The sequence below is a fragment of the Anabas testudineus genome, chromosome 3 (assembly GCF_900324465.2).
Source record: "Anabas testudineus chromosome 3, fAnaTes1.2, whole genome shotgun sequence".
In the NCBI taxonomy this organism is placed as follows: domain Eukaryota; kingdom Metazoa; phylum Chordata; class Actinopteri; order Anabantiformes; family Anabantidae; genus Anabas; species Anabas testudineus.
The window spans coordinates 18,024,813-18,158,903 of NC_046612.1; the positions used below are offsets into that span (position 1 = coordinate 18,024,813).

The 134,091-nt window shown below is 39.7% G+C and overlaps 10 protein-coding genes across 13 annotated transcripts in view; 3 read left to right on the forward strand and 7 right to left on the reverse strand.

Moving 5' to 3' along the window:
- Positions 1–3,626: 3,626 nt before the first annotated feature.
- Positions 3,627–11,940, forward strand: LOC113174891 (uncharacterized protein KIAA0895-like). Of its 3 annotated transcripts, XM_026379081.1 has the most exons (8): positions 3,627–3,800; positions 4,391–4,450; positions 5,554–6,341; positions 6,424–6,567; positions 7,455–7,587; positions 7,665–7,970; positions 8,286–8,383; positions 9,818–11,940. In XM_026379081.1, the coding sequence occupies exons 3-8, from the start codon at positions 5,601–5,603 to the stop codon at positions 9,977–9,979; spliced, it is 1,584 nt and encodes a 527-aa protein (XP_026234866.1). In that variant the 5' UTR covers positions 3,627–3,800; positions 4,391–4,450; positions 5,554–5,600; the 3' UTR covers positions 9,980–11,940. The 3 variants fall into 3 exon arrangements, with proteins under 3 accessions (XP_026234866.1, XP_026234864.1, XP_026234865.1); XM_026379079.1 differs by lacking the exon at positions 4,391–4,450 and having other exon boundaries at positions 5,551–6,341; XM_026379080.1 differs by lacking the exon at positions 4,391–4,450.
- csnk2a2a (casein kinase 2, alpha prime polypeptide a) lies at positions 10,973–20,402 on the reverse strand. Its single transcript, XM_026379083.1, has 12 exons — positions 20,029–20,402; positions 19,268–19,379; positions 18,065–18,166; positions 17,856–17,906; positions 17,583–17,642; positions 16,950–17,033; positions 15,625–15,735; positions 15,403–15,504; positions 15,191–15,291; positions 14,743–14,891; positions 13,983–14,070; positions 10,973–12,671 (listed from the first exon to the last, which is right to left on the reverse strand). The coding sequence occupies exons 1-11, from the start codon at positions 20,133–20,135 to the stop codon at positions 13,997–13,999; spliced, it is 1,053 nt and encodes a 350-aa protein (XP_026234868.1). The 5' UTR covers positions 20,136–20,402; the 3' UTR covers positions 10,973–12,671; positions 13,983–13,996.
- A 3,147-nt stretch (positions 20,403–23,549) lies between these two features.
- Positions 23,550–29,837, reverse strand: LOC113174890 (zinc finger protein 319). The gene is made up of 2 exons (XM_026379078.1): positions 28,493–29,837; positions 23,550–26,996 (listed from the first exon to the last, which is right to left on the reverse strand). The coding sequence occupies exon 2, from the start codon at positions 26,836–26,838 to the stop codon at positions 25,078–25,080; it is 1,761 nt and encodes a 586-aa protein (XP_026234863.1). The 5' UTR covers positions 26,839–26,996; positions 28,493–29,837; the 3' UTR covers positions 23,550–25,077.
- Positions 29,838–32,685: 2,848 nt separating this feature from the next.
- Positions 32,686–44,893, reverse strand: si:ch211-146m13.3 (junctophilin-3). The gene is made up of 5 exons (XM_026377502.1): positions 44,481–44,893; positions 37,101–37,881; positions 36,741–36,865; positions 35,081–36,324; positions 32,686–34,484 (listed from the first exon to the last, which is right to left on the reverse strand). The coding sequence occupies exons 1-5, from the start codon at positions 44,860–44,862 to the stop codon at positions 34,404–34,406; spliced, it is 2,613 nt and encodes an 870-aa protein (XP_026233287.1). The 5' UTR covers positions 44,863–44,893; the 3' UTR covers positions 32,686–34,403.
- Positions 44,894–51,080: 6,187 nt separating this feature from the next.
- On the reverse strand, positions 51,081–56,617 carry psmd13 (proteasome 26S subunit, non-ATPase 13). The gene is made up of 13 exons (XM_026377483.1): positions 56,410–56,617; positions 55,124–55,202; positions 54,980–55,014; positions 54,821–54,876; positions 54,590–54,633; positions 54,423–54,509; positions 53,894–54,065; positions 53,729–53,808; positions 53,508–53,633; positions 52,885–52,947; positions 51,823–51,903; positions 51,557–51,673; positions 51,081–51,414 (listed from the first exon to the last, which is right to left on the reverse strand). Exons 1-13 carry the CDS (start codon positions 56,508–56,510, stop codon positions 51,319–51,321), a joined length of 1,137 nt encoding a protein of 378 aa, XP_026233268.1. The 5' UTR covers positions 56,511–56,617; the 3' UTR covers positions 51,081–51,318.
- A 299-nt stretch (positions 56,618–56,916) lies between these two features.
- Positions 56,917–61,557, forward strand: sirt3 (sirtuin 3). 2 transcript variants are annotated; one of them, XM_026377482.1, is made up of 8 exons: positions 56,917–57,130; positions 57,218–57,287; positions 58,009–58,188; positions 58,576–58,808; positions 58,893–58,993; positions 59,102–59,263; positions 59,686–59,895; positions 60,198–61,553. In XM_026377482.1, exons 1-8 carry the CDS (start codon positions 57,031–57,033, stop codon positions 60,219–60,221), a joined length of 1,080 nt encoding a protein of 359 aa, XP_026233267.1. In that variant the 5' UTR covers positions 56,917–57,030; the 3' UTR covers positions 60,222–61,553. The 2 variants fall into 2 exon arrangements, with proteins under 2 accessions (XP_026233267.1, XP_033181798.1); XM_033325907.1 differs by lacking the exons at positions 56,917–57,130; positions 57,218–57,287 and having other exon boundaries at positions 58,118–58,196; positions 60,198–61,557.
- Positions 61,558–63,390: 1,833 nt separating this feature from the next.
- drd4b (dopamine receptor D4b) lies at positions 63,391–72,412 on the reverse strand. The gene is made up of 4 exons (XM_026378612.1): positions 72,149–72,412; positions 70,966–71,078; positions 69,241–69,833; positions 63,391–63,980 (listed from the first exon to the last, which is right to left on the reverse strand). Exons 1-4 carry the CDS (start codon positions 72,395–72,397, stop codon positions 63,778–63,780), a joined length of 1,158 nt encoding a protein of 385 aa, XP_026234397.1. The 5' UTR covers positions 72,398–72,412; the 3' UTR covers positions 63,391–63,777.
- Positions 72,413–82,445: 10,033 nt separating this feature from the next.
- On the forward strand, positions 82,446–92,246 carry cdhr5a (cadherin-related family member 5a). The gene is made up of 14 exons (XM_026378284.1): positions 82,446–82,822; positions 84,146–84,318; positions 84,914–84,973; positions 85,107–85,196; positions 85,283–85,369; positions 85,461–85,565; positions 85,652–85,837; positions 87,141–87,231; positions 87,511–87,608; positions 87,705–87,911; positions 88,358–88,471; positions 88,572–88,638; positions 88,745–88,905; positions 89,489–92,246. Exons 1-14 carry the CDS (start codon positions 82,732–82,734, stop codon positions 90,086–90,088), a joined length of 2,130 nt encoding a protein of 709 aa, XP_026234069.1. The 5' UTR covers positions 82,446–82,731; the 3' UTR covers positions 90,089–92,246.
- Positions 91,965–97,683, reverse strand: ctsd (cathepsin D). The gene is made up of 9 exons (XM_026378285.1): positions 97,493–97,683; positions 96,528–96,684; positions 95,477–95,600; positions 95,241–95,359; positions 94,958–95,157; positions 93,861–93,983; positions 93,433–93,577; positions 92,792–92,890; positions 91,965–92,473 (listed from the first exon to the last, which is right to left on the reverse strand). Exons 1-9 carry the CDS (start codon positions 97,552–97,554, stop codon positions 92,312–92,314), a joined length of 1,191 nt encoding a protein of 396 aa, XP_026234070.1. The 5' UTR covers positions 97,555–97,683; the 3' UTR covers positions 91,965–92,311.
- Positions 97,684–129,019: 31,336 nt separating this feature from the next.
- LOC113174780 (alpha-2Db adrenergic receptor-like) overlaps positions 129,020–134,091 on the reverse strand; it is a 5,956-nt gene continuing 884 nt past the window's right edge. The window contains exon 2 of the mRNA XM_026378910.1: positions 129,020–130,296. Within this exon, the coding sequence (XP_026234695.1) occupies positions 129,145–130,296 (1,152 nt within the window). The 3' untranslated portion in view covers positions 129,020–129,144. The remainder of the gene's footprint in view (positions 130,297–134,091) is intronic.

Below are 134,091 nucleotides of genomic sequence, written 5' to 3' on the forward strand. Positions count from 1 at the left end.
AAGCAAACAGTTAAGTTCTGTCTTAAGATTGTTGCTTTGGCAATGGCAAGCATGGGCTGTGATGCATGAAATCCTCATTTTTGGTGGTTAGGAATTAGTGTTGTGGCCCTTCACTTCAGTAAATAATTTAGCAATATTTTTTAGCATATTAAACGTTTTGAGTGAATTGGGTTAAAACAAATTTTTATAAAAAAAACAAATAATAAAAAAAGTGCTCTAGGGAGACCGCTGAAAGAGGCAGAGGCAAATATTAGATCTGAGCTTCCCTGAACAATTAAAAGAAACTGAGAATAAATAAGAACAAGTCCAGGTTGAGTTTCTGAGGAATTAACTTTTGAAAGAAATATCATTCACTGGAAAGGCGTAGTTTTACAGTCTGCTTCATTCTTAGCTGATGGCTAAGTAAACTATCTGCCACTGTTATCAATGTGCCATATAAGATTCAACCATTTTTATGTTTCCACTGAACTTATGATTATTATTATTATAACTTATGTTATTTGACCAGTAATGAGACATAAAACCAAGAAAAACAATGTGGACTGGGAAGCTCATATGCTTGTAAAATCACAAAAGTCAGGAACTCTGTCAGTAAAGGCGTTGCCGAAGGATGACATTGTAGACTTCAGTTTGTCAAAGGGGAGCGCAGAATTATGCAGAAGGGGTTTTATCTCATCACTGTGTCTCAACACACTTAAAATACTTTTACCATTAACACAGCTTATTTAAATGTAGTTTAATATTTAATTTAGACAAAAATACCAAGACAACATATAACAGTTAAAATATGATTTGACCATTTATTCTTCATTCTTTTCTTTTCAAAACCTACATAACCTAAAATATATTCTACAAATATTAGGACCAGGTTTTATGTGTCTTGTGTATATAAATGTATGTAAAATCCTATTTGGGTTGTTAAATCCCAACGGTCTTTAGGAGCAGCAGTGTTGTTTACCTTGATTTAAATTTATAAGAACATGTCTCACATAATCATTAACCAGATACTTCCCCTTACTCCATGACTCTCTTGTGGAATCACAAAATGGCAGTAAAATTTTTATGCTATATAAAGTTTGCTTATCTGAAGCATATTTCGGTGGTAGAATAACTATGTTGTCCATGAGTTATGTGACAACCCTATGCAATAAGCTTTAACGTCCATCATCAAATCAGCCTAAATGAATTGACACAACACCACCCACCCTGAACTGTCTTCACTACAGGCAACCAGAAACTGATATATTACTAGAAACTACACGTATACATGGATAAGGATATATATATGGCTAGTAAATATTGACAAAAAGGTGATACAGGTTGAATGTTAATATAGTCTGGAGTAGTCACCTAACAGGTTAGGGCAGCTTGTATGTTGACTGATGCAAAATATGCAGAAATGAAAGTCCACAACCCACTCACTGCTATTTATGAAGCTTACAGCTTAAAAGGCTTTTAAAAGAATTGCACATGCTGGCTTAAAAATGAAGTACACTTAATTAATTTAAATCTTTTAAGTAAGTAAATTTAAGTAATTTGGTGAATACTGTACAAAGCCCTGAACAAAAACCTGCTTTTCTTTGTTTTTGCAAATCCCTTCGACAAGACAGCCTGAGTGGCACCATTTAATTTTAAAAGGAGGCTTCACCTTTGAAGAGCAAAAAACAGGCAGTGAGGAACAGAGAAAGGCCCTGAAGTCAAGTCAGTTTTTTAAGGATATATTAGAAAAGATTTGCCTCAGAGGCTTCACAATGTGTACTGTATAAAACAGTTTAATCCTGTGCTTGAGCACCAATTGAAAGCCAGTTTTAGTTAGTAAGTTAGTGTGGAGGTACTTCTGATATAAGACTGGCCCACACCACACCTCAATCTGCCTGGCACTCTGGAGCATTAATCAGGCTTTTCAAAGGTGAGACATTAACCACATCTGACAGCCAACTTCCATTCTAGTGAGAAACACGCTAGTGCTGAGTTTAACCACAGGTGCACACTTTCTTATGTTTACCCCAGGTGACGTGGTCATTGCTGCTTGCTGGTTTCTCACATTGTTAGATGTGAAATCATTGACTAACCTTCTTACTAGTTGTAGATTACAAGCAAAGTGACCTTGAGCGAAACTCCAAGCTCTCAAACAGGCAAACAACTGTTTGACATTTATTTATTTATATATTTATATTAATATATTTATATATCGTTTAAAAGGTAATTATTTGTATTTTGCAGGTCTTTACGAGAACAGTCACTGTGAGCTTCTTTCATTCAAATGCAAAATAACATTTGCATGTATGCAAAAGCAACCTTGTGTGTGCAGATCCAAGAATAAACTCTGCTGAAACAAGGACAACATTATAGTAAGTGAATATTCAAATAACAAGTACTTAATAATACTTCTAAGTACCTCATAAATAATGATCTCTGTATTATTGCAAATACAAATTAAATACAAAAATTTTTCATGCACTTTGTCATTGACAACTGCTGCTATTATAAGGTATTATAAAGTTGTGTTAGTTATCTAACAGCAAACATGTCAGAATGAATGGGAACTTGTCCACCCTGTAATATTTATCATTGGGGAGGTGTGGGAAGGAAACAGAGAACATGGGGCAGGGGCAGGGAAGCTGCTATGTCTTTGTGTGGCTCGGACCTCACTTCTCAGCTGCTCTTGTACTGGACTTCAGCACAATGTTTATTTTTCATACTCTATTATGACATAGTACTATAGCATAGACTGTTTATCACGAAAACCACATATTTTGTTGATTTATGAGGCATAGAGAAGCCAATAAGATGCCAACTTAGCTTACAGGTGTTGATATCAAGGGGAAGGTTATCAAGTTCTGATGTTGTAAACATCATAAAGGACATAAAATAAAAACAAACAAAAAACTTTTTAGTTTGGCTCCCCCAATTGTTATTGTAAGATAGGTTGGGAGATAGGACATACAGTACATCACAGCCAACAAACCTGATAAATGAACTAGCACGTTTAACTACTGGTATGTATTTGCAGATTTGACAGTGATGGGTGGACGCTGGTTCTATGCTAAGGCTGATTTCAACTGGCAACAAAATGAAAAACAATGTGTGAAAAGTCAACACGAAAGGGCTCATGCATATCCTGTGTCTGTGTTACACAGTCTGATGGTTAAAGGGTAGGTTTACATTTTTACCCTTCTCACAGTGAGCGGAACCACGTGCATATCAGAAAAGTTGTATTCTGATGAAATGCTTTGAATATGTAAACACACGGCTTACCAGATCACTAACCATGAAAACAGTTGAGTTGCATTTTCATTAGAACGATTATATGACTCTACATGATGAGATAGTGGGTGACTCAGTATGATAGACAGAGTCCACTTAAACCAGAACTGCCGGGTTCCAAAGGTAATAAGAATATCTGTCAGCGAGTGGTTCTGGATCATGGTTGGGGTGTGGGGGGCCTTTCTGTGTCTGGGCCCCGGGTCCCCCTTTTCTCACAACCCGTCCCTGCGTAGGACCACCGTGGGTTCCCTCCCCCTCCCCCCCGGTTTGTACGTAATGACGCAGAGAGCGTCGTCACGCCGTGCGTCCCCGGCGTGCTCATCGCGTCATATCTTCCAACTCGACCGCCGCTTCCTGGCCGGCCCAGGCAGCCGCCTCAGGCCCCGCTGCTCCACGAACCGCTATCCAAACATTACCATCACTGTCCCGATAACAACGAGGCGAATCTCCTCCGAGCAGTCTGTGCAACTGCAGAAGATACGAGAGGCTGAGACCCACAGATGCTCAGTCGAAGACCCGGGACTCGTTACTAGGTTGGTGTTTGTTGGAGTTGTTGTTGGGAGTTAAAGAGCTCATGGAGGAAACTGAAGATTTGTTTATTCTCAGGAATGAATCACTGCAGCCAACTTTGCTCTGCTGTTTATTCTGGGATATCTATGGAGCAGTGTGGATTAAAGTGGTAGTTTTTTTTTTTTTTTTTTTTTTCCATTAGCAGTAGTTAAGTGTTAGTTAATTGGGTGGTGACTTGTTATGGGGGCTTTGTTCTGTCTGTTCTGTGTGTCCACCACAGACAGACTGACAGTACTGACATGTCTCTGACCGGCTCTTATTTAACTTTACAGCTCTAATCCACGGCCTGATTAACCCCCTAGAGATAACTAAATCATACAACCACACAATAAAACACATTGTTGGGCCCTTGCTGACGCCTCCTTACACTGTGTACTTTATTTGATGTTTGGTGAGGTTAATGACTGACTTTCTTCTAACATTTGATTCACAAAACATCTACGGGTTTTAGTAGAACTAGGCAGATGTGTGCGGCAGATGTGTGCATGCCAAAACGATGAGGTTTTACCCCCGAACCGTCACGTGTGGCTTCATCTGCTTTGTTCTTCTACAGCAGCTCTCCTGTCCCGTCTGCTCTTGCAGACTGGTCCACACAGACGAGAGCAGGGCTGAAGTGAGTACCAGTGTGTATTTAGGTAACTAGCAGGTGGTATCCTCAGTGAGTCTGAGAGAGCCACAGTGTAATTTGAACCCTGCTGTGGTCAGACCCTGCTCCCCGGACTGCAGCGAGCTGCCACTCCTCAGCCCGTGCCTCCTTATTTGCGTAGAGTTTGAAATTGAAATTTGGCAATGTCTTTTGCTGTTTCATTTTAATTTTGGAATAATATTTTGACTGTAGTTCAGTTGCTAGGGCAGTCCTCCATTAACCCCAGGGTCAGTGGTTTGAGTCCTGGCTCCTCTCCGCCCAATGTCAAAGTGTCCTTGGACAAGAGATCCTGCAGCTGTCTAACATGTCATTACAGTAATTACATAATGATTACATCCATATGTTATGAGGAAATAATGTGTAATACTGTTTATATATACAGTATATACTCTTCATCTCTCTGGCTAAAAGGTTATACACGATACAGGTTAAATGGGGAGGAAAAACTAAAATGAAACAGAAAAAGCTTTCTGGTGGTTGATGAAAGTTGTTTTATGCTTCCTTCAATGATAAGTTTACACTAATCCACTCATTTTTTATAAATGGTGAATCAGAACAGTCAGTCGCATATCAAACCACAGATTTCTAATAAAGAGCTGTGTTGTTCTTTTAAAAGATGTCTGTGTAAGACGATCTCTTGCATCTTTTATTCAAGCATTCTCCACGCAGCCTCGCTGATTGACCTGCTAAACACCTCAAAGAGAGACCTGAGCTGTTCTTCATTACGGTGCACCCTAATAATTTCTGGGGTCAGTCAGTATTAAAGACCAGGCCACAAAATGGAAGACCATTTTATAAACTACAGTGGTAAATATTTCTAATAAATGTGCAAAAATTAAGTAAACCCAAATTATGAGGTACACTTTTGGCTTTGTGGGCACCTGGGTTTTGGGCCCTCTTGGGCAGTTGCTTGCTTTGCCTGATTGTTAATCCAGCCTTGCTCTAATCTGATTAAATCAGCAGCAGAGAGCGACAGCACACACATTTTGTTCCTGTTTCACACAGAGCACCAGTGCCAATAAACGTATAACATATATAAGTATACTTAAATCTGTCTGTTCTGTCAGCAGCATCAGGGCTGGAGTGGGGTAGAGCCTGAAGCACAGCAGCTGTGGTGATGGTGTTGGACTCAGGAGAAGTCTTCATGGATCAGGATGAGGGTGAAAGTGTCAGGAGCAGCAGGGACCTCTTGGAGCCAGATGTCCAAGCAGAGCCACCAAAAACTACCAGCAGCTCTGCTCCGACACCCAGATCGCCGGCCAAAAGGAGCAACGTTGTTAAGAAGGAGAAGGTGTCCCACAACGGACTTCCAGCCCAGACAAACAGCTGCCAGGTAGGGAGGAGATCCTTGTCACTTAAAGGTGGGGCCACTCCAAGACCACAGAGACCACCGCTCCAACGTCCCCTCAGCCTGGAGATAACACCACAGCATATACGGGGGTCTAGGGAGCAGATGATGGACAGGCGGCTTGTCCAGCCTCCATGGCGCAGTGGTTTGGCTGCCCCCTCACCTCCAGCTCGCAGCCTTACAAGCCCCAGTCTGGGAGCAGGGGGCTGGATGCGTCGAAGTGAAAGCACCTGCTCAGTCAACTACTCTCTTGGGCTTCGGGGCAGCAAGGGGCAAATGCGACCTGCCACCTCCCTGCCCCACATAGCTAAAGGGGTGGGCAACACAACGCTGCCTCCCTCCTCCAGACCCTGCCTGCTTGTTGCCCTCAGACCTCTTAACTTAGAGCAGGAGAAACAGGCTTTCTTCCAGTCCGACTACAAGTACGAGCCTCAGTTTGAGTACACACAGCCTGAGCCGAGGAACGTGCTGGACAAGTACAGAGAGGGCTCAGGCCTCTTCCTCGAACAGGTAGGTCACGATCTGAGCATCAACCTCTGAGTTCAAATGAAATGATGATGATGATAACGATAACTGTCGAGTCTGTTTGCAGGCGGTTGGAATCATGGAGTGCGTCCTGAGGAAGTTTGGTTCTTATGAGAACTTTGAAGAGGTGACGGGGGGCAGCGTCCTCCCTAAGAGTCAGGTCTGGGCTGCTGTACGCAAATATCTGCAGAAAGAGGGCTGTGTTGGAGAGGTGAGTGATGTGAGGAACCTATAGTGTGTACTGAGAGAAATCACCTATAAGCAACACACATATCATTTAGTGAGGCGAGGAATAGCCCTGATTTGAAATGACAGTGAGGTGCAGGCGTGGCTGAATTGCTCTGAAGCTCTGATTATAAAGGTTGATCAAACACCAAAACGCTAGACTGAAGTTTAGAACACACTGAGGTAGGACATTAAAACCTTGGACATTAATATTAACTCAAGTGTTAGTCATTAAACCAATGTAATCTTTTAACAGTTTTGTTTAGACTAATCCATAATAATTGTGGCCTGATTTAGAGGACACGCTATCACATTGGCATAGAAACCCTTTTTTAGAAATATGTTTTTATTGATGGTTTACTCTGATAATGGTTATATATCCATTAATAATTTACTATATAAAAGCTCATACAAAATAACAAGTGCCTAACACAAGCGGGCGCGTTTAGATCCGTGGGAGATGATCTGTGTTTACAAATGTGTTAAAAATACCAGCCCGTTCCTTCCCCCAGGGTGTCTGCTAAAGTCACTGGTGATTTTCCTGCACTAAAGTTTACAGTATAGTACAATAAAACGATTAGCTGGTTTAAAAAAAAAAAAAAAGGACTGGCAAGAATTCATATTGTTCATATAATAATATAATATAGTTCAAGAGGCAAATATTATATTGTAGATGTATGTTATATACTATGTTTATCTAATAGCAGTTTTAGTGCATGACATTCAAAATAAAAAATATTTTCCTCAGCCTAGCTGCTCAGTTTGTAACTAGCATAAAATAACTTTTACAAGAGGAACTTGGCTAAAACCCAATACAAACATAAGAGATAAATCAGATTTTGATGACAACATTGACGTGTCTGTGCTTTCCAGGTTGTGGTGCGTCTGTCTGACGAGCTACTGTCTCAGGCGGTGATGGTGGTGGAGAGCTGTCGTCCCACTCTGACCATCAACCTGGCTGGGGCTCGACAGCACTGGCTGGAAGGGATGCTGAGACATGAGATAGGTAGACTGCAGGTCCCACATTTAAAAGACATGGATAATGTTTTGGAGTTGTCATGGAGATGTTTTTCTTCTCCTCAGGCACTCACTATTTGCGGGGTGTCAACAACAGCCTGCAGCCATGGGCTACAGCAGAAGGCAGGAAGCAGTTTGGCCTTAAACCTGCCAATCCAACGGAAGAGGGTCTGGCCAGTCTGCACAGCGTGTTGCTACGGAAACAGCCTTACCTTTGGCGTGCGGCTCTGCTGTACTACACGGTGTATCACGCCACTAGCATGAGCTTCAGCCAGCTCTTCAGTCACATTGCGCGCTTCGTCCAGGACCCAGATGTCCGCTGGGAATACTGTCTGAGAGCCAAGAGGGGGCAGAAGGACACGTCGCAGCCTGGTGAATGAACACACACACACACACACACACACACACACACACACACACAGACAGACAGAGACACAGTGTGATGTCTGTTTAATGCAATCCAGTACTGCTCTACTTTTAGGAGTTCAGTTTTTGATGACACTGTAGTAGAGGTGCAACTTTAGGTACAGTACTGTGCTGAAGTTTTACCAGCAGTAAAGTGAGGATGTTTTTCAAAACAATGCTAATAATACCATGAATATTGTTCACTTGTGCACAATCTTTGAAGATACCTGGAGTTAGGTAATCTCAATTCACTGTTACCATTGTGCTGTGTGTTTGTCTAAGGTTGCTTCAGTAAAGATCAGGTTTATTTGGATGGCATTCTCCGGATTCTTCGCCATCGAAGGACCATTGACTTCAAGATGTTGACCTCTTTAGGCAAGGTCAGTGACAGTGCCTTTGAAATAAGAGCCTTTGCAGAGTACATTGTGTGTTTGTGTTTCTCAGGTGCACAGAAAATGCAAAACTATTAAATACAGTCGTGCAAAAGTTAGAACCCCCTCTTTTAATTCTGTGTTTTTTTTTTCTGTGTGTGTTATACATGCCATCTGATCGTAGCAGGTCTTAGGATTAGGCAAATACCACCTCAGACAAACATCAACATATATACATTTTTTCCCTATACTACTGTATTTATTTAACAAGAATTAAGCCAAAAAGTGAATACTAAATATTGCCTTACTGCTTCCATAGGATTTAAGAGAGTAGATTGCAGAGAGGTGCTGCTAATCATCAGGCCCTGATTATTATTAATTGAATATGAATGGCTAGAGATGTCACAAGAGCTGATAGTTTGGCACCAAGGTAATACCAAAATTCTGAAATTGTGACAAAAACACACGGTTGTGTATAGAGATATTTGGTTTTTAAGTTGAACAGTTCGAAGGGTTGCCTAAAAAGAGCATGAAAGCATGACTGAGGTTTTGGAAAAACCTCTGGAATGATGTCCCATGGACAGTTAAGATCAAAGTGGAGTTGTTTTGGTGAAACCAAACACTACATTTCAGCAGAAACATATCATACCCAGCATCCAGCAGGCGGTGGAGGGGGTCATCTGTCCGACAGCTAAAGCTTAATTAAAAATGGGTCATGCAACAGGACAATGATCCAAAGCACAGCAGTGAATCTGAAAAAATAAAAACAGTTAAGGTTTTGGAATGGCCTAGTCAAAGTCCAGACCTCAAACTAATGGAAATGTTGTGGTGGGACCTTATTTGCCTCCTTATTTGAGCTCCTGTCCTCCCTTACATCCCATCCTACTCTGTTCTGATTGGCCAACTTGTGGAAGACTTCTTGCTCCATGCTGTATATTAGGGCAGGTTGTAAAAACAGATTTTAGAAATAGACTGCACCATTTTTGTGCTACTCTTGTCATCTTAAGTAAAGATCAAAAAACAGAGCATTTTATGTTGTGTATCTTTACATCTTAACAATTAAATCACTACTGCAATACAACACCTTTTTGTTTCTGTACAATAAAATTCATATGTTGCTGTACTTTGCACAGAAAGGGTCTTAACACTGGAGTTGTATTGGACCTGTATGGACAGGGCGAATAATTACAGAAACCACTAATGACAGTCTCTCCTGAAAAGCCAGGCTGTTCTCAGGAAAAGTAACAAATGAAAACAGGCAGCTGAGAGGAAAAGTCAAACCCTCGCCCCTTTCTCATCTCTACACAACTCACTGAAAATCCGATTGTCAGGTTTGCAAAGTTACAAACCGAATCTCCCTAAAACCCCCTAATCCAGTGTTAGCGAGAGATGTGTGTGTGGTGGGGAGTTCCCATTATCCACTGAACGTCTATACTTGTGCAGGTATCTTTTGAGGATGTTGAAAGGCTGCGCCACCTGGCTGTGCTCTCCAGAACCAGAATCCCACACTTCATGCGAGATCAGGAGCGGTACCTGCAACATCTGGATCACATCGTTGCTGTGAACGAGCTGGATGATTCAACACTGCAACACCTGCTGCCCTGACCGACCCGGAACCACCTGTAGCCACGGGGGACTGGAGGATGCTGTTACAGTGACTGTATCACGTGGTCATTTAAAATATCCAGTATTACCAATGCTTTATTTGAGCAGTTTTTTTTTTTTTTTTACAAAACTTGAACAATATGAACAAAAGGGAAGTAAACACTAACACCTCTATTTGCATTTTCACTTTTGTCCAATGCATGTTTATGTGGCCGTTTCACAGAGTACAGTTACAGTGCTCCCTCCCTTTGGCCTTTACTCCCACTATGAAGTTACCTCAATACTGCAACTATACGATGTAACCAACATTATCTATGTAGACTCATACATAATCACTACCTGTACACACGTAACGCCTGTACAGGACACTGCTAACATGTTGTGTACAGATTCATTAGCACTCATATGCTTTATTTATGCAATTATTTAAGTTTTTTTTTTACTTTGACAGAACAGACTGAATGGTTCTGGTATTAGCTTTATACCTTCCTTTATTAGATGACATTGTTTTATGCCTTAGATTGTTTGCATTTTAACAAGGACACCAAGGACACTTAATTTCAAAACCCAGGGCAAGTGGTACCTGAGGCCATGATTCTTTAAAATATCAAGTGCCAGTGGACTCAGTCTAGTATTACAATACTCCCCAGGGAGGTTTTAAAATATCAGCGTTATTAAAAAGATAATCAACTTCGTTGTTTATGTCTTAAAAGTGTCCTTGGTGATCTTTAGATATCAATATGCTACTGTGATGTGACCTGTCCCTGAGCTACCTTTCTGCACAGCAACCAAACTTTCTTTTGCGATGTTAAAAGAGTGGTTTGACAATTTGGGAAATTCATTCAACATTTAATTTCTTGCTGAAAGTGAGGTAAGAGGTTTGATGCCACAATCGTGTCTATATTATCACAATGTGTGTATTATCTGTCTGGAATGTAAAAACGACTATTGACAGTTGACAGCTAAATCTCTACTGCCGACAGTGATGGTATCTTTTTTTTTTTTTTGGTCATTTGTGGAGTATTGATATTTTTAAGGGCAAGAGGGGCTGACTCCATGAGTCAGGGTAGAGTCTATGCTTAGCTCACACGTCTAAAATATCATAGACAGAATGAGAGACTGCACTGAGTTGACTACAGATGCTAATGAAACAGATGTTAGACAGGATGTTGTAATTTCAGCTCTCTATTAGGTTTCACTACAGCAATAACTGTTTGGAAGCTGGTTCACTTTTTTAGCTTTTAACCAAAACTGGATTCAGTTTAGGGTAAAACAGTAGCAGTCCACTTTTTTTATTGAAATTGTGAAAGTTTACAGCTGCAAGTACCAATAATGATTGGCTGGTGATTGAAGCTTCATTATTATCGCACAAACCAAAGTGACATCAATCTTCTTATCTAACTCAGCAAGAAGAAATAAGCAGTTTTTCCCAAAATGTACAAACTGTTCCTTTAAATAAGGTGTCAAAATGGCATCTTTTTAAATACACTGGGCTATTTGTGAAGCAGCCAAAGCCAGCCATAGTATTTCCACATCTGAATGTGAGAGAAAGTGGCTGGGGAAGAAGCTGGGGTGTTGTGGGCGTGCCTTCGATGGGCGTGGAGCTCATCTGCTGTAGCTGGTGATGTGTTTGTAGGCTGCTTTTTACTGTGTCTGACACTTTGAACTCCAGATGTCAGTCAGGGCATTCATTTGGGGCAAAGCAGTCTGTGAGCAGAATTAACGCCAACAGACTGAAAATGTCACAGCCAAAAGGAAATGGAGACCTCTACTTCTATGATGCATTTTAAATACTTGCATTTGAAGGTTGATATTCAATTGAAATTTACTGCTGTTTACAGCCCAGATCTGCCTAAATGAATGCACCTATTTGTAACGCACGAATGTTGCACAAGTGTTTTATGTTCTGGAAACACCTTGAATTTCCAGTTTATTTATTAAAAAGTTCACACACACACACACTCAACACGCTTTGTCTGCTTTGATTCACGATACACCAAAACAAGCACTGCTGATCTGGACAAAGAAGCAAACTGAAAAAAATCAGACACAAAACAACTATGAAGAGACCTAAGATGGCCACAAAGAGATGCAAAATAAGTACAAAGAAACATAATGACTAAATATGCTACAAACAAACAAAAAAGAGACTGTGTGAACTGGCCATCTGCTAACAGAAAAGGTAGATTTTCACCTCTTCTGATCACTCACAAGGCAATAAAAGTCAAACACACATCAATGCTTTAAATAAAAATGGTTTATTCTCTTTCAATATAGTTTTTTGTTGTATCCATAGCAGAAAAGAGCCTCCATGCCACTCAGTGCTAAACCTGGAACTGAAACTCAGTTGACCACAGCGTCGTAGAGATGGACAAACGTCTTTACAGCAATAACACCAGCTTGATACTGATCCAACAACAGTCAGTTTGCTCATTTTAAAAATAGGTTGATGTTAGGAGGCAGAAGGAAGAGGGATGAGAGAGTGGGAGGGGGGGTTCAGATCTGATTGAAGACCTAATTTAGTTGTGACTTGGGCCAAGCAGCAGATTACCCGGGCTCTGTTTGGAGAAGTTTAATCCGTGCATGTTTGAGTATGCTGCAAAACTGACTTCTTGCTCCAGTATGGCTGTTGATGTGGAGGCAGAGGTTTCTGCCACAAAAAGGTCACAAGTTGAGGTAACAAAGATTCGTCCTGAATGGATGGAGGAAAAAAACAAGCAAACAATCAGATCAATCAAAACAATGGTTGCTAATCGTTATTAGGCGAGTCTTGCACCAAGTAGCTGGATAACAAATTATCTTCCAAACAGAAGCAATAAACTAAAGAATAAGCCAACATTAACAAAATACCCTTTTAATAACAGTGAAGAAATAGCATTTTTGCCCTCTTAGATAAACATATTTGCAAATATCTTGCAAAAGCCTGAGTCGAACTGGATTCCAAGGAAGACTGCAGTTCTGGAAAGCTGATGGTTTCCAGGAAGACTCATGCTTTATTTTTCTACAATTCTCTTGCAGTTAAGATAGGATTAACTGCAAGAGACATATATAGAGAATAAGATTTTTTTCTTCCCAGTGCACATTTTTCCACCCTGTCCACCTTCAGTGACTAATTATTTGATTGTGTGCAATCTTACCTCAGTTTTCTTGCCATTTCAACATAATGTAAAGCATAATGTGTCAATTTAAGCACAAATCAAGCACTTAGTTCATATAGAAATGATCCTACAGAGTGAACATCAAGGCTGACAGAGTTGGATGTTGGAATAATGCTCATTACAGTATTTAACCAGCTTACAGCATTTTAAGGATTCCTTATGGCTGTACATGAATATACAGACATATTCTTGCTATGCAACTGTTAAAAAAATACAAGAATATTTTACAAAGAAAAGGTTTACAGAAGGAGAGCAGAGCTGAAACACCCGCAGGCCGAAATGGACAAAATACATTGGAGCTCACTAAAGAAACAATTAGCTTTTAATGTTTTTTTAGCCAGTACCAATCCTTTAAAATATGCCCCGGTCAGTGCCAATACTGAGCCTCCAGATCGGTTTATTGACATCTCTAAGACATTTTCTGATCATACAAATGCGAGTGGTGCTGTTGAACAGCACTTACGTCTGCAGAGAAGTAAGTGGTTTGTTTGTTATTTAGCTTTAGATTATTACAGTTTACACAATATAAAGAAAACAAACAAAAAACATCTGACTTGTCCCCCATTTCCTTCCTCACAACAACAGGCCCAGACGTACAGCCAGCCATAAAGTAATAAAGCACCAGGAGGCACTGACACGCCACACAGTCCACACAAGAACTGAAGAATTAGAAATACCATAACAATAGAAGTACCTTAAAAAATCGTGAGAGATTCTGGTGCTGCTTTATAAGCAAACAGAAGCTAATTGATTTATAAGAAATATTCCTAAATTCAATGCATACCTTTTTGCACATTACTGTAATAAATAAAATAATAAAAAAAGCCATTTACTGTGCAAATTACCTGCTGTCTGATTATCATGTTGCATTGGAGCTGCTTATTGCCTTTGTGCCATCTGTATTGGCATTTGCCTGTTCCTTCAACACAGGATCTGTGAGACAAAGAAACCACGACTGTCATTTTATCTGCATAGATACATGACAAGATCAACCACAAAACCACCTGCTGGGTAGAAGAAGAATGTCTTATATGCCATATGTTATTGTGCATATTTATTCAGCATTACCCATAAAAACATGCAAGTATTAGTACAGTAAATCACTATTAGTAAAAGTATTGGTACTAATAGGGTCTACGTGATCTACATTCCAAAGTAAAAAGAGAAAACATCACAACAGTCAAACAAACATAATTAAACATAATTAAAAAACAGCTAGGTAGCATTACACATAGACCAAGTGCAGTTTCCTTGCTCAATCAGTAACATGTTAATGTTCTAAGAACATTAACTGAGCTGCTCTTTGTTTATGCCAACAATGTTCAAAGCTTTGTGAACTTAAAATACAAAACAAATGCATTGTGTTGGCAGATAGATATGGCCCACTTCTCACTATCATATCTGGCTTCTGCAGTTAAACTACAGACTTTAAGCAATTTTAATAACACAGAAAATGTCACACCAGCCAAAATATGAAAAATACTCATGAAAATCAGCAGATATTTAACGTTAAGTCTAAAATCATATAGCAAGTGCATAAATGTTCGACATTTACATAATATTTTTAATCACTTCTTCTCAAGACAGTACAGAGGTGGTACTCACAGAAGTATGGGTGCTGCATGGCCTCGGCTGCCGTCAGCCTCTGCTGATGGTCGTAGCGTAGTAGCTTGTCCAGCAGGTCAAGAGCCTCTGGACTTACCAGGTGCTGGTTCTCTGACTGGATGAACTGCTCCCAGCGCTTCCGTGTTTGCCTGGGAACATACAAACAAAATTTATCAGGACAATTACTAAATTCCAAAACAGAAAGAGTCAACAACACAGACACAACTAATTTACCAAAGCAAAACAGGCCTTGTTCACAGCAGACCTTTTCATCTATCACAGTAGGAAAAACTCATCAAAATGATTGATTCCATCTTAACAAGTTGTAAACTATAAGTAAGTCTATATAATCAAATTATTAAAATAACAGCAGGTACTGTTCTCAGCTTCTTCTGATTAACAGTTTGCTTTGAAACGTGATCACTTTACTTCCTCTGCTGATACTCACTGTCCCAGCAGATCTTTGAAACGCGTGTCCAGTTCTATGTGATATTTGTGCAGGTAGCCGAAGAGCTCATCTGTCCCGAGAACCTTCGCAATGCGGACAAGCTGAAACACAGGTTGGATTCAATACTTTTGCATACCATACGTACACTTTATTATATACAAGTGCCATCTAGAAGTGACATTCTAATTTTTGCTTCATTTATAATCCATTACCTGATCATAGTTGTCCTGGCCATGAAAAAACGGCTCCTTCAAAAAGATCATACTGGCCAACATGCAGCCTAGACTCCACATGTCCAAACTATAGTCATACATCTGAGAAAAAAAGCGTAAATCAAAGACGATTTGAAAAAGATACTGTGCTGTAACAAACTATCAGGGAACTGTTTCTTTAAATTCATTCTAGTTTTGAGAAGAGTGAGTAACTACAGGTACCTGATAGTCCACTAGCAGCTCAGGGCCTTTGAAATAGCGCGAGGCCACCCTGACATTGTATTCCTGAGCAGGATGGTAAAATTCTGCCAAACCCCAGTCTATGAGTCGTAGCTTTGACACAAAAAGAAAGGTTTACATAATTAGTAATAATGACTAATGAACTTCACAGTCATTCTCGTATTACACAGTCATCCCTTCTAAAGAAAGCAGTGACATGAACAGCAACTGAAGCTATACTTTACTCAAAAATAGAGAACAGAGAAACAGCGTTTTACATCTCATGAGACTGATTGTGTGTGTGCAAAATAATGATTTAGGAAAATGTAAGAAAAGAAAAAAAAAAAAAAAAAAAAAAGGACAGGCCATGTAGTGCGTACTAAGCCAGGATTTCTTCAGCTAACGTCCACTGCTACTTGTCAAGCATGTTGAAATTTCCGTGTTGCCCTGATAAGAAGATAAAACTGCCAAGACTGCGTGGGGGGAGAAAGTGAACCACTGACCACATCAAGGACATGCAAGACTGGGAGTACAGCTGGAGACGTTTCATGATAAACTGTCAGGATAAGCAGGAAATGTGTGAATGTTTACTTGAGGAGCTGAATGGGAAGTGTGCATGTGCTCACAGCCTAGACAAAAGAGGTACTGTAGTACTAAAAGGGCAGAAGACAAACAGAACAGAGCACTTAGTAGGTAGCTTTGCTTTTACGTCACGTGCCTCACTTAAGCTATTAAAGCTCAATACTCCTAAGACTATTGGGTCTGATGCAATTTAAAATCTGAGTTTTTCAATATTGTCATCACAATTTTCTACTTACATTACTCTCAACCCACAAGTCTCTGAACTGAAATGCATTTAGTTATTTATTTATTTTTGGCTATAGCCTGACACAGCTAAAGAGAGCAAATTTGCACAATTAAGTTTTTTATATTGATTATTTATGAGCGAAACTGTTTTGTTTCTTCATACACTGCCAGGCAAACTGCTTACCTTTATTTCCAGACTTATGCTAAGATAATCTGGGAAACTGTAAAATTACATCTACCAATCCCCCATTTTGACCTTGACATGTCAAATACTAATTCCCAAATTACTGTTGAACATGCTCACTCATTCCTACAGTGTAACCAAGAGATTCATATGTCACTGTTGTGTGATGGATGACACAGATTTCACATCCTGATTGAAGCACTTGACACACACACACACACACACACACACACACACACACACACACACACACACACACACACACACACACACACACACACACACACACACACACACACACACACACACACACACACAAAACAAACGTGAGCCGAACCTTTCTGAGCTGGTGATCGATCATCACATTGTGGGGTTTCACATCCCTGTGCATGATCCCCATACTGTGACAGTAGTCGAGAGCCTAAAAGAAAAGGCAGGGAGATATTTCGTGCTGTAGATGACCATAATCTGCTCTGCATTCAATCCATCAACCATTAACCATTACTTAGAGGGTAATTGTGGTACAGATTGTACAGCAGTGATCACTGAGGCAAATTGGTGTTTCACTGGATTTGATGACTGTTGTGAATAACGTTTTGTTCTCTGGTCACATTTTCAAAAGAGATCTTTGTCTTATTGAGATTTACTGATTTAAAAAAACAAACAAACCTGTCTTCCTGCATGCGTAACAAAATGTTTGTTCAATGAGAACAGTCATCACAATTACAATAAATATGACACCTTCATTTAGTTCAGTAAACAGAGACGATTTGCCCGTAAGTTGCTCTACAACTGGAAGTTGTACTTCAAAATAAACGATGGCACCTCCTCAAAACAAGGTCACTCAACACATGTTCCTCAACATCCACATGAGCCACCCTTTAGTTATGGTAGCAACTGTTTAATGTAAACCTCTTCATAAGAATATAGGTACTGTAAACTAGATGTTTGTTAGTTGTTTTTGTTTTACCTTAAGTAGCTCGTACATGTAGTAACGGATATCATAGTCTGTCAGCTTCTGGTAAAGCTCCTGTTAAACAGATGAAAAATGTTACAGTATAAAATGTCAATTATATAAAAAAATAAAATCTCAAAAAATATCAATTATATGATGTCAACAGTTCAGCTGGCCTCTACACATGTACAACATTAACTGGAGGGTTATGTGAGGTATTAATGCATTTTCATGGATGAAAACTGAGCCGGTAATTCTGCATGTATGATGCTGGCCAAACAGAAGTACCTTAAAATCTGTGTTATTGATGCACTCAAAGACAAGCGCTGGTGTTCTGGACTGCAAAGAGAGGACAACATAAGGCTTAACTTAGGAGAACAGCAGGTAAGGGGGAGATCATTAACACTGCATGGACACACGCACAGTTAAAAGCATGACTGGATTACCACTGCTGACGTGCCAACATGCAGCAAAGCGACTGCAGGTTTCGAACTCACCACAGGGTCTTTTACTGTGTCAACCAAACGGATGATGTTGGTTCCTCCACGCAGGTTTTCAAGAATTTTGATTTCCCGTTTGATCTTCTTCTTCTTGACGGGCTGTGAACGAAAACATGTTTTAAAATAATTTAATAAAAAAATGTTTTATTACTGATTAAAAAATATATAATACATTTTTTTAAAAGTTATGACAAAGGATTTTGTTACTCGAGATGATTTTTGTGGACAACAGGTCTGAAAAAAATAAAAAATAAATACTAATAATCCAAGAAGGCCAGATAGATTTTCTTTTCTGAATAAACAATATGTCTTAATATATTGAAGTATAACCTCTGTTTCACAACTAGTAGGTCGTAGGACCAGATTCTTGCTCATGCACAGGTCTAGTGTGAATTCTGCAAAACACTGGATCTGACTTCACACATGAGATTCAGTGAAATGAGTTTAATTTCTGTATTTTTTTTAAATCTTACCATCGACCAGCAGATGTCGCCAATATGTGGTTTTCAAACCATAGTGCTTCACTCTGATGTTTGAGCTTTACTGTGTAAAATGCAGCACGGAAATACTGTTCTCATCTTCATCTACTGCAGGGGGCAAAGTTGTTCCTGACTCAATCTAAATCTCCTCTTAAGGGATTTTTTTAAATCACTACAAGTGTTGGTAGAAGCCTGTTGAGGTCTAGTGCACAATTTACACAAGTGTAATGTGGAAACTTGAAGACATTTATAAAGCCATGTTTACTGTGTGCTACTACATTTAATGACCCTCTTCTGCATCCACTAGTTTCAGAAAACACAGTTTTACTCTTCATTTTATTGCATAAAATGCTTCTTCCTGCTCAGCTGCCGCTTCTCTTTTGCAGCTTCAGATGCAGTTTCCTGCTGTGAGTGGGGGCATTAAACAGCTTCTAGTTAAGAATAGGCGCAGAACTGTGCTTCTTCAAACCGAGTTTACATATCCAGTTCAACCAGCTCTGAGAAGAAACAAAGAGACTAAAAACCGTGTGAGCATTACTGCATTATTAAAGAATAATAATAAAAAAGAATAATCTTAAACTGCCAATAAAATTTCAACGAGTTAGAGGTGAATACAGAAATTAATGAGAATGGGTAATATTTTTGAGAAGAGCTCTGAAAGATGGACAAATAATGCATCCACAGAAAGGAGAAACAGGTATAATACTGTAAGGGTGCTCACTTTGAGGATTTTCACCACCACCTTTTCGTTGTTGGTCATGTTTATGGCCTCAAACACTTCACTGTACTTCCCTCTACCCAGTTTGCGCACCAGCTGGTAGTTGTCTTGATTGCTAAAGAGAGAGAGAAGAAACATTTAGCAACAATGAAATAAGATGACAAATAAAAGGACAAGAGCTAAAACCACTAACCGCCTAATTTGATAATAGGCAACTCATTTAAGTTATTTATGAAGTGAAGCGCACGCAACTATTATCTGGCTCCACGGCATTTGTATTTTAGGATGCAGCATTGGGTCATGTTGAAACTCACAACATGAGTTTCATTATGCAAAGAAATGATGCAAATAGGCAAACTGTCTCATTGCGCTGGTACCGTCAAATACAAAATAGAGCCCTAATATAAAGTGCAAATTACTTTATCAAAACGAACTTAAGGATTAAAGAAATACACGTTGAAGTTTTATGTTTCCAGCTTTACTCATGCTTAATAGACTTGTGCACTTTGTAAAAACGCTTTGGTGAGTCCATTCAAAACAAATCGTCCATCCATTGCAAAGAATGTTCATGCATATCATTTGACCTTAGACTTAATTTGCTACATTTACATTTATACATTTCATCTCAGATTAATTTCACATATTACCATCAAGATGTTGTAAGTACCATTTTACCAGGAGTTTTGTGAATGATAATGTGTTAAAAGTTGTGAAACTTTGGCCAGAGGATCTGTAAAATACTGCAGTAACACATTTAACTGTACCTCCAGTTTGGCATATGTGCATCATAGTCCCAGTACTCTCTGTTCTTCTGTGTGTTGACATCGGTGTATACCCGAGCCTTGCTGCTGGCCGGCGTGGATCCGGGCATCGCTAGCTGTGAGGCTCTGTGTCGAGGACTTTCACCTCTTGCAGAATACTTGTTGGCTCGATACTGGAGGGAAGTGCACCGATTCTCCAGAATATGAGGCTCTAAGATGCCTGTGCCCTGTTTAACATTGGCTTTAGCTGCTTGTGCCCTCTGATGAAAAGTGTCAGGCCAGTCCGATGCAACTGTTGTGCACACTGATAGAGCTACGAGGACGGAGTGTGTGAAGCCCCTGAGCAGGATGTTAGGCAGAATGAGATGAAGACCCGCCAGCTACGGAGAGGAGATAAAACAAGCTGAAGCAAAGGGCAGAATCCAAATAAAGGATCATAATGAGGTTCATAATAAAGTCAAACTTGAGATAAAATTTGTACAATTTATCTACAACTAATTTATTTCATTATTGAATAACCTGAAACTTGTTGGTTAACACCATTTATCTTACCATTTAAAGCAATGTTGGGGAATGGGTTAGCATTATTTCATCTGATGGTACCTTGCTAAGTCAGCTGCTAGATACAGTGACTAAGTTAGCAAAACATAAACTCATATGTTCTGAAACTCAAATACTTTCTTTAGATGTTTGAATTGTAAATATAGTTATGCTCAGATTCCTATCTTGTTTATTCAACCATTAGTCAAATACCCAAAAATATTTTGTTTACTATTAAAAATTCAACTAAAAAAAACAACAACTAAAAAAACATTAAAACTTCACATGGGAAACTTCAACAGAATAAGATGAAGAACTTTTTAAAGACCTTTTTTTAGACCTGTCAGACATCAATTAGATAAACCAACCTTAGGTCCAAACCCGGTCTAATTTATTATCACTGTGCCCAGAAACCATTTTACCATTAACCTGCTTTTACACCTTAAGACTTTTGATTTTAGATTTTGACTGCATTGGGATGGTTTTACCGTTACTGTGTCCTGTTTACGACACAAACTACAGGGATAAAAAAACTTGTTAAACCTGGACCAGGTTAACACAGAGACAGAGACTCAAAGAGTCTAAAAGGGGGGAAATCACGGTTTAACATTCATGAAACCTGGAAACAGAAAATTGGATAACTTCAATGCAGTTTTGTCATCCAGACCCCATTAAACCTCAATCAAGCTAGATTAGATATTAGATTAACACAGAAACACCAACATGTTTGCAGACAAGTGACAGCTGTTCTCATACATTTTGTTCCCCAAACCCCCTAAATTGTGTCTGGAGCCCGTCACGACGCGGACTGTACGGGGCCTTATCAATAGCTAGATAGCTACTATTTCCACTTTAAATGAGACGGGTAAACAATAATCTTGTTGTTACATACCACTGTATCTCAACGTTTGAGTCCATTTTGGGGGATAGATTAGCATCATTTACGGTCATTTCATCTATTGCCACCTAGCTAAGCTAGCTGCTAGTTACGCTGACCAAGCTTAGTAAGCAAAACTTAAAATATATTCTGAAGCTCTAACGCAACAAAATAGAAAAATACACATCGTGAACTCACATAATTTAAAACAAGACACATTTACAGGCAGGACTCTGTGTATGAGAGTCGACATCAATGAAATGTGAAATCAATAACGATGCTAAAGTTAGCTAGCAGGCTAACCTCGTCGTAGAAATATCCGAGCTCAGAAAAAGTCCGCCCGACATCAACGATAGCTTAGCTCGTTAGCACCGGCGGGACATTTCTGTCCGTACAGCTACGAGAATCCACCGGGTCTGAAGATGCGGATTATGTGTGTAATAACAGCAGGATCGGTGATTTAACAATGTTGTCAGATGGGTGGTGTTGGCTCGTTAGCAGAAGCAGGATGGGCTTTCCTTTTGCGGTAAACATCCCCCGGAAGTAAACCGTGAGACACAGTGACCTGAAAATCCATCACTGAACAGCTGACGGAGATGTTACAACAAAATGTTAACTTTGTACAGTGTACTTTTGTTTAGCACGAAATTAAAACGATAATCAACTAATCTTTGTTTTAGGTTACGTTGGTTAGATGTAGATCTGATGATTGCAGATGCATGTTTTTCTACAAATGCTGTACATAATAGATTAAAGTGTCTTTTTAATTATACTATATTAACTTTTTTTTCAAAAGCCTCTTATACTTCAGTACATTACATTTAAAATGAAATAACACCCAAGTGTCAAATCTCGTCTTTACTTCGAGTAGGTTTAAACCCTTTGTTCACATAAGTTAAAGTTGAAGTCAGGTAATATTACTCTGTCTTAATTCATGCACAACAAAGCTGAGGTTTCTGGCCCAACTTCACCTACTGCCAATGTGCAAGGAGTCAGTCTATCATTGAAATGCTTTGGTAGTGAAGTAGTTGTTTTAACCTGGAAGATAAAGGAGCACTAGTCAATGATGGGTGATTGAAAAAAAATCCTTCATTACTGCAGGGAAAGACTGGCCCGGGTGCATTGAACAAAAACAATTCAAAAAGACATTCTATGGGCTGATGAAACGAAACAATGAACATCATGTGACTATTAATCTTTGTGGAACTAACTAGTTTTCAGCTTTGAAAGAAACCCACTTATGTTTAAAAAAACAGAACCTGGGGCCACGTGTTAGCATCAGATAACAAATCCATTTTTACACAACTGGATTTTTTTCCTGACCTTTTACATTAAATTATATTTTGTTTTTATTGCCTGTATGCAAGTTTTGGCTTCCCTCTGCAAACTACATACAACTTTTTGCCAAGTGAACGTACAGCAAACATAGCCTTTCCTGTTACTTTTTATTTCAATACAAAATAACCTTAATGGCATAGCTGAGTTCCTACCTGCCACAGACATTATTAACTTATTTTCACTTCTAAAAATCAATAAAAGGACATGTGACCAGGGATGCTCCAACTTTTTCAAACTACTTTACGACCAGGAGTAGTAATGAGAAGGAAAACCTGTTAGAAGTCTGTCCACAATCTCAGAACTTGCCATTAGACAGGCCTTTTGCTCTGGGTGAGAACTAGTCAGTAGTCTTTGTAAGAGGTTAATGTTTGCTGATGACAGAGGAAGAGCAATGGACTTGTCATGAAACCAGAAGTACCACTAGCGGGCTAGCAGTAAAAACCACACTGTTGCAACATATACTTACTGCACATACTTGTGCTACTTGCTACAAATCCTTTAACTGATCAAGAGCTGCGTCATCTCCAAATACCTAGAAACATCCATAACAATTTCATACAATGCTTGGGAGAGTTTTCTGCTTTTCTCAGGTTTATATTAATTTAATTAATTTAGTTGGGTTTTGGTTTGTGAACTGACCCTTAAACATTTTTTCACCATTTTCTAGACATGAATAAATGCAAATAGTTAAGTTTCTGCTCTAATTTTGAACAAAGGACTAAATGCATGCAGCAGATCTAGCTGGGATGAAACCAAATGTACAATTCTGTTTTCATAAGGGTGGTTTATTTTAACTGTATACAATATGAACAGGAATCTATATTGATATCCATATGTGTAAATTGAACGCTTCATTACACTCGTTCATCCTCTCACAGGAGGTTTTGAAGCAGACTCATCAGGACTTAAACCATGGCACACAGTCCCCATCCAACCCACCCCACCCAATCCCATCCGGTGCCCACTATTATTACCTTTGTCCATGATTTATAAACCCCAAAAACCTTCTTTTAAATATACTGCAAAGATTGTACAGAATATAGAAATCCACACAGTAAACTAAAGTACACACATTTTTTTTCAACTTTATCCGCATCATAAACCAACACATAATTTGCAACTTTGAGGCTACTCTGATTAATCTGCAGAATATCTGGTCTACACCAGCAGGAGACTAGAATCCTGTGAGGATATTAAAAGGCCAATTGTTCAAAAAAATGTAAAAATAATATTAGTTTTGTTAGATATATCGCACAGTAACTAATGCAGCTAGTTTGTGGCAAGTGACTAATTTAACGCGTCAAAGTCTTGCTGGGTTAAACCTTGTGAAGTCTATCAGGAACTGAAACTAAAGTGCTTGCAAAATACAGCAAGCTCATTCATAGTGAATACAAAAGCAGGTAACATAAGCACTATACAGTTATCAATGTTTAGATAAGCGTATACACACAATCTATCATATAACAGAGTAGACTATGCCATGAATCAGTAGTCATAAATATTACATTGTGCATGTTCTATTGCACATGTCAAGTGTTTGTATGACATGGTAGGTATAGGTTAGTTACCTAGATGTCATTTGTTTTAATACAAAGATGCAACAACACAGATTTGATAGGACACAGGCTATACATTTTCACAAATCCACGTTTTTTTTCTTCCTTCTTCTTAGGATGTTTTCCTAAATAAACCAAAGCTATAATACAACAGTGATATTAAAGAGTGATAAATATTCATGCACAAACAGATGACTCTACCTAAGATCTATTATGTGAAAAGATACTGCTGCACAAGCCAACTGCTGAATATGGGTGGGTTTCGGCTATACTGGACATGAAATGAACAAAGACACAAAATGAGTGATCGGTAAAAAAGGCACATGGATTGCAGAGGAGCCTAACATGAGCACACACGTATCTGACGACTGTCTGGAAGTTCTTGCCATCTTTCTCAACAACAGACTCAACAGTTACAAAACACACAATCACATGCACAGAATAAGGTCCCACACTCGATACTAAACCAAATCAAGATCTTTCTCAAGACTTCTTCAGTTCTGTTCAAGCCTTTTCCACACGTTCCAAAATAAGAAGAATGTTCTTCATCCCCTCTGTCGAAATAGGGTGCTTTGCCTTTTACTGAATGAGGGATGAGGATGAATCGAGTCTTACTGATACTAAAAACCATTAATCATAATTCATAGGTGCATGTTATAAGCTACAAATGGGAGAACGTAGGCTGGCACACGTTGCTTTGAGGGCAAATGTCATGTCTGCTGCCTGAGACTAAAGGGCAGTTCATGGGATGCAGGGAGCTTCTGGGAAACTCTCACCCTCAGCAGTGTGCTGGACAGTGTGCTCCTGCAGAGCTGTGAGGTCAACAAAACGCTCTCCACACCACACACACTTAAACTGTGTCTCCCGTGAGTGCACGCTCTGGTGCTTGGCCAGATGCTCACGTTGCTTGAAGCTCTTGTCACAGCTGGCACACTTGAAAGGCTTCTCCCCAGTGTGAACTCGGCGGTGGCGCTGCAGCTCGGACGAGTACCTGAAGCGCTTTTCACAGTCGGGACATTTCAGGGGCTTCTCTCGGGTTGGGTCACAGCGGTGCTGAACAAACTCCGAAGATGACACAAAGCGCTTGTCACACAGAGAGCATTTCAGTGGCTTCTCTGTGCAGTGAGAGTTCTGGTGGCGTTGCAGTGTTGAATTCTTTTTGTAACCTTTGCCGCACACGTCACACTTGTAGGGCTTCTCCACTTCGCCACCACATTTGTGCCTCAAGAGTTCCCCTGACTGGCTGAAAGATTTCTGACAAGATGCACATTTGAACAGACTTTCCATACCATGAACCTGCTGATGGTAAAGCAGGTGGGATGGCTGAAGGAATCCCTTATCACAGAGGTTACACTTGAAAGGGCGATCAGCTGGATTTTTGTGAGTGCGACGGTGGCGCACAAGTGCGTATTGCTGTTTGAAGCTCATCTGGCACTCCTCGCACTGGAAAGGTCGCTCCTCCGAGTGGGTGCGTTCATGTTGCCGCAAATCAGACGGGCGCTTGAAGCTCTTCCCACAAGAACCGCATCGGAAAGGCCTTTCCCCTTCTGGCTGGCATTGATGGTGCAGGAGCTCTGACGACTCCTTAAAGTGCATCTCACACAAATTGCACTTGAACAGGTGCTCGCCCGAATGAGCATACATGTGCCGCACAAGGTGAGAACGGTGCTTAAAACTCTTCTCACATACAGCACATTTATATGGCCGCTCAGAACTGTGTGTACGCTGGTGGTGGGCCAGGTGAGAAGACTGGCTGAAGCTTTTATCACATGTGTCACATTTGTATGGCTTTTCACCAGTGTGTACCCTCTCGTGGCGGGTCAGCTCTGACAAATGTCGGAAGGACTTATGGCACACCGAGCATTTATATGGCCTATCTGGTGCAGAGGCCTCAAACGCAGGAGGAGACGAGGCACTGATCGCTGCACCACCTGATGTCTCACCGGTGGACGGCTGCTGGGGGTTGGCAGCTGACGAAGTTGGGGTGGCGTTTCCAGAACCGGGCCGGTAGGTTTTCTCACAGATGGAGCATTTCATCGGGTTGTTTCCATTGCCGTGAGAGTTGTGATGCTGAGCCAAAGAGGTGAGCAGCGAGAAGCCCATCTTACACACACCACACACAAAAGGCTTCTGCTCCACCTGCACACACTGATGCTCCAGCAGGTCGGTCGCCTGGCTGAAGATCTTCATACACTGTGTGCACTGGAAGGATCTGTCTTGGTTCACCATGCACTGGTGCTCATGAGGGTTGGCCAGGTGAGATATATCATGGCCGCAGGCTCCACACTTGTGGCCTCTCTCACCTCCTACCTGTAAGGAGGGCGGCTGGGCTTGAACAGCATGCTGCTGCCCATGTTGGGGCTGCTGTAGAGAGGTATCTGGCTGCAGGACGACTCCGTACACAGTGCAGCCCAGGGGGTTGTCGGTCGCCTGGGGGAGCGTGTGCACAACAGAGGGTGGGGCCACTGCATGTTGCTGCTGCTGCTGCCACGCCTCTGTCATCCTTCCACTTTGCCCACAGGGATTCAGTGCTCAGCAGATGAGTTTTTTTGGTGACAAACAGAGGTTGTGGTTTGATTAATGGCAATGAGTACTCCGAGAGCAGCTGGGTGCTATATCTATCTGTGTTTACACACGTCCTTTGAGACAGTTGAGAAATCCTGGAGGGAAAAAACATAAACAACAAAGTAAATGTTTGCAATGAGTGAACACAATGCAGGATGATAATATGCAAATACAGGCCAGATGAGCCGACATTTCCCAACATAATCCGTTACAAAAAAGACATTTACAGGACATAAACAGTAACTAACAAGATTTGTATTTACAGGATATATTACATTGATCACAGGTTTTTACAAATATTACAAAAATCATTGCTGGTGCAAGACGTTGTAGAGCACACAGACAGAAAAATAATCAGAAAGTAAGCTGGTAATTGATTAATCAGTCATTTTGTAGCAGAATTTTATAAGAAATGCCATTTCTCAACCAAGCTTCTCATTTTACAGGATGTGTTGCAGTCCATTGCCGCACACGACTACAAACTGAATATTAGACCTATTTTGTTGTGGATTCCCGATTGAAAGAAATTGCATTTGGCATTTGATGTTTTACAGATTAAAATAAATAATAAGAGGCAGTCATGGCAAACTGAAGTAATTGTTAATCGTTAGTTGCAACACCGACCGGCTGGACAGGACATTTCACAACGTCAACTGGGACACCAGCATATTGTGATGGGCGTTTATCACCATCACCTGATGTTTAACTGGTCCAACCATTAAACGATTCATCATGAAAATAATAATAATATGCAGATTATTAGGTCAAGAAAATAACGCTAACCTTTAGTTGCAGCGCAGAACAGAAACGAAGTAACGCTAGGTTACCTCTGGAGGCCTAAAGCTTGTTCCTCGATTATTCAAAAAGCACATGTAAAATAAGAGTGTAGATACTTTTATGTGTCAGGCAGGTACTTTGGTGACATGTTCACACTCGAAGCTTTTTCCTAGGACGAAATCCGTGAAAATAACAGGTAAAATACAGGAATAGGGCTCAGTCTATTTCCTGAAACGCAACTGAGACACGTAATGGTTGAATTCCTCAGCTGTACGTATATTTAAAAGTTACGCAAATGGCTCTGTGATATGTTGTACGCGGTTTGTTTAGTTTGCGATTATGTATTAAATGTAAATGTCTACAGCGTATTAACTGTGAATTAGTTTCTGTTTCAGGATGAAACTAGCTGTGAGACGCTAGCTTATCGGCTGCGGCAGTGTGGCTAACGGCTAACGGCTAACCGCTCAGCTAACTACGGTTTCTAAACAACTGGACTTCCTCTGAGATGATCACCGGTTATCGACTCAAAACTGAAATAACATATAACACCGATATTACTCAATAACCCGGCTACAACAGGGCAAAGGCGACCGAAGCGACACAGCCTGTAAGCTAGCGTCGCCGCGGTGAAGATGCCGCCTAATGAAAGGCCACAATAACTGGTCTAGCGTTTGATACGAGTCTTCGCTGCAAACGGACCCCGAGTCAAACTAGGCCTCCCCGGGGCTGCAGCGGAAAATCCGCCTCCTGCAGCCGAGCTTCGCGCATTTGAAAAAAAAAACATCATTTAACAAAACAATTCGTGATTACTTACTTAGCTTATCGACGGTTTCCACTGCCGTCTTTAGCCTGGGGTCGACAGCCTTCAGTATATTTGGGACTCGGAGGACCGGCGGTGGAGGGGATGCGGTTGAAGCCGGACGCCATCCTCCTGCAGACGGACGGACACCGGAAACCGCCTCGCAGCGAGCTGCTGCCGCTGTGCTGCTGCTGCTGCTGCTACAGCCTCTCCATGCTGGGTGTACACCAAGAAGAACTAAAGCAAACCCGGTGGTGAACTGCTCCCAGAGTGTTTTTTATTTTATATAGTATTTAAACAAACACAATGGCGAATACGAGCATGTTAAGACGGTAGCACATGTGTTTCTCTCTCTGCCCAGTAGGGGGAGTGTTTCCTCTCCTCCGCTCGATGTAAACACTGAGCTGAGTCGTTTCAGCCCTCGATTTCACCATCAGTATAAAACGGATTACTGTAACATTTCAGTTCAGGTGCTTGTATTATAGAGCTATTGTGTTATACGGGAGACATATAGTACTAATTTGGTTTAAACACCTTTAATTGTGCTGCTTGTGCCAAAGGAAATGAGCGTGTTTCCTGTCACAACCACACACAGCTGTTGGAGTCGTGATATGTCTTTAACATGATAGTTTATTATTACAGCTAGTTAAGGAGACACGCTTTCATGTTCGGTCCTGTATCATAACATCAGCTCCAGCCAACACGTTTAGGATGAACTGAAAAATAGGATCACCATCAACATTAATGTTTGCCTCACTCATGCAGCTGAACAGGGGCAAATCCCTGCAGCCCTGATCTGTAAGCCTGAAACCAGAACAGAGGCAAACATAGTTGGTTCAGAGTATTGTAATATAACATGACTTGACAAGTTTATCTTTGCAATTACGTTTTTGGTTACACTTAAAAAATGAAATGAAAACAGCCTAGTTTAGCAGAGTACATCCAACCTTGTGCAATCAGAGTTCAAATGTGAGTTACTGAGAAATATTTACACAAAACATGAGGTTTTACTTACCTTGTTAAGGGTTCAGATTTTATTTTTATCTGAATACAGAATTCAGGAGGCAGTAAACAAATGACAGACATTTGCCAGCAGCTTGAACGGCTAATCTTCTTGATTTGTTTCAGCTCTTCTGGCCAGAGTGGATAAAGATGGCTGGTTTCCAGTTTTATATCTTTCAGTCATTCTGCCTCTTCCCACAGTTGTGGAGGTCACAGTCTAATGTTTAACCAATAACATTTAATAAGCACCAATCATATTTATAATAGGTGTACTCCTGAAAACAAGGTGTTCAGATATCCAGTTTATTATACTGACCCAGTTTTTACAAATTGCTGAATAAAAATATAATCCTGGAATCGTAAATATGCCAATAAACATTTTATATGTGAAGTTTTAAACAAACACTAGTTTCTCCTTTATTTTTCTGTTAATTTTTTACTTTAACATTTTCACTCATAACCTTTGGTACATTTTATCTCATTCATAGTTTAGATATAGATGTGCTGTTTCTATTTGATATTTTTTATTTATTATTATTATTATCCATATTTAAAGGAACAGTTCAACATTTTGGATTCTATGCTCGCTAAGAATAAGATGATGAGCTCAATATAACAAATGTCAGTTTAGAAAATACAACTGATAGCAGATGATAGCTTAGCTTTGCTTAGCTTTGCATAAAGACTAAAAAAAACTATTTCTTAAACATCCACATTGCAGCCTTCCTATACTCTTTTTATACTCTTCAACCGTGAGGTTCTTTTGTTTTCTCCAGTCTTGTTGAAGTGTCAGTAGACACACAGATCGTAGATACAGTATTTGGTGGTCTGTTTGATGGAAATAAAAACTTCAACAGTAGTAATCTCTCAAGCTGGGAGTAGGCAATGTGGATCAAAAACCTCCCTCAGTTCATGCAATTGTATTTTACAACAATACTATTTAGTGTGATATATCATAAATTCAATTCAATATCATTTGATGAATAGTCAATGTCAAATATCTCATTACATAGAGGCAAATAATAAAATATATATAATCAAGTATGTCATAAATCAAGTCTGACTATACAAACTGCCCAAAATATCCAAATAAAGCCAGAGTAGTGCCCAGTAGTGGCAAGAAAAAGTGTGCGAACCTTTTGGAATTTGGATTTCTAAATATACTTTAATTTGTCATAAAATATGATCTGATCTTCATCTAAGTCAAGAGTATTAAGAAATATAATGTGTCTAAAATAATAACACAAAAACATTCTGATCTTTCATGTCTTTATCGAGAACAACCATAAAAACCTCATAGTGCGTATGTGAACCCTTTTAATTAATGACTCATTGGAGTCAGGTGTTAGCATAAGTTCAGAAAATTAGTTTAGAGGAGTGGACTAGAGCTCCCTCGACTGACAAAAAACACTCAAATTTTTTGACAAGAAGAAGATGGTTTTGTGAGCCATGCCTCACCAAAAGAAGCTTTAGAGGATCTACGATCAAGAATTAATGATTTACAAAAAGCTGGAAAGGGTTACAAAGTGATGTCAAAGAAAAAACAACTCTGAGTGACAAAGATTTGAAGGAATATTGGAACTGGCTAAAATCTGTGTTCATGAGTTTAGCATGAACACATGAGAGTAGTAGAGTAGGTAAAACATTGAACTAGTAGGGTGTCTATGGCAGGACACCACGAAGGAAGCAGCTGCTTACTAAAAAGAACATTGCTGCACGCCCGAAGTTTTCCAAAGAGCACATTGAGACAGCACAGAAGTATTGGCAAAACGTTTTGTAGACTGATGAACCTATATTGAACTATTTACACAGCACTACATCTGGTGTAAAAATGGCACTGCATATCATCATGAAAACATTATCCCAATCATAAATTATTGTGGAGGAAACATTATGATTTGGGCCTGCTTTGCTACATCAGGACCTGGCCAGCTTGCTGTGATTGGGGGGAAGATTAAATTCCCAAGTGTATAAAAAATTCTTCAGGATAATGTGAGAATGTCCTGTACGTCAGCTGAAACTCATAGAAGTTGGGTGATGCTACAGAATAAAGACCCAAAACACAAAACAGAATGGCTTCAGAAAAACAAAATGTCCACTAGCACTATGAGGTTTTTATGATTGTTCTCAATAAAGATCAAAATTGTTTTGTGTTATTATTTTAGGCTCATTGTATTTGTTAACACTTGAATGAAGATCAGATCACATTTTATGACAAATTAATGCAGGAAACCATGAAATTCCAAATGATTTACATATTATTTCTTGCCACTGTATTTTAGGATAAATAGATGTCATGCTACATAAAATCTCCTGGGTGACAACATGATATGATAATGATGTCATTGTTAGCTAACGCTGAGAGCATGTTGTCCATATTTCTTTACAGGACCCTTTTTTACCGTTAACAACAGACACATTTTTTTAAAAGACTATTTTAGTATTTCTCAACCAGAAATTATTTTAATTATTCAAATAATTAATTATTTCAGGGCAATATGGAGAGGAATTCAAGATCACGATGAAAAGCAAAATTCTGGGCCCAAAGAAACACAACAGTATATTCTGGTGCCTGTTACAAGGACAATAAAAACAATGTTCTGACAAAGTATTTACTTAGTCTTTAGATGGTTGGCTGTGTTGGAATTTACTTAAAATAATACTTTGCTAAACTGACTCAGTATGAAAGTAGCAAAATCATTTGTAACCCCATGATCTATATTAAAACCAAGCTAGACTACTTTCTGTCTCATCAGTGATGTGTAATTAGTGTATACCTTGCTTCTAGTACTTAAAGGTACAGTATGTAACTTCTTTCAAATATTTTCTTAGAATAAATATATTTCAATCTTATTGTGGAGAGCTGCTGCTGATCCCTCCCCTGAAGGCAGAACCCACACAATAGCCTGACAGCAGTACAGAGATATTCGCTTCTGAAAGGTTTTTTAGCAACGCACCACCTCATAACCACTCAAAGAATCTATTTGTACATTTTGCAACATCATATTGTAATTTCAGGATGACTAATACCTAAAGGGTTGTGCATAGCATAGTGGGCCTGGGCGATGCAGAGTAGACCGGTTTTGAGTCTCACGCTACTGCAAGCTTAAGTTGCATATTGTAGCTTTAAGAAGTTGAATCATTTGATTGATCAGTAATAATCACACCAAACTCATTCATTTCAAACATTTCATTATTTTCTCCACATTAACTTTGTAACAACCTCATAAACCAAAGAGTAAGAAAAAGCATGCTTGGGCATGCAATGATGTCACAACATGATGATGCCACTGGGTGCGAAGTATAAAACATACAGTAGCAGAGAGTTTCTTTTTATATCATTCATAAACTCAGGACATTTCAGTATCCACTGAGAGTAAAAGCTAGCGTTTATTTTACACTGCTCTCCATGTCTCATGTTGCCTTGTGTTGCTGGATAAAAGAGACGAGAGGGAGAAACTCACAAACTGACACCAGATTGAGCAGGCTAAACAAACATGCTGGAAAAAATCTCATCCGGCCCAAAGAGTGTCAAGAAATGACACTGTAGAAACCCCATTTTTTCCCCTTTTGACTAGTCTTAAACGGGGACTTGGAGAGAGAGAGAGAGACAAAACAGCGCATGCCATTTCAGGGTGAAGAGGGAGGTTTATATGTTGGGAGGGAAGGGTCACCTTTCTTAAGTTGAAGGTTATTTGTCTCCTCTTAGCCTGCCTACACGGGGTGTTTTATTTAGGGTTGGTGTTAAATAAATTTGAGACCGAAAATGAATAAATACGAGGCACTCAGCATTCTCTCTGTCTTGCAAACTGCAAAAAGTAACAAATTTGGATAATAATGACACATACACATATATAGTAGAATTAGTGGTTATAACATAACAGTCTCAAGGCTGTACAAAGGGGCAAGGCTAAAACCTCATCATAATGTCAGCAGTTAAATGTGTTTCATGTGTTTTGTTTTGTTTTTTGCGTGCGAATGTTTGTATGGGTTGACATAAAGTTACATTTCACTTACAATAAATTCAGAAAGTTCCTCAAGGTTTGGACTCATGGGTTTTGGCGTGTGTTAGTTGTCGACATCTGATCCATGAATCAAACGTGAATCTGATTCTGTCAGATTCTGTGATTTAGTTTGATGAGACGTGATTTCCAAATCGCTGCCGACAGGTGCGGTGACGGAAAGTGATAATCAGGATGGAGTGAAATGAAGACAGAACAGTGATGTTAAAGGGATAGAAAATGCACTTTTAAAACCCCACACAATCTCATGCAATGGTTGTGTGTGTCCATGTAGTTCGTAGTGGAAAAAAGAAAAGAACAATGACGGAGCCCTTTAAAATGGATCTACTCTTGCAGCATAGTTCTGTATATAGCGCATAGTGCGAATAGGGGTTAGAGATTGGTGGATTAGACTGAGAGAGGAAAGGGTTAAAGGCAAAGGGGGATTATTGTCTGTGGAGTTTGGGGTGAAGTGTGTGGGTCATGCTCTTGGGTAGCATGTTTCTGATGATAACCAGGAAACAAGGGTTGCTATATTATTGTCTAGAGTGGTGGAAAAATGGGCAAAAATGCCTGTGCCATCTTCAGTTCATTTACCAGTAGGTGAAGGACACCCATGCATGTATGTCCCAATAAGCCACGCTAGTTTAAAGCTGGACTTTTTACTCTCCTGTGCCTATTATCCTTTTTTTCAACCATTTTACTGTGGTTGCAAGTTTAAAATAAGCATTGAAAAGGAACAGTGCTCTCAGAGAAATTGAAATGGGCTTTAACAGAGGTTAAAAGGCCAGTAGCAACACTAGAAAGGCTCTGCTGTGTCCATCACTCGGGCAGCGGGCTCCAGTCGAATAGGCAGAATGTCTGTCTCAATAATAATATACCGTAGTTATCAGTAAGTCTTAGTAGATCATAACTGTATAAGCTTAAATAAAGAAGTGAATGAAAAGAATGGCTACTCCAATATTGAGTAAAATGACCATAACCACCAGAATAGAACTGGAGCCCTAGGAGACAAGAGAGGAGAAAAGAAACCATTAGTCCAGTTATAGAAAACAGTGAAAACATTGCCACAACAAACACATGCAGCCAGACCCAAGTGAAATCTGGAAAATGGAAATAAGAGAAAGGATGCCAATTGATTCTATTAAACTTTGATTAAGCTCATTTAATGGTTTTTGTTATTAAAGTTACAGAATATGATTTTCTGAAAATGTGCCAATTTTAGAAGCTGCTTTTAAAAATGTGCTGCAAATGTAAAGCAAAGGGTTGACAGAGTGAAGAACATACAGTTTCTGCATGTAAATGTCTTGTTGGTTATAATTTCCATGTTAGAGCATGGAATAAACGCTACATTTTCTTATTTCCTGAGTAGCTTAACGTAGCTTAACAAAAGAGTTTGATATTTTGGAAACATTTTTTTATTACTGAAAGTTAGTTGAGAAGATTGATGTTAGCATACTTAAAGAAATGTGAAGATATTCCTTTGACAATTATCAACTGTTAGTATTGCTATTCAGCAATTAAAATAATTAGAGAAAACGTGGATATGTACCACTATCAACAAACAGAAGGACAGGCTTAGTTTCTTAAACACACTCACTGAGTTTGGTTTGAGGATGAGATGCTCTCCTTCCTGCTCCAGAGTGATGGGCTGAGACTTTAAGGGTGGGGAGAGGGTGAGGTCCCTGTGCAGCGGCCACTCCTCCAGCTCTGCCCCCACATTCAGGTTGTCCAGCATTTGTACTGAGTCCATTGATCCCTCTCTGACCGGCCGGAGGCCTCGAGATCGCAGCCTGTTGTTTTTGGGGGCTGGAGACTCCTGGTCCATCCCCCGAGATGTCTGCGACTCCGGACATTGAAGCCTCATGTCAACAGTATAGTCATTCATCCTCTCCTCATCCTGCTCTGTGAGGCGTGAGTGGGCAGGGCTCCACCTAAGGGTGCTTTCAGCAGTCCAGCCCCCAGAGAGGCCATCTAGCCTTTGGTCAATTACAGCATGCTCATTAAGCTTGTGGTTGGAGGGGTTGTGCTGCTTTGGATTGTGGTTGGAGTAGACATGCTCTCGAGAGTTGTAACTAGAAGAGATGTGGTCCTTTGCATTGTGATTAGAGGGGGTATAATCTTGGGGCTTGTGATTGGAAGAAGCATGCTCAGTCTTGTGATTGGACATGTTGTGTTCCAAGGCCTTGTGATTGGATAAAATGTGCACCTGCGGCCTGTAGTTGGAAGAGGCATGTTCACAGGCCTTGTGGTTAGTGGAAGAATGATCCCATGTTTTGTGATTGGAGGATGAGTACTCCCTTGACTTGTGATTGGAAGAGGCATGCTTGGAGGGCTTTTGGTTGGACAAGGAGTGCTCCCACGTTCTGTAGGAGGAAGCGTACTCCCTGGACTTGTGATTGGACAGGGATTTCTCCCGTGGTTTGTGGTTGGATAAAGGGGCTTGCTCGTGACCATTGATTTGACCCTCCTGCTCTTCCAGAAGAGAGGGAGTCGTGGAGCGGCTGCTGCCTCCTCTGTCTGGATACATGTCATCAGTCCAACTGTTAGCCCCTCCCCTTGGCAGATCTACACCCTGCCCCTCCACCAGTACCTGGATCTCAGCAGCGCCCTGATCATCCACTGCACTCTGGCGCATGAAGCAAGCATTTCTGGGACGATGGGTGTGCTTGGACGGGCTGTGGGGGGGTGAGGTGGGTACACTCAGCACGGGGCTGAGATCAGGTGTTATTACAGGCGGAGTGGTGTCTGGAGTGCACAGCTCCGGACTATCTGTTTCTGTGGAGATGACCTCATGGTCTTTGTCCTTGGCGTCTTGGTGCTTAGGCCTCTGACATTCAAGCCCTACAAAAACAGTTGGAGAATAACACCAATGAAGTGATCTGGCACCGACCCACAGCAAGTCCATCAGGCATACAGTGTGTGTCAGTGTTATTAGCCTGCAGAACAGCAAAAGTAGTGAAAAGGTCCTTGCAGATTGAATCGTGTGCAGACAAGAGGGAATAATGAAAATGATTATACTTGACCAACAAACCTTAAGACATTAGTTTTCTGTATTCCTGAAAATGGCAAAAACATTTCATTGAAAATTTAAATAGTAAAAAATTGATCTATAAATTATTTACAGCTGTTTTAATTTTGTCTGTTTGGTAAATAAAAAGTCAGTTGTAAATTATTTCCACATGAATTAAATTAATCTGTCAATGATGATGATACACAAATGAGATTGTGGAGTCACAGTGCGTCTAATGTCCACTCACCGTTCCCATAGATGTGAAAGGATGGAGAGAGCTCTTTGGCAGCTATCCGGGCCAGTCGACACTCCTCCATGGCCTTCTGCGCCACTCCTTCAGCTGCTTCCGCCTTCCCCCGAGCATGGCTCATCCTGAACAGATCATTTACAGTAGAAACACTAAAGTCAAACAAACGTTGAAGGTTATTATTGATTCTGTATCATTGTGATTCTTTGGTTGGCCCCCTTTTAGCCAAAATCTTTCCTGACTTTAAAGAAAATCACAAGCACAGGCAATAAGTAAAGCTATCATTCACCACAGTAACGTTCACAAAGTTCAAAAGCTGAGTGAGAAAATGTTTTCAGAGACTTTAAAGTTGTGTCATACCTTGACATGGCGATCTCTGCCTTCTGCTTGGCAATGTCTGCGGCCTTCTCGGCAGCCTCTACAGCTCGGTCCACCTTCTCTCTGATTTTACTGGCCCTCAGTGGAATCAGGTTCTTACGTTTTCCACTCACCAGCACATTCTGCTTGTACTTTCCCTCCTCCTTGGTGCCATCAGGGAACGTGGTACATCCATATCCATGCCTCTTGTTGGCTGCCCATTCACCTGCATAGTGCAGGCCGTCTGAGCGTTGACTCACACCCCATCCGGCCCTCTGGTCGGTCCGCCACTCCCCAGCATACATTTCAGTGACAGTGGCATCCACAGGGGCACCCTGCTCGCTTTCACTGGCATTAGAGTGTATGTCAGATGCAGCAGAGCTGACAGTGCTCATGCCAGCCTCACTGCAGAAGGAGCTCTGCTTGCTGAGCTGACTGGCCAAAGAGCTTTTGGACTCGGAGCGTCGAAGCTTAAGGCCGCTCAGGATGGACTGACGGAAGCGGCCTTTCCTCTTCCTCTGTCGCTCAGCTTCACTTGGAGCTGTCAGTGCAAACCCACCTCGGCCCACAGGGCTCCCAGCCAGCCCAGCCACCACTCCGTCTGTGGGTGTGGTAGCGGTGCCATCCTCCAGCACAGCCGGAGGGCCATGGCTGTGCTCGGAGCGGAGGGAGTTTATGGATGTCCTCAGAGGGAAGAGGATGACGGCCGCCATGCCGTATGGCACACTCTGCCGCACTCCATAGCCGTGACGCATCCCCCCCAGCCACTGCCCTTGGTAGGTTCCTGAAATAAAGACAAAAGGAGAGTCAGAGAAAGAAATGTGGCAAATGATTATGGGACATTTATGTTACTTGTAGCCACGCCAGCAGGGTCTATGGTCCTGTTGGTTGGTTCACTGCTTTGGTCCAGACTGAAATATCTTAGTAAATATTGGATGGATTACAGACATTCAGGATTCCAATAGAATGAACCTTATTAATGTTGGTGACCCTTTGACTTTTCTATTGCCCTCGGGCCAACCTTTAACTAGTTCTTTCTAATAGTTTTGTTCATGACAAAATAAACACAGCTATCCCCATCAGCCAGAAATGTACTTTGTGTATAAAGCCAATGTTAACTTTTGCTTATTGGCTAGGATAGTAAAAATGGTAAACATGGTAAATGGTAAAATAAATCAGAGAATACACACATAACACAATATTCAGCCTTTTACTAAGCTGCAGAAAACTACCTGTAGTGTCTTAAAAACTGGCCAAGTGGTAGAATTTCTCTAGTGGATCTTTATGTCTATGTATAGATGACAAAACATCAGTACATGAAGAAAGGACTCTATGTGAGCCAAGCATTTGATAGTTTAATCATTTGTAAAGCATAATTAGTTGTGTTATACTCCTATTCTATTTGACTTTTCTTTAAAGCTTCTAAAATCATCAGGAGTGAAACTTTTCTTATACATAAACATTTAGATCCAGCAAAGTGTTTTGAACAGCAGAGGTTCCCTCATATCATGTCTATTTCTAATTTTTTTCTTGAAATTAATCAATTGCAGTTTAAACCCGGATCTCTTTCAAGGGAGGGAGCTCCCTGGAGAAACCTTTAAACAAAGGATTTCTGCTGTAGGGAGATATCTTACAATCTCTATTCTCTCCTAAAATTCCCCAGGTCATCTAAACAAAAGATGAAGTCGATCCAGACTTTTATATTTATATGGCCAGGAAAGTCGACAGCCTCCTGTTTAAGTCCCAGCCTGTCAGTTTCATTTACCAGAGAGTTCAGCAGCAGACGTCCCTGCTGACGTTTATATCTTTTTATCATGAAAGATATTTTAAAAGCTGGGCTTAGCCTCTGAAAATCCCAATACAACTATCATCGATGTGCGTGGTGACTAAAATTAAGAAACAACTATACTCAATTAGATTTTTCTCTAAATGTCAGAACATTGTGATAAATGTCCTGTAGTTTCCCAAAGACCACAATTTAGGTCTTCACATTGTTTGTTTTATCCATCCAACTGTCCAAAACTCAAAGATATGACATTTATAAGGTAAAGTCTCGCAGATAAAGCTGAAACCAGCATCCATTTGGTGTTTTTGCTTGAAAAGTGACTATCTATTAAAATAGTTGTTGATTAATTTCCTGTAGACCAACCTTTAAATTGACCAATTGTTTCTATTGCCAATCAAATAAATGTCCAGATCATCATAATCACAGTTTGAAATTATGAAACTATAAATAGTTTAGAAGGTATTGTCCTGTTCCTGTCAAAGACATAAACTGGTTTTCTTTGTGGTTACAGTAACATGCGCCATTTTCAGCAAACTTCAGCTGAAAGTAAAGGTGGACCCAATATTAACACCCTGTCAGGTATTTTTCAATTAATAAAAAGTGATAGAATTGTAACAATAAATTATTATTTTTTCTCTTATGATTACATTAGTTTAGTAATAAGTTGAACTTAATACTTTTGGTCTTGTCTGTCAGTGGTATTGAGTTGCATTGTGGGTAATGCAAGCACTAGGTTTTCACAAGGAAGAATAATGCATGGAATAAAAAAAGGTTCTATTACGTAGATATTTTATGTTATGTTATGTGCACATTGAGCACATATCTGCCACTTCCCAAAGGAAATATCTGTCTCTTTTGTTGCTAAATGCCCCTTTACCTTCAACTGATTTAAAGCTTGTCAACAGAGCCGTGCTAAACATTTCAGTGGCTCTTTCAAAATTACATTCAGGTAAGTTGTCTAGTTTTGACAAGTCACAACTACTGTTGAACAATAATTGATCAGTCACAGACATTTCATGTTGCCTCCACCAAGATTGCTGCAACAGACATTTCTTTGTGGTTTGTATTCGTATTTAATGTGTGGTTAAATGTAAGTCGAGTTTCTGATCCTTACAGTCTTCAGCAGATGGTCGGAAGAAGACTGTAATCGAATAACCAATATGGCTATAAATTTTTTGGAAATGTGACATCAGGTGCCTCCCTGTCATCAGTGAATTTTTGATTAAGAGTTGTAAAACAAAAAAATTATTCCTAATCATGGATTGAAGCAACTTTAGTGACAGTGAGACTTAAGTTATAGCTGTGAGAAGAAAACTCTGGTGCAACAGTAAACTGACATTTACGCTGAACTTTACCATATGATAGAAGATATTTATTTATTAATATTTTCTATGCAACTCCTTGCACTGTGAATTTATCTTTCTGTTGGTGTGCTGTGGTGGAACAAGTACTCACAGTATCAAAGTATGGACATTGTCTATTACAGGTAAAGGCCTTGCATTCAAAAATAAAAGTACGATCATTAGAATATACCTATAAAGCCATAAAGTACTTTAAGTACGTATTATGCAGAAGGTGAAGTATAGAAAGTAGTGCTGTTAGTGTAAAGCAGTTATATACAACCCCTCCAAAAGTGAGGCCTAAAAACATTTTGGTTTGACATTAAAAGATTAATATGAGACAAAAGATCAACATTTCAGCTTTAATTTCCAGGTGTTTACATCTGGATCCAATACACTGTCTATGAGTGGAAAAACAATCAACTATGAAGCTGAGAGAATGTGGAAAATTAATCAGAGCCATTGCACAAACATTGGCCACAGCCAATACAACCATTTGAAATGTCCTGAAGAAAGAAATCACTGGTTTACTAAGTAACATAGTAAAGAAAGAAGTAAAGAAAACAACAGCAGGTGACAGCAAAAAAATGTGAGAGCTGTAAATAAAGACCGTAAAACAACTGTTAGTGACATCACCAACAACCTCCAGAGAGCAGGAGTGAAGGTATCACAAGACAAAGGCTACACCAGAACATGCAAACCACTTATTAGAAATAAAAATAGGAAACAGAGGCTGCAATTTGCCAAAAAGTACAGAAATAAGCCTCAAGGTTTTAGGGACTGATGAGACACAGATGAACCTTTACCAAAGTGATGGAAAGGGTAAAGTTTAGAGAAAGACGGGGTCTGCTCATGATCCCAAACATAGAAGCTCATCTGTGAAACACTACTGGGACAGGCTCAGTAATGTTCATTGATGATACAACACATGAGGGCAGCAGCAAAATGAACTCAGACGTCTATGGAAACATTTTGTCTGCAATTTAAAGAAAGATGCAACCAAACCAATTGGGAGATCATGCAGCAAGATAACGACCCAAAACACACTGCAAAACAGCAACAGAGTTCATCAGGGGCAGGAAGTGGAAGTTTCAAGTCAGTCTCCAGACTTTAACTATATAGAGCATTTTACCTGCTGAGGAGGAGACTGAAGGAAGTAACTCCCCCAAAACAAACAACAACTAAAAGAGGCTGCAATGAAAGTCTAGAAAAGCATCACAAAATGATGGAATGGAATGATGCAAGCAAAGGATTTGCAACTAAATATTAATCTTATTTACTTCAATCTATTTTCTATCTAAGTTTATCTGTCCCAATACTTTTTCTCACATGAAAAATAGGTAGTAGTTCTAGTACGAGGCACAGCTACTGGTTGTGGTCATTACTGGAGCTGTCTGTGGTGCTGAAACAAAACCCTATTTGATAGAGTCTGTCTAGAAAGTTGACTTCTTAACTTTCCAATTCATCTTAAAACCAAATCTACTTGTTGTATTCCAAAATCATTAAAAACAAAAACCTTACAACATCTTGCATAGTCTGATTTCATATTGTCATTTATATATTATATAAATGAATGTGCTTTACCACATTGAATTAGCAGGAAATGATAGAAGACTTGAAATCAATCAGATGTGATTAATTAAACTTCACAAATGTTTGTTTTATAGATCAATTTACGAAGGCGTTCCCGGATCTGTCTCACCGCCCTACACAATTAAATTTTTTCCTCTCCTCCATTTTCTGTATCCTCAGAATCCAGTATATTCTGAGAACACAATATGAAATAATCTATGTGATTTGTTTATTTTGTCACATTTCCTGTGTGTACTACTGGATCTAAAGAATATTATCTAAACAACACTACCAAGTGAAATTTCCTTTGTCCACTTTGGGGCAGTGCAATCGGTTATAAACTTACATTGTATAATTGTGTAAAGTCGTTACTTATTTAACTTATTTAACTTATTTAAAATTAACTTTGTTCACCAATTGGTTAAAATTTCACCTAAATGTTAATAAGATAAGTACAAATGAATGAAAACAGTAAATGGAGATTCGATCATTCGGTGTGATAGCTCTTTGTGGTCTGTCGCTGTGATTGAACGCACATACTCATTGGATGTATTGTTAAAATTAAAATACTGACTGGAGCCACTTTGAACCTTCATCATAGTTCTTTAACCATTATTTTGGTTTATTTTGTGGGTTCCTGTAGTGAGTTAATCTGGTCATGTTAGTGTGAACACTTTACATACAGTACTACACAGAATTAGTCTGTAGTCTGAAACTGGGTCACAGACTCTAGTTGCACTAATTCAAAGCACGTTTTTTTTGAGTATGTAGTGCTTTTACGTGGGGAAAATGCGTCTGTGTGCTGATGATGGACGTTACAATCCCACAGTGCAATATAAAGGGAAAGAGATGGGGTGCTAACAGCTGCAAAGCATTACAGTAAACTACAGGTGGTGGTTAAACAGTCGCTGTAAGACTCAGAAAACAAAATATGTATAAACCTTTACTTCCTCTTTTGGCAGTAGCATGTCTGTCAACATGTATATTACAAAATCTTTTGGTAAACACTTTGGAAGAATATTTAGTGTCTACAAACACAATATACTATGAAGATTAATATCCTGTATATGCAGAATACACAACACTCAGTTACTCTGGTTCATAGTCGGGCATGAGACTCAGCTCTTTGTGTCAACAGAGCTGTCCATGGTTCTGAATTCAAACCCTGTGGCTGTTCCAACCAAACTCAAGGCTTATTTTTTAAGGCTCCACAAACCGTAGTGCTGAAAAGCAAGTACTCACTCACTCTACTCATGTACTGTATTTAAGTGCAGTAGTGGCATTCCTGTGCTTTTCCTTTTCTGTTACTTGATACTTTGATTTCACTGCACTTCAGGAAGAAACTGTAATTACAATTACTTAACAGATGGAAATTAAAAAAACAACAACTGTACGTGAAGTAGTAATAGTTGCAAACTAAGTGCTTGAACACTGACACATCATTATTAACAATCTAATTTAGACAAACTGTCTTTTTAATCGCCAAGTCACCTCATTTATTGATGATGATGATGATGATGATGATGATGATGATGATGATGATGATGATGATGATGGATACGCTTGGCGGACTTGTCTGTAGGTGCACGAGGCTTAGTGTGGCCTCTGATATTGTTTTATTATTAGATAATTGTGATTTTTACAAAGCACTTGATCTGTTGACAGGCCTAACTGGTGTGTGTGTGTGTGTGTGTGTGTGTGTGTGTGTGTGTGTGCGCGTGCGCGCGCGCGTCCTGCACATTTATTAGGTTGTGGAAAATGTGTCAGCTCGCGCGTGCTAAATTCATCTGTCGGCGGTCTTCCACGTGAGCGGAAGAGAGACCGAGAGCTGTCGCGTGACGCAGTCTTTATTTCGTTTCCTCCTCGCCCTCCTTTTTGGAAACAGGCGTCAGAGCTCGTCCTGGGAGCGCTCCGCACACCAGGCCGCTGCCTCCCGGTAAACAGGCTTCACCGTCACCGCAGCACCGACACTCGCCGTGTTTCTCGTCCCACCTGCATCACTGACTGACGTCGCCCTCCGCCAGAGCGGAGCTCGGAGACGGGCGGTACCGGCGTCGTTATCAAACGGCCTAGATTAGACAGATGACAAACCCCCGAAGTCATAAAAAGCCGAGACCGCTTAGAGAGCCGGGGAGCTGGGAGCTGGTCTCTGGTGACACGCTGACCTGCGGCCTCCCGACTCTGTGGAGACCTCACAGCAGCACCCAGGGTGAGATGTGTTGTTATAAACCTGTGTCCAAACAGGAGTGGTGAGAATTCAGCATGGTTTCATTTCTAATATTAGGCACACATGTCCTCCTTTCACCCGTCCACTGCCTGTTTCTGTTGTTTTCTCATTATCTAGTTATGAAGGCTGGACCGTGGGCCCTGTTCCAGACGCCCTCACTGCTTCATGAAGACATGGAGAGACTGCCAGACACGTAAAAAGGCCCCTACTCCTCCTACATGAGATAGAAACGCCTCTAGTTTATGCTACTTTTTCTCCTTTTTATAGTTCTTATGCATCTTGTCAGATGAGACTCTAACTGGCATCGTACGTCTGACTCGTCTCTCTGTAGTCATTGTAAATCTGATCCCGAACCTTGTGTTTGGAATGGCATTGGGAATTAGTGGGAGGGTAAAGTATCTCACACAGGTGAGAGTTCCTCGTGTGTGGTGCAGAAAATAAACTTTTAGCAGTCTTACCTCCATCAGAGTAGGTTTCAGTGCCGTATCCGTCCTGCAGACCGTTGTTCCACGTCCCCTCGTACCGAGCCCCACTGGCTGTACTCTCCAGCTGCCCGTAGCGACCTTTGAACCCCTGTGTCCACTCCCCTCTGTACTCCCAGCGACCCTTGCTCTCCACTCCGATACCATGCCGCTTGCCCTGCGCCCAGGTGCCCTGGTAGCTGTTCCCGCTGGGCCACGTGTACACGCCCAGAACCTCAAAGCCGTGGCTCCAGGCTCCTGCATACTCGCCCTGACCCTGGGGCCCCGTGCAGACCCCTCTGCCATGGGCTTTACCCTGCTCCCACCCCCCGCAGTACGACCCCCCATCATCAAAGTCAAACCTGCCTCCAGTGGACATGCATGAAACAGGTTTAGGCAAATCCTTAGAATGTCAGGAAAAAGAAGAAATCTGGGCCTGGTTCAGTCAGAAGGAGCAAGGAGGGAGGAGGCCTTGTTTGAACCAGGTAGCATGGAGGTGCAAGGCCTCGACTCTCCCTCTCCTGTTAGTTTAGGATGTAAAACACCGGCTCCTTGTTTTCAAAAAAACAGAACACGGCCCAGAGAGCATCACCTTACAATGGAGAAGCAATCTAAGCCTCAGCGATGGGTCTGGAGTGATGAATGCAGCCTGCGTGTGTGCTGCTTCCCATGGGCATGCAGGCTCAGAGTGCTTCTCATCCTCCTCCGCCTCCACTTCCTCCTCCACCTTCCTGCTCCACGCAGCCTCACAGCCGGGGAGCTCACCGGCCTGTCACCTCAGCCGTGCAGCGGGGCGCTCCAACAAGAGAGGCCTAGGCTTTTCCAGCGGTCCCAGAGGCCCACAGAGCGGCGGTGGTGGCGGCAGCGGCGACCAAGCTCAGCTCAATCAGACATTACAGCATCCTCACATCCCTGCTGCACCGGCACACAGAGAACGAGGCAGGAGAGGGATGCTGCTGCACTCGCACGCCATTAAAAAAAAAATCAGAGGACCGGAGAAGTTGAAGATATTTCTCTATAGCATGGCCTGGACACAAGCAATCCAGGCTAACATTCAGAGGCACAGATCCACAAGCACACAAACACACACACAGCCTCAGCCTTGCACACACGCCTCGGCAGACATATCGGAGTGTGAATATCTCTCCCTCCTGTTCCTGTTATTTCGTGCCTCTTTCTCCTCTTTGATCTGCTCTCATCTAAAGATGAGCCTCTCTCCTGAAGATGGGGAGGTGAAGCGAAAAAGCAGAGGCAGAAAAAAAAGATTCCTCTCCTTCTACCTTTGTCCTCTTCATTCACAGCGCGTTCCTAAATCTGGATTGTTGTTGTATCCCAATTCCACTAAGTCATCTGTCCTCGCTTGTTTTTCGGCCTCTCTCTCGCTCTTTCTCTTTCTATCTCTTCCTCTAAAATCTGCTCATTACAGGACTGTTCCACCCCAGCCAATACCCCTCCCCCACACACACACGCACGCACACACTGAACACACACTCCTTCTCTCAGCTCTTAAAGAGATAGAGACGGAGGGATGGTGCGAATAGCTGCGTGTACAGAGCTCACTGCTTTTTCCCTTTGGGGATATAGGCTGCTTTTCCTAATTATCCAGCCTCATTTCACTCTCTCACACTCCTCCTCCCAGACTGAAATGTGGTCAGTCAGCAATCTCTTTTCCCTGATAAGTGGAGGTTTGTGAGCTCATTGATCCTGTGCCTCTCTGTCCTTAGTTAATTGTTGTTAGTCTTTTTCACTGTTGTCTCAAAGGCAAACCAATGGACTGTAGCTGCCACTTAAAAAGCAGAATGACCAGAAAACATACAAATACAATACATATACAAATACAATCTGACCCTTGTTCGCCAAAACATGGGAGCGTCATCACAGTCTGACAACCAAATGTAGTTGCCTTTGGTTTCAGTGGAGTCATATGGTTCATATTTTTCTAGTCAATGACTGGAGCTTGACGATATTGGAAATCTTTCAGTCATTGAACACACCATCTGCCTGATCGTATGGTGACCAGAGAATGGTATCATATAACAAGGAACGCTAACCTGATGAGATAAACCTGCACTTATAGGATGTGCAGTAGAAGTTTGCATTTGCTGTGTGTTTATTCTGCAGAAGAGTCAGAAGCACAGACATCTCAGCTGACCCCTTCCTCAGCAGTGTCTTTTAAATGGCTAAGCGCTGTCAAGTTAATTGTGAAATATTAAAAAAAAGAAATACCATTGGCACAAATATTTTATTAAAATACGTGTTTTTGTTATTTTTGTTGGTCTGAATGGTTAATTTATATCTATCTACTGTAATTCGTAGCTTTTTGTAAAAACATTAAAATAAAATAAAACTGAAAGGTACAATTATATTTTATATAAAACATATAATAATATGTTTTAATAATAAAACAATTTCATTACATTTTTAAAAATGATATCCTGGTAAACCACATTTTTAATAAATATATTAACTAATTCCAGATTGGATAGTGAAGTGGTAAGATCGCTGCGGGAGACCGGGGCTCGAATCCTGGCTGTGACCTACCTCCTTCTGCTTACCCTGCCTTTCCCTTGCACCTTGGACCTCACTTGTAAGTTGCTTTGAATAAAAGCGTGTGCCAAATGACTAAATATAAAAGTGATTTAATATATATGTTTTATCTTTTTTATACAGTATGTTTGTGCTTTTCATACTGTAGTTATAGTATATGCCTCTACAAAACAGTAAAGTGAACATTTGTGCCAGATTCAATTATTTCCAGGCATTTGGGAATTGGACGTACATGAGGTCTCAGTGACCTTGACCTTTGACCAAAGTCTAATTAGTTTATCCACGAGTAGGAAGTAGATGTTTGTGTCAATTTTGAAGAAATTCCCTCAAAGTGTCTCTGTGATAGTGCATTTAAAAGAACAGGACACGTGTGAGGTCACAGTGACTTTGACCTTTGATAGATTTTGGTGCTCAAAGGTGTCACGGAAATGTCTTCTTTTTCTGAGAGTTGCTAAATCCCTGAAAAGTCATGAATGCAATCATGGTAACAACATCACCAGTATTCTCTGACACGCTGTTTCAAATCCTTCACTTTTGGACTTTAGAAAGAGGATCCACCCTCCAAGGGCGTGCGCTCAAGTGTTAGGTTAGTGTTAGCCTGTCAATACAGTAATTTTCTTTTTCCATGCTACCACACAAACATGAACTTCTCTAACCCAATATGCAATTTTTTTTCTTTTATTACAACATATCACATTTAGTTTAATCAGAATCAATTTTGGAAATTGCACCTATATATATATATATATCCTATCACTGCACTCTTCTGGACTGAGATCTCTCATCTTCTGTTGTTCCATCTTCCTGATGTTGCCATCACTTGGGATTGCTACATCTATCACTACAGCTTTTTCTTCTGTTTGCCAACACTATGTCCGGCTGTATCTGGAAGTCCCACAAATCTTAGCCTGGTCATTCTCAGCCACCTTTGGAGTTGTATTTAACTTTGGGATTTCCAGCCCATACTCAGTACAGATGTTTCTATATGCTATGCCAGCCACTTGGTTCTAGCGCTCCATGTACGCCCTGCATGCACGCATGTACGCATAGCTTGTTCTTATATTGCCGTGATGTCTGTCCCATAATTTACTTATGTCTACAGTATATGCTCATACATGATATAGTGTATTGTTCTATCTACCAACAGGCCTCTAGTATGTCTAGTTGTAAGTTGAATAATTTTGCTCAGTTAGAAACAGATACAGCCCTTTTCATCTTTCATCATCTGTTTCCTCACTGTGACCAATATTTAATTCTTCAATTCATGAGAAAAGAAAAAAACAGTAGCTTTAGGAGCATTCTGCAGGTTCTTTCATGTTTAATTGAGAAAAAACACTTTGAGGTATCACTTTGAGGAGGAGAATATAGAAGCAGTAGTGTCATAAACTCACTGTGAAAACACTTGGCATGCATGAAGATCACTCAGAGTAGGAGTGAATTTACAACTTTGACACCTTCATCTCTGTCAAGACGACAGAGCCTAAAACGTGTTGTGATACCTCAGATGGTGCGTTTAAACCTTTACAATCATCACATGTCAGAATACAAGTGGTGGTTTTATCACAAGTCACTAGGAAGGAGGAGGTTGTCACCTTGCAACTTGAAAACAGTGAAAACTGTGAAGCAGATTAATGAGCTGCTGTGTGTGTACCCTTCATCACGATCATGGGGGCTGCTTAGTAGCTTTTCTTTTATTTAAAGGAGCATGAAGTGAAAAAATCATGTTTAACTTAATGGACTAACACACAACAAGTGTGGGCAAACATGAATCCACACAAACTATCTTGTTATTTGAAACCCTGAGGAAAAAAAACTGTGGCCAAGCATCCCTACGACATGTTTGAATAGCACCAGCTCTATTCTTAATGATTTTCTTCAGGACTCTACAACATGAATCAGGCTGCAACATAACAAAATTGATAAAAATGAAGGGGATCTGAATACTTTCTGAATGCACCTCACATCTATTTAGTCTCTGAATGATGATCAACAAATCTTCTCGACTTATTGACATATGGAATATTTACCTCCTAGGAGGCCTCCCTGACCTCCATCATACAAGAACACTTCATGGTTTCAGACTTGAAAACTCTCTGTGAGCCTCGAACCTCTTCCACACGACGTCCATCTCAGCAGATCAGGTGAAGAGAGCTGAACAGGCTTCACCCCACAGACACAGGGCTGCAGGTCCAGATGGAATCAGCCCAAAGGTGCTGATATCCCTGTGCTCCTCAGCTATGTGGTGTTCTCCAACATATCTTCAACCTCAGCCGGCACCTGGAGAGTTTCTCTTGGGTGAAAAAGTTCTAGTGAGTAAGACCCCTGATTTCTTGGATCATAGACTACCTCACCACCCACCTACAGTACGTCCGCCTGCAGAACCGTGTGTCTGACACTGTGATCTGTAGCACAGGTGCTCCACAGGGGACAGTTCTGTCTCCATTCCCCTTCACCCTGTACACCTCAGACTTCAGGTACATCATCTTCAGAAGTTCTCTGATGACTCTGCAGTTGTAGGATGTATTCGGGGTGGAGATGTCACAGAGTACCGGGGAGTGGTGGACAGTTTTGTGAACATCAATAAAACAAAGGAGCTGGTGATGGACTTCAGGAAATCTGGGATTCCTGTCATCCTTCTCTTTATACAAGGGGAGGAGGTGGAGGTCATATCTGAGTACAAATACCTGGGAGTGTACTTGGACAACAAACTGGACTGGACTAAGAACTCATCAGATCTGTACAAATAGGCTCAGAGCCGGATGTACTTTCTGAGGAGACTCAGGTCCTTCAACGTCTGCAGCACCATGCTGCGGATGTTTTATGAGTCTGTGGTTCCAGTGTCATCTTCTATGCTGTGGTCTGCTGTAGGAGAAACCTGAAAGTCGCAGACACACTAACAGACTAAACAAACTGATCAGGGGGGCTGGCTCTGTTCTGGGGGTGGAGCTGGACCCTCTACGTGTTGTAGCTGAGAGGAGGATGCTGTCTGAGGACTCCTCTCAATCCTGGATGATCCTTCGCACCCACTGTACAGGGTGTTGGTTGTCATATATTTATCATTCCACCCCGGACTATAATTTTTGACCTATTTTCATCCATCTTACATATTCTGTATATATATTAAGTTTTCTGTATTGATGTTATTGTGTATTTGTGTTGGATCTTTTCTGGTTGAGGTTTCCTTTCTTTCTGTCTGAGTTGAGAGCAAATGTAACAAGGTGAAACAATTTCCCTCTGGGATTAATAAAGTTGTTTGAATCTTCTATCTTTCCTGCAGGCACCTATAAACCAACCTGTAGAGCTCACATGCAAACAATTTTGACATTGGACACATTTGATGGGAATGTGTCCATGAAGCATTAAGTCAACACAATTCAATAATACCAAATAATAAATATATATCACCCCAGTAGTTTTAGTTTTCTTTAAACAACATTGACTTAGATTTGGTCACAGAGTGTAAGCTCAAATATAGACGGTGAAGGAGAAAACTATCAAACGAGTATTTGAGCAACAAATCTTTGTTATTCCTATTAAAAGGAAACTATTCGTCAACATGTTAGCCATCACAACTTTAAGGACATGTCAGGCTCTTTATCAGCTTGTCTGAGTTCTTCTACCCCAAGTGCTTAAATGGCAGCTATGAATATCAACTTTCATCAAAGCCGACAGTCCTCGCTGCCTCAGCTCTACTTCGTATTTAGGGCTACTTAAGAAAGGCTGACATGCTAAACTAAAAAGGAGGTAAACATGGTGAATCTTTTTTTTGAAATTTTAAATACTCAGTTGATACAAGGAGGGAAGGGGGGATCTGTCATACAGGGGATAAATTAATTAATTTTCAGCTGTTTACAGAAGTTGTGTCTCAAGATGGTTGGGGAAAACAAACTCCCCCAAAAAACACATGTAACCAAAACTGTCTACTACGTCAGATCCCTAGAATTACTGCATTGTGGCAATTTGAAGTGAGGACAGCTGTAACAAAGCAAAGTTATTTTACTTTAGGAATAATAACATTAGTTGAATCTTGAATTCATGATGAACTGATAATTGATGTGATTTATATAGAGGCTTTTATTAATGTTTTAGATGATATTTTCAGTCCATATGGTAAAGATGTTACAACCATGTGTTTATTTGTAAAATACCAGAATGTAATTTACAGGTTGATAATAAAGAGAGACAGTAACAGAAGAGTGAACATCCAATAGAAAGAAAAGCAATACAAAACAGAAATCTCTGGGAAGAAGGAAGCTCTCCCTCTGTGGACCAAAGCGGAAAAACCACTTTAGGTGAGGATGTCGTGGGCCTGCTGCTCCACCAGCATGGCCATGTTCTTAACATCACCGCACCAGAAGTCCAACTGCTCCTTCATGCCTTTGATCTGAAACAGTGACCAACAGATGAGAGTCAGAGCAGCCTCTGTGTCCCCGATGAAAGTCTCCCAAAATGATTTCTGATCAGCTGTAGCTTGTATTCTGCTAATGCATTGAACATTTCAGAACAAATATGAAAGGAGAACTAACCTGCTGCAGGTCTAACACTCGAGGCTGCACCCAGGTCATCTGTACCTTCTGGTCCACTTCATCAATGTTACCTTTGATCAGACCCACAGACAAAGCTTTCATGACCAGAAGCTCCACCTGCAGAAAACAAAGAGCATCAGAAACTGTTTACAAACTAAAATGTAAATTACTCAAAGATCGGCTCTGTGTCGGGACTAAAACAGCAAGGAGCAGTTCATTGTTTATTCAAATGTATTGATGATTGTCACACTTGTCATGTAACTGACCTCATTCACAGGGATTTTGGCACTCTGAGCGATCTCAGTAAAGGTCAGCTGTCTGTGGTTTGCAGGACGAGTGAAAGTCATCTGGAAAAGAAACAAGATTTCTGTAACATTTTATATTTTTGACTGTTCGGTCTTCGCAGTGACAAAAATCACTGTCACAAAGTGTAAGGAAAGTAACTTTTTCAGGAAACGGTTTTGGCATGTTGGTGTCGATTGTCTGTGTTGTTCTAAAATTATCTGAGAATGCAGGTATGCCCCGTTCATAATGGAGCTAGTTAACACAATCACTAACAAGACAATAAATCAACAGCCCAGTCGTGAGACACATTTGTACCAGCTGCTCTTGTTGATGACTGCAGTCTGTGTCACTGTTGTAGAACAGTTGAGAGAGAACTCTAAAATACTGAAATCCACTCAAGTGAATCTGTGTCTTTGTTGGGCGATAACTTTAATGTGTGCACCATTAGTGACTTGTACATATTTAATTTTACTCTGCAGGTGGAGAAATGAATTAATCTGCACATTATCTGCGTTGCCATAAGAGCAATCACAGTTTGATCAAAGCGATAAAGTCTTCTGCTCCTCCCTACTGCACATGGCACAGTGTCTAAGATACTGAACCCTAACTTACTCCCGTGGACCAGGCCATCGTATTGAATGGCAGCTCCGCCCTCACCAGTGTGTAGGTGTGTGTAAATGAGAAGCAACGTAAAGTGCTTTGTGTTCCTGATAGGTTGAAAAGTGCTATACGATGCAGACCCTTTAACACGTATGGGGCCCAAATTTTTGGTTTTGACAGTCCCAAATGCATCTTCCCCATTAAATAAAAAACGTGAAGTTGCAACTCCTAACCAGTAAGGACATGTCTGAAATGTCCCTACATTGTGGTAGCAACAGTTGTGATTTGCTAAGTCACAAATCTTTAAACTCTAACTTTAACTCCTAAAAGGAGGCTGAAAATTGCATCACTCTGAGATTCCACTTAGGACTGATTTCATACACAGACGCTTTGTAAATACGGCTCAGATATTTCTATATTTTTTTGGGGTAGCAGCCTCTTACCTCCATCACACAGAGCAGCTGGATCTTCTGCATTAGTTTAGCTTCATGTGCTGCAAGGTCAGGCTGGAACCAAGAGATAACATTAAATCACAGTTACAATTTTCTTATTAGTTTCCAGATATTCTTCCTGTTTTTGGTGAACCTGTTGTATATGTTGTTGTAATAGTTACAGCCTGTCATGTCAGCTGACTTTGATTATTTTGTTGAGAAGGAACAAACTGAAAAGAAATGCTACACACTGATCTGAACTCTGTTTCTTGATGACATTATCTCTGCTACCACTAGCTATCTGCAGATATCAGGCTGATGTGAACACAAGCAGTGCAGAAGAATTATTAAGACTCAAGTTTCTGCTCTGTCTGTGATCATCAAAGAAGATTTTCTGGACTTTTTGAGACTCTTTATTATTATTATTATTATTATTTTGTTTCATTTGTCATTCATCTTTACCCTAAAACTGCAGTTTTTAACAGCACAGCATTTAATGTGGCTGACCTCTGGTTAAACAGGAATATTAAAGTAAATTCACCAGTGTTAGTCTGTCTGACAAGAGAGGTGACTTAGACAAATCAGTTCAAATGTATATGTTTCAGTATGTGTTGGCAAGTATGAAAGTGAATCACCTGTTGGCCCCAGGCAGACTTAAAGCCCTGGAATTTCTCAACATTGCCTGCATTGAAGGCGTATAGTGTATCAATGAGCCACTGTTTGTCTGTGTTCCTCAGAGACTCCAGCACAGGATGCATGAGCTGCAAAGACAAAGAGTTATGACTATGCTGAGCTTTAGCTCAAAGGTGAAGTGATACATATATGTTTGTAGAAATGCGTTTAGTGAAGATCTCACCAGCTCTCCAAAGTTGTAAACTCCTTCTCCTAAGAGTCCGGCCAGTCCAAGTGTGAACGCCCTTTCCTGCTTCTCTGTTTCTGTTGAGTCAACATTGATCTGTCATTCAGCCATTTTTATCATAAAATCAAGACCAGTTTGTTTCCCCATCATGCTTTTTCTCACCTGGAAGGTCTTTAATGTCCACACATCCAAGGTAGCGCAGAGCGTCCTTGTAGTAGGAGGCGTGGTTCCCAATGATGCGATAATATTTGCTAGAGAGGTCATAAAACCTGCCGTGGACTGATGTCACCCCAGGCAAGTTATTCAACATTTCCTCAACCTCTTCAATGAGTTTCTGGAAGACAAAGAGAAAAGAGGTCCCGATATAACCATTTTCATATGTATGGTTGCAGTTGATCTGTATTATACATATGTGGTTCTGTTATTTAGCCTCTTGCACTTGCTGAAATCACAAACTACATCCTCCAAAATGATCATACAGTTTGGTTAACAAAAACCTAAAACTGGCACTGGTACTTACTCTGTACAATAGCAATGTTGAATATGAAGGAGAAAAGCAGTGATTTGCAGCTTTCAACAAGTTACTTCAGTAAGAAAAGGAAATATACTCTCATGTGCAAGAGAAAATCTTATATCTTAATGAGGTGTGAGACATGTTTTGCATAAAACGTTTGTTGGAAGGAGCTTTTACCTTTGTAGCAGGAAGATCATTGATCTCCAGTTTCAGACTGCCAATAGATGTCTTGCAGAGAATGACGGCTTCTTCGTTACTTTTCACCTGGATCACACAAAGACATGTTAAAGTTATATAAAGAAATATAGGTTCAAATTTTCAGCACTGATGATCTATCAACTTACTTTCTCCTTGGTCTTCTCAAGAAAGGTGATTGCATCTTTAGGATCTGACGGTAAACAAACAAGCCAATTTTAACACAATCAAAAAATGTGGAACTTTGAATTATGGTCAGAAATAAATCTTTCCCATGCTGACCTCTGTCCACAACTTTAAAACCACCAGGTGCTGTGGGTGTATATTCTGCATAGAAATACATCATGCATGCATGGAAAACTCCATCATGTTGTTCTTACCTGTCATTTGTCTGGCAACATACAGTATAATCTCCACAAGGGACAGAGGATTGATTCTGTTATGGGTGTAAAAATAATACATTTGTATTAGAAGACAAACAGGCTGTGGAAACTGGTATTACATGTGGAGATTACAGTAGATGTGCAATTTAAACCTACCTGTGTTCAAAGTCACTGATGAAATTTTCATAGAGCTGGAAGAAACAAAAAGAGCTGTCAGACCACAAACAAACAAACCAAAAAACAAACACCAGGTCTAATTTTCACTTGAGAGGTACAATAATGCAACTGTGATGAAGTTACCTGTATGAGGCCATCTCCTGTTTTAAAGTGTGGATCTTTAACAAAGTCTGTCAGCTTCAGAGTCAACTGATGCCACAATCTGTCAATAAAAAAACATGCAGCATGAAACAGTGTCAGTGACAGTGAATGTGAATTACACTGTGTCACTTCAGTGATATATGTACTATATCTCTCCGCACCTTTTTTGCATTTCCATGCAAAGTTCCCATTAAGATTAAGTGTCATTTAGCGTAGCATATCAGCTAATAATTTCACACTGACTGATAATATTGCAGATTAATAACAGAGTTGTTGAGAAATAAGGTGATGGACATAAGACAAAGTCATATCAGAGGAAAGGGATCACCTAAGATCTCATTTTTAAATATGTGTATGTGTGTGTTTGTATATTTAGATAAATAGATACTGTAGTAATCCCAAAAGGGAAATTCTGGTGTGGCAGTAGCCATTACACAGGAAAACATACATACACACACAGGAAATGATAGAATTAACACAGTTAACCGAACAAAATAGAAACAGTTTTCAATACTGCAAATCTACCAAACAGAAAAGGAAAGTTAATAAGCATGTTGTGTAGTTGTATGATAAGATGAATGTGCAATACTAAGAGATGCTTGTAATACAATAAGATGAGTTAAGAATGACTAAAATTATTATTACATTATCAAAACTGATTCAATACAAGTTTCTGTTGACTGACAAATTGAAAGTTCAGAGTACGGGATGTGTAGGTCCAAAAGGTGTTTATATTAATGAATGCAAACTAACTTATACGTATTGAAAACTCGAGGTCTCTGCCGTTTGTTTTTTATTAGTATATTTGGGAAGTACCGGGAAAAACTGAACATACAACTATCCACTGTGTTGTACAGTTACAAACAACACTTAACTATGTTTACAATTCAATTATATATTACAATTATAATTACAATTTACTTAGCTTTACTAGGTGGTGATGGTGCTAAGACTTATCTGCTAACAAGCAGCTAGGAAAACGTGTGACATACTTACAAACGTTTTTTTCCACGGGCCTAAAATCCTGATGTTGGGTTACAACCCCTGAAATGTTATTTGCCCACATGTTTAAGAATTAATATCAGCAGTCAACGTTCAGCTCTGATTTTGTACAAGACCCTCGCGGCTAACATTAGCCATACCGGAGCTACAGCAGCTAGCATTAGCATTGCGCATGACTCAGCGTACGTTTCCAATGAATGAGTTAGCTAAAGTTAGCTAAGCTAGCGTTAGCTAAATCTGTGAACATTTGCTATTTGACGTTTTACCTTTTGTTGTAGAGATCCTCCAATGAGTGCCACTTTGCCGCCAACTCCGGTGTGGAGCTGTTGCTCTGCTGCTGTTTGAGGAAACCGCCAACATCTTTCATGGTAGCGACAAACTGTAGTTAAATGTATTCAGGGTAGATAAGTGATGTTGAGTTTAAGCTAACGCCAGGCAGCCTACCGTGTTGTTAACCTGCGCAAGGAATTATGGGAGTTTGGGGACCTGAATGCTGCGTTCACTGTCAGAAAGATTGTTTACTAGTCTCACCACATTAAGGACCAAAAATAGTTACTGTTTTCATGTGTATATATTAACAAGTGCTGTATCATTGCTAAATATAAACAGCACAAAACCCCTTATAAAATGAGCTCGATAGAGCGTATAAGAATAGCACTAAATTGTATTTTATATAATTCCCAGTGGTGTTTCATTGGTTTGACGCAAATACATAGGTTTGAACGATGTGTCTTGAACGCGATAAAAGTCGTAATTCTCTGTTGGGTCTTATGGGAAATGTAGGAAGCGTTTCTAAGGTTAGCCAACAATGTTAGCTAAGAATGTTTTTCACTAAAGTTGCATTATTGTCTGCTGTAGACTTCATATTTTCGTAAGACACACGCGGTATGGCTTCTTCAGTGAGCACCTTCTTAATGCCACCTGCCAGACTTTGCTGTTTATATCGCAGCTTGTGTTCAAGAACAAACAGGACACTCTCTGCAGACGGTCAGTAGAAAGACGGAGTTGGACTAATCCAGCAAAGAACAGCAAGCGTATACTTGTTAAATGTCTTGTCTTATCTTTTTAAAATAGTGTTCGGCCAAAGGAGTCGGTGTCTAAAGGCAGGTGCAGCAGCTGTGTTTCCCACCCCGACAACGTCCAGGTCCATGTTTATCATAACCACACTTGACATAACATGAGAAACATCCCAGTCACATCTGTACTAATGTACATTCATGTTTAGATATAAACTGGGTAGAATCCAGCTCCTGTCTATGTGAAGGCGGGAGTGTATCTATTTACAGACATGTTAAATCGATATGGTGATATATTTATATTTTAACACAGAATTTATTTTGTGATTTTTGCCTGTTTTGTCTGCAAGAGTAGTTGAAAGAAATACATTGTCTTTGTCCAGCTTCTCAAATGCAAAGTTTTGCTGGTTCTTTCATCAGCACTTATAGGTTCATCACATAATCCTCAAAGTCTGGAAAATATGACATCTCACACTATTTTCTGACATTGACATCTAACACTTGCACCTCAAAGTGAGAAAAACGATAGACAGGGCTTGGACAGGGTGGTATATTAATATGAATATTTATAATGCATTATTCTTTTGTGTTGGTTTGCTCTGAATGATGCCTGGGAAATAGTACAGAGTAACAACACTGTTGCTCTGCCTAATGCGATAACTGTCAACAGGACACTTTTCTTGTTATTTCGTTCAAATCTAAACTAACACAGTTGTCAATACACCGTTCAGTGTGCTAAAAAGTAAAAGGGTTAGACTAGATATTGCTGCAGTGGAACACTAAAACGTGACTATTATGGTTCAGTATGCAGTCATTGAGTCCCTTCCTCCCTGTTTTGCTTCTTTCTAGACAAACAAATCATCTTTGGTGCAATGGGACTCGAACACTTTTCTCTCGTGGTGGTGGTGCAGCTGTTGAGCAGTGTACCCTGGAGGACATCGCCAAAAACATCAGAGAGCAGCAGTATAAGAGAGTGCTAGTGATGGCCGGGGCTGGGATTAGCACACCTAGCGGCATACCGGATTTCAGGTAACAAGGTCAGATGTGGTTTGCTGCTCCAGTATTAAACTTTATTATTTCTGCAGACCTGCAGTAAAAATATAAAGTGTATTTTGAGGCAAGAGCAAAATCCTGTCTGTAGCTTATTTCAGCATGCAAAGTTAGAGAAGAGTTGGTTGTTTCACAGTGCAGCCTTCCTTATTAACTCCATTATATACAGTGCAGTGCAGTGCAGTGCAGTGCAGTGTGTGTGTGTGTGTGTGTGTGTGCGCGCTGATGGTCCACTGAGGGGCCACACGAAACTTACAGCATTACAGCATTGTTCCATCAACAATAAAGCCTTTTATTTACAGCATCCTTAAGTCTTATTTTACTTATTTTATTTTTCAATATAAACCACTGTTTACTCCTTTACAGGTCACCAGGGAGCGGTCTCTATGACAACCTGCAGCAGTATGATCTGCCCTATGCTGAGGCCATATTCGAGATTAACTTCTTCCATCAAAACCCAAACCCTTTCTTTGCTCTAGCCAAAGAGCTGTATCCAGGAAAATACCAGCCTAATCTGACGCACTATTTTGTACGTCTGCTTCATAAGAAGGATCAACTTCTCAGGATGTATACGCAGAACATTGATGGACTGGAAAGATGTAATTATCTATATTTTTCATATTACTACACATTGAAATTGTGTGGGTTGTCATAGGTAGTTTCTTGTGTGCATTTTTATCAAGTGGCTGGAATTCCTCCTGAACTGCTGGTGGAGGCACATGGTACATTTGCCACCGCCACCTGCACTGTCTGCTTGAGGAAATATGAGGGCGAAGACTTACGAGTGAGTTATAACCTAAACATTAAATCAACACTTCATTTTTTCTTTTATACCAAATTTAATGTATTTTGATTTAGTAACTGTTAAATAAATAATTACATGTCTCATCAGCCAGATGTGATGAGCGGTGCAGTCCCTAAGTGTCCCACCTGTAAGGGCGTGGTAAAGCCTGACATCGTGTTTTTTGGTGAGGAGCTTCCACGGCACTTCTTTAAGTACCTTAAAGACTTCCCACTAGCAGACCTGCTGATCATTATGGGGACATCACTGGAGGTGAGCATCACCAGCCTCACATCACATCATGTGTATTTCCAAGCAAAACTATACTTAAGGGGGAGAGGTAACATCATCCAAGATTGGACAAGTTGGAACAGCAGAAACATGGAAACTGACTCAGCTGGTTGCTTTGTCTCAGACGTCTGTATTAACCCCACCTATGCTTTTTCTCCAAGGACAATTCAAAAGTCAGCTGAAGAGGTTTAGTGTGCATTGGTATATCGTAATGTGGAAAATTGTTATATAATTTTTTGGTTTAAGCAGATGTGTCTGCTTCCTCACACCATACAGTTGTCTTAATGCTTGATACTGTCTTGGTAGTTTTGCAGAAGACTTTGTGAAGAGGTGCACACTAATGGATTATAAGTCTCTTTGTTTTCCTTGAGGCCATAAGCTGCTGTTAATTCTTTTTCCTGAAGGTGGAGCCCTTTGCCAGTCTGGCAGGAGCCGTACGCAGCTCAGTTCCCCGTCTGCTCATTAACAGGGACCTGGTGGGGCCGTTTGCCTGGGGACGCCGGCCTCAGGATGTCGTGCAGTTGGGTGATGTGGTCAGCGGTGTGCAGGCTCTGGTCGATGCACTTGGCTGGACTCAGGAGCTGGATGCTCTGATGGCTGCCTCTGCTAAGAAAGTGAGCTTTGATTTTGGTTTATAAACTCACACATACACTATAACTCTTACAATTCACATGGGCCCTCTTCAGAAAACAGGCTGTGTTCTGATGTTTCATATGTATCATACACTCCTGCTAGTGGCATCAGTCTTCACATCTAGCTGTCATAAAACAAATTTCTAAAACCTCCCTTAAACATTTGTGCTCTGTAACTGTACACAACACTACTATGTTTGGATTTTGGGCATAAAGTGTTGACACATACAAAAAATTGTCAGAGATAAATTTACTGATGTTTTTGTGTCTACTGTTATCTGTAGGCTGCAACAAAGGCAGAAGAGTGAGACCAGTTTACTACACAAAGCCGAGGGTTTGACTGCATCCAGTGCTCTCAGCACTTACAGGTGACACGTCACAAATGGTTGGACAGTTTTATGTATATTATCTTGTACTACTGACTTACTAAATGTTGAGCTAAGGATCATAATTTATTTAAAATAGAGATTCTGCTTTCTTGACATACTGTGCCAAAATTCTGCATTAGAGAGTCAGTTATGTTTAAGATGGTGGCCTTTGTGTGATCAGTCAAGTCATTTAATTCTGTTAAACCAGTGTTTGCAAGTACGTAATTGGTAATAAAGCTTTTTCGGAGGAAGCCTGCAGGCCCAAAGTGATCATGTCACTCTTTCACTGTGTATTTACACAAAAACAGCTGAAAATGGAAGAAATAAAGCTTTAATAAACTTTATTTATATATAAAGATGTGATGCAACTCATTTTGTGCTTTTAAAAAAAATTATTAAATTACTGAAATGTTACTGACCATTTTTGTCGTCTGCAGATAAATAAGATATTGTGTAAAAGTTCCACATCAGCATTTTCTGATATTTTCTGGGGAAATTACTTTTGTTAGTGTGCTGTGTGAATTAAAATCAAGAGATATATCTCAACATGTCTTGAAATGATTTATAAATAAAGTTATAATCAGTGTGATAACAGACTCCAGAGGGTTAACATAACGGGACATACCCTTCTCTACGCTGCATCAGTGCTACAATCTCTGAAACATCTCTTCATGCCTGCATTCAGAAATGCTGGGGAGGACTGTATGTCTTTGGTTAGAATCACCCGATACAAATAGAAGTAATAGCTTAGGAATGAACTTTACATACAAAGCTGTTGTTTTGTGAATAGCTGGTCCTATTTAATTATAGGCATATGAATGTTCTGGTTGTCATGTTTCACACACATGAAGGCATATTCAGTGCTGCAAGTTACAAGTTTAAACTCACATTAGTTTGTCTTCACTTACACCACATGAAAAACTGTGAACTGTGATCATTTGTGAGTTTTTCCACTTGAGAAAAACCTGAATTAGCCCTCACCCTGGGCTCAACATGTGGTGATGTTGTTTGGGGGATTTAGTTTTGCAGATTATTACAGGTTTGATCAAATAAAGTTGTCACTTCAAGCTTTCACACATTGCTCCAATTTGCACCTCTTCTTTCCCCCCTGTGCTGGAAAATGTGTTTATACAGTCTGGTGCTACTGACATCTGTCTAACAAGAAAATGTCTATTTTTTACCATGAAGCATGATATCATCACCTAAGGAATTATTATATAATTATTCAATCCCTGCTAGTATCTGTGCTTGATCATGAGACTTCAGTACTACTGCATCAGCCATCTTGATCCAAAGTCATAAGCAGCTGCCACAGAGTATGAGCGGCTGTTAATTTGCTCAGTTGTACTTAACCATGTACCAAAATGTCAGTTTGTCCAATGCTTTTGAATTATGATTAAATAACTCAATAACTAACATCCCCTTCTCTGCAATCTGCAATTTTTGCTAGTGAGTATTTTAGGCAGAAAAATGCTGCGTGTAATAGTTGCACAGATCAAAGGGGCCCCACACTAACATCTAGGAAACTAAAACTCTAATATCAGTATTTATCAGTCCTTTGCCAGTTGAACTTTTGCGCATGGCACAGTTGCAAAGAGGAAGTCGCTAGTCTCTAAAAAGACATTGCTGCCTGTCTACAGTTTGCTAAAAGCCATGTGAATACGTCAGGAGGCTTTAGGAAAAATGTTCTGTGGATTGATGAGACCAAATTAAAAGTTTTTGGCTTGAATGAGAAGTTTTATATTTAGCAACAACTAAATTCTACACTCCAGCATAAAAACTTTATCCTGTCATGACTTAGGCCTACTTTGCTGCTCCTCTGGACGAGGATGGTTTGTCATCATTAATGGAGCTATTAATTCTGAATTTCAATGTGAGAAGCGCTTAGCCCAAATCATGACTGTGGTCATATGATGTGATACAGGTCAGACACTAAATGGAGATATGGAAGATCGTTTTTTTTTTTTTTTCCAGATTAGAAATAAAACCTATTGAAATTGTTTGCATTTTTGGAGCAACATACAGTACAAAGCTCGGCTTTGATCAGCTGGTTATTGTTGTCAGAGTCACACTGACTCACCGGTAGGAGCACAGTAACAGAAATAGCAGATTTTCATAACATGAAGTTGCCACATGTTGAGAAGAAAGTAATGACACTGTGCAAACCCTAATGTCCAATTTGCACAGTGCTCAGTTAGGTGCCTATTCAGGATGTGTTTTTCGCACTTGGTGGAAAAAAATTTCCCAGCTTCAATTAATTCCATTTTTAATCCTAAAGCAGTAATGTTGCTTATTTATAACTCTGTCTCAGTTAAGTCTTGTACTTCCCACTTTGCTTTTAGGGAGGCAGACATTCTGCACTGATCTGCTTCATAAATGCATTTTCCATCTCTTCAGATACAGAGCTGTTAGAAGACACAAAATGACCACCACCTGACTAGAAACACAAAACACAAGTAATCACAGATGAGTCGTTGGTACATGTGAAAGGTGGATTTGGATGAAAAACATGAGTCATGATGCAGTAATGCTAGTTTTATTTCTGCTTTTTACAAGTTTATGTGGAAAAAGTCAGAAGAAGAAATGCATCATTAAAAATATTAGTTTAATTGTCAATAAATACAAACATTCAAATGCATTTACAAGTGAATTTCAAAGGTCAGAGAGGCAACTTTCTCTGGCAACAAGAAACCTTGCATGTAAAGAACCAAGCATACAAAACAGGCAGCTGTGATGGTGCGATGCAACATAGCCGGATGCTGTGCATGTTGGCCAACTTAAAAAAAAAACACCCGTTTTGGTGTTTCCCTCTTTTTCCAGTCTCTCTGCTAAGCTAGGCTAGTCAGATTGTGGCTGTAGCTTCACATTTACAGTACAGACACAAGAGTGGTATTGATCTTCCAATCTAACTTTTGGCAAGAAAGCAAATAAGCATGTTTCCCAACGTGTTGAACAGTTCCTTTAATGTCATATAAAAAACTGAGCTCAGAAGCAGACATGTCCGTTGAAGCTTATTCAGACTTTCTGCATCCTCCTGAACATCTGAATTGATCCTTTCAGGCAGACTTCCCTCTTGCAAAGGCTGTGTGCTCTGTGCAAATCCCACATCCTTCACTGAAGTGGCAGACCATAAACCCTGCTGAGGTTCATATACAGCATACTCCAAAAAACAATGCAGTGTAGTAGAAAGAGAAAATTAGTCTTTTGTCACTTTATGCAGCTTTTCACTAACATTTTGTCCAGGCAGTAATCCCTGGAGATCAAAAGAGACCATCACCAAAAGACAAAATAGACCCAGCGCCGCTGTACTTACTGCATCAACAATAACTGCTTATTAAAACATTGATTAAGTATAGGCAGTGTTTTTTCAGTCAGCCCTTCACGTCCTGAGAGCTGTTTGCCATTTGTCCTTCCTTGATGCATTTTCAGAGATACATATTTGAGCTTAGTGACATCCAAGTTCCTTGATTTGCTTTACTGGGGGAAAAATCTGCTGTCAGCAGCAGCTCCTGAAGCATTTCTTGAAGAATTTCTTGAATTCGGTGTTGAAGATGGTGTAGATGATGGGGTTGAGAGCACTGTTGACGTAGCCCAGCCAGGTGACAGTGCTCATCAGACTGGGAGGGATGTCGCACGTCAAACACACGGCGCGCATCGTGTGGACCACGAAGAACGGAGTCCAGCAGAACAAGAAGCAGCCTGCATGAAAGCACAGGAATTAGAGTTTGTCATCGTGTTTTGAAATGATGCAACAAAGTGAAAGTTAACTTTTGTTAAAACATTAATACATAAAATAACAGAAATCCAGAAACCGAACAACAGATAACGTGAAATTTGGATGTAGGTTAGAAGCTTGAAAACATGAAAATGAAAGCACAAAAAAAAATCTAAATGTTTAATTAAGCAAGCACCAATTTAAATATACTACTAATATACTACAGTACTTGAGTAAAAGTAAACGTTTCTTACAAAGCTTGTAGTTTCCAAAACTAAGATTAGAGGCTGCAATGAGGTTCCATAACATTTTATTGAATAGAAATCCATCCAATTGAATCCATATTCTTTAAAAACCATGATCAAATCTTTTCAAGTAGTTTGTTTGGTGGGGAATTGAGACACCTGTTCAAATGGTTTTAATTCACACAGCATACTAAAGTATTGCCCATCCTTGTGAAGTTACATGTATAAAGAATGTCAGACGTTCTTACTTTAATATTGGATGGGTCGTAAATATTTAAACAAAGGACATGTCACTCTCCCTTTGACCTGAGTATCCTCCTGCAGGTGCTGTATTTTGCAGTGTTTTGCAACGAACATGCCTTGCTGAGTTATCATGCATCATCAGTCTAAAAGGTGCCTACACCAGTACTGTAAGAGAGATAAGAATTGGACAGAAAACACAAAAAAGACCTGATCCAATAAGTTCGATTCAGTGAGCTTCACACAGCTTGTGGCCAGTCATAGGTACAGATCACATGTTGTATAAAAAAATATATTTTTCTCTAAAATAAGTCCAGAATTGATAAAAAGTAATTGGCATCCAATGTTTTCTATTCAGTAGGTAAAAGAACAGACAACGTGCTTTTGATTTTCTAGGAAAGACATTTTTAATAATGCAACAAATGAAAATGGCATAGAAAAAAATCTTGGGATTCAATCTAATATTTTGTAGCACATCCTTTTGAAGCAGACAGTGCAATAAAGCTCTTTTTGTAGCTCTTAATGAGATTCTCTCAACTGTGAGTTTCAGCTCTTTCCATAAATCTTCATTTGTATTAAGATCAGGGCACTTCAGACAGCTCCAATATTTTCTTCTCATTCATTCTTCCTGCTTTTAGATGTATATTTTGCTCCATTATCCTATTGTAGGATCTGTGACCTGCATCCGACACAGAGTTTTTATGACTCTGTGTCGGCACTGTGTTTCTTTCCAGAATCACAATCTTATGATTCCATTGTGCACAGATTCAAAGCAAAGCAGCTCCACAACATCACTCAGTCTCCTCCATTCGTTTCATTGTGGCGATGGTGTTCATGGTGGGGTCTTCATCCTTGCTGACCTCCCATTTAATTTGTACTTTTCACTGGTCACTGCCTGTGTTTTGTCTTGCTTCTAATAGCTTCAACAGGAAATATGCTGAATTAAGAAATAAAGACGATGTTTTTCCCTGTGACCCGACAGTGTGACTTTAAATGATTCATGGCCGGACCGGGTTCATTAAGGACAAAGCAGAAATGTATGATCCCACTGTCTCATAATTCTAAATTAAGACATTACTGCTTGGGGATGTTAAATAAATTTTGGATTTCTTTATTTTTTTTTTCTCAATTTATTCACAAAAGAAATAATTCACTTCAATGCCAGAGCTTCCAAAAGGAATAAAGCTAGAGAGGCAGAAATGACTCCTATAAACCGACCACACTAGGAATTATGAAGAAAACTAAAGATATTGTGTATTCTACTGGCGTGTTTAGAGCTTGCTGTGTGAATTACAGCTATTCCAAAAACTAATCAGATGCTACCAGACGTTCCTCTCCAATAGACTCTGGCCTTTGAGATTAAACAGGTGAAGTTCTGTTAGAATAGCTGAGCTGAAAATCATAACTCACCTTAATAAGCTTGGTTTCCCTAATTAGTGAGGACGGTGAATAACTGTGTCACTGAAAACCGAGGCCATTTGTCCCAGGTGTTTACGCATGTTGGTGATAAAATGCATCCAAGTGATTTATTAGCTCTGTGCTGAGAGGTTGATGCATGGGGTTTCTATGTTGGAGGACTTTGCATAATATGCCACAGCTCCACTGTTAGTAGGACACGTCAGTGCTCTGTTCTGTAAATGTACTTCTGACCCAGTATTTTGAGGAGTATTTTAGGCATGACACAAACTGTGCCATGTGCTGCTGTTCTTCTGTCTTTGGTGCCTAATATGAATCTCAATCAGCTGTTGAAGCTCGTTGTTTTTAGTTATGTCTGCATCAAAAACCTGTCCAGCTCATCTGTACGTGCAGAGTCCCATCTATTCTGACTACTGCACCTGCAATGATGATAATGACAGCATCATCATCAGTGGAAGAATGCAAGTACTTTTAGTCAAGTGCTTCTGATTGGGAAGAAGATGGTATTTCTCATCAGTTTCTGTATTTCAACAAAACAAGCACTCAGTTCAGAAAACTAGAAAGAAGACTGATCTGAAATGAAAAGAATCAGTCTTTGTAATATGGTTGTGACACAGCTACGGTAAAATGCTGCTGAGACATTAATGACTCAGTTACATTTTGCCTGATTATACTTAAATGGTTTTTCTTAAGTAACATATTAAATGCAGAGTACTTCTTCCACCACCGATTTTCTCCATGTCATTGACATTACTATTAAGCATGAGCACGAGAAAGTAAGCATATATGCTTTTTGCCAATAACAACACATTTAATTCTCTTTGTAAATATATTTTATTGTTATATAGCTGCTGTCCGACTACATGACTTCCCTAAACCAACAGTGCAGAAGCAGCCGACTGGCTCCACGGCTCCTCTAACCCTCAGCATTAACCGCACCATGTGTTTATAGTTTGACTGATGTTCTGGCTGGGCTTCACCTCTCCCTTCAAAGATATGAAGTCACTGTCTTTTTTAACAATACTTGACCTATTTTCACACTGTTAAGATAATTATGTGCTTCTGTGATTTTGAAAACACAAAGCAATCAAAGTGAATACAGCTAATATATATATATATATATATATATATATATATATATATATATATATATATATATATATATATATATATAGACTATAGATGACTATAATGACAGTGACGCAAATGTGAAGACACGGGTAGGTTGAATCAGCTTGTGCTCTGCAGTTTGAGATGAAAGTCTTTACTGTTTGAATGTTTTAGTGATCTGAAACCTTTACATAGAGCCACATGTCACATAAAGTTGGCAGTAAATCTGCCGAGCACTGCAGTTTGCACATAAACGTGGCAGCTATAAATGTACAGGTTTATGTTTGAAGAATTCTGTTTTTATCTGGTGGACAGCAATTAATAACAGTAGAAGAATAAAGGTGAGTGATCCCTGAAAGGTCAGTGGTCAGTGACAGTAAACAAATCAGAGCAGATCTCAGCGTGTTTTCCAGTCTGTGTGCAGGAGAGCTGGTGTGACTGTAAGACCATGTGTTGCATAATAATTGGATTGAGGGATTTACACTATAATGGCGCTGCTTGTTGAGAGATGGCCAGTTTTATCCTGACACTGCGTCAGTGTCAGCGGCCTCACTGCTATCTGAGCTGCAGCACAAACATTAGCTGTCGACACAAACTGCAAAAGGTGATTAACTGTTTTGGTCAAAAAACAATTTATTAGAAAAAATGTACAACACATCCCGGGAAGAATGAGGAACCAAAATGAAGTAAAAAAGCAGTTTGGGGCAGAAAATGTAAATGAAGACAGAGATAATTATAATTTATAGTCTGATTGTCCTACTTAAAACGGATGCAGTGCCAATTTTAAGCAGTGTGGTGATTACCATATTGAATTGTTCAACACTAAAGCACCTCACCTGCTGTAAGCAGTAATTTTATCTCCATTACCAGTTCTACAAATAAACAGATAACTCAAGTACAAAAAAGAAAGATGCTTTCACTTAAGACTACCCTGGCACAGGGTCTTTCTCTCCAACTGGACTTTGTGGATTGTATTTCCTGTCTTACAGGAGTCTCATACATGTCCCCACCAACACAATGCTTTTTTTTTACAAACAGCTCTCTTTTTAGGCCGAGCACTCACTTTCCAAAAGAAATTCAAACTGCAAATGTGTAAAAGCCACATGGTGCATTAAATAAACAAAGTCTAAAGTTTCTATTGTGTATTGGTACTTTTCTTATTTCACTTGTGACATCTTGTTAGCGTTCCACACTTTTCTTTTTAGAAAGGCAGCTTATACTTCTAAATCAATATGCCCCGTCTCACAGTGATAAATTCTTTCAAAATTCCTGGATCTAGACTAAACGTAAATCAGTGGTTCCCTGGCCCACAGCCAAACTTTGACTTTTTGTCAAATGTAATTAAAATTTGTGAACAAACGCAGTCAGCCAGTCAAACCGTCTGTTGTCGTGCTGTACTTTGTCTAGTTGACATGTCTGTCAACTAGACAAAGTCATGATTATATTTGACATACCGTATTCAAATAATATTGAATACAATACAAAGAGGAACTAAAATGATTTTTATTTGTGAAGAGTCTGTTTACTCGTCACGAGGAGTGCTACTCACTCAGCCAGCGTCTTTAGTGGCTCTGGAACCACCTCAAAACTCATCTCTGGGATAAGAACCCTATCATCAGGGTTATCTCGGGTTTTAGCAGACTTTTAGCAGATGACCCGCAAAACAAACCCACAGTGTGGACTTGGAAACATAGTAACGTTGCCCAGGGAGACAGAGAGAGATATAAGCTGCTTTAAATTTGAGTGCTCCTTGAACATACACCTGCTGGCCAATGAGAAATTACTTACTGGTGAAATTTGGGTCAAGGATGAGCTCCTTCATAATGAAGCCCGACACTCATAACCAGCCGGTATTCATATCTGTACCCATAATCCTTTCTCTCTGTACCCAGTGGTGCAGAACCATTTTCAGATGGTGGTACAATCCCGTCCACATCTTATTCTGTGTTTTAGGAAAATGGTGAACGTCTGATTGCAGCAGGTAACAGTCAGAAACTCGCAAGGTGGCTCACAATCGAGCTGTGTGTTCAATTCTGAGTCAGAACTACAAATGAAGTTAGTTTGATATGTGCATCTGACTAGTGTGATAAGTAATTCACAACAAATCTAAAGTCAAAAGCTTACGTTGTGTTGTGGAAAGCATCACTGCTGTAAACTAGTGACACAGGTCCTTAATGGACTATCACATATGGTACTTTAACTATATGGACGTCTATAAAACAGCTATACTCACCTACTACGACAGGGAGCACCCTCATTGCTTTCCTCTCCCTGCTGTTGATCTTGGCTCTCTTCTTCTTCTGCTGTTGACTGAACGTAATCGTGGGCACTGAGTTCTCTCTGTATTGCCGAGGATAAGGAATCTCCTGCTGTATGTAGTCGTCTGTATCATCCAACCGAGACTGAGCCAAGTCCCTCTCGATGATCCGGGGCAGGGGCATGGGCAGAGGCCCGGGGATTGTTCCCGTCAGTGGGGGGAGGGCGGTGGCAACGGCAGCGTGCTGCAGCTTCCTGCAGGCTTCGATGCTGCTGCGTAGTTTGGCCTTACGAGCCTCCTCCCAGTGCTGAAGCCCCCGGAAAACCCCGAAGTAGAGCAGGACCATGATAGGACAGGGGATGAAGAAGGAGCACACGGAAGAATAAACCACATAGTTGTTGTCCTCCAGTTTGCATTCACTGGGGTCACGGTTAGGCACGTTGTTGATGCCGAAGATGACAGGAGAGGCCACGGCTAAGGCCAGCAGCCAGGTCGCTGACAGCAGGATGAGCTGACGATGGTCCACGTGCTTGCGGTTGTAATTGAGGGGTATGGACACTGCAATGAACCTGCAAGCCACAGAAAAAGGATGAACACGTTGAAGAACACGTAACACAGTGAACAATGACTTCTTTCTTATTCCTGTTACTTATTATGTTACTTGTTACTTGTTTTCCAGATGTTAACCAGTAATTTGTCACAGGCTATTAGCTTTATAAGTGTTAATAATCATCACCACCAACTTCTGTAACCACTCCTCTGATATTAAAGAGTTACTTTCAAAAGACATGAAATATTATTACACCAAAATCCTTTGAGCACTAAAAGTGAAACACCTGTAAGCTGTTTTATTACAGTTCATCCACTGATAAGATGTTTAAAATTCAAATTGGTGCACATAGATGTTATATAGCTTTTATCTATAGCGGATAAGATTTCAGACAGTCTGAAGCTGATGATTCAGCAATTATTAAGATTTTAAGTTATGTGTATAATCAGCAAATTTTCTTCACCTTGTTTGTGGCATTAAACACCATCTATCTGTAGAAAATGTGTTAATGGAAATACCGAACAGTTCAGTTTCAATTTCATAGCTGTTACATTTAATAACCCATAAATGTTAATTTATTCACATTCAGGTTAAATAGTATCAGGTCAAAATGTTCAAATGTAGTTATGGTGATATGACCGGACAAGAGTAATGTGATACTCAGTAGCCTTCACAGGCAAACATTGTAAAGATGTAACATAAACAGGGTGATACTGAGAAAAGGTTTTAATAATAAAAAATGTTTAGTATTTCTTTAATATACCTGCAGCAGCAACTGATTTATATTTCACCATTAGATATTCTATGTAACCTGCATAAATAGATGTTTTGGTCATTTAGTAACAGTGAAACAAGGTGGAAACACAACAATGACAAATTATCACATTATAAAGTTCATAGTCATAGAGGGAACATGTTTAACTTGAACATGTTGCATTTAGACACGTTCAACCTTTAGTCCAATGTTTTTGGTCTAATTAACTTTAACTTCTAATTTGTTGTGTAATTGACTGTTGTCCTTAAATCTTAAACTCGAGCCATCTCCCTCCCACCTTCTGCGCTCCTATTCCCTTATGGCTGTTGCTGTTGAAGAGCTCTGAGAGATCATTTATATATTTGCATAAACCTTGATGAGATAAACACACGCATACCTGTCCACACTGATGGCACAGAGGTTGAATATGGATGCAGTGCACAGCATCACATCCATGGTCATCAGGCCATCACACACCAGCATGTTCAAGGACCAAACTCCACCCTGAAACTGCACACACAAACACCACCACATTAGCTGCCCCAAATCTCAGAGTAAATATCTGTAATCCTCTTGTGCTTGCACCACCGCAGCTCACTGTTGAGAATAACACTCCTTTAACACGTCTCTTTCTCCTCTTCTGACTTTTTTGTCAGGTGAATAACAGGGTTTGTTTTTTTTTTTTCAAACTATCTGTCTGACCTTTTTATCAAGTGAGTGCATGTGCACAAACCACCTGTGTGCCACTCAGTAGATTAACTGGCTACAACCACTAGCACAGGTAACAAGATCACTAAGGTGGCTGATTAGGGACTTAAGGGGAAGCCTCGGCTTGGCGTCTCTGAGCGTCAGACATTTAGACAAGCAGGTCTCATGTAATACTTAAATAGGGGTGAGATTACCCCAGTTTCATTATGTGGAAATGTAGCAATTAATGGTTCATAACTCTCCTAATAACCAACATGGATTCCCCATCTATAATTAGTGCTCTATGTTCTGATGAAGTGTTTCTGGTGAGTTTCTCCCGATCTGATTTATCTAAATGTTGTACTGACTGCTGCCATGGACAGGTTATGAGTTAACTGTCTCCCAAGGACGGACACGTAAAAGACCCCTCACCCCTCCTACAAAGGAGCAAGACACTAAAAACAATGCAGCTGTTTTGTAGTCATTTCTCTTTGTAGTCTTGTTGCATCTCATGATCGTGGGTTTGCATCTCTTTGTAGTCATTGTGCATCTATTCCTGGACATTTTATGTAGTCTATCTTTGTGGTCATTTTGCATCTCTTTGTTGCTGTTGTCTGTCGTTTTCTGTCTCAGTAACATTCTGCAGATGTTTCTGCTGGTTGCAAAAAACTGCAGCTGAACTTGAGTTGGTTTATTTTACTGTGGAGGTGAAGAGGTGCCGTCTGACTCCAGCCTAAAGCCTCCTGCCACAGTACATTCAAACTGCACTGCACATATAATACACAGTATGTACTACATGGACATCTAGAGACCTCCCTGACCCTTTAGGCCCCTGTGTTTGCACCTTGCATGACCGTTTAATAATCCATCCAAAGCTGTTGGTGGGTTCTTACCTCTGCGTAAACGAAGAGTGGCAGAACCAGCACCGCCAACAACAAGTCTGCAAACGCCAAACTGACTATGAAATAGTTTGTTGTGGTTTTCAAAGCCTTCTCCAAATAAACGCTAAGGCACACAAGCACGTTTCCTCCGGTGATAATCACAATCAGCAAAATCCCGAATATAAGCGCCAGGAAATTATAGTGTGTGACCGCGGCCACCGGCACCGTGTCGTTGTTGAAGTCAGTGGAGTTGCCGGACATGGTCTCCTGTGTTGCGCCGTGCGCCGCAGACTGACGGGCTCCTTGTCCGACAGAGAATGACTCTCTCAGGAATAGTTTTCATCTATGAGCCGTATCTAGCAGCCCTGAAGTAGGCAGGGGTGTTACAGGTGAAGCCGGAGTGAGTACTCCCGTGGGGCGTTCAGTGTCCGCGCAGAGCCCCCGTGCGCCCCGCTCTCCTCTCCAAAACGCAAAGCCACGCAGACGACTGTAGCCACATTCAGCTTCATCCGCCTTATCCGGTCCCCAGTCCGGCTTTCTTTTACGTTTACTGGACTCACGCTGCCAAACTGCTGCTGAATTATGTGGATCAGTTTCCCTGCTGTCTTCTAACAGAACAAGTTAGCGGAGTGAGCGAATCAGAAGGCAACGGCTTAAATCCATCCGCACAAATCTGCTTAGCGTTAAACAGTCACAGCAGGATAGTAAATCAGCTGTTTGAAACAATATGGTAACAGCTACACAAATATGTTCTCTTCTCCAGCCATCTCACCCTGATGAAGGATCTGTTGACCCAGGCTACAGCTTCTTCATGTCTGATGGAAGTTATATAGAGTATATATGTACCAGTTCAATCCTTCAGTCATTTCGTTTTCATTTGATATTTTTAACCTCGGTGTTTTAACACAGCATAAAAACTTGTCACACATATGCTGTGTTACATATGCAAGTTTAAATGCGTAACTATTAATAGATAAATGTGGCGTTAGTCAGTGCCCAGTATTTTAATGCTCTTTGTTTCATAAATGAGGAGAAGTATTATTGCAGCTCTCGCCTCATTCACTGTGTAGGTTCAGCACTTTGGCAGCACAATGAAATGTTGGGCTTGTTCTCCTACAGAGTCCAACAGTGTCAGCAGAGGGAGTGGATTAGTGAGAGGCAGAGCTGGAGGATGACTTTAAAATACCACAATAGGTTTGTTTTAGATACATAACCAGTGTAGATGATGTGGTACTATGCTTACTACTAGTGTTGTTCTTTTGCTTCTACAAGTGTCATTACCAATACTACTAGTAGTAATAGTACAAGGACACTACTGCTACCACAATTTTGCCACTACATACTCTCATACTAATACCACCATTAATACTGCTACTAGTATTCTATTACATTACATATTCTATTACATACTCATACTACGTCTTCTAATGTACTAGTACTACTACTTTGACAAGTACCATTGTCAATATTATTATCGGATTACAGTGGCTTCTACTATTCCTACTACTTTTACTCCCCCCCCCACCCCCACCCTTCGGTCCTGGGGTTTGGGTCTCTAGGGAGTGTCTTGTCTTATCCAGGGACACTTTGACACTTTTTGTCCAGGGGGTCGGGGCCTTGAATCAAAGACCCTGTGGTTGATGGGTGACCGCTCGACCTGCTGTTGCTAAAACTGTTACTCCTATTCTTGCTTTTGTATTATTAATATACTACTGCTTCCACCTTTCTTCTTCTTCTTCTACTACTCTTACTACTAATACTACTGCTACCGTACCCCATGACTACTGATGTTACTACATGCCCTCACAGTTTTGATAACTTCTTGAAATTCCTGAAAACATTTGCATTTCTATTGACATTTAATCTTTTTGGCAGATGCTTTTATCCAAAGCGCCTTACAAGTGAGGTACAAGGCAAGCAATAACGAGAGACAGAGAGAGAGAGAGAGAGAGAGAGAAAAGAATACAGAAAAAAATAAATACTCCACCTCTGCAGACCATCTGTCTTAATGAGTATATGTGTTGTTCAGAGAGAAATATGAGACCTTGTATCGCTTTTAATTTTTTGCGCCCACAGAACAGGACTTTGTTTCAGGCTATGATTAAAAGTTTCCTGTAAATGTTTAGTTTTCCTGAAGTGAATCAGCCAGCTTTGACGTGACTGTGAGGAAGAGGAACTAACTGAGGGTTACTCAGTTAGGGAAAACTAGATCAAAATGTGAAATTATCTTCACACCAGTCATGAGCGCATCCCGAGTAAACAGAGCCAACAAGATACTGCACAAGACCAGGTTAATCTGTTTAACTGTTTAAACTTTAAACCAAGTTGTTCTTGGAGTAATGTTATCCTTTTCAAAGTACTCTTCATCCCGGTCTCTATCTTTGTGAATAATGTACTGTATGTGTATAATCTACTATATATACATAGGCTACATAGGCTACATTCTTAGTAATTTAAAAAAATAATTGTTGATTTCATACAGAAAACAAAATTGGGACCATAACAGGCTTTTCACTTCTTCTCTTTCTCTCTCACTGACACATTGATGTGTTAAACTGACTTGTTTTAAAAGAGTCTGGATGACTTCATGTGTTATATTATGCTAAACGAATAAGGCTATAATTAATCTCTGCATTCTCACCAACCATGTACAGCACCAGCCAATAACATCATCCTTACAGCCTGCACCTAGTTAGTTGTTACCAAAAAATGAAATAATTTTTCGTGTTTCAAATGAAAAAAAAGCTTTTATTATGAGAACTAACCAGTGAGTTCAGGAAACGCTGCCTCTGATAATGCTGCTAAAACCAAATAAAAGTAAAATGAAGTATAAACCCTTACATATGTCTTGAAATGTAGTTTGATCTAAGTTACACTTATCGATAAGCACAATCAATTTTAACCAAAAACACACTCAGTCTGTTTTTCTTGCAGTCGTTACGCTCGGTGCCTTTTTATGTTCGCAGCCCTGTCGACTTGTCCAGGGTGAATTCTGCCTCTCGCCTAATGACAGCTAGGAAAGGTTAAGAGGACAGACGGTTAAGAAAATGGATGGATAATGTGTAGGTCTACTCTGTTTAAACTGAGTGGGTAATGGGTAGATATGATATCAACGAGCTGCCAGGAATTTGCAAACTTGGAGTCCAATCAACGAAACAAGATTTGAGGTGTGAGTTGGAGCTACTCTGACTTGTAAATCCACTTCCAGCATCTTCTGGGAACCACATCTTGCAAAAATAGAAATAGCTGGAGAATTACAACCATGAATTGTCCATTTGCATAAAGCTGGAAAGAATTACAAAGTAATCTCACAGAGATATTCAGTAGTTCAACATGGGACATACTAACTAGATGATGTAGTTCTTTGGCACAAAGATGACAAAATGCAGTATATTTTGAATGACTTGATAATCTTCTTACATGATACAGACTCAGGCGAAATTGTTCTACGACACGTTAATGATTTTGATCATGGCTTTAATTTCCTGCGAGCAATGTGTTTGTGCTAACTTGATGCTTTTATATGTGAAATTTTACATTTAGTAAACAAGTTGTTGGGAAACCACACGTAGTGACGACAGTGGCACTAGATAAAACTGGGTTAAAATATATGAAGTCATCACACTGTTGTTTATTCTTCGAATCTCATGGAGTCAGAACTTCAAGGAGCAAATATTTTTATCCTTCTGAAAAACTAATCTTAGCTCTCGAATTTGCTATCTACTGAGGGCAGCAGAGCTTTTAATTCCAGGTCTATTTTTCACCCTTCAATGTTATATTCAGACATCACATGCAGAAAACAGATGACGAGTTCTCTAGCAACTGTTACTTTTGATCTTAGTGTAAAGGTGTTTGTGCCCCGGCTGCTCCTGTGGCATGAATATCATTAAAATAAAGTCAGCAGCAATTAGCTTTTCACATATCGTCACAAAGCCTCAGGAGGAAATGGAGAGCTTCAAGATTAGCACACATGCTTTGGCAAATAGAGCAGAGAGCAGGGCTGTGAACTGAACTGAGTTGGCTCTTTTGATATACAGCATATCCGTATGAATCATACTGGGGCGAATTTAAAGATGCCATGTAACATTTGAGTCTTTGTGTCAGAAAGCTGCGTGTGCTCATGAGTCACATATGAAATAAAGGTTTTAGATGAACAAATTACACCGATAAGCAGCATTTAGTAGACATGCAGCCTCCGATATGTTAGAATGTACAAATGGAAAATGTATTAAAAAATAAAAAGTATCAGGGCTGAGTCTTGTAACCTTTATTATAACAAGTGTATCATTACATAAACAGCTCAATGCATAGTGAATATGTCTGATAGTATTGATACTGCTTAATACAGGTCCTACTCTATGTCAGTGAGGAAACAAATCACTGCTCCTCCAAGTGGCTTCGTCGCTCTGAGTGTCTGAGTTGGTTAGATATCACAAACGTATTCTCCAATGTGGTTTCACTTCTCACCTGACTTGAATAGACTCATTACGTGGATAAGGGAGGGTGTGACTAGATGTAAATACAACTCTTACAACCATTTCTATCCCCATTAAAGTCGGTCGTTAACTGTGGCCTTCTTGGTGGATGTGTGAAGTGGTCTTGTTTCTCCTGGTGATAGATGAAAAGACAGCATGACAAATTGGAGAGTGTGTGTCTAGGCCCTTCACTTGAACATGTAAAGCATTAGTCAGATCACGCCCCTCTCATACCGCCTGTCTCCTCTGTACTAAGAGTATATCTCATTGTTCCCCAAAGACTTTAATTTTTCCTTCAAATCAAGGTACACAACTGATATTAGAAGTGTTGCCCCTCCTGTCCTGTTATGCCCCTGCTTACTCTCATTTACTGCACTGGACCATTTATACTACAGGTATGTGGTGTTTACCGAAAGTCCTTTTGAACTTCTTGGGCACACCAGGAGCCTTGGAGGTCTGACTGTTCTGTTGTCTTTCTGCTGGATCAGGATGCTTCCTAGTTAAAGGCTGACCTGGATTATGTGCATGCCTGCATTTCCTGGATCTTGAGCTTCACCCAGGTGTCGTCCAAAGGTCATGAGTTGAGTGCTTTCCTCTCCACTTTTATTCCATGTACAGGTTGGCAACAATGGGTGACACCAGGGAACCTGTGGCATCATCTTTGTGACAGTTTCAACAAAAACTGAGAATTATAACCTTAAGAGTAAGAGTAGAAATCATGGCATGATTGATGTGATAGATTGCACGAGACTGTACAGGTGTATCTAAAAAAGTGGCCAATGAGTGTATATTGAACAGAAATACTGAAATAATGTATCCCAAATAAACACAGCTACATTTAGACATGCTGTGGATAAATGTCCACATACTCGTGACACTGTGACATAAATGGATTTAAAATGCTGCTACCTCCCACTGAGTTTCTTTCACGTTAAGCACCACTGTATCCTCTTTCAGTGTGTTCCTGCCACTTGACCAGTTTTTAGGGGTCAGTCTGACCCCGAGTGAGCCGGTGATGGCTTTGTAACCCTGCAAAGTGATGATGAGATCAAAGATAAGCCATTCATAGAGCAGTAATACTAAATGGCTGCTTTGAGGATTTCACTGTGACTTTTCTACGAAGGTGGGAAATCCTCATTTTTCTGGCTGGGTTAAAGAAATAACAAAAACGCAGGAGTGCTATGAGACAGAGCTGCCTGATAAGGACACGAGAAAAGGTTAATTATTGAGGGACAGTGTGTTTGTGTGTGAAGAGGGCAATGTAGTGGCTCCTAGAGTGTTCCTCCTGGCCTGAGAGGATTGATGAAGCCTGACCACCTAATGAAGATTACTTCCCCACTCTGGCTGCACAAAGAGAGATTAAGATAGTGAGAAAAATGCACATTAAGATGAAATAACACAAAATGCAAAGACAGAGAGAGAGAGAGAGAGAGAGAGACAGAAAATATTCAAGCTAAAGAAGACAAAGAGCAGAAAGTGGCACAGTTGCATCAATCCTCAACCTTTTCCTCATCATTAAACACAAAACCTTTCTGGCATTTTAAATTGTAGCTGCTTATGTTTCTTCCTCAGACGCCACTTAGCACTGTGACAAGCAGTGCCTGCTGAGCTCACTGCTGACGAGATCCATGTAAATTCACTTTTATACTGTATGACTTGATTAATGGAGGTTAAAAAAAGAAACCATCACTTATTTATGATGTCTAATTTATGCCTATGTCTGAATGTTAGAAGTCAGCTCTAATAATTCTGTTGTATTAAACTAAGTATAGTTAGTGTATTGTTACCTATGTCCCATATGTCAAATAACAGCAACAGCAGCTAAGTAGCTGTTTCCACCTGAGTAGCACAAACTCAACTCAATTTCCAGAAAAAACAGTAACAGAAAATTGTATTATTCTGTATCAATGGACTGTTTTCATTCATTCATCTGATTCATTTATAATCCTAACTAGCTTTGAATTAATATTTGAAATAAGAAAATGTGTTTGGATTTTTTTCCAATGAATAAAAACTAAATCATAATGAGACAGATGGATAATTGCACATAAAATAACTACAGTCATCATGCAAACTTTATTCAGTGACCTACAGCATCAGTGGACTCACACTGTTCTCCTGATAAGTGAGACAGGTGACAGACTCCCTGACAGCCAGGAGAGGGAGAGAGGTCCCAGGACGGTCTTGATGCTCATGTGCAGAAGGCTGGAAATCAAGTTTATTCCACAGGAAAAGTCGGTGAACACAGGTTAAAATTGATGTAATTCAGTTGATGTTTAGTTTAGTTTAAGATTTTTTAAGTAGCGTTTATGCAGGAACCCAGGTAGCTCAGCTCCTAACTAATATCCTGTCATCACTTGACTCTGCTGTGGTCACTGTTTCTCTCTTCATCTGTGCTCAATATTGTCTCCATCATGATTGATTTACTTTTTTTTTCTTTATCATGGCATATGAAGCTGTTTTCATGGGTAGTTTTGTGTCAAATCAGCTTGAGACCTCCTCTGACAGCACTTCTCATCTCAGCACCTCTCTGTGCAATGAAAACAAATAAAACAATGAGTTAACACCCATGCTGATCACTATACTATTTTCCATGTAGGCAAACATTACGGATAACTGTAGCATAAACAAGTCTCTCTGTCTCGCTCAGCTGGTTCATGTTCACTACATGTCGCCTTTAAAACCAGACACTTACCCCAGAGTTATTTCTGAGACCAACCCCTGAAGATGTTTCTCCTGAGAGACTCGCTCTACATATGTTGGGGGAGAAACAAGAAGACTCACAGGGTCGCTATGATGTGCTAATGCTTGAATGAAGGCAAATGAAGAAAGGGGTCAGTTACTTTCCGATAACCGAGCCCAGCCAGTTGTTTGTCGTCTTATGGTATGTTGCAATAAGCCGCACATTGCTCGCACTAATTGCTGGGTAGTGTTGTGTGTGTATCCAGCCTTGCACAGTGGCTGCTCTGTTTGCCTTTCTCACTTGTTTCCCATGTCATCACACTCATGTGATAGACCCGCCTCCCATAATCCTGAGTGGGTGATGTCACAGGGTCAGCCACAGGTCAGACCAGGTGGCTTATTCAACACTAATGATGCAGGTCAGTGAGGAACACATTTTGTCCACATTATTATACCATATTACATAGTATTCAAGTTCTGTACCTTCTAAAAATTCAAACACCCAACTGTAAAATAATGTGTCAGCTCATTTTAACTGCTTTCTGTAGGACTATAATTTATTCCCAATATGTATTACTCTGATGATAACTTCTTTGATTGCTCATGCTGAGTCCTGACTGTTAACTTAGAGTTGAGAGACACAAACAGTTGTTAACAAAAATGATAAAATTGTGAATTGAATTTTGAGAATTGCTTGAATACGAGCATGTTTGGCATTAACCGCTGGATGGAGCGATTCCCTGTCAACTTCTCCACGTCTTTGTTTTACAAGTGAAGACACTAACTGATTTACATTGAAACAGAAATGAGCAATAAGGTGTGGCGGTCTTTGAAGAAGCTGGGACTTTGAATAACAAAAAAAAAAGCAAAACCATATCACACACTGTAACAACCACGTGTCACGCCTTTATTAAAGTAATAGACTATGAATGCATTCACACATCACACCAGTGGCAGTGATTTAAATGCAGTGTTGTTACTGGTTACTCTTTGTTTTTCACATAAAACAACTATTTATTCTGTTCTCATAAATCTTTTCATTAATATTTGAACCAAAACTCCTTATATTCTGAAAACATGCTAAATGACCCATCACTACAGTATTCCAGTATGATGTCAATCCATTTGTTTCACCCATTTTCAAAATAAGAAATATCATGACCTGTATGACTAAGAATATCCACAGACATTTGATGACATATTAATGTTGAACGGTAGAATTTGCACCGGTAATCCCATTTATAAAATAAATGTTGAAACAATTGTTTTATTAGAGTGTTGTGGCTTAAAGCCACAACACTCCCTCCTTCTTTCTGTTTTAGGCAGAACAAAAATGCTATAAAGTAGGTCTCTAATGAGATTAGCGTCTCTGCTAAACACAATCGAACCCAAGTTACAGTTATATCACCAACACAGAACAAATTATTATAAAAAAAGGCTCAGTTAAAAGTCCAGAGTTTTACTAACACACTAAACCAGACAGGAAGGTCTGTAGCCACACTGGTGACTCTGTGAACAACTATCATGGATGGAAAATATAAAGATCGCTTTCATGTCGTTATAATGCACGACGAGACATGTTGCACTGTAGTTAACTGCAGATATGGCTAAAATAATTATATAAAAATATGTTTATGCATAAGGGTTCACATTTAAATTTAAACAAAATCTAAATTATACAAGGGAAACTTCCACAGTCTACAAAATAGGAGAAATATATAAAATCCACAGATAAATACAAAGAATACACATATGTACAAATGTACACAGAAATGTACTGAATAAGTATAGAAATTAAACAAAGGCCTGAACGAGTCAAGACCTGGAGCGATGGCAGATTGTAGCTATCACCTTCCCCCGCTGTGCATTTGATACAATGCTGTCTGCTCCAGTGGGGAGTCAGGGTACGTGATGGTGATGGAGCAGCTCAGAAAGATCTTTGGTTGGTCGAACTTCTTCAGGTGTTTCAGCAGGTACATCCTCTGATATTTTGCTCCTGTGTGGGTGATTATGGGAGTAGGTGGTGCAGGTCTATTTGAAGTTGCTTTTTGTATCTTTATGGTCATGTATTTACCTATTTGCTGACCTCTTTCTGCTTTCATGTTGTGTTTTAATTTCAAATAGGGTACACACACATTGATTATGTTGAGCTTTTTACAGCACTTTAAACACATTAAAAAAGTTTATATTTCTGTGCTGCATATTTCACTGTGCAATGTTTTTTTTCCTAATTCATTCACAAACAAACACACAAGAATATTCAATACAAGAAACTGGTTAAAAACACACCAAGGAACAACTGAACCGAGGAGCTCAGACTCCTCCTGGTGGTCAGAGAGGAAAGATACACTGTGACATTGTGATACATTGATGCCACAGAAACGTATTCATGAATAGACTGAGCTATTAGAAATACCGGTACTCTAAGGGTTTTAACATCATTCTGAATTTCAGTGTTTTACAGTTTCATCTGATGGGCGAAGATCAGCGTTAGTGTAAAAAACATACTAATAGATGAGCTTCATGTGACATCATGACACTGGGAGCTCGTTGTTCCCACACAGAGGAGACGGGAGTTAGGGTGTAGTAGTCTGTGTGCACGAGTACTGACAAAGCGTGAAGTGTATGACAGCCTGGTGTGTCCACAGTAGTGCCTTGTCCACATGTGAAGCCATTTTGTGTCAGTGTAACTTTCTGTCATCATGACAGTGTGAGGATGAAGAGGGGGAGGAAAACATTTCTGACCCCTAAAAATGTGGGTTTGTTTTTTTAAATAGTAGCAGTATGTGGTTCAGATGGTATTAGCTGATATATATTTAGTTTAGTAAACTCTATATTTATCTTTAATGTTTTTTCCCCACATTAGCACTCAGTTTACTGAAAGATCTCTATGGTGATGAGTTTTTAGTATCAACTAATTGTTTTTATTCCTTAATTAACTTCCAGGTCCAGTAAACAGATACAAAATATACAAATTAAATCATCTTTCATTGCCTTTTGTCTTTAATTCCCCTTCGTATACTTGATCAGAGTTTTTCTACACTCAACACTGTGGGTATGAAACATCATGCAAAAACTAATACACTGTGTGTGCAACACAAAGTGACCTACAAGTGAGTATTTGATACGTGAGAAATGTTTTCAGCTGCCGACATTCCCCTGCTGTATTCCTCCCAGAATGCATCAGTGCCACCAAGACATAATGACCATTCCGGCTAAAACAGATGCAAGTATTTTAGTGGGTGTCTGCGAGTCCTCTGCTGGCAGGGGCTTAATGCAATATGTGCCTGTAAGATGAAGTCACAAACATTGCAACTGTAGTCAACTCCCACTTGCCGGGCAGCACAGACAGGGCATTATGTGGATAAGTACCAGCTGGTACCACGGGCTCCTCATCCTTCTCTGCACTTCATTTGTTGATGCCTCTGAAATCAGGACATGGAACTGAAATTGAAGCTCAAACCTGTGAACGCCTACCTCGGATGTATTGTTGTCGTCTGCTTTTGTACAGTTTGTTCGGCTCAGAGACGTGAGTATAGCTCTGACTTCTGTGCGAGGCGTCATCGGTTGTGGCAGAGAGCAGGGAAGAGTGATGAGGGTGTTGATGAGTGAATGAGAGAGACACTTCATGTTTTCAGTGTTTGGTCCTTTAAAGTGTGACCCCTAACCTTTTTGTTTTTGCTTGTGTCTCCTAAAAATAAACCTGTGTGTACTTGTGACCCCCTCATGACAAGAACTTGAGTGGGATTTTTAGAGGCCTGGAGAGGTGAAAGGAACCAGTATTTCATAGTACAGCATGCATCATATAGTTTTCACATTATGGGACAGATAGTACAGCAGGACGTGAATGACATGTCACACTAATAAGGAAACAACATTACAACTTTTGACTTGATATTAATCTTTAGATTTAACATGGGTCCAGTTATAAGATCAGATTTACTTCAGGCTTCTGGCTCCATTTAGCAGAACTGACAGCTCTTTGAAATGATGGGTTATACTCACTCTGTTCAACATGTCCTGTTTCATTTATGGTTGATTGTCAATGTTGTTGCTCTATAGATTTTAGCAGCACACCATGCATGTTGTTGAATTATTTATATTTATTATTTTTATTTTTGTATATACGACTCTGTTATCAGCATGGAGAGGTTTTCGTTATGAAGCCAGGTTTGGCCCACAGGCTGTTACCACTGCTCAATATTTTTTCTGGTCCCTGAGCAGCCAAGAAATCTGTTGAAGTCTGTTATTGTTTTGCATTGTCTGTTATCGCACATTTTAGTTCTTTTTACAGTTTTAAGAAACAAGACATAAAGTGTGAATTTGTGAGCTATTGGGGTGCTAACCTAAGCTAACAGACTATCTTTATATTTACTGCACAGACTTGACTTGAATGAAACTCTTCTCAACAAAAGTGAATGAGTGTATTTCTCAAGTGGAAATATTCCTAAAGTACAATATCAACTGACACAGGCTGTGCACTATTATGAAACCTTTTGATCCTAACATGTAGATAGGTTTAAAGTCTAGTTAAAAACCTTCATTACTGCTCACATGGCGTCCTAGTCCTAACTAAATAGGTCCTTTTTATTTCAGCATAGGACTGCTGCTTGTATTCTGAGTCTCTGAGCTTCTGCACATACGCTTAATAGGGACTAAGAGATAACATGATACAGATAAACAATACAGATGATCATAATACGCATAAAATGGAAGTTGGCCCAACAGTTTATATCTGAGGTTCCCTAACAGGTTAATCCGACCATGGAGGTTCAGCACTTGGTTTAATTTTAAGTTTAAGGATATACACAGTCTAAAATCACATTTATCTGCCGCCCGTCCTCTCTTTCAGTTTGCACGGTGCCTCCTGGTCCGGTGACAGTCCCAGAAAATAACACAGCTGACCTCCAGGTGGTACAAATCAGCTCCAGCAGTACTGTGACCCTGACCATCACAGTGAACCCTGAAGATCTGTTCTACCTAAGAGGGAACAACTTGATGATAAAGAAAGGAGTGGACTATGAGGTAACTATAGTCTGACTGATCCTAGATATTTAAGATTAACATCAATACTGACACATATATCAAACATAATCAGTCCTCTCTGATGAGAAAACAGTATGAGGGTTGTCTTTTTTAGAATTACTTACCATATATTGTGTGTTTCCAGGTTTCAGACACATCACTCTGTCTAGCTCGGGATAAAGATTTATTTTCTTATCACATTAGTTTTACACTACTATGTTTTGACCTGTGTTCAAATCATCTAATTGATTTGTGCTTTGGAACATGAACAGTATCTAATCACATTTTTATGTCAACACTTAACAACATATAAATTCAAGTAATAAAAAGGCAAAGCGAATTATTATTATGAATCTTATTGGACAGTTGTCAGACAGTACATGTCTACTACAAGGTTTAGGTTTTTGTCCGAGGACACGTCGATATGTAGCCAGGGTAGAACCAGGAACCTGGGGTTCGCAGATGACTGCTCTACCTACTGCCGCCTCCAAAGTGCTTAAATGTTTATTGATAATGTCTAAGTATAATTAGGATTAGTATAAATGTGTCTTACCTCACATATGTATGAATAATGAAGCTGGTCTGTGTTCTTTAGTCACTTTCTAGTGCAGCTCTGGTTGTGTGGGTGCAGTGCAGCAGAACTGGCTCCAAATCTGTGAGTAGAATCAAACCCAATACTACTACTACGTGCTTATCAAGAAAAGCCACTAACAATTTATAAGAAACCAAAGAAATACACTGTAAACAGCAAACAGAGCTTCTCGTGTTACTATCTTTCTCTGTTCAAGGTCAATGAATCAGTTGAAGTTCTGGTTGAAAATGTAAACGATAACCCACCAAACTTTGCACAACACCACTACATACTAGAGGTGAATGAGGTGAGCAGTGCTGCACTTCCACTTTGCTTATTTACAGTTCGTCTCACGTTGGACAGGTTAACTAATTATTTTTTTGTCTCCTGCAGCTCACTCCAGTCAACTCCAGTGTTGGACTTATAGAAGCTACAGATGTTGATTCAGAACCACTGTACTATCGTTTAGAGCCTGCCCCGGTAAGACCATTTACTTAGTATTAGTATTAGTATTAGTATTATCTTACCGTGCATGTGTGATATTGTTCTTTCTCTCTGTTCTTTAACTCAGGATAAATATTTCCGCCTGGAGAACATTAACACTCCAAAGATAGTTGTCAAAAGCATCCTGGATTACGATGTTGTACAAAAGATCTCTCTGGTTTTACACGTACAGGTACAGTAATCATTTAAATACATAACAAAAATCCATCCAGGGTCTGAAACTCTGACTTTTGGACTGAGAAATGTGTCACGTTTCAGGACACTTTCAATGGCTCAGCCTCCAACAAGCCCTTCTTTACTTCTGTGGCCACCGTCACTGTCCACGTGAAGGACGTTGATAATCGGCCCCCATGGTTTCAGCCGTGTTTAAGGACAAACTTAGGAATTGCCAAACTGTGTGTGAGCACTGGATACAGAGGCAAAGTCAATCTCACTGAGAAAGAGGTGAGTTCAAGACGTTTTTCATGGTGGTTTGGTACTGGTGCCTCAAAGCATAAAAATCTGCCTTCTGTAACTAAGATGCTCAGATGGTCATTAGTCTGTAGGAAAAATAAACCATTAAGCAAAGAAATGAGGAAGAGGCTGGATGTGAGTGAATAAAGGGCTGGAATAAATGCTACTGATGAGGTTCTTTAGCTGTTAAATGTTCCACTGAGGGAACGAGGCTGATGAGAAGAGTTTCCGACTGCAAAAGGCTCCTGTGAGAGACCTGTTATTTCGTCTTCATTTGGCCTCCGCAGAGAGGGAACATGTACCTGTTATTGTTTCTGAGCCTTACGTATTCACCACCTGTGTCCATCTACTACAACCTTATCTCATTAGATCAGGGTTCATTGGCTGTTTGTCGATTCAGACTCAAAACTAAAACGGACTGTGCGTTTGTATTTGTGGCTCCTACACTCAGGAATTCCCTCCTGTCGGACTTAAGGTCTGTGAATTATGTGGGAACCCCTACACTATCACTTCTATTCATGTCTTGTTTTAGTCTTTCTCTTTATCTTTTAATGTGAAGCACTATCCTTTTGATGTTTGATCTAGGAAGGTGCTTTAAAATAAACTTCACTTATTTCCTCCTTACTATTTGCAAAAAAAAAAGGTTATTGATTAGTGCAGTTTTAGTGTCCAGATGACTGCCGATTTATAGAAAGTAGCCATATAACTCCAATAGTACTTTACTGATGAAGATCGTGTAATATTATTGGAAGCTCCAGAACAGCTAGTATTTATTTATTTTATTTATGCATTATCAGAATCCCATCCTGTCAAGCCTGTCTTAACGATAAGCTTTACAATTCCACCAGGAGTCACCTGAATGCACCGCTTAGATGCTAATTTTGGTCTCTGAGAAGCTGGACTGTCTCATTTTCACAGATGTTGCAGGTGCAGCCTGGTCTTCAGCTCCCTAGGACATTAGACGGCATCGTTCCAAGACGGTTATGGCTCTCGAATAAAGATGCAAATTTAAAACTCCTGCATTCTTCATGCATTTGTCAGTATGTAATGTCAAAGTCATAAAAAAGTTCAATTCAGTTACTTTGCAGATGGAGGTTATTTTTATACTGCTCACAGATAATAGAGGTGCTAAGAAGCAGTATATCAGTGAAAATGATCATGTGTAACTACCAGTGGGATGTCGCATGTCACACATCAGGTTGTTTGCTTTTACAGGACTGCCTGTGAAAGATGTCTTGGTATAAATGAATCTAAATGCGGGCTGTAGTCAGTGTTACATGACTTCAATTCACAGGAAGGGCCGTTGGTGCTGGAGCCCGGTCCGCTGTACGCCAAGGATGGAGACAAGAACAGGAGCGAGCAGATCAGCTACAGAATACTCAGAGGTTTGAACAAAACATTTTTAATCAAAATCTGATGTTGTCAGGCCGCTGTTGAATATACATCTGATTAAACCATGAACACACAATCCAGGGGATGAGGTTTCATACAGTATAAGTGTCTGACAATTTCAAACCTTTGATAAATAGGATGTCTACTCTGAATTTATTTCCTTCATGAATGAAGGATTTATTGAAGTAATTGTAATTAGCTTGTGGGGTCAAGTGTTATACATGTACTTTTTACATGTCTAAACTATGATGCTTTCTTTTTCTCACCTCCAGGAAATGAGGGAAATATTTTCCACATTGATGAAGACACAGGAAATATCACCATGACTAAAGCTGCTGATATTGTCGGCCCAATAATTCTCACTGTTCTGGTAAAGAAAACTGTTTTGGTCAGTATGTTCTTCTGTTGTGGTGCTGAATATAAAAAACACCAAGTGACTTCTTAATTAATGTCTCTTGGCCATCAGGCGTCGCAGGTGACAAACAGGGATCAATTTGCAGTAACACAAGTGACCATTGAGGTGATGAAGAAGAGCCGAAACCCTCCTCGCTTTGAGAGGGAGCGATACGAAGGATTTATCTACAGCAACTCTGTACCCGAGAACATGATCCTACGAGACCGAGGCACCAACCGGCCCTTCAGGGTCCGAGCTCGGGATGAGGACTTCGCTGGTGTGAGTGGTGCTCTTTATGTGTGTTATGTTGTGGTTATAGATAAAACTAAAGTTCAACTGAATTAGATACACTCAAACACTAATTTGTCAAACGACTGACTGGATGGACACTAGCCAGGCCTTCTTTAGTAAAGCTGCAAACTAAACTAGATGATTAGTTTTATGTTTTCCAATGTCCATACATATAATGTTATAAATACTAAATACTTTGAAATGACTAATGTATGAAAGAGACATCACAAATGCATGAAACCCACAGAGAATAATCAGTTGTCAGTGAGTGGGTTGGTACTTCTTCTTCTTAGTTTTGGTGCCACCTAGTGGTCAGAAACCACTTAACTTAGCTTCATGGTGGCTGGGTCTACACAGCTGTCTACCTAAATCTAAATATACCTTCATTGAATCATTTCTCTTTTGAGTATTTTATGTGTGTTTGTGTGTGTTAGGGTGTGAATCCAGATGTGAAGTATGAAGTTCAATACAGCAGTTATGTCAACGTGACCTCGGATGGTTTTGTGATTCTGAAGAGAGTTGTTAAGACGGAGTCTTTTGCACTTCAGGTGACATGCAAACAGTCTGCATTTAGAGTCAAACATCTCTCCTGACTTAAACTGAGGCTTCTTGTTATTTTCTACGCTCTAAAACTTTGTCTGCCTGCAGCTCAGAGCGGTGGATTCGACTACAGGGGAGTTTGGCACAGCTGCACTCTCTGTTCAGGTCATACCTGGTGAGACCATCACTGTTACTGTATGATTTACTGACTGCTTTGTGATAAAGAAATGAAAATAGTGCCTTGACCGCTTGGTGTTAGTAGTGGTCTGTCTTCTGTGCAGCCGTGGCCATCCCGTCTCCCTCAAACGTCGGCTACCGTCCAGGTGACATGGCTCTTCTGGGCCTGGTGATGGCCGCTCTGCTGGTCCTCTGCCTCATAGTGATTGGCTTCTTGATTTCCCGCTTGTGGAGGGGAAATGCCAGTTTGAACAAAATATGTGAGGTCAGTCAGTATTCTCACTTATTTATTTTTATCTCAGAAACGTTTAGATGTGTAGAATGTAACTAATTTATTTAATCAATGCTCAAATGTAAAAATAAAATGATTTTAGTCAGAGGAAGATGGTTAATATAGTTACTGCGTGAAAGTACAGCAGTAGGTTGATTTTACTGTCTGTAACATTGTTATGAATGTGAAAAACATGTTGAACTAGAAAAACTAAAAAAACTTAAATCTTAAATTTTAAAACAACTTTCTAAAGACATATCTGTTGATCTTTTAAAGTCAAAATAGCTTATAATACCAAGTATCACTCACCTTAACAGAGGCAGTTCTGTACTGTAATAACTGAGACGTCAGAGACGGACTCAGCAGTTTAATGCCTTCATGTGCAGAACTGGTCCTGTGTGGCTTCAATGAATATTTATCAGCTGAAATTCACAGAAGGGCTCTGTGCTAAAACAGAACAAATGAACCTAGCTCACTCTCAGGACCACAGTGGCATCTGTAACTTTGAACAATGTCTCGATATTCTTGCTTCATTGACTGCTGTATTAATAATGAGGGGCCTCTCTCCTGCCTGCAGTGCTTGGGCCCCTGCCTGAAGTCTGACCAGCCTCGGACGGGCCACAGGGACTCCCTGCAGTACACCAATGATGGCTTCCAGAATGAGGGCGACCAGAACCGTGGGGGTGCCAGGCGCTGGCACAACGCTCTACCCAGGCGGAGTACCTTCCCCCAGGCCCATGGCAGGGTCATCCCCCTGGAGAGACGGAGCCGCCACTGCTCCTCCTGTAGTGTGTACTCCAACCACATCCCCAAAGGGAGTCCCTCAGTGAGACCTGCCAGGAGGGGCAGAGGAGATGGGGATGAGTACAACAAGAGGTCGATACTGATCAAGCAGAGGAGGAGAGAGGGCCAGAAGGCGGTCTGGTTCAAGGAAAGTGAGGATTCCTCAGACATCGAGGTGGAGATTATTCCTGACACTGTGGGTCGGGTGGAGGAGGAGACTGAGGAGGAGCTGGAGGGTGAGGTGGAGATGGAGGGAGTTGTCAGAGACCCGGCCGCTCCACTCAGAGAGTCTGACGGCGAGCAGGAGAACCAGAATACAGAGCCCAGTGAGGAGGAGGACCATGAAAATAGCAGCTCGGAAAAAGGCAAGGAGAGCCAGGAGCCGGAGGATTGACAGCAGACGTCAGAGAGAGAAAACTGAGCACGTGTTTGTTTTTTGACACTTTTTGGAAACTACAGGCCCCAGCTGAGGTCTCAGGAGTCCACGATGACTCCCTACCATCGAGAATATATGCAAGGATCCAAAATGTTCCTACTGTGAGTATACCAGAAAACAGTGTGCATACAACTGTTGCCAAACAATACAAACATATAAAAGTCAGATACATGAAATCACATTAGTCATTTAGATTTTTATTTTATGATATTTATACTGCTGTGACGTCGCCTATAAAGGACGACTCAAGTTCTACGTCTTAGTTTCATAGACAGTAAGAAACTGTCCACTCTAACGTGGGATTATTTCAAGTGTTATGTCGTGGCAGGAACAACAACCAAATAAAAACAAAACAAGACTCCTAGCTGTAATTCAAATCTATCTGTGGGCAATGTTGTAAATCAGATACTTGGTGCCACTTTCTAATAAGGCTGCATTCATAAAATGTTTATACAGTAAGTTGCTACTAACAGTCATGATCAATTAATAACTTATAATTCCTTATTAATATTAAATAAATAATAGTTTAGTTTATGAAACAGCAAACATTAACGTGCTCTACTAAATAGTTGATGAGATCATTTATGAACATTTTAGAGCAGTTACACAATTTTACAATAATCACTGATCAGAACAATGTTTATGTTGCCAGGTTGTGAAAATCTTTGTTGTAAGGCTAATTTGACATTTTGAGTGGTACTGTATATAAAATAGCTGTTTGCTGTTAAGTCATTATACATGTAGATAAGTTAACACCGACATGTAAAGTTGGCATTAATCTGTTAGATATGCAGTTAAAATGCTAATAAATTGTAATTTTGGTCCAGATGCTCCAGGGCTCTTTTACACAAGGTCAGAAATCAGTTCATAATGAACCCATTTTATGCCTTATTAGAAAGTGGTAGCAGCTAGGTTCTGTCAAATATTGTATTCATAACATTTTTGTATCAACATGACAGATATGTTTCAGTGGATCAGCTAAAGTTTTTTTCTACTACTCTCACATTCAGTGAAATCAAGACATAAACTGATGATTTGTGTGCAGTGAAGGTGACTTTTTATAGGGAAAATGATGTGAAGAAGAAAGTTAATCTAAATTTACATTTAGTCATTTGGCTTATGCTGTTCTACAAAGCAACTTACAAGTGAGCACAAAGACTAAGTCAGGGATCAGACATTCAATGTGCCATAAGAAATGTTCCAGTTTCATGAGATTTAAGTGCAGGATGAGGGAGAAAAAGGTTTTGTTTCCATCTACTGAAACAGCTGAAAGGACTTTTTCATGTGTTCTGTATGAGTACATTTTGCATTACATTCTTGCACAAGTAAAATAACCACTTTGAAGAGTAAATGTAAAAATTGGACTTTTTGTATATTAAAGGTGATCGAGGGAATAATAAAGTTTAAAGAATTTCTATGTTTTCTTGAACAAAGTTTCACACCAGCTGCTGTCACGACATAAACATACTGGTAATAGTTCCACACTTTCTTTCCACAAGTGAGAAGATCACTACCAATCTCATCAGTGTCTGTTAATTATGCAGCTACAGCCGGCAGAAGTTAAATCAAATAAAGATCTGTGAAAACATCTAGTTTGACTGTGTCCAAAAGTAAAATCTGCACGCCAGTAGCTCTGAAAGTACCACGTCACACCACATTACATAGTAGATTGTTAGCTTTGTGAAGAGTTTTTCCTTTGTCAAGTCTTCATGTTAGGATCACTTCAAAGTTTCATATTTAAGTGACATAGATCAATAATTCTGTACTTACTAAGATCAAACACAAACCAAGTGAAACACAGACTTAACATTACAGAACACAGTCAATACAGCCATCTTTTAAAAGTGTTTATTGAGGCGACTCACATTAAAATACATTTCAAAGTCAGTAGTAGAGGCCTTACGTCATCCTAAAATGCCAATTAAAAGTTTAAAAGAAATCCCTGATTTTAAAAAACCTCAAACCGATCCCTGATCAAAGACAGCCACGATAAAACTGATTAACCCTCCAATCTGTTTCAGTCAGCTGGAAATGGTACAAATTCTGAAGATCAGTGCAACATCTATTGCTAAATATTGTTTAATTTCAAAGCAACAGAAAACGTGTGCAGCTCTGATTTTTCTTCCAAAAACGTGTTTCTCTTTAGCTTTACAATTCAACATGTCATAGCGCAAGTCATTCCTACTTGGCCTTGGCAAAGCCCACCCTGTTGTTGTCACGGTCAAAGACAGTGTAGTACTGGCCTATGAATACATCTCCCAGGATCCACAGGGGCCCAGCGGGGGCAGGGATATCAAGACCCATGAATCCACTCAGACAAATGCTCTTTCCAGCCTGACTCTCCTGGATGATTAGAAGGAGAAAGACACACAGACAGAGATAAGGCTGCTGTAATGTTTTGACGACATGACATTTAAAATTCGACAGTGGCCTCCATAACACAGAAATGAGGAAAACAAACAACTACTTGAATCTCTGTGTAATCACTCCTCAGAAAACAAACCAGCCTTCTCCTGTCTTTGCCAAATCAAACAACGCTGTACTTGTTTGGTTTTTGGATGCAGAACACAGTCCTATTGTGTCCTATCGTTACTGCAGAAGCTGACTCTATGCTGCCCCCAACTGGATGATAAACAAAACACATACTGCACACAGCCTCACCTTTAGGACATACTGCTCTCCAGTCAGACTGTAGCTTTGTCCACCCACATTGAACGTGATGACAGGCAGCGTTGGGACCTTGTCGCAGCTCACCATGTACTGAAACAGAAACCAGCATTCACTTGTTAGTGCACTGCTCATTTATCGAGTGTTTACAATCGGAGATCAAATAAAGAAATAACCTTACAGATGGAATTAAGAACCTTGTCCTATTTTAAAGGTCCAGGTTCAAGCTCCAGGTGTCAGGATCACCCCCTACCCAATCTCATTATCTTTATATCCTCCCACATTGTTGAACTTTCCCTGCTTTGTCCTCATTGATACCTTAAACCTACCTTAACTGCCCTGTTTCTATCATTCAGCTGAGAGAGTTGACACTGCAGGGAACAAGTGAAATGACCATGGGAAGCACGTCTGCATCTTTTTGTTTGTTGGCAATCAAGACATTGAGGTTATGATGGCCTGTTAGGAGCCATTACAGCTATAAGGGCTTATACAACAAATGCTCCATTTTCTAGGACTATGAGGAACATAGGTCTTTAGAACAGTGTTAAAATAGCTAAGTTGTGTATCTTTGACCCTTTTTTCAAAGTTTCATTATCTTTCTTATGAGTATTGTTTGGTGGTTGAGTTTATCTCACCTCTCCTGACATGATTGGAATGGCTCCGATGGCTTTCTGCAAGGCCTTGATCTCTGCAGAGGGGCCAGTGATCAGAGAAGTCCCAGTGTCCACGATGGCCTCACAGCCGCCTTTACACAGGCTCAGCTGGCTGCCCACTGCCATCCTGACACACACAGGTTTTCACAGTTATTTATTTATTTACTTATTATTTTTTGTTGTATCATTAATCTTTTTTTTTTTTAAACTGACAGCTAAGCTGTGTCCTGAACACTTTTCTAAAAAGTTATAAAGTGAGTGCTCCCCTCAGTGAGGCAAACTCCTGCTGTGGGATACCAGTCAGAACTACTAACCTTACCGTTACGGTTAACCTAACCTTAACCGTTTTAACAACAATTTTAATAAAAATATTATAATCTGAGTGTTACTATAAGGTAACGTGTGCTCACGAGTCCATGTGGATCTGCCAGTAGGCCTGACGGGTGAGGCTGACGTAGTGGAATTCACCGCTATAATATTTGGGGTCAGTTCCTCCCAGCAGCAGCTCCCCACCGGGATTGGTATCTGGGTTCCTGAAACAGACAGGAGACAAACATCAGTGTCAGCCTTTGAGGAAGACAACCTATTGTTATATCTCCAGTACCAAAAAGTATTTATTCAGCAAATAGTTTGTTTATATATGACATTTGAGATATTTGTAAAATTCAGTTTCTGACACATTTACCCATACAACACAATTGTATTTTGTGTCCCTCGTTGTTTACATAAAGAAATATTTATATTAATTTGAAGAACATTAGTCACGAGCAGAAGTCTGATAGTTCCCAAGTCGTACTACAGTTGTGACAGTTTTATAAATATGTAGCAACGACTCAAACACTAAATTCAGAGGAGGAAAAAATGACTGAATGTTTTCTATCTCGACCGAGTGTTATCACCACATTTGTGAGAATGATCCAGCTGTAAATCATTATCATGCTTTCAGTGGCCTTCTACCAACAACCAGCTGTAGCACATCTGAGGCAACACTGCTTCAAATACCAGGACAAATACGTGCAGGGACACGTTATGGAAGAAGTAGCACGATCATTAGATCATAATGTCTTGCATATTATAAAACCTTAGTGATAGGAGCAATGCCCTGAAATGCCTGGACTTTAAAAAAAGTCAATCACACCTAGTAGGAAGTGATAAAGAAAGTGAACTCCCCACTGACCAGCTTTCCAGAGCTAGTGTGACCTTTGGGACAAGTCGGCTGCCAGTCACGCTATCTGTGTTGTGTACAGTCATAACGAGAAAACTGTGACTGTAAACTAAGTGGAGGGAGAACAAACTACGGGATGCAGGTTTCGTTTTTCCTAATGGGTACGAAAATAACAATGCAACACTTTTATACAAAATCTTGTAGCAAAAAATAAAGAAGAGAGCAAAGCAACTTAAGGGTTCGACACAATTTAACTTCCAATGTCCTCCAGCACCATGCATGCAACTTGTACCAAACACAGACAAACAAGAAGAGTGCAGTGGAGACTATATGTTATCCCACCTGTTCAGGTAAAAGGAAAAGACGTTACTTTCCACCTTCTTCTGTTTCATGATGTTGTCAAACACTGGAACCACCCCGTCCACAGATATCCGGGGGTAGGCCATGCCGAGGATCCCATCAAACTTAGCTGCGATAAAGGTCACGCCGGGCTGCTTGATGGCCTCCCCGAAGAGCTGTTTTTCCACCGATATGTCTCCAATCTGAAACAGTGGGGGTTCAGTTCAGTTCACATAAAACTCCACTGACACCAGTCTACTGTCATGCTGCTGGGAGATGATCTTACGGTGCATGTGTCCTGACTGAGGTAGCCTGACAAGCTGCCACTTCCATACTGGATGGCAAATTCAGTGCCATTCTTCACATATGTGCTGGACTTTCCAGAATTATATTTGTGATGAAGTACTGTGAAAAGGCAAAAAGGGAACAGTTACTGTATTTACTGCAACACCCTGCAGAGAGTAACTGGGATACAGAAATGTTACTTTACAGCTGTATTTAAAGTAACGACAGTACACTTACAGCATGCGATGTCTAACAGGGAGCAGTGAACGGAAGGAACCCACAGATTGGAGGAACCGGTGTCAAACACTACAGTGAAGGTCTGAGGGGGGGTACCCAGCCCAATCTCACCGTAATACTGGGCCTGGTAACAAAAACAAAACAATAACAACCATTAGTACTTTGAAAGCCTGTGGAGATTAAACTGTTTATTTCTGACACTCAAAAGAACCTGATCTTTCAAAACCGCATAAAACATCATATGTAACCAGGAAGAGAGATTACAATAATCCCCCCCAGCAGAAAACTGGTCAGTTCTGCCAACAGCAGAGAAACTGAGCAGGTCTAATGATTAAGACAGCGTGACCAAGGTCTGATTGTACAGACAGTAGCTGAGTCATGTCAATACCTGAGCTGCTTTAGTCGAACAGTTCCACAGAGAAGAGGATGATTACTCAACAAATTTTGCAGCGGAAACAAACTTCTGCTTCATGACTGAAAGTGGCTTAGGTCTAAACCTTTATTGCTAAATACTTGTCAACTACTTCCTTTTTTTTTGGCAAAATGTAGAAGTCTTTGTGATTTATTGTCTGATTGAACCAAATTGCAGAAAACATTTTGACCTCAAATTTAAAACTTTTAATAAATTAAATGTACGTGCTTCCCTCTTACGAGGAGATTAAACTTGTGATTGGTGTAGATAAAGATGATCGCCTACGGTGTTGAGTGCAACTGAGAGCAAACAAACAGTCAGCTGACAGGGATGGAGAGGCTTGCAGATCAGCTGAGTCACCACCATATGTGGAAGGTTCCTCTTTATCAGTGGTTCATCACTTCAGGAGTGATATCAGTCGATCTGTCTTTCTGAAAACCTGTGCTAGCAGCGATTTGCACGTCTTGACAGACTGATCTAATTTTACATTCATCTGGGAGGATTTACAGAAAAAGGTCACAGCCATCACAACACAAGAGAACCCTTTGTTGCGGCTCTCCCCCAGCCTGGCTTTTAGCTTCTTAGTGGAAAGCGAAGACTTAAAGGTCCACAGGTCAGTGATGTGGGGGTGATGCTTACGTCAAGGTAGTTTTTCAGGATTTCTGGAGTAGGTCCATTACTGGAGGGGAAGCCAAAGTTGTACTTAAGGGACTGTTTGTCCACCACAAGCTCCTCGGCTCTTTTTCCCGAGTCTGTCAACTCGCGTCTCATGGGACGGAATTTCTTTAAGGGAATTCTGGATGAGAAGAAACATAAAAAACAGATTTTTAACCCGGATCTCGGTCCCAGTCCTTCTGAACAAAGTCAATATTAAACTAAGGGGCAACTTAGAAGAATTTACACTTGTTAATAACACTGATACTGTGAGAGTCAAAGATGTGGCCAACACATCTAGACCACTGTGGTGGTTTTAGAAAACCAGAAAGTAGAGCAGTCATATGAGTTACCACAGACTGGGTGGAAGATTCATTTTTATTTTTGGTTCATGTCATAATCTAGTTATATTCAATGATGAGTGCTGCAGCTCACAATCATTTTACCACTTAAATATATTATTATTACTGTTAATGTCAAAAAATAAAAGAAATGCACATTAAAGCTGCCCAGATAATGTCTTATCTATAATAAAGTATAATGTATTAGCACATTTCAGAAGACAAGATCCGGTTTACCAATACTGTTAGTATTAGATTTACTAAATTACTATTTCAACACCTTTAGGTTTGGTTCCAGATGAATAAACCGAGTGTAACATCGACATTAAAGTGTCCTCAGCTCAGATAACTTGGCATCAACAGTCCTAGTCCTTTGTGTTGGGATTTACTGGATCCAGATCCGCCACAGACAAAAGGCTTAACTGGAGCCAAACGAGCCATTTTGTGCGAAACTAACCTTCATAAGCGAAGGAGGACATGACCGTGAGGACCGATCGGCTCTATTAGCAGGATCTGGACCAGGACACAGTGTAAGTAAGTGCACAAGTTTCACCGGGACCCGGACCCGGACTCGGACTCGGACTCTAGCTCGGTATCGTGTTTTCTCACCGGACCAGGGCGTCGCTGCTCACAGCTACCGCGGCGAAGACGCACAGGAAGAAGCTCCTCATGGTTGCAGGCCGAGCAGTGACCCAGCAGCTCTCTGGATCTGGATCTGGTTCTTCGTGTTGTTCTTGTTGTTGTCGACAAAAACCGACTTTTATCAGCTGACTGTTGCGGAGTCACCGTCACGTGAGGCGCTCACCGGTGCCGAGTGACGTCACTGCCGGTCCAGGCTGAGGTAATATAACCGTGACAATATATATAAATATATATATATATACACACACTATATAGATCTGATTATATTTTAATCCGCCTCCAGTCATGTTTGCTGGTGTTTTATTAGACACGTTGTTGCAGCGAAGCCTCTAATTATAATAAACCATAATAATATAATGTCTGCTGCTCCCTGTGTTATGACAGAGACTGAACAGCTAGTGGCTGCATCATCCCACACATCACACTGAAGTGCTGGACTAGGATTACCCCTCACTATGCAGCACAGCATTCACATCTGACTTTCATATAGCTGCTGATAATGGACAGCCGTCAGCTCTCACTATTTACTAAGTGTGATTGTAAGAATGAAAGTAATGTATGAACACATAGTCATTTCTTAAGCATCTCTCTGTCCTGCCATGAGAATAAGTTAAGAATAAACCCCTATAGCTTTTTTGACTGCATTCAGACAGATCACATGCTGGTACTGTACCTCCATAGTCTGGTGAGAAACTGTATTCATTAAATTCTAGTATGCATTAGTGCCTATGACAGACCTTTAGATGTGTTAGTCTGTAGAAAGATTTCACTCTCAGTGTGAAAAGTCTCATGCTCTGTTCAGCTCTGTTGTATCTTCGAAGACTGCGGAGAGCAGGCGTGACATTTATCTGTTCATGAATCATTCAAAGCTTAGTTTTCCTTCTCAAGACAGGAAATGTATGTTTATCAGCAGCTGAAAGTCATCTCAACAAGCTCACTAATAGAGGAAGGTTATCTGTAACATTTGCTCAAATTAAGATCTGCCTTCATTTGTTCATCTGTATTCATATTGTGCACTCTATACTGATTGTCAATAGGCAGTTAATTAGGTGGAAAACTAAAGCTGAATGTGTAATTTTCCCCCCATGTTTATGGAGAAACTCAGAATATATTAGAAGACAACAGTGTGGGTACATTTTAAACTGTATTTAAACACAATATAGTATTACCATTATGCTTATTTATACTACTATATATAACTGATGAGTATAAATAAAGGAATACAGTTTTCAGGATTTACAGCACCACCACAGTTTCATGGCCTTTTCAGGCTGTGTCACCTGTTTCATTGCCCGCTGTAGTATCAGTGTGTTGAACTCACAAAGCCGTAGAGCCACATCAGAAATAGCATGCAGTGACATGTTCAGCAGTATCACCTTCAGTGTGCCTCTAAACACACCCAGCAGTGTTCCCACAGAGCGTCATTTATCATTTCATAATTCCACCCAGCTGCGAAAATGACAGACCTGTTTAAGTTACAGTAAAGAATAAATTGTTGAGAGGTTATTATAGTTTTATGGGATTCATAAGAGATGATGTGAATGTACAAGTGTGCCCGTAAAGTATCATTACATTACACCACACATTCTTCTGGATTTAGTGGCTCCACATATGGCGATAGCTTTGATCTAGATTAAATGTCAAATGGATAGCTATAAATTTTTCCACAGAAATTAAACGTCTCAGAATGAAATGTAACGCATTTGGGGGCAACAAATGTATGAAATATCAAATAAAGAGCTGAAGTGAAACTGGAATGGGTTGTGTTTCTGGCGTAACAAAACCTAATTTAAAATCACACTTAGATTTGTAATAACTCAAATGACTTACTATTGTTTGGTATTTCAATAAGGAAAGTTACTGTTTTACCTCTTTACAAGCATCCACTTTTGTTTGCATGCAGGCCAAAAATGGTTCAAATGGTTTCTTTTTAACCGCTGCACCTCAAGGATTACACCCCCTGTCCCTGGGCTCTGTTGAAAATTGATTTTTTGCTGTAACAACTTTGTGCAGAGGCAAAAAATAGGTACAACAAGAAAAGGCACGTTTTCTAAATGGAAAAATGTGCCTGATGAACCTAGAAACAGAGTGGGGTCTCTGCCACAAGGGAGGACTAATGCAGAACAAGATTTGGTGAAGAAAACACAAAAATCGAGCATTTTGCAGTGTTTATCTAAGATTTCGATCAGGTAGCTGCCTGTTAAATACCAATATCAGTTTTGATACTGATACACAAAAACCAAGATAAATATGAAGGAAGAACTTCAGGCTTAATTTATAAAATAAACAAACACTGTGTTCTCTGCTTCTGTCTCTGTTAGAGCATCTGTTCTTTAATGTTGTTTAACCACTTTAACAAACACCATTTATGAAGGTGAGGTGAATATTAATACCTACTAGGGCAGCAAGACAAGGCAAATATAATTCCAATGCATATATGATAATATTGGCTTCAGTTTCATTAAAAATAGCCCTGTAATAATGTGACTCACATATTAATACCTTTCTGTTATAACAACCACATCTCATAAGTCTGAGATCAAGGTGGATTAAATGTCAGTACTGTACTTGAACTTGTTTAAAATATAAGAAGTTTGCTTTCAAAATATATAGCACTAAGTGCATGAACCATTAAGCTTAATAAACCTTTAACCCAGGAACATCCCCTGGGTCTCTCTCTAGCATTGTGCATTGTGATTTAGTTAGAGCTAAAAAATGCTAAATGATGTTAATGCCTCATGGAAAAGGACAAACCTTTGAGCTAAATTATCACTACGAGGTTGTGACGTATGTGAGTCATGCAGTCAGAGGTTCAGCAACATTTGTCAGTTCAGACGATCAGCATTTTGATGCCAAAGCAAAATGAGTTGCAGAAAAGGCAACACGTGAACCCAAAACACGATCGCAGCAGGAAGTCCTTTAAATGCTGATGGGAAATAGCCTATAGACAACCATGGGAACATTTAGCCAACAAAGAAAAACTGCAACAACAAAGAGGAACATGGGTCACAAGTGAACCAGTTACTAACAAAGATCTGACTCATACTTACCAGCGCTTGACAAATAGTGATTACAACAGTGAATAATTTTGCCTAATCACTGATTTGAGAAAGTTTCGACCAGTTGTTCTGAGTCCCTTTGTTGACTGCCCTGTGTCCTAATGAATCACATTAACCAAAAAAACAGAGAGACTGATATAACAACAGAATTAACAAAACGTTCAGCTCACACCGCAACTGATCGTTTCATTTTAAAGCACTTTCACTGTTTTGCAGAGCATTCAGGCACAGTTTTTGTTTGAGCACAACTAATTATGAGCATTGTCATTAGCAGCGGGCCTATCTAAACCAGCGCAGGTTCCCTGTTCTCCAACAAAGGAAATATTATAGCTGCAATAGTTCTGTGGCAACACTTAGTGGAAGTCTGAAATGCTGCTGTAATGCACCTACAGACGAAAGACCGCAGTACACACATGATTTCTGACATCAAAAAGCTCCGGACTGGCTGTTCAGCAGTCTAGAAAGCAGTAGTTAATGACTCTGCCCCTATGCACAAAGCGGAAGTTTGAGTTTTCCCAGTTGGAGGAATGTGATGGGCCTGCATTCCTCAAACTCATCCAGCACCTTTGAAATGAACACGAACAAATATAGCTGAGTAAGTCTTAGCTGTGTTTCTTTGAGTTGTTTCTCTCTTTAGTAAGCAGCTGGGAAATTCATTGTGTTGATAGATTTCTGTAGAGTGTTTATGAGCACAGACCTGAAAAAACTTGACTTGAAGCATATAAATATACTTTGGGACCCTGTCATACAAACCCAGTGGGCCCTGCACTGGCTGGACTGATTACAATACGAGCATTCTAGAGACAAACGACTACAAAACGTGGCTCAAGGCGTTCTTGTGTATACTGCTTACTACTCAAAATGTGCAGCTCACAGTTTTATTCTAGGTTACAATGAAATCATTTCAAAGTCATGTGATGTTTAAAAGTGCCTTTTAGCATTAAAGGTGCAGCCTGAGGAGAACGCTGCAGTTTCAACAGTGTCATTACATGATTTTGTCCAAAATGATGTCCTCTTGTGGCTGAATGGGAGAAAATCCCTGCAGCCAGTTTCCATAATCTGGTGGAAAACACAAAAAAGGTGGAAGCTGTCACAGCAGCAGTATAATGATGTATTCGAAAGCCGGAGTGCAGGTTTCCACAGGCAGTCATTCGCAGTATTCACAGTCATATTTTTCTGCTTAACTAGGGCAAATATGTCCTGGACCTACTGACTGCACAGATTAAACACATGAAATGAATCTTCTTGTCTGACTCTGAGTAAAATGACAATAGAGCATATTTTCCAAGTCTTGTGTTCTCTTTCATGATTTTTTCTTTATTTTCTCTTCCACTTACCAAAATAGACATGCTGTGATAATTACATCAGTCGATCTGAATTCCAAACAACATACATTTTAGATAAAGATCTCTGTTCATAAATTATTCATGACGAGCTGTAACACTGGTAGAATAACTTAAAACTTCTTACAGCCCTACAGTTTCACTGTTGAATGCACATTATACAGCAAGCATTACTGTAAACCCCCTGTGCTGTTGTGATTTGTCTGGCAGCTGAAGCATCGCGTGTGGAAGGAAACGGGAGCAGATGATCCAACGTGTGAAGCTGCTTCAAGCACAAACATGAGTGTAGAAGATCAGTCATTGCTCTGAAACTGGATTTGAGCCTTTCCTGGCATTGATCCTTTTATAGAAAACAGAAAATGGACTTCATATTTTGTGTCACTCGTCCCTCAGATGGCTATAAAAAGACCACCTACACCAGAAATAGTTCAAAGTAAGATGGTGTATGCTGCTGCAGATGCTGTCACTTGTACATTGAAGCTAAAAATTACCAATTGCTTTGTAGTTCAATCCTGTTAACATGTCAGTCTTGATGAATCGCAATCTCAGAAAGTTAGACACCTTCCTTTGTCTGTCATATTTCCACTCTTGAGTGAGTCTCATTAGATTGTTAAACAGCCAAACACCGAAACTTTTAATCAGCCCAACATTTTCCTCTCGTGTGCTAATGATAATGATGTTGTAATTTGCAGTTTCTCTGTGTCTTGCGGTGCTCCTCACTGACATTCTCTGGAAATCAAACCGCCTATAAAAGACCCTCCATGTCCAAGTCCCGGCAGCTCTTTTGCAGAAAACCTCATTAGGAAAACGAGCCATACATATAAACTGCCGCCAATACGATGATTTCTCAGAGGCAAGGCTGGGAGATAATAATTGGGCCAAACGGCACCTGATTAAAAATCAATTATGTACGGACATTTATGGCTTTAGTTCTTCCTCTTGTTGACTTCTACCTGTCTGTTCCCATGCATATGCCAGGTTTAGTTATAGTTGCTTTGCTGTGTGGAGAATTACACTCTCGCCTCATGAGGAGCAGAGTCACAGCAAGGATTAACACATTTTAGATTCCAACCCACATTTAAATTTGAATCTCCTTTTTAAGTGACGGACTGTTCATGGTCATTTTAAATTCGTTGGTTTGTGAATGGGGTGGATGTGTCATTATATAAAAGTGCTCTTTCTCTCACCATCTTCTGTTTGCCTTCATTTTTGACTATTCAACTATTTATTTTCTCTCTTCTATGTCAGCTCGTCCCTTAAATCTATAAATACTTAAATTGTGACTCATTGGATTTTTATAGTTACAATCTCAAAAAGATACAACAACAAAAAAAAAAACAAAAAACGACATATCGACATATGTGTAGATCAACTAAAATTATTTTACAGTAACACTGTGGAAAGATTTAGATGAAAAGATGCAATCTGCTCATTTAGGTGTTTAAGTTTTTTTTTTTACTTCCTTTCTGCATGTAGCAGTGACTCAAACACAGCTCATCTTCTTTTATTGAATATTCCAAACCCACCACGGTGCGTATAAGAGGGCTCCTTCAAACATCAATTTCTTTGTAGGATTTGGTTGCTTCCATTCAGGGCTTATTCACTGTTGAAAAGTTCATTTATTTGCTTGTTACATTTCATGAAACCAGCTTGCGAGTGCCTGCTTTTAACCAAGAAACCTGCATTCAAATATTTGAAAAACTCTTATTTCAAAATGCCAAATGTGATCAGTAAACTTCAACCTAGAAATGAACTGCATGCATTTGTAACTACTTGTGCCTTTCTTGATTTTATAGTATTGTACTACTTATTCCACTACAATTATATAGTAACTTTAGTTACTTTAAGTACTGAGATTAATAATACAAAATATAATCAGCTATTATTATCTTTATGTATTATTATAGCTTGAAACCTAATTAATATAGTCTTAATTAATTCCAGAGTTGTAAGTCATAAAGCGTAGCCAGCAGTATATAAGGTAGTTAAAATGATCCCCACCTTAATATTAACATGTTGCAGCACTACACCCCACTAAGTTATTCTTCTGCATGAGACAAAGACATGAGATAAAAACCCACACATACACACAGTCATAAAGAACAATCTTCAGAGAACATGAAGTCTGCCTGCAGCAGATGTTTGGCCCCCACAGAGCCCTGATCTCAACATGCTGAAATCAGTCTGGGATTAGACAAAGAGACAGAAGATAGTGAGACAGACTTAATCTACAGAGGAACTCCTCCAATATGACAGGAACAAGATACCTGCCAAATACACAGCACAAGTGCTAGAGGAGAACTGGTGCTGTTTTTTGAGATAAAGAGTTGAGAATTTAAATTTAAGTGAAATTGAAAGGTGAACAAACCAGGTTCTTACAATTTATCATTAGTGAAGCTTACTTAAACCAATCAAGTAGCAACAAAGGAGGCAGACATCTAAATAGAGTAGCTCCTCACTGATAGTTGCACCTTTGTAAGTTTCGCTCCTGTCCCTGAGAAACTTTATGTGCGTCCCCGCTCATGTGTGAAAGGCTACGGTAGATACGGTTTACAATCTGATAACTAATATTATCTGCAGTCAAGAGTGAAATTGTACTAGTATTATGTGTTCTATCCCTGAGAGGACTGACGTGTACTACCCCTCTCATCCAGTGCACGCCGGGATGAGCTTCAGCTCTGTGGACCCTTAATTTAAAATGGGAGGATGGATTTCCATAAGGTTCATCAAAAATCCCATCAGATCTATGATTATGATATGTGACAAACAGGCAGGAGAACAGGCTGAAGCCCATCCACAGTTCCTCCCCCGATTTCTTCACGAAGAAAGAGATAAATGAAGTAAGTCAGTTTCCTCTTTCATCTTGATTTCACAAGTCTCCAGCCTGCAGTCGATGGCACCATGAATAAGACTTTGTTCTTAGATTTTTCTTTGAGATAAAAATGCATTTCTTTACAACTATTAAGTAAATATGACAACCCCCACAACCACAGGCACAGTATGGATTTATTAGAGGAAGTGGTATTTTCCGGTGATTGCAAAGATGGAGTGTGAAGAATTCCAGCTAATTGGTCTTTATGCCAACAAAGTGACTCCTGGGCCATGATAATTGACTTAAGTTTGCAGACTAACAGACACACACACACACACACACACACACACACACACACACACACACACACACACACACACACACACACACACACACACACACACACACACACACACACACACAAACACAGCAGGTTACAGATTTCCTTTGCATCCTAAGGTTGTCATGTAAATGTCAAATGATTTCAATGTGATAAATCTTTGCATAATACTGTGGTATCACAGTGAAACACTGCAGTCACACACACACTCGTCGAGAGGCTGAATGCGGGCTGTGTGTCCCCTGGTGGGCAGTAAGTGTATTTATAAATCAAGGTATTTAACATGAGGTTTTGTAATATTTATTTATTACTTTTCTTTTTCACTAAATTTCCACCTGCTTTTCCTCGAGTGTAAAGCCTCATCACCACGAGGTGTTGTGGTGTCAATTAAAGCGTGAAAGCTCCTTAGCTCCAGTTCACAGAGACAAACCGACAGGTGAGTAAACAGGTGGACAGTCAGACAGACAGACTGAACAACGTCACTGACAGACGGATTCATCAGAATGCAAAGAGATGATCTGCTGGAAAGTGATTGGCAGGCAGAGAGACGCGTGCAGGAACACACAGCTGCAGACGGATAGGTAGACACTCCACATCTTGTTTCCATGGCGACCAAGTGATACAGGAATCCTGCTGGAGATCCGATCCTTTTCCAGTCCAGACCAGTCCTCTCTTCTGAACTGGACTGGGCTGGTGTGGGTGGCTCTGCGCTGCATTTGAAAAAAAACTTTTCAGACCGATGAAGTAACTAATAAAACATGTACCGGCCAGGCTGCCATGAAATATGCTATAAATATTCATGGATATCTAAGGAATGATGCAAGCTTGTGCTGGTAAGACTCAGCTTTTATCTAGTAATCATCAGGTTAAAGTTTAATTTGTTGAGTACTTGGTTCTACCCCCTAATACCTTTCAGTCCAATAATGTTGCCATGGGCTTCAGATGTGTTTGTGCCAGGACAGAGCAGTGCTAATGTTAGTATACTAACATGTTGTTGTGAACTGCTGTTTGTACACATGTTAACATGCCATTATGAGCACATTTGCATGTACTGTGCCTTCCTAGAGCTTTGCAGAGGCTTGCTTTGCACAGTGTTTACCACTCCACAGCTACACTGACGATGTTAATGGCACTCAATGGGTTTTAGAAAAAAAACTCTGACCCTTCCCTGACATGTGCAGCTCGGACCCCTTCCTTCCACACAAGCAAATGTTTTTTCGATTTTATCAAGATATAAAGTATTCACAGACCAGTGATCAGTTTTATGATGCTACAGTTAGCAGGGCAATCACATCAGTTTAATCAAGGGACTTACTGGGGGGGGCACAATTCAGAACAGGCTAATCACTGACTTATCTCAACTTCCCAGCTCACACATTCAGAGCTTTAACCGCATCACTGCTTAGTCCAGACTTCTCCACCACTTATCACGGCGTCTGGCAGAGCACAGAGCCGGGATCTCTATAGCAGACGTTGCCAGTGCTTTCAGAGTGTTTCCCATTCATCCTGAATTCTGGCATTTTTGTATGTGCTTACTGAAAAGGAACGTGTTACGTCACACATCATTTTGCTCACAACATTGCTGCTCCCATTTACTGTAATATGTAGATGGATTTCACTGGTGGAAAACTTCTGCCCAATGACGTGAAGTTAAAGTGCAAGGCATACAGCGACATTAATGAGTGTGTTTCCAATAGTGTAAATAAAGCATTAACAGCTGAGGCTTATGTTTATGGGTCTCAGGCAGGTCTAAATGTAATTTTAGTCCCAAGATAACAAGTAATGCCGATCTAAGTGGCCTGTAAGCCTCTTTAACTCACCTGGCAGCCCCAGCTCTCAGCTGTGTAATGTGTCTTTCTAATGAGGTTGTGATTTCTCTGACGGCATTCATTACTGCCATGAAAAATAGCTTTAAATTGGGAATTTCATTAAATCTTGGCCAGCTGCCCTGATTTATGATGAAATATAAAGCTATGGCACTGTAGCAGTATGATGCCAATCTCATAAATAAATTTATTAAAATAAATTGAGGTTGCAGATGTTTGGACATGGTCCCTTTTGTTGCTTTATTTTGTGCCTCAGTGATATTAGGTTCATTTTAAACGAGGTTAGAAGATGATGTTCATGATGCACTGAAAGATTTTGGTTATTTGTAGATACAGTGAAATCAGAAAGGATTTACAGTGCTAGACTTTTTCCACAATTTATGATGTTGCAACTTTATTTCAAAATGGATTCAATTCATTATTTTCCTCATAATTCTACAAACAATACCCCATGATGACAATTTGAAAGAAGTTTATTTTAAATCTTTGCTGACAGAATGAGACTGGGTGTGTGTGTGAGTTTCTGCACCAGTGCCTGTGTACTGTATCTGGATTGCATTTCATATTGTATTTATACTCTAAAGTGCTTATAACTATACAAATATTCTGCTATCCTTTTTGAATCCACTAAGGTTTCACCAGAGAGTGAGGGCAGATTTAGCTGGACTTCACTTTCCTTTAGCATCTTCAAAACAAAAGGGCAGAAAGCAGAAACATTTCTCATTACTGTTCTTTGGAAAATGAGTGGTTGGGTCAGGTGAAGAGCAGTGCAAAGTTTAGACAGTTCAAATTAGAAAAATGCAAGATCCTCATTGTTTGGTTTCAACAGCATCTGGAAATTAAAAATAACTACTTCTACCATTTTATAGTCATGGCTGAATTAACTTGTTCAAGCCCTCAATCTGCAAATATTAACCTTCTGCACTGACTCTAGTACAATACTAATAATTATAATAAAATAAAAATATACATTGTTAATAAATAACCCAAGCCTTGGTTTTCTTTATGTTGTAAATGTCTTAAAACTAGATTTTCAAATATGCTCACTCTCTGATACAAGATTTTCACTACCAGACCCACAACAAGTAAAAAAAATTGAAATTGAACACAACCACTTCACACACAAACCTGCCTGAGGCAGAGAAAATGTTGTGTCAAGTACTGTAAAGTTTGGTTCCTGCTGATATCACACTAAAGCACAGGAGCAGCTCATATTTACCATCATCCCAAAGTCACCAGTTCGTACCTGAAAGGTTTGTCCACCAAACAGCAAATATTGTTTTTTGTCCTTGGAGTAAAGAGCAGGATGGTGGGTGGATTACTAACAGATTAGTTGTGATGAGGCTGTGTGGGTCAACTGTAGTCTGTGAGTAGCAGAATAGCTCATTAGCAGTTTGTCTCCACACTTCTGCACCACCTGCTTACAAAGCCAGCCCATGTTCCAAGGGATTGATTTTAAAAGAAGAAGACTTAATGATCCGATTTCAATGCTGCAAAGCCATGCTTCATTAAATTAGAAGGGGAATCAGTGGTAATTATTCTAGTCATTACTTCATGGGGATTAATATCTGTGTGAAGTCAGAGAAAAAATGGGTTTTGGGGGCCAAGGCCGGGGTAGCTGAGCAGCTGGTGATCAGCTCTGCCCCCAGTGAATTGACTCATTAGATCTACTGGGAATATGAACTGTCTGCTCACAGAGCTGTTGAAGGGAAGTGCCAGGCTTTATTACTGATCTGTGAGGGTCAGTGGAACTTATTTTGTTAAAATAATGTTGCTATTTACATGTGCAACCGAAACATGCTCTCAAAGTCTCGGTCACTTGCCCACACAGGTTTAGAAAAAGAGGTGCAAGATGACAATACATTACTTAGTGAATGTACTAATATGTACAGTGTAAAAATACTCACTTAAGTATAAGTATGGCAATATTTTCATATATAGTTTTGTAACGTCTTAACCGTTTAACCAAAGTTCTTCCATTTCTTTTCTCATATTTGTTGGTTCTGATTAAATATTAGATAAGAAGATAAGATGAAAGTGTCTCTTTAGATCTGTAAAATATTTGTACATCTCAAGGGCAAATCAGATATTACTAAGAAAAGTAGTGCCATTTATCAAATCCCATGCCTCACTTGCAAAAAAACAAACAAACATTGGAGACGCCAGCTGAACTTTGGGAACAAAAAAACAAAAAAGGAAGAGTAGCTGAAATGTAAATTGGGTTAAAGGGGGCTGATGATGATCCCACGCTCCTGAAGCAGTAACAAGAAATACAAAAGCCTTTTCCCATAAACAGTAATGAGAAATAACTCCCGATAATAGGATCTTTCAGAAGTAAATGACCTGACATAATAAGAATTCACCTAGGTAATTTACTAACTCACAGCCTAACAAAGAAACACATATCCAATTACTTTTGAAAATCCAGGTTTGGGCTGTCAAGCAACACTGTAATTTATCTTTTTTTGATTGATTATTCTTTTCGAAACACTTTAAATTCTTATAAAGAAACTGCGTTGAACACTGAATGGGGTGATGAGGACAGAATCGACACACTTCATTTTTGAGCTGTTTGACTCTGGTAAGAATCAGAAACACTTGTTCACTGTCAACCTCTGACATTTCAACATTAACACACTTTCATGGGATCATGTCATGGCTAAAATGAGGGAGTTACAAGTTGTGATTGGGACTTCAATACTGACTTAAAATGTAAGATTTTTAGCCATTACCACACAACATTAAATCATATATGTCAGGCTCAGTGGCTTTTCTCCCTTGGGTAAAGTAAATCTCCCACATCCAGTTTTATTAAGCCTCTTCTGCTAGCGAGGTCCTTTTGCTCCACAAAAAAAATAAAAATACATCTCTTTATTGAACTTTGTGAACTGTCCTCTAGCAGACCTAACTCCTACAACCCTGTATCCTAAAAATGAAAATACATTTTGCATGGCCTGTAGCTGTAACCATTATACTTTCTATTAATGAAATGAGGGCATGTGACAAATAATATAAATGGCAAATATGTATACATGCATACTCAACATATTAATAAAATACCAAACAATGTCTCTCAAGTATCTCATCTTGCAGTAATATAACCAGTTACTTGTGTTTAGTCATTGCAGTTTGGTTAAGTTCAGATAGAAGACTCTCATTTGGCTAAAAATGTAATAGTCCCATAACGCACAACATGGTTACTAAACTTCAAACAAAACCACAACATTTCTCTAACCTTTACCAAAGTGCCTAAAGTTAAACTCAAAATAAAATGTCTCGTATTTCTATTTATTTATGGTCTTAAGATCTTTTAAAACATAACATCCAGAGCTAGCCATCTAGCCCTACAACTAACAAATGAGATAACATAATTTTCTCTCACCATCTTTGTTCATGAGAAAAAGACTCAATGTATAAATTACTGTTTAGAGCTGAAGATCATTGCCTGATTAGTGCTCTGATCCCAAGTGTTTTCTAAGCATACTGATCATAATAATTTGTCCGCTTGTCGGTCAGTGTTACTGCTAAGAGTTTACTCCCTAAAAGGAGTTGAGGAGGAAAGTCGCCTGTCCACCATCACCTGTTCCTGTAACCTTGTTTGTGTCATTAAAGACCTGCCTTTTACTCCATCTACCAAGTTGCTCTGGAAATGTGTCATCTTTCCTTCAGAGCACAACACTTAAATTATGTATGAATCATTGTTATTCATGACAATGACCTGACAGGGGAAAAAGAAAAGTAGAAAAATAAGAAGGAAAAGACACAAGATAAGAGCAGTAACAGTAGGCGACAGTTAAAATAGCAGTGATCTGTAAAGCATCAAAAACAAGCTCAGGAACAAACAAGGACAAGCACATATAAATGAAAGCATAAAGTTTAAGGTGCCGAATCAAAGTGAACCATTGCTTTTAAACAACAGAAGATCGTAACAAGGTCAGCTGAGAGAGTGTCTACTTCATCTCTCTTGTTAAACAGGCTGAAGCAAAAGCTGAATAGAAAAACATTTCGTGTTTTCTACCAGTCATCTCGTCACTTTCAGGTAGTTAAGACAGACAATGTTTCGGATGAGTCAGTAAATACGGTCTGACGGGATCCTAAATTTAGTGTATGTTACTATATTTTTACAGTACAGAGATATGTTAGCCCTTTGTGCAGCTGTTGCAAGGATACTGTGGGGGCTTAGCTGTGCTAAGAAGGTCAAAGGTGAACAATAGAACAATTAGTTTGACATTCACTCAAGGATTTCTCTAAAGCTGATGAGCTTGATCTCGATGAAGCTGTCAAACTCTTCACAGCACCTAAACATTCTTTCATTGTTTGAGCATCACAAAGCAAAATGAAAGACTCCATCCACAGGACACAGGATCAGATGTCGCTGTTGAACACTGTGAATGCCGCATGTGATGACATCACAGGTGAATGATTTTCCCACGGGGATCAGTGAAGTTTATCATAGTTACTGCGTGGTTGTGCTTTGCAAGAAGTTATTTTCCCCAGGTCCATTACAAAGAAAAACATCAGAAGTAACGTTAACAGGGGAAGGAAAAAAATATCTGGATACCACCCAAATATATGAACTTACAGTATTACAACACGTTGACTACTGTTTGGATTTGTTTGACTACACTGTCACAGAGTTTTGTTCATTGTTATGGGTTGTTTTTGATATTTTTCATCAGGATGTAATTCATGTCGTTGTGAAAAAGCATCTATTCTATGTATTTAAACCAGAATGGCTCAAACTATAACAAACATAAATTAGGCGTTTTGGGAGACTCATTTCATGCATCACAAAACTACCACAATGACTGAGAAAAACTGTACAGTCATAGAGCATCTGTGGAGATATCTGAAGCTGACAGTTCACAGACTGTACTCTTCAACGTGATGGGATTATGTAAATGAGAGATTGTTGTCAGTTTTTGCTTTTTAATACATTTGCAAAAAACATGTTTATAATAGGTCAGATGTGCAAGAAGTGAATGCATTGTGAATCTATTAAGGGCATATTTGACATATTTTGACAAAAGCAGTTCATGTGTGTAGTGGCACCAAGGTGATCTACAGGTTTGCAATCAAAATCCACCGAGGCATTTTTAGCAACAGATTTAACCTTGAATCCAGGTCTTTGCTTCTGGAGTAACAGCCACCATAAACAGCCTAATGTGCTCTGTTTAAACACTCAGAGCCACAATATAAATGGACCGGCATCCAGCAGGTTTGGTTAATGACAGCATCAGTGAGTGAACAACATGGATATCAGTTTCAAAAAAGGCTGATTTGATGTTTTGTCATTTTGCAGTTGAAGTGCATCTGTAACATAACACAAGTGGTTGAAACCTACAGTATTTTTGATCATGCAGATGTGGCAGGGACCACAGACGATATGGGAGGACTATATTCACAGCGAGTACATTAGAAAAAAATATTTTAAATTATTTTTAACAAATTAAAAACAAACAAACAAACAAACAAACAAAAACAAAACAATCTGCAGTCTGTTTAAATTCATCCCCTTCCATCAGCAAAGAGGTTGAAGGAAGAAGTTAAGTGTAAAAACTGGTCACTTCACCTCCAGAACAGCATGTATTAGCTGTAACAGCCCTGCTGTTGTCTGACCTCAGAAATAATGATTCAGCACTGTCAGGATTTCATGTCATTATATTATATTTTTAATGATGGATGGAAATGGGTTTTTGCTAAGCTTTACTGAAGTAGTGGCTCAATTAAAATCAACTTGAGTGGGACAGAATGTATTAGTGCATGATAAATTGTCCATTTCCCTGCAGTTTTTAGTGTATTTGAAGAAATGTCCATCAGACTATACAAAGTCCACACACAGACTACACCGAGTAAATGTGTAGAGATGTATGGCTGGTAGAGAGATTAGGCAGACAAGCCAGACAGATTGCTGGGGGATCTCCTTTGATGCACTGAGCTCATCTCCTCTCTCTCCATATGCTATCATGTGTCTTCTCTCTCCGGTACTATTGCGTCAGCCTCTCTGTCTCCCTCTCTCTGTCCCTTTCTCCAGGTATCCCCGAGTTTTTAGTGGCGTTTCTCTTCTTCTGTTAAATTGAGTTTTTTCTCTGTAATTCTGTAACGTCCTGACCTTATTATGTAAAGTGCCCTGAGATGATTTATGTTGTGATTGGGTGCTGTATAAATAAAAATTGAATTGAATTGAAGTGACTTAAAATAAACACATAAATAAAGATGAATAGACGTAAATGTTTATCACATTTTTAGTAGTTATATATGGGCATTAATATAAAATCTACCCTCAAACAGTAAAAACCCACTTCTGTGCTAAACTGTAAATGCAACATGTAAAGATGTGTTTCCATGGTAACGGAGTCAAGTGCCGACAGTAAGCTGCCTCTGTGCATTTAACACTGGCTGTTTCAACTTTTGCATACTTTCTGTTTTTACATATACAAGAGTTTTCTTTCCTTTTCAAAAAAGCATCAGGCACATTCTGCATCTTCATCTTCTTTTAATCTCATTGAATTCACATTTCCAGCGTTTGTGTTTTTAAGGGGATTTGCATCGCTTCCGGTCATCCTCCCCCATTTTCCAATCCACCTCTGAGAGATGCTGCTGGAGGTTTAGGATGGCCAGGATCCAAAGTTCCTCCATGATCCATCAGAAATCTAAATTGTATACATGGAAGTGCACCCGATGTATAGTAGTAACTTATCTATTACAGAATATTATACTTATATAAAATATATTATATATTACAAAATGCTTTACATAAAATAAAACATACATAAATAGCAGCAAGAAATTGAATAATCATTGATTAAAATGTCAAGAAAATGCAAAATTGCTGTTGGTAAGCAATAAGGGAAGGCTTCTGCTTTCAGAAGTGCTTCTGGAGTATTTTTGTATTCATACTGTCAAAACTACAGGATTGTTTTTGCTCCCTTACTAATCATGAAAACCTCTCTCTGCAAGAGAGGTGTTATAATTGTTGACTGTTTCACTAGTGTAAGGGTTGTTTATTTCAAATAACACAGTTCTGCATGTACACCGATGATGCAAACCTACCTGCAAGCTGGTGAGTTTTATGAATATGAATAAAACCAAGCTACAATGCAAAGATGTGAACAGCACACTGCATGAACAAGCTCTACTTTTTTAGAGAGACAGATAAAGGAAATGCTGAAGGTGATATTTCATTGAATTACACAAACTGGTGTAACAGAGGGTATACAGGATGAGTGACTCTTTCTCCTAGTGCTAACTTGCTAAGTGTCACTTACCACTTTTATTTATTACTATTCATACACACCATGTCTCTTTTGCAGTGAAACATCAAATTGAAGTGAATGATGCCCCACAGTTAATGAAGTAGCTGCATTGATCAGGAAGGCTTATGAAGATCTTTCTAAGAACCGCTGCTAAGCCTGAACACAACACACCCAAATAAACGCTGGGACTGATGAGTCAAAAGTTGAAATGTTACATCAGGTGTAAATCAAACACAAAATGTCATAAAAAGGATGTTGTACCTACAGTCAAGCAGGGTGCTGGCAGTGTCATGTTGTGTAGGTGTTTTGCTGCTTCGATGCAAAAGCAACTGGTCATAATTAAGGGGAAAATACAAACACCAGAGCATCCTGAAAGAGAACGTCATGAGTGTCAGTGTGAACTAGCTGCAAAGTTCAGGGGTCAAATGCTTTTTAACATGTTTTTGTGATGTGCAAGAATACAAAATATAATTGAGGCTCTCCTGGACACATATTAGACACAATATGTACTAATACAAGTTATGAATACAAGTTTTAAAGTATGAAACAGGTTGGTTACTGTATTTTTATCCTAAAACATTCTTAATGCAGTCTTACATACTGCAGGTCATTCAATGTTTCTGACGCTGCTGAGTGTCACCATGATGGGATTATTATATCTCAGAGTGTCTGATGTGTACATCATAGACATCATCATTTCATAAACTAATTTTTATACTGTTTGTCTTCAATCTGTTTGGCTTTAGTGATTTGTTTTCTGTAATTTTCTGTTTTAATTTATGTATTTAAGCTTTCCCTCCCACATCTTTTTGCCAGCATTTAGTTGAGAATCCTTCAGGAGGTGTTTTGTGCTGCTTCCACTTTATTAAACATCATACTGCATTCACTGGTCTCCCTGACCTACTTTCTCGCTGACAGATCTAGTTTTCTCTCAACTTTATTCCTTTTAAATTATCTCTCTGAAGTTACAGCACAACAAACGCTCTAGAAACAGGTGGGCTATGACTGTGGATTTGTTTTACATTAAGTTGATTTTTCTATTAATGTAAAATCCAGTGCAAGGGGGTTTTACTGTAGGTGGTACAGTTACCACTAATAGACAGTGAGTCAAGGAGGAGTTGGCCGTCACTCATTCCTCAAATCCCAAATAGACACACAAAGCAGGACAGTAGGGGGGTGCACACTGTACAGTCCCATCAGCATTTTAAAACTGACATTTTTTGAGTGAAGCTCCGCTGATTTGCTGATGATAAGTGAGAAAATGAATTCTGAAAACAGTGATGCTTAGCTGCAGAAATTACTTGACAGAGACTGCAAAGAATTGAAAGCCTGCCATCCACCATGCTTTGTTGTGGCAAAGGAGGCTAGGAAATTGAAAGGCACTTTGGGTACCTCTGCTGTTGGCTGCCTGTTGATGGGTTTATTCATCAGTTATCTGACTTGACAAGGACTTCGGAGAAAAACTTTACTACTTCAAAATAGTAGCTATTCTGCCTCAGTGTACAGAAACAGTACTGTGTCGATTGTTGGGCAGCAAAGTAGCCACTGGAAAAGAAAAACTGGTTAGTACCGTCAGTGTTGATCTCACAAAGTTTTCTGCCAAATAATACAAAGGTGAGTAAATGTTACTTTCAATCAGGGGTCATGAGTTGGTGATAGAGCTTACAATACAGTAATGCAGGAGGGTGCATTACAAAAAACCATGAACTTTCATAATGTAAAGAGCAGATAACAAAACATGATATGTCGTCTGTACAGGTAAAGAGCGTTTTGTAAAGAGCTTTAAATCCGAGGTTCGTCACTATGTATGTACCTTAAAGCGACAATGTCATAAAATCCGTCATGAAACAGACTTCTAATAGACAACTTCTGTCTGAGTTTATGTAGCCATGTTCTGAGCAGCTATACGAAAAAACAAAGCCCACGCAAATGCATGTAAACAGGTGGGTTCTTTATGGGTAAGTGATAATGACTGGCCTTCTCCCTCAGTTAATGGTAGTAAGGGAGAAATTATTTCTCAGAAAGGGTCAAGTGGTGCCCCTCTGCTGGTGTGCAGGAGTGAGACGAGCAAGTGTAATGGGTTTTTTCTGTTTGAGAGCAAGAGAGGCAGATGACCACGTAGCATGCGGCAGAGAAGCAGAGAGCTCTTCTGCAGAGAAAATGAAAACAGTACAACCTCCTTGACAAAAGTTGGAAACATTTTACAGATTTACTGATGTGAAGAGGCAGGACAGCATCAGCTACAGAGCTGCCAACTTCACCAAAACAATCCCTCAACATTCTGGTGAGTTAGCTGCCTTCTGCTTTCCTTCTCTGGTTGTCATCAATGTATTATGGCTTTTGATGCCAGAGACTTAAAATTGCCCTCTCTGATGTGCACAGTGTCACAGGCACAGTCAGCGCCAGTCAACTTGGGTAAAATATTCCTCAGGGATTTCCTTCTTTCCCGTTTCAGCAGGTCCACTACGTCTTGAAAACTAATGAGTGAAGTAATGAGTGAAATACCTCTTTGTCTCGCTATTCCAATGCAAATATCAGGATCAGATAATACAGGTCCTCAGGTGAGATTTAAATACTAAGTGGGGTGATTTATTGCTTTGTGAAGACATAGCTAACTGGGTAGAGCATTAAAGTGGGATACACTTACAGCCAAGATAAACAGAGAGGAGGTAAATGCAGACACATACTCTAACGCCATTAGGCAACACTGAACACATCTGTCCAACTGGGAGAACAGTTTTTCACTACGTCCAGACTGTGTCTATATGAACAATACCTCATTGCATCTGAATCCAACCTGATTAAAGTAAATAGCCAGATTGGATTTCAGAAAATAATTTGTTTCTGTACTGTATCTGAGTCAAGGACAGAAACAAAGAAGGCAACAGGGACCTGAGCTGGCAGCCAAACAAAAATAAACAACAGAGGGGCAGATGAAAAAAGGTGCCAAAGCATGTCAGCGGCACAGGAGAGAAAGATCACTTTGAATGGGATGGTTAGATAATGTTATGTGAGCGATATGTGAGGGGACGACAAAGAGATTAAACAGAAGAGAAAAAGATTAGGTGGATTTCATGCATCTCATCATCACCTCATCAGTTTTGTCCCATCCCAATGGTCCTCGTGTTTAAAACAGAGTCACGACAAACAATTTTCAATCAATTAAGTCTTATTAGGCTTAATAATCTTATTTTAACATAGCTCAAAGAAAAAATGTACTCAACATTTCTCCTACATGGTGCAATTCGATCTTGTTTTAAGTAAAGTGAACTTAAAAGATTGAATTTGAGAGTAAATAATGCAAATGTGTTCACTTTTTTCAGTATTGTGCAACGGTATTCGACAAGGCAGCAGATGAGGCTCATTATCAGGTCTGCATTAGTGCTGCAGAGGACGTGTGTACGAATGAGAGAGATGCTTTTTAATTTAAAGAACTTATTATAAGACAACAAATCACACATTTATTACAATTAATTATTCTACAGAACTGTTTTGACAAGCTGTGTCAATGAGGACATTAGTTTGAAGATGTGCTAAACAGAAACAGAATAAGAAGCAAAGGGTTAGCCACCTGTGAATGTATTGTTACCAACAACATGCCGTAGCAAAGAGCAACATAAGGATTGCACAATTACCGACTGATTTCTCGACTTGTAAGTGCTCCCATAAGCATCCTTGAGGAGGAGAAGCAGTTTCTAAACTACTATTCAGGAAGATAAACAGGAGTTTGGGCAGAATGAGAGAATGCTATTGTGACTTTCAGACAGTCAACTTTTGCTGATTGGAGCTGTAACTGTGTCTCTCAGTGAACAAAGCTTGAAATATTGATGTTTTGATAGTTTGGTCAGTTTTGGTCCAAATGGCAGGAGTTTTGCTACTTTTAACTACTTTTCATGTTAGACATTACACATTTGCTACAGATCGGACTGACTGTGTGAGTGTTTGTTTCTTTTCTAACACTATTCCTATCAACCTTATTAAAATAACATCTTTTGATGATTGTACCACAGTGGTGGAGGTATCAGTGCATCCGTGTTACAAATCTCTTCTCATTGTTTAATCTAAATCCAAATCCATCCACAAAGGTTTGTTCAGTGTATGTTTCTGTGGGTTTTTTGTTCTTCTAAGCGGAGTTCCTGTGTAAAGCAGCTTGTGTTTCTCCCTACAATTCAGAATGAATGAGGGCTTGCAACTGCTTCCTGCAGGGAACCTACCAATAGCTCAGTTGGAGCAAAGTCTCAGTTTAAAGATAATTTTCCAAATTGTTAATAATGATCTTTTCTGTTAACACTTAAACACGTTCAAATGTGTTCATAAGCATAAGATGATGAGTGAAATGCTTGAAGTTTTTTTTTTTTCCACAACCTGCATTTACAAACATTTCAGCTTTCACTGCCTCATTGTCGCTTCCGTTTACAAAAGCCTCAGCCAGAAAAACTGGGACAGTGATTTCTTTGATAACTGTGTTATATGAATTTCAAAGCGTCTTACTTGTCTCCTCAATTTCGGCAGAAACATCCACCTGTCACCATCTAACAATATGACAAAACGCTCCATGTCCTCAGGACAAAGTCAACTTACTGACATGAACTGGAAAATAAACAACTTCTCCAATTCATGATTGATGCTTCATATGTATATATTAAGGCTGCCTAACATTACTTCTGATTTTCTGATTCCTTTTCAGGTCTATGTGGGAATAACAAGGGGCTAAATTACAAAGTCCTTCAAAATTCAGGTTCTGTGAATTACATAAAGCAGTCATGGCCATTTTCAAGGACATAGATGGTTATAACGTTTTGACTTTGAAAGAACAGTGTTGACTTTGTTTGCTTTTTAACAAATCTTTATTGAAGTTTCAGTGACAATACAATGTTTACATTTAAACATAAAAATAAAGTGCAAATAACACAACAATACATCATGGCAGAGATAAATACAACAACAATATCATCAATAATATTAACAACGATCAAAGTAACAGCAAAAACAGCAGCAAATATAAAAACAGGGTTAAAGGTGCAGAGTAAACAGTCAAATGTCCAATAAGAACCAGGGCAGCTGTTGTTCTTTATCCAGAGTTCTTCTTCTTCTTATTTCACGGAGGACTTGTTTGCAGACCGTGTTACTGTCTATTACAGTTTGATTTATGGCCATCATGCATCTTGTTTTCCACAGTTTCATTGTAACTATTGAGATTATGAGTTGGAACATCTCCACCTGTTTGGTCGACATGTTCTCCCTCAGTAGTCCGTACATGATGGAGCCGTAGTTGACATCAAAGTCCAAACCGAGACCCCTCAGGGACGTCCACACTTCCTGAGCTCTGTAACAGTCCATCAGGAGGTGTTGCTGTGTCTCATCTTCATTACAGTAGATCATGGGACATTGTTTAGTTGTTACGTAACAGCTCCATGAAACTACTGCTCTAACAGGAAGTCTACCCACACTTATCAGCCAGCGAACATCTCTCATGCTCTCTGACAGATGTTTGGTTTTCAAGGCTTGGAGAACTTCCTTTCTCTGTGCTTCTTGTACATGTTTATAATTAATTAAACCTCCATATTTAAAATCATTTGTGTGTGTGTGTGTGTGTGTGTGTTCAGATTGACAGACAGACAGAAGTGGAAGCAGTGCAGTGTTCATCAATAACCGCGGCTGGTTCTCACATCGAAGGGTCGGGCCCTGGCACTGAACCAGTGGTCATGTAATGTAATACACTGAATACCTACACTGTCAACAACGAGGAGCCCTCCGTTCCCCTTTCCATCTACTCGTGTGAGAATAAATATAGCACATTTATTTAATGTTAGGCGCCTGGATACGTTCAGTTTTTTTAAGCAAGACAGAGTAAGTTTTTCGTTAAAAAAATTAGCGAGAAAGCTTTGGAGACGGGACATTTTTTAGGTCTAATCTCGTAATCCTGTTCATATTGTAAAACATACCAAACATTTAAGTTGATTTCATACCTTCCAGAAAACAATCAATTTCATTATGCTCCAAAAATTAAAATCAATATTATGACCTTTTCCAAATTTTCCTAAATTACAAGAGTTTTCATCTACATTTTGTGCTATTTTCAGTTTGTTTGGAATTTAAAGGGAAACACTAAGGCTGTAAAAATAAAGCTAAAGTATTTATACTGAGCTGTGGTGAGGAAGTTGATTTATAAGTAGAACATGTTCTCTTACAGTCATGTTTCCATGTAACTTAAATCACAAATGTGTTTTGGAGGGAAAATTGTTGCAACTGGATTACATTTCTATAAACATAATCAAATATAAAATCTAATTGATTATAATATAACAATGTTTGAATATTATAATTATTTTAACCAGGAAAATGGCAGATCTAAGGACTCACTGAGCAGGGGTGCTGTCCTTCTCCCTAATCTCAAATGTGCTCACATGACACAGACTTAGGTTCACACCCTGACATGAATGCAACCACTCCACCACCTTCTTGTATTTAACTCAATATTAATACACAATGTTGATACAGTATTAATATTAATACAGTAGCTTGCTTCCAGCTTGGTTTATAGTAGAAGTTTTTATTCCAGTCAGGGGGAGATACCACTGAGAGAGAACCAGAGAGGGAGAAACCTGTCAAGTGAAGTCTTTGTTGATGTTTACTGTGCTCCTGCATATTCCTATAAAGATCCCCAAATAGAGAGTTGTTGTGGTTTTGTGAATTCATCTCAGGAATACCTGCTTGCATCTGTAGTGATAGCCACCAAGTGTGATCACTTACCCATAAATGACTTCCTGTAGGGTTCAATCAAAAACTTTTAAGTACGCTTTAGAAAAGGATCAATAGAGGTAATGTAAGTGGGCAAAAACATCCAAAAACAACACAGTCCTTCAATTTCAAACAAATGTTAACACAAAAAGTGTTAAGACTGGGATAAAACTGAGGTTCCATCAACACCCAGCTAGATACTGTAAAACTCTGAGATAACCACATGTGTCAGCATCAAAGTGAAGGGTAAAGTTGCTGACTACAGGAAAAGAGTCACATATCTAATAACATCCCGTCTTTAGTGCTTTAATGGAAACAAACAAAACAATCATTAAATATTCACATATGCACACACACATCCAACACATCCACTACCCTGAGATGGATGGGAATCTGTCAATCAAACCGTAACAATCGGACACTTGCTCGAACAAAATTGAAGATGTGGTTGAAAGAAAAAAAAAAATCATGTTCAAATTAATGGCCTGTCACTCGAGGCCGGCACTCGCCACAGGACATGACACAAGCAGTCCCCAGCGTTCCTGAGAATAGGTTAAAAAGCACACTCATGCTTAAAACTTTTAAAATGTACATTAAATATCTGCTCTCAACTTCAAATATGTGTTCCAGCCCTCTCTGTGGTTATGAGCTGGGTGCAGATGGAAAGTGAATCTGCCAGATCTGGCTTTTCTTAGCCACGACAGAAACAAGATGTAGATACATAATCATTAGCTTTTAAAACATTTTTCTACATTAGCACATTAATTATTTTATGAGCATATTTAGTTTTTTTTATTATAACTTTCTAAAGTATTTTTATCCTCTTATGCGCAATACATTTGACCTATTTATAACTTTTTAATTTAGTAGTTGCATTAATTCCCAATACAATATTAACACTTCCCATGCATCACACAGTTGTTTAGGCAGTCTTCCAGATATCTGAAACTATGACTTTATGGGAAGTGCAAAATGCAATCAAAACATCCTCTGAATTAAAATATGTAAATCAATTAATGAGAGCTTAACAGAGAGAGTCTTGCTCATTAAGGTGTTAGTGACACAAAAATGTTTTTTACATAAATAGGCTCGATACTGTAGTGGTAAGTTCACGGCCCTCCATGTGGGTTTTTTTTCTTAACATTAAGCAAGAATAAAGACATGATAGATGTTATTATTTTTGGCACCTTATATCTGTCCATCCTATTAACTTAGATTAAGATGAGATCATATTTTATGACAAATTAATGCAGAACCTTATAAAGTACAAAAAGCTGCCAATATATATATATATAGAAAAGGAGTTCCTTTCTCTTTTTTCAGATATAAACATTACCAGATTATTTTATTTCTTTTCTGATTCTGTATCTGTAAAATGCATAAAGGAACACAAAATTAATAATATCTGACAAAATACAGAGGAGTACACTTTCACACATTCATAGTTGCTAAATAGAGAGCAGACACTGGTTAATTTATTTTAAACTGATTCACAGTTTTACTCCAAGATAAAGTTACACGGATTTTACCCCTGTGTATCTTCGCTCTGTATCTCGGTCGTAATCAGAAGATTACATTTATTTTGGGTTAAAAGCTTAAGTTTTCTGTCTCCTGTCTACCACAGAACTTTCTCTTGGCAGAAGCTTGGTTCTTTTAGTTTTAGAGACTTGACTACTCCCTTCTCATATATAAGCTGTTCTGTTGATGGGCATGGTACTAGGAGGTACCTTTCTTTGCTTATTCACTTGACAAAGTAAAGACTAAATGTCAACATTGGACTGATTATATATTATATTATAAATATTTATATTTATACACAGATTTCGTATGAGAAATATCACAAATGCTTGGTTCTGGTATTTAAGGAATACGAATTTATTTAGCAAATGTTCAACAAATGTTTTACTTTTTCTTGTTAAATTAATGGCAGGTAAAGCTGCGGGTATGAAACCATGAGCTGCCCACTGTTATTTAAGTCCATGCATATTGTTTACTCTTCTTAGATGAACAGCTTGGTAGTACTGTCACACCTGTTTGTTAAATATAGACACTTACTCCCCCATAAAAATTAAAAGCATGGGGGACACCAGAGAACTGACTGACATATTATCTGTGCTTGTTTTCCGAATGTGCCCTGTGTTCCTCTAAGAGTGTGCCCCAGTCTGCCCCCTCTTCCATACAACATTTTCCAGGAAAATTGATCTTCCTTCCTTTGGCCTGTCCATTAGGGAGCAAGTGAGAAGCTCAGATATCTGGAAGGAGTTCAGATTATTGTTGGCAGTAAAGTAAACATGAAATGAGCTGCAAGGAACTGAAGACTCCAATGCACAGTGCAGTGACCAAGTAGGTGAGGGGTCCTTTGGAAGGCAATAAGGACATTTGCTAAATTTGTGTGCAGAATATGATGCACTGACACCAAACGTTTAAACGGGGTACTGCCGTCCAAATAGAAAATAATTGACAGAGATCTCTCTTCCTGCTCCTCCTCACCAAGATTGAAGCTCATGCCAGTTGCCAGGCACAGAACATGGAGAAAAAGAGAATGAGACAATGACGTTGTTGGTCAAAATGTTTTACTACCTATCTAAGTAGCTTCTTCAGTCTGAAGATTGCTGGTAAGAGACCACATATTCATCCTCTAAGTTGGTTTCATTTCACTCTGGCCTGAACAGGCTCATTAGATGAGTAAGTGAGTAAGTAAGTAGTCACATTGCTGAAACACCTTCTACCTCCCTAAAGTTGGATGTTCGGCGTGGTCAATCTGGTGCAGATGTGAATTGGACCAGATTTTTCTGTGGATGGATGAAAAGGCAGCATGATCAATTGAAGACAGGATATGTCTACGGCCTCCATCTCTTTTGAGTGAGAGGGTATTTATTTGTATATGCAAAGCTTTCAACAGGCTTCACCTCAACAGAGGAGAGCCAGTAAGTAATCATAGAAGCAATCATTGTGGTAATATTCTTAAATGGTCCACTCTACATAACATTTATGTTTATATACTGTATATATTACATGCTGAGACTAGAAGAAACACTTCTTTTACTGCTGCATTTATCATAGTATAACAACCAAGTGTGTTTTTGATGCTCAGGTTTGCTGTTGCTGATGTACAGCACAACTAGAAGGTTATATTTTGGGAGATTTTCAGATCTAAAGTGCAGATTTGGAATGAACATATGAAGTCTCCTTGGTGAACCAATACCCAACAAATGGAGGCATGGAGGATTTTCTTCCTTAAGAAGATAATTAACTTTCAATGTAGAAGCTCTAACTAAGTGTAAATTATACAAATGTCACGAGCAGCAGTGTATTTATCTGAATAGAAACTGGGGTTCCTGCCTCAAAAGGGTGCACAAAATACCAGAAAAGTCAAACAGCAGTCAATTGATGGCACCTTGAAATTTGACATGTATCTCCATAGATTTCCTTTTACTTGCCTTCTTAACAAACTTATCAAAGATAAGGTTTAATGTTCTACCTGCAGAAGATTTTAGGGGTGCGATGACACTGTCAAAAACAAGTTCCATTACTAGGAACTTTTTTCATGTTGCAATGTGTGAAGGTCTCTGCTGAATAGAGAAAACATGGTGTATATTTTTTTGCAAGTAAAAATACATCAATGTACTGTACCTCAACATTTTGTATCAACAACTAATATTGAAAACATTTCTCAATGAACAAAACTGTTGAACACCAATGCCAATTGAACTTCATAAAAAGGAAATTTAAATATTTTCCAAATATTTTTTTTACATCATTTTTTAAAGTAAGTCTGATGGAGCTTTACCACCACCCACAATAAATACTTTGTTTTTCTTTTCAATTTCAACCTTAATTTTAGAAGTCTCATGGGACTTGTAGTTGTTCAATGCTACAAAACAAAGCTGCTTTTATCTATGGAGTCTTTGTTTAGTACGTAGGGAAGTGCTAGATATGCTTTTAGTTTAACATATGGTCAGAAACTCCAAGGACATGCTTCAGTTGTTCTGATCAATTAATGAAATAAGAGTGTAGTGTTCCCTAAGTGAGGGGTTAATAAGAACTACTCGGATCCAACTACATGGTTTTGAGAGCAAATGTGCTCGAACTAGTTTAGCTTGGTTTTGATTTCTAGTGGGATCTGCGATTCTGCGTATCGTTCCCTCCCTGACTCTGGGTGTCCATTTTGGCAGATAAGTTTCCCAAATGAGAGTCTAGAGTTGCTAGTTCAGGCTGTTTATTTGTCTCTGTAAAACTGAAACATACAAAAGAAAAGATATATAAACCAAGCATGTCAAAATTAACGGCACATTTAAATATCTACCACAGTATGACCAGTTCCTGTCCTATTCAAATGACAATGAAAGCGTGCCACGATGTGCTAAAAAACCATTAGCCTATTAGCTCAATGCTAATACACAAAAGAATTCCACAATAACACGCTAACAGAGATTAACATCAGTGGGGATGTTATACAGGAGTGAGGGCTAAGCCCCCCTAAGGATGAAATCCTCGAACCGACCCTGCTGAGAAACAAGAAAACATACCTGCGAGGTGCAGGACCTCGACTCTCTTCCACCTGGCAGCAGGATAGTCATTGTGTTCCTCAGTGTGTTCTGTTTGCCTGCACACCAACTACCTAAGCGGCTGCCAGACATGAAAATCACCAGTGTCTCTACCACAATTATAAACAAGAGCTCAACAATGACAGTTTCAAGGTTAGAAACTATCACATGATTATGGATGCTTCTCAATACTCACTACATAGAACTTGTCTGGGGTGAAAATATATGCATTTAAGCTAAGTGATGCGAATGCAACATTTTTGTTCAAGAACCCCAGCCCCCCAAAAAAGTCACACACTCTAACATTTCATTGGACCTCCTTCAGGTTTGATTACAGCACACATTCACGGTGGCATCGTTTCGATAAGCTTCTGTTGTGTCACAACATTTATTCCTCTCCCAGAGTTGCATTAATTTTTCTCCAAGATTTCTTGTATTGATGATGGGGGAGTCAGTCAGGCACATAATGTTGCAGAACCTAGACCTGACCAACTGCAGCAACCCCAGATCATAGCACTGCCCCCACAGGCTTGTACAGTAGGCACTAGGTATGATGGGTGCATCACTTCACCCGCCTCTCTTCTTAACCTGATGAAACATAGTAACCTATGGAGGTTTCTGAAGGCAGTTATACCGCTACAGAGAAAATACATACATACAGACAACTGAAACAATTTTCAAATATTTTGAAAGATATTTAGTGCTGAAACAGTTTAGAAACTGAATTATCTGTTATGTAACCAAGCATTATGGCTGTCATAGTCAATGAGCTCAAAAGTCGAAAAAAAGGTCCAAGAGTTCTCATGCGAGAGTGTGAGTCTGTGAATGACAGACAGGCTGAAAAATTACAGTGTCAGTGCCCTCTCCAAACGTTTCAAACCCGCTTCAGCTCCCACACAGTGTGCTCTGTTGCACCCGTAACCACACCAAATACTGATGGCATGAAGTCCTGGTGTGAACTTGTAAATCACTGCAGCAAGTCAGAACTGAAACTACCTATATCTGCAAACCTTTGATTTGCAGTAGCTTTTAATGTATTCTTTGAGGCTTATTTACTCAGTGTAATTTTGAGTTACCCCAGACAAAGGAAAACAACAATGACATGGCAACTAGCAAAACCTGTTTAAATGAACAGCAAATGCATCCTATCCCAGAACTGATAAAGCTTTCTAGATGAAAGGTGAAATAACAAGCAAGTCTAGTTGCCACTGAACAGAAATTCTGGGATCAGAAACACTTGTACCTGTGTTCTATATACTTGAGGTGCTCAGACTACTGATTGTTGTGATTCATGAGAAGTGTCTCTTAGGAAGGCCTAAAAAAAGTAAGGGCAGTAACAGGAAGTCACAATTGCATAGTACATAAAATTTACTAATATAGTGCATGTGCAGTTAATGTGGACAGCCTGCATAGAGACAAACTTTTCGGTTGCATGCTAAATTATCTTTCTTTGTGTTATGACATGATTCTATATGTATACAACTTACTTTCTTTTTGAACCTTTGTTTAGTTTTGACCAAACCATATAGCCTAATCCCACATAGAAAATGAAGAATAAAACATTCATTTGTGAACTAGCAGTAAGAGACATAATCAAGAACAGTGGGATGGCTTACAAGAGAAACACAATTGTCTGAAAAGGAATTCCTGAAATGTGTAGAGGAATCTTACACTTTTAATGATTGGATTTTAATGAGAATGTAAATATAGTAAGGTATTGAATGATAATGAGGGGGTGAGTTGGAAACAAAAACTATATGATCTGTTAAACAACACATCCATCCATTTCCCCAACTGTTTGTCCTCTCAAGGGTAGCAGGAGTGCTAGAGCCCTACCCCAGGTACACCCTGGACAAGTCGGGTAAAACGTGTTTTTAATAAATATAACTGCAAAGAAAATGGTCTAGAATTATTTTTGGTACCATGCAAAATGTTCCTTTAGATCAGTAGCTATTAAGGTAATGCAACCTAAAATCTGTTGTACTCTGAAGCATTGTAAAATGACTGATAATGGACAAACATGATGGTTGTTTATGCAATAAATGCTGGAAAAAAAGGGGAATATTGCTTCACCTACTGTGGGACTGTGAGGAGACACTGTATGTGGGCATTTGACAATAATAGAAGAATATACTATACCAAGTCATGTGCATCCTAAGAGATAAGAAATTCTGTCTGCATATAAGTACGATTTTTATTATAAAAACAAATTAAACATTGATAGAATGTAGCGTGCAGTTCATTCAAGAGTAGGCTAACGGACCATAGAGCAAATCAAAATGATAATACGGCAAATATGTAGCTTAGAAAACAGATGAGATGATGGCTGGATGAAAGATGATGAGCACACTTGAAGATTATTGATTTATCTTTGATCTTTATGTTCAATAGGCAGCCTCATTTTACCAATATCTTATATTTGTGCATTTCTCTCAGATTAGTTAGAATTAGTTAGATTAGTAAATACAAAAATAAGAAAATAATGTTGCCCAGTGTGCGGGGGTAGTAGTGGGTTAATTTTAAAAATTGTTGTCGAACTTGGTGTTGCATAGCAACCAGAATGTTGTAGCGTTGCTTACAGCCTTGGACTTATCGCTCCCTCTGCCCCTATATGGGCTTTGTGTTTCAAAGGATAAAAGCGTCATGGCCGTTGTCGTCTTTATCGCTTCCCAAATTAAAAGCAAATGGAGAGCTGAAACAATTCCACAGTCTGTGTAAAGTGATTGACTAAATCAATCTAAACTAATTCTACTTTGTGCTCATTATTTCCAGGTCAGGGTTCAACATTTGGCCCAATCAAGTTTTTACTGTTTCCCAGAGACGGTAGCTTTGAGTCATCCAGCCCACAGTGGACCGCCCAGTTATTTCATTCTGAGCTTTAGAGGATAATTATCCATGGTTGTACAAGCCTGAGGTTGATCATATTTATTCAGAGGCGCTCTCTTTTCTTTCCTCTCCCTTTCTTTCTCTTTTGTCCCCTGTCTTTTCGTTTACAGCAGCTAAGCCCATCTGCCAACTGCACATGAATTTTTAATGTGTTTGCCCCCGAGGTGTGCAGAGTCACCAGAACATTGCTGCTGTGTGAAAAACTGTTAACTTTCATTTAGTCTTATTATTTCTTTACCTGAAGTTAAAGCTTAAACTTTAGGTGCTGCTCGTGTTTAATTACTCTGAGGCAAAGAAATCCATTTAGTACCCAATATATACTTTAAAAAGCACAACTGTTTTTTCTCAGTTATATATAAATCTTTCTGTCACACATTTTTCTGCAATATTTTGATTACAGGGCCATTCAGCCAGCTTGTTAAAGTGCACACACATCTTGGAGCTCCACGGGGACATAGTTCACTACCCTGCAGCTATTTCTTTCTAATTAACATTCACAATCCAAGTTGTAATGTTGAACTATTATTGCGTCAAGGAAGCAGAGTTTGAAACACCTGCCCTCAAAGCATGAGCATGTCATAATCCTCTTCTTGGCTTGTTTGTACTAGAATAAACATGATTATTTAATAAATTAGTCAGTAGTTGAATAATAAATTAATACTCCAGCTGTATGACAAGCCCTTTAATGTCGGTATGACAGCACAGTGGAAAACAGGATTAAAACTGTGTGCACACATTTGTGTTTGAGTCAGTTCCTGTGTGTGTACGTGTTTATGTGGCCCTCACACAAACACACATACAATCACATCTTATGTTCGTTTTTGAGTCTGGAACAAAATCTTCTTGAAGGCCCTCCTGAAGTCTCGGTTAAAAATAGTGTATATGATAGGGTTCAGGCAGCTGTTGCAGTATCCGATCCAGAAAAACAGGTTGAAGAGGGTGTCAGGGATAGTACAGTTCTCTCTACAGACAGCGTGGAGACTATAAGTGAAGAAAAATGGGAACCAGCAGAGGACAAAAACCCCCATCACTACTGCCAGAACAAAAGTGAAGCGCTTCTCCCTCATTTGAGCCACTTTGTTTTTGGACAGAGACATTTGCCTGCTGCGGAGAGGCACTGGGGAAGGGAGGAGGAAATGTTGGGAGCACTGGTCAGATGATGCCCATGATATGGAAGCACAGGAAGGGGGAGGAAGAGGAGGCTTCAACCTGCTTGTTGGTCCCGCAGCATCCTTCCCCTCCTCTGTTTTGACTCTCATGCAGGCTCTCCTAGAGAAGTGGAGAGAGGAAAATGAGGAGGATGTTTTTACATCAGCTTCGCAGCTCCTCTCCTCTAAGGCAATATCATCCAGCTCTCCTCTCCTGTGGCTGCTGCTGTTACTGTCAATATTAGAAGGGCTGTGTCGGTTCGCAGGCCGTGGGCTGCTCAGGTCATACTGGGATTTGCTGCAGTTGATGCCCTTTCTTTGGCATGGCCTGGCAGTGCCCACAAAACAGGTCTCAGACTGTGACGGCTGCCGCTCCATCACATTCTTTGCCACAAATACGGTGGACGCTCTCTGCTTGGCAACGCGGTAGATCTTACAATAAACAAGTATCATGATGACTCCCGGGGCGAAGAAGGACACCAAGCAGGAGGAGAGGATATACCATGTCTGGTTATTGAGAAGACACTCCTGCCTCTGTGTGTCGTTCTCGTCCTCCATCTCCATATTCTCCTCTTTCTGTGTCATGAGGAGTGGCGGGGACGAGATGACGATAGATATAAGCCACACAATGCTGATCATTGCTTTAATCCTTTTGGGTGTCCGTTTGCGGTTGTAGCTGACAGCTTTAGTGACGGACCAGTAGCGGTCGAGGCTTATGGCACACAGGTGGACAATGGAGGAAGTGCAAAACAAGACATCCAAAGCCAGGTAAAAGGAGCACCAAGTGGAACCAAAGTACCAGTAACCCATGACCTGGAAAGAGAGAAAAACAATTGAGATATGTGTAATGACTCATACAGTTATAAGTAGTAGTAATGACCTGCAGAAGAACAGATGCATTTGTGTTTTTTTCATATTTTACACTCCAGTCCACTTCAGTAGAGATAGAGGCCTTGAGTTAGGCACGAACTGTAAAGGACTGTTTCACCTCAAAATGAAAAATTCAGTCTATGTATCATTCCTGGCATGTTGGCTGCAACTGTATATAGTTTGTTGGAAAATCCCACTGCAAGCTTGCCCCTGTGGCTACATATCAGCCCTCTTAAAAATAATTTAAGCCAACAACCTTTTCATAGTAGCAAGCTGCTGCAGAATATCCATCAAATTCTTCCACAGCTTGTGCTTTGTTTGTTTAAAGAGAAATTTTAAAGATTTACCTCTTCATTTCCAATACTTTCTTATAAATAAGTAAATATTAGCTTTCCACATCTGCAGTGCAGTTGCTTGGTAACAAATCAGCTGAATTATGCTGCATTAACTTTTCTGGGGAACATTATGTTATTATTTAATTCAATTGAATTCAATTTTATTTGTATAGCGCCAAATCACAACAGAAGTCATCTCAATGCACTTTACAGTGTTTAAGGTTTAAGACCTTACAGAAACCCAACAACCCCACTTGAGCAAGCACTAGGCGACAGTGGAGAGGAAAAATCCCTTTAGAGGAAGAAACCTCCTACAGAAGTGGGCAGCTATCTGCCTCGACCGGTTGGGGTGAGTGGAAAGAGGAGAGAGAAAAACAGCAGGCAACAAAAAACAACAACAGCAAGCAGCAAAAAACATTGGGCAGGTCAGTAGAACCAGTAGCTGGACTCTGGAGATATATGGCTCCAAGGTACCTGCAGAAAAGTACAGAGAGAGCAGGAGACAGAGAGGAGGAAGCACAACTATGCGAGAGAGAAGAGACAAAGTTAATGACATGCAATGGTACTAACCTATAGCAGCATAGCCAAAAGATGGTCTAGAGTCACCTGAGCCATCTCTAACTATAAGCTTTACAAAAAAGGAAAGTTTTAAGCTTAGTCTAAAATGTAGAGAGGGTGTCTGCCTCCCTAACCCAAACTGGGAGCTGGTTCCACAGGAGAGGAGCTTTATAGCTAAAGGTTCTGCCTTCCATTCTACATTTGGAAACTCTAGGAACCACAAGTAAACCTGCACACTAAGAACAAAATGTTTTGCTTAATAAAAATATGACAATATGAGGTCTTTAAGACATGATGGAGCTTGATTATTAAGTGCTTTACATGTGAAAGGTCTATAATTGGCTAAAACCCCTGAGTCCAGAGTAGGCTTTTTGAGTAGAGGTTTGACTACAGCAACCTTAAAAGCCTGTGGCACGTAGCCTGTTAGTGAAGATATATTGATCTGATCTAATATGAACGTGCTGATCAAAGGTAAAACATCTTTTAGCAGTCTAGTTAGGATGGGCTCTAAGAGACATGCTGGTGGTGTCGATTAATCAATTATTACAATTTACTCAGCATGATCTACGAGGAGGAAGAAGTCTGCCAAGAAGTACGAGTGAGGTCATACAAATGAGTCTAGAGCTGTTATACATGCATGACCATCCATGCCAGTTGCAGTGAGAATCTGATGAATGTTTTCTCTTCTAGTTTAGTAGTAGTAGTAGTAGTAAAGAAATGTATATAGTCATTACTATTGAGAGGGGATACTAGGCTAGACAGAGCTATGACTCTTTTTCAGTCTGGCTGCTAAAAAAGAAACCTGGTGTTGTTCTTATTTGCCTTTATTAATGATGAATAATACGTAATTCTAGTTTTACGGAGAGCTTTCTTATATATTATTAAACTGTCATTCATATAAATTAGTGGAGTGCCCCTTTTTTCCAGCTTACATGATCTCTGCTTTAAGCTATGGATTTTTGACTTTTCTGTACCATGGAGCTAGCTTCCTCTGATTCACTACCTTCTTTTTCAGAGTGGGAATAGTATTTAGTATTGTTCGGAGTGAGGCTGCAGTATTATCAAAAACATAATTGACCTGTACTGCAGTAAAGTTAGGATGACTGCCCTGCTATGTACATGGCTCTAAAATAAAAGATGGAATCAGTTCCTTAATTTTGACAACAGCATTTTCATATATTTAGTTTATGGTTTTGCTCCTCAGGTAAAAAAAAAAACAGACATAGCTACGTTTAATCTATCCTTAAAGTGACACTCAAACAGTGAATTGATTAGTTAAAAAATCATTAATGAAAAACTTTGGAGATTAAGTAATCTTTTCTCACTAAGAAATGTAATTCTCAGTTTAATATCATTGTAATTATAACCTGAAAAAGTCAACAACACCCCTTATTTATAGACCTGAGTTTGCATTTTTTGTTATTTTACATCTACACTGATACCAATATACAGTAAGTAAAGTCTAACCCTAGTTTTGAATAATTTATCAGTCTAGGTCTAATCTCAGGTAATAAGCCACATTGGCTTATTCTGTATGAACCAAGAACAGACGTCTCCAGACATATTACTGAATATTTAGAACATCAGAATGCTAATGTGTTGTGCTGATATTAAGCCGATAGTCTGCTAACATTAGCTAATTATTTCTAAACAGAAATTACTGCTGAGGCTGACGACTGTAATTAGTGTGCAGGCAGTGAGACATAAAACAAAATATCCGATTTAAATTTTGACCTGTGAACACTCAGGGGATCAGCACAGTCACCAGGTTTCATTCTCAGGGGAAGGTCAAACTTCACAGCAATCCATGTAATTGAAACATTTCACTTAAAACCACATAAATCTGCTGCTGATACTAGAGGTCAGGGGGTCACCAATGTCATCAGGATTATCCACTGGGGACCATCACTGTCTGTTCCCCATTTCACGGAAATATTGGATAGTGGTTGAGATTTGCAGTCTGGATACCACACAGAACAAGCTGCATGTAGATTTCAAGCATTATCAGCTGATGGAAAGTAGGGACAAGCTACCAGACTGTTATTACAAGGTGCTAAAGAGAACATCAGTGGGAAAACACCAACTCACATACATTAGGAAGGAAAACATGTCATTAAATCGTTTCAGTTTGTGCAGCATCTGTTAAGTGCTAAACAAGTTGAGATGTTTATTTTTTTAAAACATATTTCACAGTAATGTCCTCACAGGATGCGATCTATGAACATCCCACTGCATCAAATTGTGACACTTTTGGCGTCTCATACCCGGTACATAACTATTTGGCACCATACATATGATGGCAGCTGCCTGTTGCCTGTTGTCATGACAGCAATAATAAACAACTGGGTACAGGATGGAACTATCACAGTTTGTTTGACTTCATGCACAAAGACAACTGGATTAGGGTTAAGTACATTAGATGTAGTGTTAGGTTCAATTGAAAGATAAAATAGGTACTTCCCTAGAACTTTCTTGTTACAACACACACTGAACAAACCTCTGTGTTCATTGGGAAAGTCCTGCATGTTATTGACCCATTCGGCCACCCCTTCCTTTTCTTTTTCCCTAATATACTACGTCATTGCTCTAGGTGTCTGGTTTATCCCTGTGGATATTATAACGAAGCTTAGAGGTACAGAGGCGACAAAGCTTCAGCATCTGAAGTCCTTGGAGTAAGAACAGGCTGGTTTCAGTGTAACCAAATTATGATGGTTCCATCATCGTAACTGTGTGTTTACGATTGTTTTCCATGTAAATGAAGGTCCAATGTACAAGTCACCACATACAAGAAGTTTGATAGAAACAAATTACGGTATATGGGTGTTCAGGTTGGAGGACTTTTTTG

Coding starts and splice junctions, on each gene's coding strand:
- LOC113174891 (XM_026379081.1), top strand. CDS start 5,601: ATGGTGTTGGACTCAGGAGAAGTCTTCATGGATCAGGATGAGGGTGAA. Junction 7,588..7,664: donor GATGCTGAGACATGAGATAG/GTAGACTGCAGG, acceptor TCTTCTCCTCAG/GCACTCACTATTTGCGGGGT. Junction 7,971..8,285: donor GAAGGACACGTCGCAGCCTG/GTGAATGAACAC, acceptor TGTTTGTCTAAG/GTTGCTTCAGTAAAGATCAG.
- csnk2a2a (XM_026379083.1), bottom strand. CDS start 20,135: ATGCCCGGATCCACGCCGGCCAGCAGCAAGGCTCGGGTATACACCGAT. Junction 15,292..15,402: donor GCCAGGACAACTATGATCAG/GTAATGGATTAT, acceptor CCTGTGTTTCAG/CTTGTCCGCATTGCGAAGGT. Junction 14,892..15,190: donor TTCAAAGATCTGCTGGGACA/GTGAGTATCAGC, acceptor GTATGTTCCCAG/GCAAACACGGAAGCGCTGGG.
- LOC113174890 (XM_026379078.1), bottom strand. CDS start 26,838: ATGACAGAGGCGTGGCAGCAGCAGCAGCAACATGCAGTGGCCCCACCC.
- si:ch211-146m13.3 (XM_026377502.1), bottom strand. CDS start 44,862: ATGTCCACTGGAGGCAGGTTTGACTTTGATGATGGGGGGTCGTACTGC. Junction 37,882..44,480: donor TGAAACCTACTCTGATGGAG/GTAAGACTGCTA, acceptor TCTTTATTTCAG/GAACCTACCAAGGGCAGTGG. Junction 34,485..35,080: donor TCATCCTCAAACCAAACTCA/GTGAGTGTGTTT, acceptor CTTGTCTCCTAG/GGCTCCAGTTCTATTCTGGT.
- psmd13 (XM_026377483.1), bottom strand. CDS start 56,510: ATGAAAGATGTTGGCGGTTTCCTCAAACAGCAGCAGAGCAACAGCTCC. Junction 53,809..53,893: donor GGACATTAAAGACCTTCCAG/GTGAGAAAAAGC, acceptor TTGACTCAACAG/AAACAGAGAAGCAGGAAAGG. Junction 51,674..51,822: donor CCAAAATCCCTGTGAATGAG/GTCAGTTACATG, acceptor TGTTTTCTGCAG/GTGGAGCTTCTGGTCATGAA.
- sirt3 (XM_026377482.1), top strand. CDS start 57,031: ATGGCTTCTTCAGTGAGCACCTTCTTAATGCCACCTGCCAGACTTTGC. Junction 57,288..58,008: donor CCCACCCCGACAACGTCCAG/GTCCATGTTTAT, acceptor GCTTCTTTCTAG/ACAAACAAATCATCTTTGGT. Junction 59,896..60,197: donor TGGCTGCCTCTGCTAAGAAA/GTGAGCTTTGAT, acceptor TGTTATCTGTAG/GCTGCAACAAAGGCAGAAGA.
- drd4b (XM_026378612.1), bottom strand. CDS start 72,397: ATGTCCGGCAACTCCACTGACTTCAACAACGACACGGTGCCGGTGGCC. Junction 69,834..70,965: donor TGTGCCATCAGTGTGGACAG/GTATGCGTGTGT, acceptor TGTGGCTTGCAG/GTTCATTGCAGTGTCCATAC. Junction 63,981..69,240: donor GGTGCTCCCTGTCGTAGTAG/GTGAGTATAGCT, acceptor GCTTTCATGCAG/GCTGCTTCTTGTTCTGCTGG.
- cdhr5a (XM_026378284.1), top strand. CDS start 82,732: ATGGAACTGAAATTGAAGCTCAAACCTGTGAACGCCTACCTCGGATGT. Junction 82,823..84,145: donor AGTTTGTTCGGCTCAGAGAC/GTGAGTATAGCT, acceptor CCTCTCTTTCAG/TTTGCACGGTGCCTCCTGGT. Junction 87,912..88,357: donor GGGATGAGGACTTCGCTGGT/GTGAGTGGTGCT, acceptor TGTGTGTGTTAG/GGTGTGAATCCAGATGTGAA.
- ctsd (XM_026378285.1), bottom strand. CDS start 97,554: ATGAGGAGCTTCTTCCTGTGCGTCTTCGCCGCGGTAGCTGTGAGCAGC. Junction 95,601..96,527: donor TCCTGAAAAACTACCTTGAC/GTAAGCATCACC, acceptor TTTTGTTACCAG/GCCCAGTATTACGGTGAGAT. Junction 92,891..93,432: donor TTCCAATCATGTCAGGAGAG/GTGAGATAAACT, acceptor TTTCTGTTTCAG/TACATGGTGAGCTGCGACAA.